We start from the raw sequence: 101955 nt of genomic DNA on the forward strand, positions 1-101955 counted from the left end.
CAACTAATAAAAAATGCATGCCGCTAAGACTAAACTAACTGTTTTGACATACAATTAGGAAGGAATAAGTCGGAGGTTGTTTGAAAAAATCAATTATACATAGTAGGTAAACTATTTAATCATTTCAGTACCACTAAAAATTCATAAGAAAAGGTCCACAGTATTAATATTTATTGTTTGATACAAAAAAGTTTAGTATGTTTTAATGCGTTAACATGACATTGCTTTTACTCAAAAACTATCACTCTGTACTTTAAAACTCGAATTTCATTTAAGGAATGACTGTAATATTTGTTCTGTCTATGAAGAAATAACATAAAAAATGTGGTGCACACTGAATAACGCGCGTAGCGGGTTGTTTAACATGTGCACCACATTTTTTATGCTATTTCGAATAGACAGAAAAAATATATCAATCATTTCTTATAATTTAATTCTAAATTCCATCTTAAACCGAAGAAAAAACGTTGCTGACGTCATGGTCACATGACTAAATTAGGTATATGGGCTGATAAACAAAACAACGCCAGTCAATCAGAAGACGCGTTACATCCAAAATTAAATTATTTGGTAAAATAAAAAAATAGATAAGATGAATGCACTTGTTTCAATGTATAACAATGACTTTATAGAAGGCGCAACAGATAATCTACTAAATGTAGGCACTACAAAAAGTAGGAGGTATGAAAAACAACTGCTGGGCACAGTACATAGTAACTGAATGAACTTCAAATGCTAACTTAAACTCTTTATACTAGGAACAACAGATAAACCACTAGCATCTTCAGAATACTATAAACGATGAATAAAATACATCAACGGTAGCAAGGGTTTTAGGATGACCCCTCCACAAATAAAAATATCATTAAATATCAAAATAAGGAGATTTGGAAGGATTGCTGAAGTTGTATGCAAAATCTATGACTTGCAAGTAGCCAATTTTCTATAACTTATTTATATGTTGCACTTTGGTATTTCTGTTCCGTTGTTTCCCTCTTACAAGTGCTGTATTTCCCTCGGTTTTACTTTTTATCCCGAATTTGTTTTCTCTCAATCGATTTATGACTTCCGAACAGCGGTATACTACTGTTGCCTTTATTTAAGAATTGAATGCTTCTTTTTGTAAATTTATTGGGATGTAAAAGCGTCGACCGAAGTACATTTTGTATGAAGCGCGGATGCGCTTCATTCTAAAAATGTACGAACGGTCAACGCTTTTACAACCCTATAAAGTTACAAAAAGAAGCATTCAATACTTATAATTACATTTTTTAGCTAGGATTATAAAAACACGATTTTCATGAAGTTTAATTTTTAAATTCACCTGTGCACTTTATTGTGGGACCTCGTGTCATCATGAATGAAATGTTATTGTCTCATGCGATGGCTTACGGAATAACATGTGATGTGCAATTAGCCAATCAGAATAACGTATTATAATGGAACATACATCTAATGTAATTATTTAACCTTACAGAAATATGTAGCCTAACTTTAATGTCGTATATAACATCGTGGAATTATAATTTGATACATGTTATGTTAAAGAAATTATCATTATTTTCAGTTTAAACTATTTATATGTAGTTTACAAATAATGTCTATCTATCAATACTGTTTTATAATAGCAATCGATAATAACATATACGAGTTGGCACGTCTGCATATAAAATTATATCGAATGCTGAAAACTCGTTTATAATATCTGTACAGTTGGGTAGAAGGGAAGGGCTATTGTCTAATGATAATGGTAATACTTAAGACAATGACTGCAAATGTAAGTCTTTTCTTTCTTTTATATGTTGCCCTTTGACATTTGCATAGAAAAAAAAATCTTATTTATATTTGAAATTATTTTATTTGTGAGATGGAAGTTATAAACACGATTAGTTTCTCTAATTTGTTGAAGTTATATCGGTATTCGGGGGGGGGAGGGGAGGGGGAGTCACAATGAATTGATTTTGATTTTTACATTAGAACTATTTCCATAAATTTTAAGTGAGTGTATAGAAGAAAATTGTTTTTCGTATGTTTTTTTTTATATTTTTATTGCACAGAACTGGTTGATGGTTTTTCATTCATATTGTACGTTTACAACGATTCTAGGAATGGTGTTTATGACAGCTTTGTTTGAGATAACACATACAGCTTTATATTCACGTTTCTCTTCAACTCGTTTCAATGAAGCAAAGAGTTTTAGGTGGGTATGCACTGTGTGATGACAACTAGGTGTAAAATTACTCGAAGATAACTTTTTTGTTTAACCGAGGGACTAGTACACGCTGGGAAAAATACCTAAAAACAGGAACTCATTTATGAACATTTAACTGACAAAATATAGAAACCAAAGGACAATAAAAATCATTAGTCGGAGAAAAGTCAGATAAAAAGACAACACTTTGGCATAAAAAAAAAGGAACAGTGTAAACAACTTTAACAATAAAAACACACTTACCATCAAACTAAAGACCGATCAAAACAAACTCCAGGAGAGAACTCAAATTCTTTAGAAGAATCAGCAGTTACTGTTTCACTAAAGATAGTGGTAATTTTTGTTTAATAGATATAGGAAGATGTGATATGAGCGCAAATGAGACAACTGTCCACCCAAATGACAATATTTTATAGAGTAAACCATTATAGGTCAAGGTACGACCTTGGATCACACCGAACAACAAGCTATAAATGGCCCCAGAATTACTAGTGTAAAACCATTCAAACGGGAAAACTACCGATCTAATCTATATATATAAAAAAAAGTTTAATGAGTATTTTAGGGGAGACAGTTTATTTAATTTAATGCGGTCTTGAAGCGTTTTAGTTTCCAAACTTTTAATTACTATTGCGAAGACATTATCCACTCGCTAGTATATAATGTAATTGGACATAATACAAAAAAAAATGTTCTTAACACCGCTGGGTTTCAAATATATAGGACATGAATATATTACACTGAATTGACATTGTGTTTTGAAACTTACATGGAGGCTACACTCTACGAATATAGTTTCTAAAACATGGTCTTTCAAATAGCTATAGATAGTATATAAAAAAAAACCACCAGCACAGACCAATTCCTTTCAAGTTTTGTAGTTATGCATATCATAAACAAAATCATAGTATTACATTTGCATACTTCTTACTAGTGTCTATTGTTTGTTTAGCAGTGTCCAGTGGTCAAATGCAAAGAACAGTTCAAGACAGACCGAGAATCTTTGCCCTCAGGGACAAAGTAACTCGACTGAAGATTTACTTTGTATGGTATATATTTTGATATTAGGAAATACATTTGAAAGGAGGCAATTATCGCATTTTCTTATTACGCATTTATTTTCAAGGACAAAATCAGTGAAATATGTTTTATATCGATGGTCGCAAAATAACATTAAAACAACTTCCAATAAAGACATATTAAAGACCAATCATAATCGTATATAAAAAAAGTACATGACCTGACTTTATACTGAAGAATGTACATGATTTTTGGTTATCTGTGTATTATCCCTTATTTCTATTAACTTCGTATTTACATTGCATCATAGATCAAACTTATTCGTTCAATGTATGTTCATTGGTGTTATTAGGTCTTTTGATTGAGTTAAGCCATTCCAGTTGATAGAGAAACATAGTGCAGTGATGTTACAATAATATGTCAGATAGTGGTGAAGGTTTTGTACCATTAAAACGTTTAAACACGCTGTAATTGTTTGCATTTGTCCTTAGTCAGGAATCAGAATTTCAGTAGTTGTCGTTTGTTGATGTGGTTCTCGTTTCATGTGTTTTTTATGGATTAGACCGTTGTTTTTTTTCCGTTGGAATGTTTTTACACTGGTATGGGGATGGAGCTTTATAGCTTGCTGTTCGGTGTGAGACCAGGCTCCGTGTTATAAACCTATAATGGTTTACTTTATAAATTGTGACTTGGACGGAGCGTTGTCTCATTGACACTCATATAATTATATTCCTATACATGTATCTATATTCTAATCGAAATATAACCAACACTCGATTAATATTTATAAGACAACAGATATGGAACATTTCAGATTTTACCTCAATTTGAGAAACAGTATAAGAACCCTTGCTGGCATTCATCTACTGGGACACTGATGTGTCTTCCGTATTTTATTCAAATAGGTGTTACGAAATGTGGAACCAGTGACTTGTTTCATTCATTAAAGAGACATCCGGATGTAGCACACCTTCCAGCTGTCAAGGAGATAAACTTTTTCAACATTAGGCACTATTATAGTATGTATAAATGATATGGAGAATGATTTTATTGTAAGCTCTCCTATTTACTTTTATTCCTATATTAGCTTTGAACGCGTGTTTAAAAGTGTTATCATTCGTTTTGCAGATCTGATAAATACCATTGCTGGTAGACCCTCAGTCATCAATGGTATCATCAGCCCAGTAGTCTGTAGTCAGTACTTTGTTACTTACATAATTTGTTACAAACCTTTTTAAGATTGTCCGTTTAAAATTTATTTAGAAACTAATTAGGTTTCAACTCGCGCCGGCAGATATGACTTTATATGGATTCGGATATTAGTTTAACGTCCCTTTCTGGACACATAGCTCTTTAACTGTTCCGGTTCTAATACATCACTGAGCTTCAAATATTCGCTCTTTAGACTTCCTAAAAAAAAGTAAGAAAAAAAGCGTTCCGGTGCATCAAATTATGAAGTGTTGTTTTTACTTCTACTTAATTTTGTCAATGCAGAAACTTCGTGTTATTAAGGAAACAGAATGTGCAAAATTCTGTGTATTTCGATTTTGATGAGATTTGTTTATAAAATTATGATACATGCATTTATCGCTATTTTGTGCATTTTTCCTTTGATCTTTTTTTGTGATAATTTTCATATCATGCTTCTCGCTTGAGATCGAAAAAATATCGCTTGAAACTAAGGAGGCAACGTGGCGTTGCTAACGAAATTGACATTGAAATTGACAACGTCGTCATAGGTAAAATAGCGATAAACAGATTATCATTGTTCATCTCAACTCGATTGCTTTTCTCGCTTTCGCTGTACCAGCTCAAGCGAGAAAATCAATCTCGTTGAGATAATCAACGATAATCTATAAATTCAGGTCGAGAACATGATAAATATAGATTCTAACATTGATACCAGTGGATTATCGGATTTATCCAATCGAGATAGTTAAATTATCAATTTTAAAGTCTGAGCCGCTTCGGCGAGGAATTTTTAAATTTATATTTAAACTATCGAGATTGGATAAATCCGATAACAACGAGTAACTATGTAAGAATCTGTTTCTCTAATGATTAAAAAGACATTTTCTTTTTTTGTTAACCGAAAATCCCCTTCGAGTGCCTTTCACATTGCACGAAGTTGTCTATTTCATTAACACCTGTTATCATATTTTGATTCATCCAGTTAGCTAAAAAGGTCATGACCCTTAAAATCATCCAATGATCTTTTGAGATCACCAGCAACCACACGTTGATTAAATTTTTTATACATGGGGTTCGGAAAGGGATAAATTTCCATAGAATTAGAGAAAGTGATTTATACTGCACTCATTCTATTTGAGCAGTCAAAATGCGTTGACCGTATATTTCTATGTCATATACAGTCACTGACCTGATATCACTTTTCCTCATGAATATTTAAATAGAAATTGTCGAAATTATATTTAATTATTCACATGACCTCTTCAACCTGTGTTTGTTTCCAATGCAAACAATGATGCGTTTAACGACTCAAACTTGTTTTCTTTACAATTTTTGGGAACACTTATATCACTTATTTAAAATATTTTTTGTTTGCAACTTATAAATCCTTATGTTTTATGTTTATTGTTGATATTTTAGTCTGTAAACAAACGAATCCGTTCACCATTGATTGCGGTTTTCAACAGGTAATGATGTACATTTCATCGTGGTGTATATTTCTCCGCCTGTGTGATATGAGGCCTTTTTAAAGAGGGAATTTTCCCAATTTTTAAATCGAATAAATAACATTAACACACTAAACAACAATTGAAAATGTTGTTTCTTAGATTGCAGTATAAAGACAATAATAGTGCATTGACTTGACATATCAACGATATAAGGATTCGGCCCGAAACAGCCTCGCATTTCCCCGTTCCTAAGCCTCATCCTTATATCGTTGATATGTCAAGTAAATGCACTATTATTGTCTATATGCATATCATTATTGCTTTTTATGCCGGATTTTTTTATGTGCTAGTACACAGTCCACAGGAATACAACGCACCTTACCCAGACTCATAGATTTATTCTGATCCCAAGCCAACCAGTTTTTGCCTTTACTACTGTATGTCGTTTGCTTAGTTGAGAAGCCGCAAATACCATATGTATGTTTGAAGTCTTTGGTTTGACCCTCCCGTGTTCCAACCAACGACATCCCGCACTCGCGGCCGACACGTTGCAACGAGATCAGTGAGTGGGCAGTTATAAAATGAATGATATACAGACAATACTATGATAAAAAGAAAGAAGACAAACAAACAACTCACCACAAAAGTAAAGCAAGTATTATGCTTCAGAAAACGAGTCTTATAACAAAATCGCACATAGGCGTCCAAATATTAATCATTTTATCCCGGCTCCCATTTGTATTTCTTAAAATGTTTTAATAGGTTTAAATTTCGTCACTACTTAATTTGAAAATAAATTGTAATTGTATTGTTTAGGTTCGTCTTTTATTTTCCAGAAAATAGTGAAGATGGCCCATACCAAACATTCAACAGTATGTAAATAAATTTAGAAGGGCAGCAAAATCTATTCAAGAACAAAGGGATTTAATAACGGGTAGGTGTATTATTGGATAAGGGGTTTCTGAACGCCACATTAGCACGTGATAATTATATCGTTGCGATGGTATTAGCCTATTTAAAAGCATGCATACATCATCTATCAATACGCATTAATTTTTAGTTTGGAAAAAAGTCTCCAACACATATACATAGAGGAAACATAAAAGCTACATGACACTTTTATTTTTTAATTCTATTTTTTTGAGATAATGAGGTCATGAAATTATGCAGGACATTAGAAATCCTCAACTAAATTATTATTATCTCATTTATATTGTTTTATCAGTGTGTCATATTTGTACGAGTTCAGTGCATGCTCACTGTTTTTTGTTAATATGTCTTTCGATTGAGTTAAGCCATTTCAATTGCTATTCTATAATGTGTATTTCTATATTGTGATGTTACATTAATGTTAGGGTGAAGGTTGGTGTCTGTTTAAAGGTTAAAAGCGGCTGCATTTGTTTGGACATGTCCTATGTGATTCTTGTTTCTCGTGTTGTATATAGATTAGACTGTTGATTTCCCGTTTGAATGATTTTCCAGTCATTTGTGACCTCTTTATAGCTTGTAGTTCGGTTCGAGACAAGCCTCGTGATGAAGACCGTACTGTTACTTATAATGGTTTACATTTTACAAACTATGACTTGGATGGAGAGTTGTCTCATTGTCATTTATGATAGTAATTGAAACTACATGTTGTTTTGCTATATTTTCTAAATGTGCTTTACATTTTACAACATGCTACTATTTATTTGTTTCTATTTTGTATAGGCGAGTTTTCTGTGAGATATATAGAAATGAACTGGTGGAAACTATTGCCTCAAAATAGAGGTAGTCCAACGCCTATTGCCATAATTGCAGATACTATTCAACGTATCTTACCTAATGTCAAACTGCTTATAAGTCTTCGAGACCCGGTTGAAAGGTAAAATTTGCAATGTGCCATTTCTTGAATTTGTGAACTAATTCAGACCGTTAGTTTTTCTCTTTTGAACTGTTTTACATTTGCCTTCTCGGGGCTTTACATAGCTGACAATGCGGTATGGGTTTTACTTATTGTTGAATGGTGACTTGTAGTTGTTATGTTTTTTCTTTGTATAATGTCGATCTTTTGTCAACTCAATATGAGGGTGTATTTTTCTTTTTTGATATGCTAAAATAAATTAAGTGACTGGATTTTGTGAAGTTTTTTTTCTAATAGTCAAGAAACGAAATGCTTTATTAACTTCATTTTCAACACAATATATCAGACTGTGTTCAAATTTAGCAAATGATTATAATTGAGTTAAGTCTGCCAATTGATATTCGTGTGTTTTTCTATGTTGTGATGTTATGCTATTGTTTCAGAAAAAGGGAGAAGGTTTGGATCCATTAAAACGTTTAATCCCGCTGCAAATGTTTGCACCTATCATAAGTCAGGAATCTGATGTACAGTAGTTGTCATTTGTTTATGTAATATATGTGTGTCTCTCGTTTTTCTTTTTTTTTATATGGATTAGACCGTTACTTTTTCCGTTTGAATGGTTTTACACTAGTAATGTTGGGGCCCTTTATAGCTTGTTGTTTGGTGTGAGCCAAGGCTCCGTGTTGAAGGCCGTATATTAACCTATAATGGTTTACTTTTTTTTAAATTGTTATCTGGATGGAGAGTTGTCTCATTGGCACTCACACCACATCTTCCTATATAAATTGCAAATAAGAGTGCTTTTCTTTTAGATCAGTGGTTTATTCATATTTGACTCTACACAAATTGTATTATTGACACCAAATATACACAAATATTTTTTCATAGAAAGAACAATTGTTCAGAAGTATTTTGTGAAATATTGCGTTACACGAATTTAAAGTTCTTATGTCGCTATAACTTCGACGTACATTTTAGATATAAAAAAAAATCATGCATTTCTTAGCAAAAGAAAATAGACAAAAAAATATGTGAAATATTGTTTTTAAAGGTCGAATCTTACATCGTTTCGTTAATAACAATACACTGAAAAAAATCAATAGATTATAGCTGGCATTTGTCATGAAAACTCAGGCCGCCCCTATTATCATGATGCGTTCACACGTAATCCAAATTCGATTTGCAAAAACTAATCCGAATTTGTTTAAATCGAATTTGAAACATTTTACATCCGAAAGTAAATTTTAATAAAAATTACAATGCACGTCAAATTCGTTAACTTTTAATATGCATTATCAGTTAATTAATAATTATTCAATTCGAATTATAATGGAAAAAAAATTTCAACACCACAAGTACATTCAAATGCAAGCAAATTAACTAATTCGTATTAGCGAAAATGCATTTCTAATGCAAATTGAAAATGCCGCAAACTTAGCAAATTCGAATTCGGCTCGAATTTAGATAGAAGAGTGTGTGCACGTGATTAAAGAATCGATTCGCATTCGATTCTGGTTTAATTCAAAATAAATGTACGTGATATGTAGAAACCAATAACAAATCAATTGCATATACATACTTTTATATCTTTATATGTTAGAAATAAAGAAAGAAAGAAAGAGAGAAAAATAAATACTATTATAATAATGAAATTCGTTCTGTTCTAGTAAAGCCTATGCTTCCAAACATTTGTTGTTGTTTTTTTCGCGTTCCCAATGACGGTAAATCTGAAAAAGCGATTCGGACGCCATTTAATTCATATCTCGTGTTGATTTCTTCTTTTATAATAATAATGATGATACAAACAATTATAATAAAAAAAAAGTAATAAAAATCTGATTTTGTGAAGTTCCGACGAGTAATAATATTCTGACACGTTCCTTTTGAAGTCTATAGCTAAATCTAAAATATTAGGCTACGAGTTACGTTTTATGTATACAAAAACCTACACATAATTATAAATAAAACAAAGAAAACATTACAAAGAATGAACACTGACAAAAAATAATTTTTCATCATGTTACCCTGCTGTCTAATAGTATTTGTTTCATACATCATTAGTTTTATAGCCATCGGCTATATTATTATCTTTCAAGATCGCAGTCTTTCTACTATTTCACGAAAAGAAAATGGAAGAAAGAGAATGTGAAGCCTTTCGAAACTTTTCTTTATCCAGCAATCAGCAAGATAAGAGAATGTATAAAGGAAAAGTCGGAATTTGGATGCATAATGGAAAACGAACTTAAGGTAAATCTTTATGTGATTACAGCTGATTGCATTGAGTGTGTAGCTAAAGGTACCTTGCTTGCTAGCTGAACCGTGAAGTCATTATTTATGTTAGGTAAACGACCCATCTGTCAGAGTTAGTAGACTAGTCCGACAGATAACCAATCTATCTGTCTGAAGGACTAGGCGTTTTCGAAAAGATGGTGGAATACCTTACCTAATAATGAATTAACGGTTCAAGACAAAACAGACAAACAACAGTACACAATTTACAAAGAAAGAAAACCAAAGATTAAGCAACACAAATTCCCTCAAAACCTTGGGTGATCTAAGATGCTCTAGAAGGGAAAGCAGATACTGTTCAACGTGTGACTTCCGTCGTGTTTTTCAGTATGTACAAATTAACTCGGTTGTTAGTTTGATTCGGTAGGTCACTTTCGGGAAAAAGGACGTAATTGAAGTTACGACATATCTAAAAGGAACATATCCGCTATCATTTGTGAAACGGATATTCCGTAACGGTCATTGCAACCAACTCGTGATGTCTTACCCACTTGAAACTTTTCGTTTAATAACTTCCTTGTAAGCAAATATCACGATATCACATACAAGCCCTGCAGTACCTATCAATTATGTAAAATATACTCCGTATACAGGTACTCCGTATTTAGCACTGCTGAAATGTTGCTACATAAAATCGGACCCTGCACAATTGGGAAGCTGAAATCATCACTTTTGTGATAAATATAAAAAAGAAGATGTGGTATGTTTGCCAATGAGTCAACAGTCCACAAGAGTCAAAATGACAGACATTAAAGATTTGTTTTCAAACGATCCTCATTGTCAATTTCTAGATGTAAGTCAACAAATGTTACAGACCGAACTGTAGCTGTTGTATCTTTTATCTCAAGTTCGATGGAATAGATGTATTCAACCTAATCAAAAAAAAATTGAATTATCTATTGAGAGAATAACATTTATGAAGCGGAAAGTAATGTTTTAAGGATCCTGCAAACTTCTTTTCTTTCCTCCTAAGAAATTCATGTATGCAGTCAGCCTCATATGAATAAAGTAATAAGTCGGCAATAAGAAAGACACAGTATTTTCCAATTGAAATGACGAATATTTGTGTTGAAAAAAGTACTCTAATGGTACCAACTATGTAGTGAATGAAGAAATCAAGCTTCTTGATGATAACAGCTGACGTAAAATTTATAAATATCGCAACTAAGATAATATTTACCTCCACTAAGAGATATAAATAATAATTTGACAGCCACAACTGACGTATAATATTATGAATATATGGAGGAACATCATATTCTAGACTATAATGTGTAGGTAAAAGTTGATATATTCATCCACGTTTTGAAATTCATTAAATCACAAATTAATTTTCATGTCTTGACGTTAAGGAAGGTTTCAGTTGGAGAGTTTCTGTCACTTTCCTACTGGAAGCTTTATATGTCTACTACATACAACGATGGATATCTGTTTTCCCTATGGATCAGTTTCTGGTTATACCATTTGAAGAATACAGAGACAACAAATTTGAGACAATGAATAGAATATTTTCATTTTTGGAAATAAGTAAGTATAATTTGTTAATCTTTGTAATATTGATTTAGTGAAAATGAAAGTTACTTCGGACACACTGAATTTGTAAAAGAGAATCTATAATACTATAAGTAGAGAAAACCAAATCATCAGAGAACTTAATTCTTGAGATCAATTGTAGAAACACGTTTCATCTACATATAACCAGTTGAGACTCTCGAATCGAAAAAAAACTACTAAAAAACACAAGCCTCAACGACAGTTTTAATCTGATTATTTAATAAAAAAAAATCTTCTAAAAATGTCCTTAACCAATTCATGAAAATGACCATTGTTTATATAGTTGGTTTCTGTGTTTGTTATATTTTAATTTTGTGTTTCTGTTGTGTCGTAGTTCTCTTATATTTGATGGGTCTCCCTCAGTTTTATTTTGTAACCCGGATTTGTTTTTTTCTTAATCGATTATACTACTGTTGCCTTTATTTATGCATATTAAGAACGGTAACAGAATCCACAAATATGCTCTAACTATAGAAGGAATGGTTGCTTTGATCGGTATATATCGTGGTTTCTTTTTGTTTTTAGAGAGATATCATCTAAACATAAACTTAAGTACATTCCATCAAATTTTTATATTCTTGATATTTGGTAATTGATCGGACTGAGAGGCGAAACATACCAAATAGAAAGTCAAGAGCATAAGTCGAGAACGAACCGATCATACCACTGGAATTAAAACAACAACAAAAACAACAAAGAGACAAACAACAGTATACAAAACACAAAATAAAAAAAATAGGGACTGCGAAACACGAACCAATCAAAAACCAGGATAGATCTCAAATGAACTGGAAAGGTAATCAGATCCTGTTCAACAAAAACGTAATCAAGGTTGAATGGTATTAATAATGTTTGTTTTCAATTTGTTTTACTTAATTTTAGGACAACTGAATAGAACGGAAATGGTTCAAAGAAATGTACTGAAAAAGAGAATCGATAATAAAGGACCTAGCTCAATTTACACTCCTTTAACAGAAAAAGCAAGGAATATGTTGTACGATTTTTATGAACCGTATAATAAAATGTTGTACGATTATTTAAATGATTCTTTCACTTATCGGTGGCAAAAAGAGCCGTATGAAAGTTACAAATTAAAGTATACATGACAGTGTTCTGTATTTTTGTAATCTTTTTATTACTACTATCATATATTTTCATGTGCCTTTTGTGCGCTGATAAAGTAAACTAAGGAAAACATTTTTTTTTTAAATGCACAAAAAATATCAGGATACTTTAAATATCGGAAAGACTACATAGTCGGAAAATAAGTCCGGTTGCTAGAAAAATTAAAAAATACTTACATCAGTAGAGATTTTTTATTAGTTGTTTTATCTAGTTTACTCCCAAGTTAATGAACATACTCATGCAATTTATGAAATTATTTTTTTTTATAACTTTCATATTGAAAAAAACACTTGGAAAATATCATGCGTTCGAAGCAAATACCGGTGTCTACTTTCAAATTTAACATTAAAACTTTAAAACCTCGAAGCAAAAGATGAATGTATAGAAGAATACGTGTGGTCTGATTTTACCAAAGAAAAGATAACAAGCATAACAAAATTCATCTACGATTAACGATTAACATTTTATAATAGATTCTTTGTGCATCTGGAATTTGATACGACTGTCATACTTGTAAGACATTTAGCTATCTTAAAGACCAGGCTCAATCCAATTCGAGATAAGAAAATACATGTATCAAGTCAGGAATAGGATAGTTGTTATCCATTCTTTTGATGTGTTTTATCTTTTGATTTTGCCATTTGGTTGGGTCTTTCTGTTTTGAATTTTCCGCTGTATTTCTTGGATTTTACTTTTTTCAATTATTCATTTGTTAGATGTAATGCAGAACATACATTATTTATCAATAAATCATTCGGTTTTTTTTTTACATCCTTCATTTTTTTTTATCTCTTTTGCTGAAAAGGAATAAGCGGATATCAAAATAGATTCCATGCAAATCTGTTATCAAAGATCATGCCATATAGATACAACAGACATGTAGGCTTTGATTCCCATCTCTTTTCGTGAAATATCTGTATGAGATTATTGTGTACGAAGAGTTGCATATCTAAGCAGGAGACATTTAAGCACTCTGATTCGTTCCGTTTAGACTTCATATAATTTCTTCCAGTTTTTCCGTGTCATTAATTTATTCCAAACGGGTTTAAAAATTAAGGGCACATAAACTCTGGCCTCTAATATTTTTCATTTTTTTATTTATAGAAAGTTACCCAAACTAGTGCTATATGCTAATCTTTTTACATGTAGACGATAGTTTTTGGACCTAACTGAACATGGTTTGCATAAATATGCACGCTCATAACATGATTGTCTTGACCAGGGTTTATTGGTGCTGATTCTCTTGGAGTATTGTCACGGTTTATGAATTAAGGGCATATAAACTCTAGCCCTTAATATTCTTCATTTCTCATTTATAGAAAATTACCCCAAATAATGCTATATGCTAATCTCTTTGCATGTAGACGATTGTTTTTGGACCTAACTGAACATTGTTTGCATAAATATGCACGCTCATAGAATGATTGTCTTGACCAGAGTTTGTTGGTGCTGATTCTCTTGGATTATTGTCAGAACGAACAGATATATCTGTAGATCTGCTATTGTTACTATCATTACTTTCCTCGCTCTCGTCACTTTTTCTGCTCTCATTGCTTAGATCACTTCCCTGACTCTCTCTTGTACTGTACGAATCCATATTTTCAAACCTTTCATCATGTACGTTGTCCTTGTTTTCCATATTACTGCTTTGTAATGGTAAATCGACATTGGTTTGTTCACTTCCATTTTCACTGTCTGTGTTCAACTTTATGTGGCTCATCTTATCACTAATACCTCTTTCTGGTGTTGACATACAGTCATCGTTATTAGCTTCAATATCGATATCGACAGCAGTCATCTAGAGTAAAATCATATATCACAAACACTTGAAACACCAAAAGAAGACGACAGTATAGGTATTGCTCATTTGTTTGCTCACATACCGTGGCCTATAGTTTCTAACTTGATAATGAATTGAGAATGGAATTTCTATGGTAGAGAGTTGTCTCGTTGGCAGTCATACCATATCTTATGTTTTATAAATTGGGGGAAAATAGAATCGTTTTATCTTTATTAAAAGAACCCAAGAAACTTGGATGTAGCTAATATATTTGTAAAGCAAATGCCAACACTGTCAATATCAACAGAGTCTGCCAAATCAACAGGTTTTCTTGTAGACTTTAGGATCCATCTCCCTTATAGACACTTATGATTCCTTCTCCGATTTTGGCTTTGATTTAAGTCATTTTTCAGTTGTTCCGCTATTCAATTAATAGGCATTCCTTTCAGATTGTGGACATTCAAATATTTTGGGCTCGGGCATTGCTGAAGATTCATTAATTTGTCTAGATGTGCATCTAATGCATTAAACTTAGTACGTTCTTAATTTTACGAACGTTATTAACCACTACTGGGTTGACAGCAGCCCATGAACCAGTACTTTGGTTATGATATAGTCTACGGATATTGTTTGATAAAATTTTGCCGCTGTAAAATTGATAAAAATATTATATATCAAGGGGGAAATTTTCCTAATGCTTTGTCCAGATTTAACTATATGTTATGTCATTTTTGGTTTGATCCGCATAGTTTAAGAATAGGATATTAAAACATTTTGTCCTCGACCATTACTAAAGAGACATTTATTGATGAAATGCACATATGATGCAATAAAATTAAAAACTTGTACTTACCATTTTATATGGCATATCATGCATACTTTCATACAAGTTACTCTCATTTCCATGACGCTTAAACGTGAAAAGCATGAAATGTTGAGAGTGAATGTTTATTCATTGATCCCCCCAAAAACGATATTTGCAATACCATATGCAACGTGTATTCAACAGCTATTCAAATTTGAAGTTGAAATGTGAATAACGTACTAAAAACGGTACTAATATCCAATCTTCTAAGTTATGGAGAAAATTAAATGCAAAGATGGAATTCAGTGTCTTTTTCTTGTAATTTCAAATGGCGTGTAATCATTTTTTAAATTTGACAAAAACATAATTATCCTTGCAGTTTTGCCAATTTGTACTAAATTTAATAAGCTAATCACGCAAAGGGATCCCTACACAGTTGAATTCGATACCACTTGACAATTACCCTTGGAGAATAACGGTCTTATAGGTCAAATAGTTCGCATAGATTGAAATGCTTACACGCATTATTCAGAATTATGTTTACATAATTGAAAACTCACATAGTGTACAAAGCGAGCAAATTCAATAGATACTTACTAATAGTTATATACATAAACTAGTATATCTAATTCAGAAATAGTCAATATTTTTTTCATGTTGATGTGAGTGCCCTTTATATAATATTTGTTAACGCTTGACATATTTTTTATTTGTTAAGCCTGTGAATAATCAAAGAGTCTTCCAAAATGTACTGTAATGCTATTGACAACCCAGCAAAGATTCCATAATTTACACCAAACACATAATCATTGGTGAAACAGAAGTGCAATATCGTTTTTTTTTTTTTTTATCAAAATGTCACGATAGGAAAATTACCTTATTTGAAGAAGTGTTAGCGCGTTCATTTGCGAACTGGCCAGATGCACTACCAGTATCTGTGTTTCTCATTCGAACATAAGATTTGTCGCTAACACTTTCATTTTCAATGTCATCGTTTGCCTAAATGAATTAAAACAAATTCTATAAAATTCAAATAAGCATATTAAAGCAATATTATGTGCCGCAGCATCAATTTTGTAAGTATTTAAAGTTCATAATCGAAGCATATTTTGTTTAAACCCCTTTCCTTTTTTTCGAAAAAATTACTTGGAACTTAAATGGAGTAACTAGTTGCATAAAAATAAAGGCACAGTAGTATACCGCTGTTCCAAATTATATAAATCAAATCTGGGTTACAAACTAAAACTGAGGGAAACATGTCAAATATAAGAGGAGAATAAGGACGTAACAGAAACACTAAAATGAAACGCACACAGAAACAAACTATAATATAACAATGGTCATGTTCCTGACTTGGAACATGACATTTTAAGAAAAAAATGGTGGTTTCAACCTGGATTTATGGCAGTGTTAAATATCACCTTAAAACATTACATGACAGGACTAAGAAACACACAAATAATAGTTATCAAAAGGTACCAGGCTTATAACTTAGAAGGCAAAACGCGCGTTTCGTCTACATACGACTCATCAAAGACGTTAAGATCAAAATAGATTGAAACCAAAACAAGAACAAAGAAGAAAAGCATTTAGGACCAAAAATTCCGAAAAGTCGTGCCAAATACGGCAAAGATTATCTGCCTGGGATAAGAACATACTTAGTATTTAGAATAATTCATACTTTTGCAAACACTAAATTTATAAAAGACTATATAACAGGTAAACATGTCAACAACGATGTGGTGACTACAGAATAAAACCGAATACGTATAACAACCTAAATCATAACATCAAAAATATGACAGATTTCAAGATTAGGTTTATGATACTGATACTGCATGTATCAATAACAATTAAAAAAATACTAGACTGATAAATATAAAATTGTGGTAGTAATAAGATAATTCATTGTACTATATAGCTATTTCTTCTAAATCATACTGTAAACCAAATACATCATGTAGATTTAGTTGACCATGAATAGAACAGAAAAAAACAAAAAGAAACTACAAACGTTAAGACATTTGACAATATCCGATGAGAATAACAAATATTATATCGAAACCTAATACCTGATTTGAATAGAAAAATACCGTAACACGTCTTAAAGCAATGCGAATTAAAAAAAAATAAGACATCTTAAAAGTATAAAAGGAAATACTGATGTGTTATCTAAATGAAGCGCATGTTTTGCATACCAAAATATTACTTCATTCCTTTGATGTGCGTTTTTTGTTCTACCTCTAAAAATAATTAAGATGATAATTATAAAAATACTATGACGATTATGAAGTGTTTTCAGAAACAATCGTGAACATTTAAAGAGCAAATGTTATTTCCTTATTTTGAACTATATTCCGTTATTTAAGTTGAGTGGAACATGTCTAGTGTTCTGTATACCTTTTTTTTCTTTTTAGACATTTGAATATTGATATCATTACCTTGTTATCAGATGTATTCACAGCTTCGTTTTCATAATGTACAATACCACTTTTCAAACATGTTCGTTTGTCTGGCCTATTTGAATTCGCCTTTTCTTCCTTAAATAAAAAATGTTTTAAATGTCTTAAATGTAACGACATTTTAAGTACAATCAATTAACATAGATTCAGTTTTAAAAAAAAATGAAAAATATAAGTATGCTGATGACCATGTTCTAGGTTACTTAGAAAAAAAAATTACAGAGAAAACATTTAAAGTGAGTTTTAATAGCATTTCTAACAAAAGAATATCCCGTCGTCTCCGAAAAATCTTTGTCAAAACTTAAACGATTTAGGAAATAACTGTATTGTATTTTAAGTGCTTTAAGCATGCTAAGTGATTTGATGGTCGCAAATTAAGATTATTGGTGATGCTTTAGCGGGCAATTTAACGTATATTTCTGACTATCAAATCACCGAACGTTGCTGTCGTAGCTTATAAGACGATATTGTTATCTCCATTCTAATGAAACTGACAGAAAACCACATCAAATCATGCATTTAAGAAGTCACAAAGTTCTTTGGACACAAGACACACATTCGATTAAAGAAGGAACAATTCATAATTTGGTAGAAAATAATGTATTTCTCTGTGCATCTACTATGCAGAAACTTGATATAATGGGGAAAGTCACAGGATAATTATTTAAAAATTCATGATTATTTGTGTGATATGTATAAGAAATGTCATTCGAATATTGTATACGAATTTTTCATCATCCTTTATCGAAATTTTTAAATATTGCATATGTGTTTTCCCTTAACGAACGAACCCTGACAGTTTCTTTTAAAAAGTCTATAATTTCTAAACTTGTTTCGTTCATTTCATGTATTATTGTTTCTGTCCTATACATCATTAAGACAATGATTATAGAGATATTATGTTCATTAGGTAATCCTATATTACTTATTTTGAAAAAAATCCAGAAAGGTTATAACATATTACTTACTATTTCTTAATTAGACATGTGAATATTACTATCATTACCTTCTTCATAGAGGTATTCACTGTTTCGTTTTCATAATGCACAGTACCACTTTTCAGACGTGCTCGTTTGGTTGGTCTCTTAACTTTCGCTTTTTCTTTCTTAAAGAGAACAAAGTGTACTGGTCTTTCTTAAGTAAAATGAAGTAACACCATTTCAAATATATAAATTCAGTCGACAAAAGAAATGACAAATTTCAGTTTTCATTCACCATGTGCTGTGAAAATTAAAAAAAATTAAAACAAAACACAAATTATAGAAAAAAAAGTGATTCTAACATACAAAAAGGTATAATCGAATTAAAATGTCTGCTATTTACACCTAAACTCAAACGATGTAGGTACATGTATATGGTATGGATACCGGGGCAACTTAGATTTTGATTGATGGTATTGAAATAACATTGAAACTGTGGTGGTTATTAAAGTCGGTGTATGGTATTGGTACTATGACAATTTAAAGTTATATACATATACATGTACTATTCTACAGTTAAGGCTTATATACGTGCTACTGAGTCTGGTCTTTCTCTGTAGAGTAATGTGTTTGTCTTTTCATTTGCCATAGTGTTGTTTAACTATTTGCTTTTTATCTTCTATTCGACATTTTTTTAACTATTTTTTGGTCGAAAGTTCCTATATATTTATGTGTGTGTGATAGTGTTTCGTTTAATTCAAACAGACATTTCCTATTGTTTACTTGTAATTCGTTTCGACTGGATAGCTTCCTTGTTTTATTATTGACACCCTGTAATGAACAAATTTATTAGTTTTTTTTTTTACAATTTTGAATATTGAGATGATTTGATTTATTTTAGAAATGAGTATTGTAGAGTGTGTTCAAAGAGGGAGAAACAGAACAGGAGAATCAAAATAAATGCTATATCGTTATTGTGAATGTCAGATTCCGAAACTATCTATACCTTTTTTACTTTAGTATCTTCAATAACAGCAGATTCATCAGCATTCTTGGTGGTCTCCGTTCTGTTTTTACTCGTATTTTCTTTTTTGTGGCTTGATGACTTATGAACATTAAAAAACATTATGTATATTGATATCAAGCTAGCTTAAATAGTTCCAAAATGTGCTATCAACACATATTTGTACTTAACAAGTAATTGATATTATACACACACAAACACCTGCAGTTAACATTGTAATACTTATTTTTAGGAAACCTCGTTGCAGAGAGGGAAAATTGGAGGCATCAAAGATTAATCATGACTAAAAAAAAATAGGATGTGAATTTTGATCAAAAACACGTTGTTGCTAGCTACATAGTCAGCGTTTATTTTTATGCAATTATTAAAAAAAAAGGGCCGCGGGACATAAACTCCGACTGCAACTGGAGTTAATATAAACAACTTCAGCGACTAAACATTATTACACAAGGCTTCAGACAATTAACGTCCGACATAGTACTTTTAGTTTTGACATCACAATATGGAACACATGTTCACTACATGACAAAATAAAAATTGCATTTGATTTTGTTTTTTGGAAACATATTGAGTTGTAGAAGATGTAACCATTATTACAATTAATTTACCTCTTCTTTTCTTTCCTGTGATTTATTACATGTGCATATAGATATTTCCCCTGTGACTGCATAATCATACTTCGGCTCCTACAAAAAAAAAGATTTAGAGATTTTGATCGTACCTTGATATATTCCTTCTTATTTCCGATATTCCTACTCAATATGATAATATATTTCAAATCAAAATGATCGTCAGTTTATCACATAGGAATCGTTTTAAGATCCACAGTGTATCTCCTTCTAAGTCCAAAATATTTTGTTCGCAATAATTACGTTTTATCAATAACTATTTTGTTTAAAAAACACATACTTAACATATTACTACTTCAAGTTTATATTGTAAGTTTCAGCCACAAAGGCTTTTCATTTTTAGCCATGGCGTTGTCAGTTCATTTTCGATTGATGAGTTTGACACTCCCTCTTGTATCTTTCGTCCCTCTTTGAAGGCTCTGTTTAACTTTGATTTTAACGTATTTTTTACTCTTATTATGTAGCTCACAGAAACGTTAGAGTTCTAAATAGGGGATATGTATTCCGTTTTTAATTTTTATTTCGGTTTACATTTCAAAAAATGATAAGGGATCCTTTGTTTTTGTTTTATCATTTCGGACAAAAGTACATGATTAATCGAATAGCATTTGAATTATTCACTCGCGTATTGATTTTCCAATTATTAGCTTGTTCTTTAACATTAACCTTCGTTTAGTGTTACCCCTCTGGATTTTTCCTTACCTATGTAGTATAAAATTCTGAGATTTTTTTTCTCTTTAACATTCGATGACAACGTAAATACAAATGTTGTTTATATGTTAACTTAATCAAGGAAATCGACATTTAAGTTTACTTTGACTTCATTTGAAATGGGGTTTCTACGACAATGTGAATACGCGATGAAACAAAAAATAATAACTGATATATCCATTTTACTTATTGAAAAATAAAATGCGACAAGAAGGACGGAAGTAATATTTGTACTACCAAAAGAAAATGGGTGGAGGAGGTCGCTATAGTAAATTTCATATACTGAAATCAATCACAGAATTAAAAACTGTTTTTGATGTAAACGAAATGAAAGCAAACGACTTTCACATTTGGAATGAATCGCGGAGGCGTTTCTAGCTATAAATTAGATGGTGAGTAGCTTTCGTTTTCCTTCCATAAATGACGGATTCAAATGATTCGTCTTACAGAAAATAAAAGATGACCATTGGTATGAACTGAACACCTACTGCAAATATTATTAAATATAGTGATAGTATACCCCTTGTTCATCTGATTCTTGAGATCTCAATTTGGTATCAGCTTTGGGAATTTTAACATAGCGCTGCAGTGCTGGGTCCTGATCTCCACAAACAATTGATTCTCTGTTTCCCTTCTCTCTTTCCATCTTAAACTATTTAAATGAAGTAAATTATGTGATGTGTTGTGGTTTTTTTTGTTGTCAATGTTCATTAGTTTACACTATTAGTCTAAGTTTCAATCTTTTTATATTCCGGCGCCACCGATGAATATGCATCTGGCGTACACATTTACCCACCTTGTATCTTTATTCAGTTTCAACATTTTGTGAATAAGCTAGGGTATAACTTTTTTAAAAACATTAAAAACATAACAAATTAAGTTTGTAAATAGTATTAATTCACCACATCCATCAAAAAGACAAATAACCTGAATATGAAGAGTATTTCTAAATAGATAGATAGATAGTTTAATCTCATAAAACAATGCAAGTTCAAAGGTTACAGATTTAAAAAAAAAAAAAACGTAATAAACATAATAACAAAAATAAAAATGCATCATTAATGCATAAAATAACATAATACATTACCTTCTTTATTAACAAATTTAAGAAATCGGGTAAATAATTACCTCGGCCCTTGTTTCCTGATGTGGTTGATGGCAGCATGTAATATTTCTGATTTTACAATAGATGAATCCCACTACTGTAATGACGAAATATACGATTCCGACAATTGCGGTGACCATCCAAATTGTCTCCGTTTTTAATAACATGTTGTCAGACCTCTAACTATTCATATATACATACATGTTTCCCTTCAACCAGAGAACATCATTGCCGTTGATATATCTTAAAAAGCATTTAGGGTACTGCCGTGAACATTCTCTGTATAAAATTGTAATTTGAGATAAAAACAAAATAGTCAGATACAGTCCGAGAAGTACTTATTGAATACGTTTACTTTTAACTTTTATTTTATTAATCTATATATTTCCCTCTTAAACCTCTTTCTTTTAATAAATATCTGAAGACAATCTGTCTAAATTTTGTCGTTCATTTTTTTAACCGTTGATTCTAAGTCTTACTTAGTATATTTTTGATATAAGAAGTTAGGAGTCCTTTTGACAAAATATAAGACATGACCGTGCGTCATATGGAGGAACATTTTTCATTGTTGTAATGATTGTTTATGAGGTGTATGTTTCATTTCCTACTTCTGTATTGAATCATTAGTTGTATGCACTCAATTGATTCCTCATTCATATTAAATTCCATATTTTTTTTTAAAAGTTACACGGAAGCTTACATGTTAACTAATATATACGTATTTATGACTCATAATAAAAACAATTCAACAAATCTTAACGTCGTTCTCAAAAATAATGGTTTGGTATTGTCTTGTCTAAAATGTTGATAATTTTGTATAAATTCATCAAAGATACCACCAGGCTTATTTGTTGGCGTGTTTCCTCTACATAGTCATTATGACGGTTTGTATATCATAATGTTAAGACCTTCGATCTATTGCGAAGCCGTATGAAACATTTTAACCAATTTATATAACAAATCAGTATTTTTTTAATAGCATGTTAAAAGAAAAGTTCATACATTGATTAAAAAAACAAAAGAAAAAATGGAAGTGTTATTGCTTAAACACTTATTGTACTGTTTTTCTCTTTATTTGATATAACATTTTTGTACTTTAATACTACCTTAAAACAATCAAATGATTCATGCATTTGAAAAATTATCATCAACTATAATATTCATTAAATAAACCTAATTTACAGCAAAAAAAAGCTTGCAATAATTTACTAACTTACTAGTTCTCAAAAATAATGTTTTGGTATTGTCTTGTCTAAAATGTTGATAGTTTTGTATAAATTCATCAAAGATAACACCAGGCTTATTTGTTGGCGTGTTTCGTCTACATAGTCATTACGACGGTTTGTATATCATAATGTTAAGACCTTCGATCTATTGCGAAGCCGTTATATTAAGGAAACCGTTATATGAATGAAAAAGGGTTCTCCTGGAATAACTTTCTCTATATCTTATTTTTAATCTAAATCATACTTATTAAATGCTTGCTTTGTAGGGTTTTCTTTACAAGTAGAGAAATTACACGGACAAGGCTGTACTGGTTCAATGCAAACTCACATATTGACATGTATTCTTAAATATTTTGAAACATTTTAACCAATTTATATAACAAATCAGTATTTTTTTATTAGCATGTTAAAAGAAAAGTTCATACATTGATTTAAAAACAAAAGAAAAAATGGAAGTGTTATTGCTTAAACACTTATTGTACAGTTTTTCTCTTTATTTTGTACTTTGATACTTCCTTAAAACAATAAAATGATTCATGCATTTGAAAAATTATCATCAACTATAATATTCATTAAATAAACCTAATTTACAGCAAAAAAACACTTACAATAATTTATTAACTTACTAGGGAAGTTTATCCAACAAGCATTTTCCTTTCTAATAAAATACCAGTATTTCTTTCGCTCGTTTTATGAAAAGTGTAAAGTAAGGAAGCACATAGAAGTCCCACAAATATTCACTTTTTTTATTTATAGATTAAAAATTTTGCATCTATATATAAACATTTTGATATATACCAGGACATATTGAGTTTAAGACTTCATGTTTTAGCTTAGTTTGGGCGTGTGAACAACATTAGTAATGATCAATTGCAAATACTATAGAATATAGTATTAAATTTATGTATGGATATTAATAAAATTGAGAAAAGAAATGGGGAATGTGTCAAAGAGACAACAACCCGACCAAATAAAAAAACAACAGCAGAAGGTCACCAACAGGTCTTCAATGTAGCGAGGAATTCCCGCACCCGGAGGCGTCCTTCAGCTGACCCCTAAACAAATATATACTAGTTCAGTGATAATGAACGCCATACTAATTTCCAAATTGTACACAAGAAACTAAAATTTAAAAAATACAAGACTAACAAAGGCCAGAGGCTCCTGACTTGGGACAGGCGCAAAAAATGCGGCGGGGTTAAACATGTTTGTGAGATCTCAACCCTCCCCCTATACCTCTCACCAATGTAGAAAAGTAAACGCATAACAATACGCACATTAAAATTCAATCCAAGAGAAGTCCGAGTCTGATGTCAGAAGATGTAACCAAAAAAAAATTAAAAAAATGACAATAATACATAAATAACAACAGACTACTAGCAGTTAACTGACATGCCAACTCCAGACTTCAATTAAACTGACTGAAAGATCATGATTTCATCATATGAACATCAGGCACAATCCTTCCCGTTAGGGGTTAAGTATCATACCATCATAACATATATGAGAAGAACATAACCCGTGTCATGCCAACAACTGTTTTTAGAATAAATGTGTTTAGTTCCGACGCAAGGCCTTATCAGTGACTCAATATTAACGCCAAAATATGCAATCTTTAATGACTTGACAACAGTATCGTAATTATATCCCTTCTTAATAAGTCTATTCAAAGGCTTTGTAAGTTCCTGAGGTGAATACTGACACCTTTGTGCTTTATAAAGAATATTTCCATAAAAAATTGGATATGAAATACCTGAACGTGTAAGAAGTCTGCATGTTGAGCTATATTTACGAATGATGTCTTTATACCAATTATAAAATTTAGTAAATGTTTTGACTAGTTTGTGATATCGAAAACCCTGGTGTAATAATTTTTCAGTAATACATAAATTTCTCTCGTTAAAATCTTAAACATTGTTACATACACGAGCGAATCGTACAAGTTGAGATATATAAACACCGTAAGATGGTGACAAGGGAAGACATAAGAATGTATATGTTGATTAAGTAACAAATATTCCCTTAATATCATAATCAAGTTCCCAGTGTGTTCGCGTTTTAATTTCATAGCAGTCACAAATTTAAGATAAAATGAAGACGAAAAATTACCACAGGGTAACGGCTATGCTCTCAAAGTAACAAAGATGTGGTCTGATCACCTTTCAAACAACTATCCAACAGAGTTATTATTCATTTGGATTTAAAAATATAAGGTCACCGTTTGGCCTACAATAATGACCGAAACAACTAATATTGTAAAGACAAATATAAAAGGTCCCGACATGTAAATAGGAAATATTTCATACATTAAAACTAACGTTCTCATATAAGACATATCAATAAACGTAAAACAGTAATAAGTGACACCAAGCACGACAACAACAGAATAACAGGATCATTACTTTGGACAGTCCCATACATATTCTGGCGAGTTTCAGCGTATTCAACGGTAACCCAAGTGTAAAAACTAACTGCACAGATCAGAAGTTGAAATGACTGAACTCGTCAGATCGACACGTAACTAAAAAAAACAAGCATAAAGATAGCAAACACACATATAAGCTCCATTTTGAATAGCAAAAGAGAAGGTTCACAAAAGGTTGCAATTGGCCCTAAATTTTCAATGGTTATTGTTTCAAAATCGGGCAAAACAATTACACATGTCAATAAGACTTGTGATAATACTGTTAAGACTTAAATATTCTTTTTTGGCACCTTCCTTTAGACATTTTGAAGCATTGACCCCTTTAAAATACATTATTTGTATTTTAGGTTAATTTTTGTCAATTTAATCCAAAATTTGCATTGCTTTTGGTATAATTTACCGTTATCCACGATCAAAAAAGTTTTTATATTGATGAATTCTATATCACATTTAGAATCTTTTGGTAACAACACATTTTGGTTACGGCCGAATTTTTTTCTAAGGTCTAGAAATTGCCCAAAATCATCATAATTTGACAAAATGTCCAAAATGGGCCTAGTTCGGGGAGTATTATGTACTTTTATGAAAAGAACGGATTTATTGAGCTTTTAAGACTTTTGAAAAAGACCCATTTACGAACAAATTTGTGAACTTTTTTATGTTTTATGATAAAGTTGATATTTAAGGCCATTTTGCCAATTCAAATTTTCCTGTACAAGTAATCTTGAAAACAAGGCTGTTTTAAATGTTACTTAGAAAAGTATTTTTTCTGAATATTATTTTCATCGGGGTCAAATAATACAGATTTAACTAGCTTTAACAAATTTTAACATTATCTAGTTATGTTTCCAATGAAATTATAAAATCAGATACTTCTGTATTATAAATTAACTTTCTGAAGCTCTTATCTTTCATACTGATGCTTCTCTTGGGACTATAAAATTATCATTTTCTTTAAAAAAAATTGATGGTAGACTGATATATATTTATTCTTGGATAATAAATATGAAAAATCGCATTTCAAGACTTATATTTCATTTTATTAATCTAAATCCTATTGATATTAAAAATGTATTTAAAACCCATTCAAGAAAGAATCAATGATATAGCCTTCCAGAAGCAAGAAACTGACATCAATCAAAATAAAAAAATTGAACCTTTTTAATATACTGTATGAACAAAATAAAAGACCCTCGTATGTTGATCAATGCATATCCAAATGTGATAGATCAACATTATGTAGATTGAGGTTAAGTGCTTATAGTTAATCTATTGAAAGAGGGATATCTAAAAATACCAAAGCAGAGAAGGGTATGTCTTTGTTGCAACAATGGAGACATTGAAGATGAACTACACTTTCTATTAAAATAATCCTCCTATTAATATGTGAGAGATAACCTCATTAAAAAATTAAATAATGTTCAATCGAACAACAAATTACCTTCTTTATCATATAACTTGCTTATATCAATTCTAAATAGTAATACCCAAACAATATTAAAAATTGTTTGAATGAATGCTTGAATGCAACCTATGTATTACTGGTAAATTATTAAACCAGGGATATCGTTAACATAAATTACTTAAAACCTTTACTTAATTTTTCCATAGATATAGATTTGGTTTTGATGTTTGGTTGTACCTGTAGAAAACTTATTTCAAACGGGATAGCACATCCTCATTTTTACGGAAATGTTGTTAACCGTGCCCGGAAATTTAGAAATGATCCATGTAAGCATGTTGCTCCTTAAAATAAACTTATTCTAAAAGGTTACCTATTCACGCTGTAATAATATCTTTGAATATTGATTTTATTGGTATAAATATTGATTTTATTATCAATATATTAAAAGCTAACTAAATATGACTAGTATGTTATATACATATACATCACCATGGATCTACAAACAATCTGTCGATACCTGTAACTTGGCATTGCACAAGGTTATGTTTTTCTCTGGCTGTTTATGACGTCTTTACAATAAATTCATTGTATGTTGGATGTTTACGGATTAATTGTTTAGTCTTAGAGGCATGATTTTTTATTAGTTGTTAGTGGCTATGAACTAGCTGTCAGATAACTACGAGAACTCTCAGATATGTTCGTTGTGTCCTTTTGTGTCGGGATGTATAAGTACCCGGCCACGTCTACTTGTATGTTTTGTCTATCTGATGAGTTAAGCCGTTTTCAACTGATTTTTATAGTTCGTTCTTATGCTGTACTGTTATACCACTGTCCCAGGTTAGAGGGAGGGTTGGGATCCCGCTAACATGTTTAACCCTGCCACATTATGTATGTATGTGCCTGTCCTAAGTCAGGGGCCTGTAATGCAGTGGTAGTCGTTTGTTTATGTGTTACATATTTGTTTTTCGTTATTTTTTTTACATAAATAAGGCCGTTATTTTTCTCGTTTGAATTGTTTTTCATTGTCTTATCGGGGCCTTTCATAGCTGACTATGCGGTATGGGCTTTGTTCATTGTTGAAGGCCGTACGGTGACCTATAGTTGTTAATGTTTGTGTCATTTTGGTCTTTTGTGGATAGTTGTCTCATTGGCAATCATACCACATCTTCTTTTTTATATTGTTGATGAAAAACTCATTATTAAAAGGTACTTGATTTATGTAATAATGTATATGCTTCTCATTTATTTTTTTATATATTTCTCTCATAATTATTGTTCAATACTGTCACTCCTTCATATTGTATATATGTTATTGTAGTTAGTCTTTAATTTGCTGCAATAACAATTTATTGTCAATGTGTTAGTGCTAATAAAGTTATCTTATCTGATAAATAGATAGATTTTTGTGAACTAATTAAGACGAAGTTATTTATAAGTCAATTACATCAATTGCTTAGATTATTATTTCAATTGTATATATAGTTTTTACCGTTCAAATTAAGTTACACATAAATACACCCTTTGAGTTTGGCCCTGAATTTTATAGGAGTGTTCTGTTGGCTAATTGTCAGTCGTTTTCGTTTTATCTTATTGTCTTTGAATTATACACATATTAACAATATTAAGATATTGAATATTTTACGTTGCTTTTTGTTGTACTTCAGCATAACGTACAATATCATATAGTAATACATTCTGGAAATATAATATTATATTACGGATTTCAAATGTATCGAGGTTTGTGATTGGATAACAACGCAGAGATGTCAGTATATATTCAGGAAACTGACGGGGTAATACGACGTTTTTATCCCCAATTGGAACCTCAAAAACGTCATCATAACACCGGTTACGATGTGACGTAATCAAAAGCTATCAGACTGTCAGAGGCTGACAGAGGGAAAATAATGAGGTGCTTCAGTCAATAATACATGTTTGATACAAAATCACGTAATTTACACTTTTAATACTCAAATTTAATGTTAAAAGTGTTATTATAGATTATTACATTCACGATAAAGTTATGTTCACAGCAAATTAGAAAATCCTACACGTATGCTGAACATATCAGGTTGAGTTTTTCAACTTATATATGTGTTGTCAACAAATACCTGCACTGGAATATAACATTAAAAGAGGGACGAAAGACACCAAAGGGACAGTCAAACTCGTAAATCTAAAACAAACTGACAACGCCATTAAGTCAGGGGTAATCCGTAATATATGTGTAATTTAGGTCTCAGAAAGGGTATATACTATGACATTCCCGGCTTAGGGCTTATATCCCCGACGCCTTCGGGTCAGGGGATAAAAACTCTAAACCGGGAATGTCACAGTATATACCATATATGAGACCTGCATAACATATAATAATTAATGAATATAAACTAATTAATTTTCATTCATATCAACAAAAAAATTCTTATACTTTTGACCGCTTATTTATGATTCGTCGTAAACTGTTGAATATTTTAAACAATTTCATACAGCACATATATCTCTTATTACTTTAAAAATGAAATATACAATGACCTTTATGGTTTATTTTTATTTAAACATTGGCATATCTTTTTTAATCCAGTATATTTAATCTTGAATTGCGGAAGACAAATAATTCTCATTTCATTTCTTCCGGCTTATTGTGTATACTGAATCTGTATTTTAAATAAATATTAAATAACTTGTTTGACAAAATTATCCTTTCCGCCATTAAACAAGAGGTAGTGGCTGTTATTTAATATGTGAGAAACGATGATTACTTAGCGTGTTGATTCAGACAGCAGCTCTGTGGTAATACACATGTATATAAAAATGGGTTTAAATATTTCTGAAACAAAAGGGAAATAAAGGTGCAATATATATAATGGTTAAATATACTTTTACCATATTTGATTAGAACGTATTATTTTCTAAATGTTGCACATACGATTTTTAACCTTATGAAGTCCCTTAAAACAATAACAATTAAAACCGAGGATACAAAGACTCACAAAACCAAAGGACATTTACATCAACAGTTATAAATAATAAATAAGAAACAACACGAACTCCACTAAAATATGTGAGTGAAATCAGGTGCTCCGGAAGGGTAAGTATCTCTGCACCGTATACGGCACCCGTCGTGTTATTTCTTTGTTCATATATTCTTAAAATACCACAAGCTTTTGCGAATTAAAAAAACTCCTCCACTAAGTTTTTCACTAGAATATCACTTTTGTGAATTAATTGCTTATTGTATGCTAAATTTCATCATTTCTATGTGCTACTTTTTATTCTACAGATAGATATTAAAAAGGAAGGATTGAATGCTAAACCAGAGTTGAAAAGGTTATATATAAATAACTAGTTTGCTGCAAAATGAGAGAAAAAAACTCTTCATATTTAAAAACGTTCGAAGTGGTTCGTTTTCATCAGGAACGCCCAAACTAAGAAATTTCAAGCCAAACTTAAGTAAGTTCTTCAATACATTATGTGATCAAACGGGACCTAAAAGGAATAACCATGTCCATTTTAGCTCATCTTTGCTTGCAGAGTCGAGACCTTGCGTTCCGTTCTAATTTCATAGATTATCAATGTAGAATGTAGGAATGATTTGTTATATATTATTGAATACGGAGTGGAGGATACCATAAAGTAAAATTGAGAATGGAAATGGGGAATGTGTCAAAGAGACAACAACCCGACCAAAATAAAAAAAAACAACAGCAACTAGCAGCGAAATCGACCCAATGCTAACTGTTGAAAAGAACACTTCATAAATTCTGAAAAGAGCCGACTCAATACTAAGACTTTACAAAATTGAAATTAAATGTTAAACTCTCAAACTGAAATCAATTTACTGGTCAAATAAATCTGTAATGTGAACATGCTCTTTCGGTGTGATCCAAGGCTCCGTGTTGCAGACCGTACTTTGACCTATAATGGTTTATTTTTGTAAATTGTTACTTGGGTGGAGAGTTGTCTCATTTTTACTCATACCCTATCTTTTTATATCTATATCATGTATATGTAATCAATTTAGATGCGAAATAGTTCATCATCAAGCCAATGTAAAATAAACAAACATACTGCAAAACGCTCAGTAAAAATATTTTAAGAATGTTTTTAAGATTTTTTTTACCACAGGTAATCTTGTCTTGTGACCAATGAACGAAAATATTATGAATGTTACTTTATATATTCTTTAAGAAAATGACAAAGATAAGTATGAATCAGTAATTAAAAATAGAAAGAATTTCCATTAAGGTTGGTTTTCATCTTAATACTTTCCTGCTTTCTTAGTGTTTAATCGTGTTCCATAATCTATGCCTGTCTATAATTTCTTTTCATTCAGTTTCACATCATCGTTAACAGGAAATAAATGTTCAATAATATATTTACTTTTATTTTAAAATACATTCTTCTGTTGTTTGTTTACTTGCATAACGCATCGATGAGTTCATGTCTCGAATATCCATATCGAGTTAGTTACCCCAATTTTTGTATTGGAATAGATTAATAAAACAAGCAAGCCTATATCTAGCATTCGTTTACACTCGTTTTACACTTTTAACTATGGTTTCAGGCAATCGTGAAAAGCTAAGCAGATGAATCTGTAGTTGCTAATCTCTTCTGGTTTAGAATAAAAAATTATTAGAAACATTCTTCAAACAGACTTATTAAGAAGGGATATAGTTACGATACTGTTGTCAGGCCATCAAAGATGGCATAATTTGGCTTTAATATTGATTCACTTATAGGGTCTTTGCATCGGAAATAAACACATTTATCATAAAAGCCAGTTGTTGGCATCCTATATATGCCTCTTATATGTTTTACGATGGTATGATACTTAACATATAACGAGAGGGATTGCGCTTGATATTCATATGATGAAGACAAAATCTATCAGTTAAACTGAGGTCTGGAGCTTTCATGTCAGTAGTCGCTAGTAGTTTTTTTGTTATTCATGTATTATTGTCATTTTGTTTATATTTAGCTCACCTGGCCCAAAGGGCTTATAACTCAATATCCAAAGCATTTAGAGCAAATCTGACAGTAGGAAAATTGTTTATCAGGTCAAGATCTATCTGCCCTGAAATTTTCAGATGAATCGTACAATCCGTTGTTGGGTTGCTGCGCTTGAATTGGTAATTTTAAGGACATTTTGCTGTTTTTTGTTATTATCTAGAATATTATTATAGATAGAGATTAATTGTAAACAGCAATAATGTTCAGCAAAGAAAGATTTACAAATAAGTCCATATTACCAAAATTGTCAGTTGACCCCTTTTAACCATTTTTCGTAAATCTTAGTTATCTTTTACAAAAATCTTCTCCTCTGAAACTACTGGGCCAAATTAATCCAAACTTGGCCACTATCATCTTTGAGGTATCTTGTTTAGAAAATGTGCCCGGTGACCTGGCCATCTAACCAAGATGGCCGCCATGGCTAAATATAGAACATAGGGGTGAAATGCAGTTTTTGGCTTATAACTCAAAAACCAAAGCATTTAGAGAAAATCAGGCATGAAGTAAAATTGTTCATCAGGTTAAGATCTATCTGTCCTGAAACTTTCAGATAAATCGGACAACCCAATGTTGGGTTGCTGCACTTGAATTGGTAATTTTAAGGAAATTTTGCTGTTTTTGGTTATTTCCTTGAATATTATTATAGATAGAGATAAACTGTAAATAGCAATAATGTTCAGCAAAGTAAAATTTACAAATAATTCAACATGACCGAAATGGTCAATTGACACCCCTAGAGAGTTATTGTCCTTTACAGTCCATTTTTGGACCAAGTTCATTATAGATAGAGATAATTGTAAGCAGCAAGAATGTTCAGTAAAGTAGGATGTACAAACACATCACCATCACCAAAACACAATTTTGTGATGAATCCATCTGTGTCCTTTGTTTAAAATTCACATAGACCAAGGTGAGCGACACAGGCTCTTTAAAGCCTCTAGTTTTGGTTAACTTTTCTGGCATCAGACTTGGAACTCTTTTGAACGGAGTTTAACTATGTGTGCAGCGTGTTTATTTTTCTACATTGGCTAGAGATATAGGGGGAGGGATGAGATCTCACTAAACATGTTTAACCCCGCTGCATATTTGCGCTTGTCCCAAGTCAGGAGCCTCTGGATATCTTTTTTTATTCTTGTATAATTTTTAATGTTAGTTCATTTATATATGTTGGAGTTTAGTATATCGTCCTTTATCACTGAACTGGCACATATTCTGTGAAGTTGCCAGCTGAAGCACGCCTCCGATGGTTGGATTTTATCTCTGTATTGAAGACCCATTGGTGGCCCTTCGTTGCATCTGCTCTTTGGTTGGGTTGTAGTCTCTTTGACACATTCCACATTTCCATATTCAATTATGTTTCATTTCACCTTCAGATATATCTATATACGTATATATTTAACCATGTTATTTCACGCCCTGTTTTTTTTTTATTTGTGAATGAATACATCTTAAAATGCATTCGGACCTGAATTTATCAGTGGATATTTTTTTCTGAGAATTGAAATAGAAGAAGACCTAGAATGAGTGATACTTGATAACTTCAGTTTTCCTTTTATAGAGTTTGTTATTAAAATGCGTAGTTACAAACCCTATGACTCAGTAAATGGATAACACATTGTCACTAAACTAGTACACACTTTCGTTAAGAAGCAAGCTGAAGCACGCCTCTGTGTGCTAGATTTTCTAGCTGTATTGAACCCCGTTGGTGGCTTTCGGTTGTTTTCCACTCCTTGGTCGGGTTGTTTTCTTTTTGACACATTTCCCCTTTTTCCTCAATTATATTTTATTTCACCTTCAGAAATATTATGTATATGTATACATATGTAAGTAATTTGTTCTGCTATTTCAAGCCTTTTTATTTGTGAATGAATACATTTTAAAATGCATTCAGACCTGAATTTATCACTGTAAAAAGTGGATAGATTTTATTATCAAAATTGTATTTGAAGGACAGCCACAATCAGTGAAACTTGATGGCTTCAGTTTTCTTATTATAAAGTTTATTTAGTACGTAGTTACAAACCATATGCCTTAGCGGTCACGTACACTTTATAAGTGGATAAAACATGTCTTGTTTAATAAAGTTGACGTTCTTAACAAAGGTAAACTGTTGACATCATTGTTAGATTTTTTTATATGTTTTAGTTCAGTTGTGTTTGTATTTCAGGTTTAGCTGCTGGATCCGAATTGTTGTCACATTATAACGATAGATTTTGGAAGTTTTGAATTTGATTGGAATTTATTAAATATATTTTTTTCTAAAAAGGACTTTAAGGACGGCTTTCTTAATGTTTAATTCGTTTCTTTTTTACAGTGACAGAAGTTACAAATCGGACAATAAAAATTTATCAGTTGAAGAGTCACCAACAAAACCGCGAAAACGGTTTCTTTCGAAAAATTGTTTGATAAATTGATTTCAAAAACGGGGTTTCACAATATAAATAAACAAAAGGACGAAAGATACCAGACAAACTCATAGATCGAAAATAAATTGACAACGCCATGGCTAAAAATAAAATGACAAACAGAAAAACAACACTACAGAAAACACAGCATAGAAGACTAAAGACTATGCAACATCTCAGCTGCTCAGAAAGGATAAGCAGATCCTACTCCACATGTGGCTATATAAGAATAACATAACGCACTCAATTTAAATGGACAGATGAATAAAAGATTTCAATGGATAGATGAAATAAAAAATTTAACTACAAAGTATACAAAACAATCTTTTATTTTCAATTAATCACCGGCATATAAGGGCTGATATTCTTATTTTATCAGCACAATTACCAATATAAAAAGTACATAAGACATACACAATGATTAAAAAGATCAACTACAAAAGGGAAGTATTAAAGACATAATTTCTATATATAATTCAAACTGTGTCAAAATTTAACTTGGTTATAAATTTTGAAAGAAAATATTTGTCAATTGAAGATAATGAATCCTTTGAACAGTACAAACTATCATTCTGCGTGTTTGAATTAACTTTTAAATACATTCCCGCATTTCAATCTGTCTTTCATTTATTTTGAAAAACTAAATGAGTCTAAAAATAGAAAAGTTTCTGTGTTGCGTATTTCTAAATATTGCATTAACAAAAATATTCAAAATATTTATGAGTTTTTCTTCCTGAGGAAAAAGTTTCTATAAAAAACATATGTTACAAAATTTGCAATAGCTCATAATATTTGTGGCAAAGAGTTTAAATATACAAGCTTGAGAATCTTTAATGTTTTTGGTACAGAGATACCAATGTTCAAGCTTGAGAAGTTTAGAACTATTAATATTTTGGTACAGTAAATTAAATATTAAAGCTTGAGAATCGGTTATTGTCTGGTACAATGATATTAATGTTCAAGCTTTAAAATTGATACTTTATTATATATGGTATAAATATTTAAGCTTGAGAATCGGTTATGTTCACTTCCATTTCCTCTGGTGTTGAAGGTATCTGCGTATTTGATTTAGTGCCAGGAGATTTTCCTCTAGATTTTCCCGGAGAGGTTTTACGTAAACTATATCCTTTTCTTATATCTGTCAGTAATCTGTCAATTATACAGCCGTCATCATCCTTTGGTAGAGGTTCATGCTTGGCTAAAAATAAAAATAACACTGACAATGTTTTCTCAATTATTATAATACTCTCTTTTCCCTAATAACGTATATTTTGCCCCCAAGAAATGTTTAATTTGTTCTGATATTGTTACAAATAATAACGTTTGATGTAAAGCTAAGATACTAGCTTAAATATATACAATCAGACTATGTGGGGTGATTTCTAATAATACAGCTCTCCACAATAGACCAAATTACTCAGACTTTGAGATATATAGTTTCTAACTATCAGTTAAAATCCATCACTCATAGTCGGTTATTAAAGGCCCCGAAATGACAAATTTAAAATCACTCATATTAGAAAATAACGGGCTGATTTATGATTAAAATACCGAACTATAATATAATATGATATACAGCAAAAAACTATATCCACTGATTTAAAGACTCCTGACTTTGGACAGGTACAAACGTAATGTGGCGTGGTTTAACTAGTTAGATTGTGCCAACCCCAACCCCCTATCATTGGACAATGATGCGACAGCACAACAAAAGAACACACTATACAAAATAATCAACAAAATCAATTTTATAAACAGAAACATACAACACCAACCACTTAATAACAGGCTCCTGAGTTGGGACAGGCAAATAGTATGTGACTGTCATACAGGTGAGAAGATAAGGTAGCTTTGAAACCAGGTCTTATCCACTATTTTCTACAGAAGGAAATATCGGTCCCAAGTCAATAATATGACATTTGTTTTCCGTTCAGTTGATGTGTTTGAGCTTTTTATATTGCCATTGCATTAAGGACTTTCCGATATAAAATGTATAATTGATGAGTCAAGAAGATGGATTGAACAAACTGATATTTACAATGTTTATGCTTTTCAATCATTTCAGCTTGTTGTCTTCTTCTTCGCTCTGCCTTTTCTTCCTGAATGCGTCGTTGCTCATTTTCCTATATATATGAAATACTTATTATTACAAAATTGTTAGACATCAAACAATTTTTTTTTTGTTAACAGAGGAAGTTTGATATTTTGGATGCAATAACATTGATAAGTATTCTGATTGTAAATATATCAATTTGATCGGAATTATTCGCTGAGTTTTCCAGAAATAAATCTACACATAGGGATTTCACACAAATTATGGCTATGATAACCCATCAATGCCGATATCATTCTAGCTATTAAACCAAGTTTAATCCACAATTTTCTAAATAAGAACATGCCTAAACCAAGTCAGGAATACGACAGTTGTTATCATTTTTTTGGAGCTTTTGATTTTACAATTTGAAAAAGGACTTTCCGTTTGAATTTTCCTAGTGGTTCATTATTATTTAGCGATTTTACTATAAACTGTCAATATAAATTTGAAGTATGACATACAGTTCATAACATTGCTATACTTTTTTTTAATATTTCATTGCGGAACTTTTACCAGGACATTTACGTTCTTTAAATTTTCGAACAAAGTTAGTGTTTAACAGATATTTCAATAGTGATATTCTGCAAACGCATCCAACGACCTTCATTGTATTGATGTTTTGACCCTCATATTAAATAGGATTCATTATATTCTACCGGAAAATCATTGCTTCGAGATTGGCAAAAACTAGACACATGGAGGTTTTGATGATTTGATAGGGTTCATACCCTCTCTCTGGTAAACTAACAACAATGTGACAAAATGTAGAGTATAGGTCAAAGTTAAATATAGGCTGTTGTCGATGCGCAATTCTGTTTATTTATCTTCACGGGATATACACAGAGTAAAAATATGATCATAAATATTGAGCAAAACCATCACGATTTTACACTTTTAACGAATTTCGGAAAAATACCAAATCATTTTGTTATAAATAAATACTTAATAAATAATGTCAAGTGTAGTACGTAAGAAGAAGTGAAAATTAGAAGATATTCCAAATAATCAAAGCTGGTATATAGACAAGATCCATATTAATATAGAATAACAAAAATGCATTATGAACAGTATCAACAGGTCGAAACAACAAGAAAATACGATTTGAGAGTACTCGCAGTTACTGACAGCTAGTTAAAAGCCAAAAACAATAAATAATAACAAATCATGCATCAGAGACTAAAATCAACTAAATCACATCCCAGGGATTTAGTATTTAACGTCATGAACAGTCGGAGAAGACATGACTTGTGCAATGACCAAAATAAATGTATCGACAGGTACATCTTTGGATTCAAATTTGTATCCAACTGTTCTTATTCGAGAGTGAAATGACGAGGCTTGAGTAAGTAGAAACAAAATGCGCCTCTGCCTTACAAAAATCAAGCATGGTATTTTTTATGATTATTTTTATTCAATTACAAAGCTCGATATGAATCCAATGATTGCTAGCGTTTAGTCTTTGATGGTATCGATAACACAGTTAAAAGTGCATCTGTGATTACAGGAACTATGAGCGTCACTTGTGAGTCTTATGTAGACGAAACGCGCGTCTGACATATAAAATTATAATCCTGGTACCCTTTATAACTACTACTACTGGTGAGGTCATTTATTGTTAATGTACTGCATGAAATGTTAAAATCATTCTAAACAGCAAGATTCAGTTTCATAACTATTTGGTCTCCAGACTATCTTGATTCGATCGCAACTTATTCGTGTAGACGCCATATGCGTGTGGCGTACAATATTCAGTGTTTCCTTTTTCTACGATTAAGGTTATAAAGTTTGCAAAATATGACATTTTACGGTTAAGTTCATGTTAATATTCCCCTTAAAATTTCTGTAATCACATGGAATCCGTTATATATATTGCATCTATCAGACAATTAACTGTTGACATTTTATCATTAGATTTTACAAGAAAATGTTGTATATAATATTGTTATATTTGATGGTTTTATTCGTCTTTAGAATATTAAAGATAATGATATATAAATTACCTTCTGACACTGTTGAACTTTAGCGCAGAACGTTTTTAATGTTTCTACCAATTCTTCCACCTTAAACGACTTTTCATTTTCACAATAATGACTAGCTAATTTTTTTGACAAATCTGAGATCTTTTTCATTCCCTTTTCCATTTGCTTTATTTCTTCTTCTGAATCCTAAAATTATTTATCAAATATAAGATATAAGGTAAGTCTTGAGGAATAAGTTTTCCAATCATCATATATTACTGAAAGTAAAATGATGCAGACATTTTGGGTACATTTGATATGTTTTAAACAAATATACTGAATGCAATTCAACGTTATTTGCAATTTCAAGATTCTCAGTCAATGTTTTAATTAATGTTTATATATTTTCAAATATATTGAGAGGGGAAAAAACTAGATAACAGAAGTTTGTTCTTAGACTATCTATAAAGCATCGTATACTTAAAAATAATATAAGGTATCCATAACATCAGTAAACCTTAAGCAAGCGAAAATAAAAAAAACAAAGAAATTGCGCTTTCATTGCTGTGCCTTATCTAAGTCACATTGAGGCCTTAAACACGAGTTGAAAAAAAATCTCACTTCAAATTTATAACCGTTTTTTTTTTAAACTTCATTTAGAATATTTTTCGTATACGAACATAAAAATAAACTGGAAATATATCTCCTTTTTATTCAACACCGAGCATTATCCCTGTAAATATTAACCAACTTAATAAGAGAAAAGTCAATGCAAAAGCAATCCTTAAAGACAAATAAATACATGTATTTTAATCTTCAACGCCTCATTTGAACTAGCCTGATAATAAACAATGCTATGTACCTGTACAAATGTTTTAAGTTGATTTTTAACGTCATCAGGAGCACCTTTCAGATTTTTGTGCAGTTTGTGTACACTGTCCTTTAACTGTTTAAGCTCTGTGGTTAGATTATCCTTCGAACATCTTAAAAAAATAATGAAAATGTAAAACTTTGAATTACTATTATTTCGAGCTTATTTGCTGTTTATTTCAGGTATAAGTGATGTGTTTATATTTGTTTTTATTTATTTCATTTAGGTAAATATGATTCATAATTATATGTTCATATAATATAACTGCAATTCTAATAAAATTCATACAGAATACAAATTTAAAAAAATATGAGTAACAGGATATTTTTGGTTTGCAGATACTTTTTCTCTTTAATTCACATTTTTATAGATTCCACCTTTCAATTTATACAACGTCATACGATTTATATTCTGGTTTTGGTTTGCAGTAACGTGTTGAATTGAAATAAGGGAAATAATTTTGTTCGTTGCTAAAACAAGAATTTGATAATTGAACTTAGATATCACTAACGTGTACTACAGTATTGGAAGATACTAAGTATTATGGAAGTATCTCATTTCAGTTTCTAAGTTACATTATAAATTGTTAACAAAGCAAGTAAACTTACAGCATTAACCCTTCTATCCTTGAAGTAGTAGTAACAGTCATGCCAAACGTTATGGTTGTAACATTAATGTGAAATCTTGGCATAATGATGTGTTTTGAAACATTAATTGGCTAATAAAAAGTTGCGCAAGTGAAATTATTGGCTACTCATGTTGTTTTTTTTTCTTTTGGATATATATGTATATTAGTTTTTAAATATGTTTTTAATATAAGAAGAGGCTTGTGAACTTACTAAAATAGTTTTATTCGAACACGTTTAGGGGCATGTCAAATGTTTGAAAATTGTGAGTGGTTGTCACTGTCCCTAGATGGATATGTTGTTTGTGCAGAACACAACTTTTACCAGATCTAGATCCGCTTAAGTGTTCTACATTTAATTCACTCACCGCTCACCTGCACTTAGAACTAGCCCAGCGGAATTGGTGTTATTCAACGAAACAAACGGTGGTGATTTCAAGTTATATGATTGATGAAGTTGAGTAGTCGTAATATTTACTACTATCTTATAATATTTTTTTTAATAAAAACTGTTATAATTGATTAAACTTAAAATAAAACAGAAATGAAAGTTTCGTCTCTCGGTGTTTATGAGTAATATAGTATGACCGTTGTAAAAATGTGAATTGAAAATCAAAAACCGAAAGTCTGACTGATTTTGTGATTGATCATATTCATGAAGGAAATTTTGTCCAGCTTTGTTGTGGTTCTTTAAAAAAATCTGTTGAGTTGTAAAGTTGCACGATTCTGAATTTGTTTATATAAATCTGTGTTCCTTTTGAACTTCTGCAAGTATTATATAGGCAATAAGATTTCTAAAGGTTTATTTATAACTATCAATTAAATGATGATCGTACATTGTGCAATGGATACACCTATAAAAAGGTCTAACTATGCTTACCTTGTTGCACAATAGAGATCTGGATACATCTCATCAGCAAAAACCAAAGCATCTTTATTTTCTTTTGTAGCCTCAGCCACCATGAAATGCAACAATGTCACCCTTGGTTTATTTGCACGTGTGTCCATCAGCTTATTTAGAGAATTAATTTTGAAACCAACTGCATTTCCAGCGTATCCGCCCTGTTTGCAATTACAAAAGCGTACATTTATCTTTGATGTATTTCAGTACCTTAATAAATGCTAGCTTATAATAATTTTAGGTTTCCTATACAAAATGAAAAATAACAATAGTGGATGGTTTATTTGTTTCATAAAGCGAAATAATAAATGCTTTCGAATTTCTTTCAATATTAATAATATAATCATCTAAAGATTCACATTCAGATCAAGAGTTTTCCACAAACTATACGCTTAGTGTTGGAATTTTTAGTCCTCAATGCTCTTCAACTTTGTACTTGTTTAGCTTCATAACTGTGTTTATCTGAGCAACACTAATGAGTCTTATGTAGAAGAAACACGCGTCTGGTGTACTAAATTATAATCCTGGTACCTTTGATACTAACACACTAATATACATTACTTGCATAAACGAAATCAAAACGTTATCCGAAACTGGGGTTCTTGATATTTTAAAGAAAATTCCGCATTGTTAAGACATGAAAGTTATCTTCAAAACCAGGTTTAATCCACCATTTTTAAAAAAAGAATATGCCTGTACCAAGTCAGGAATATGACAGTTGTTATCCCTTTGTTTGATGTGCATGATGTGTATGAGCGTTTGATTTTGCCATTTGATTAGGGACTTTACTTTTTTTGAATTTTCTACGGAGTTCAGTATTTGTTATGATTTTACTTTTTTATATCAAATTTCTCAACATAATTGTTTGAATGCCTTGAAGGCTATTTTTTATACTAGATACGATTATTATCATGCTTCAGTGTGTCACTCCTGCAAATTGTTTAAATGCAGAAAGACGTGTTAATTGTGGTTGTATTTAAAAAGCTAAAACAAGGAAATAACACCTTAGGAAGCTCACTTACAGCGTTCAGGAAATTCCCCGTGTGTAATACAAAGCGTAAAAACACTTTAAAGGATTCGTTATCTAATGGATGTTCACAGGCTCTTATATATGTCTCTATATTAGGTCGTAGTGAATCACACGACAGTTTGAAGTCATCTTTGAGTACTAAACCATCGATTCTCAACTTGAAAGCTGCCAAACCAGACAATGTTAAAAAAAACTTTTCTGCATTTCCGAGTTTTGATTTATCACCGTCATAGTCTTTGACAGTTGCAATCTGAAACAAATATATAAATTGTTAAAGGATATAACTATTTCATAGGAAAATTTAACAAAGTTCTATTTATGTCAATTAATCCCTTCGAGAAATTCTCCATGTCGAAATTTCTTGTAAAAGAATAAAATAAAATGGGTAGGCTGTCATTATATTTGCATTCTGTTTGCGAAACTCTCACGCAAAGCTGAACTCAATATGCTTATAAATATGTTATGTATATTACTTCCCGGTTTATTAACCGCGAGCATATGAATGGTTCACAAACTTGTTTTTAACATGGGTTAATTTACTTTAATTATAAAATTCCTTCCTTTTATGTCTAAGCTTACACATGATAAAATAGGAAAATCTCAAGTTCTATGTTTCTCTTCTAAAATCCATGATAAAAAGATGTCTGCAGTTTCTGTTTAAATGTTCCAGAAAAAAATTCAAGTATAAAAACTGCTTTTCAGAAATATGTTATAAACATGCACTTACATCGTCAGACTCCGGCAAGATTTTTTGTAGACCTCTTAAACGTTCTTGTCCAATCTTATTAATATCTGCCTCTACTATCATGTCTACAATCTCAGAATGACTGCATTTAAATTGTTTCAAAAAGATGTTTACATTCATACTTTTCTTCATATCCAGTAGTAAAACCTAGTTGAATAACAGTAATACATAGTACAAAATATTTAATATAAGTGAATAATAATTACTTGCATGATTTGAGATGAATTTGGTTACTCTTTTATTTCTATTGTGGTCAACTAACTCTTTTCCTTTTCATGTGTTATACATTCCCTTGCTTTAAAACATTATGAGATTGGAGAATTCCTAATGCAGCTAAATCTAGAAACACGATTCGGACACACAAAACTATAGAAAGTGTTATTACCGTATGTTTTCCGTAAATTAAAAAATTGTCTACATCTTCAGTACCAAAAATGCTATCGTTTATATATATAAAGTTATATATGGTTAATTTGTATTTCAATTTCTTTTCTTAGGTCACGAGAAAAACCTACTGAACGAATCGCACTGGAACCCGAAAACAAACACACAAAAACAACATTCTAAAATCTATCTAAGAGGTTTTTCAAATATTTAACTATTTCATTAGACAGTTGGTAACATTAAATCAGTTTCACAATTAGCTAGATAACTCATCATAAACCCATCATGTCCAATTTCTGCCACTTCACATTACAGGTGTAGATATTCGATATTAAGCTGGAGACGAAGAATACGTTTATTCTTTTCTAATATTTCGACTTATTGTTGCGTAAGTGTATATCAAACAGTACTCAAAGGTTACATGTTTTCTGTTTTCTAATTGAAAAAAAAAGAGAAAATATATTTTGACGACAAACCTCTGTTTTCTGCTTTGATTTCTTTTGTTCGGCAGGCTTCACGGTCACTGGTTGTTGTTTGCTAAACAATTGTTCGATAGTTTCATACTCTATGTGAATAGCATCTTCCATATCGAGCACTTCTTTCCAAATATTCTTATGAGCTGAAGTTATATAGATGCATTAAGTCCTTTGTGTATTGTTTTTGACGGGTTGTTAACCTTACATCTCATTTATTCATATAAAGTAGAAGGAGCAGTTCGTTTATTTTGTAAAAAAAAATACTTCTAAACAAATACAACTGTAAACAAGTCTTAATATTTCGTCGAGAATTGCAAATATGTCTGTAAAAACAATTTGATAGTTAAAAGGCTATAATAAAAAATAAATCCTAGTAACAGAGATTGATTGATTTTAAAGTTGTAATTAATATCATCTCATCATTATTCATGATGATTAGTTTTTATTGGTTGAGGAAACCTGAGTAATTGGAGAGAACCGCCAACCAAGTCCAGCGCATTTACCACGTGCGTGTTTCGAACTGAAAACCATAGTGTTGACAAGCTAGTGATAAATGAACTATTAAGACTACTCGGCCACAGAGCCCCCTCCTTCTTACATGGAAATAAATTCAAAATCGTGAGATCACAAGCAATTCAAGATTATGATATATACTGAGAAATCGAAGAAAATGGAGTTCATGTCTGTTGATTCATGACTTTTTTTTTATGATATCAAGGCAGAACACGCATCTCTTGAAGCTTGAAATGTGTATGTGTTGCATTGAAACCATCCTAATGCTAATGTTAAATCTCGCTAATGATTTATCATTAAGGATTACCTTATTTATTTTTTTTATTTTTTTAGGAGGATATTTTCCTTTCTTTAAATAATCAGTTTTCATGTAATATTTAAATCATATCATATATCTTTTTTTTTTAATAACTTCTTTTGCTGTCATTGTTAATTTTAATACTTCTACTTACAAGCAATTGTATGAGCAGGAACTTTTGTCCAGTTGAATGTTTTCATCTTGTGTTTCGGTGTTGGTGTCCATATACTTCTTGGTTGAGGCATTGTATTTGCAAATGAGAGCGGTGCTGGTACTGCTCTTATCTTTCCATCTACTCCGGGTGGAGGAGGAGGAGGCGGTGGTGGTGGAGGCATTCCAGGCATTCCAGGAGGGGGTGGTGGTGGCGGAGCCACTCCAGGCATTCCAGGAAGAGGTGGAGGAGGTGGCGGTGGCGGAATTCCTGGCATTCCAGGAAGTGGTGGTGGTGGTGGCGGTGGCGGAATTCCTGGCATTCCAGGTGGCGGAGGTGGCGGTGGAGGTATTGGAATTCCTTGCACTCCAGGCATTGGTGGGGTAGGAGGGGCAGCTGGAATTCCTCCCATCATACCAGGCGGCAGAGGAGGTGGCGGTGGTGGTGGAGGCACTGTAGCGTTAGAATGTGATGTAGAAGATGGAGATTGGTTGCTGCCAGATGAAAGGATAGTTGCATGAGTTTTCATTTCTTCGTTGATATGTCCATTTTGATTTAAATTCGTTGCAGATTTGTTTGACTTGTTCATTTTTTTATTTTCGTCTTCATCTTCTGAATTTGATGAAGATGATGAGGAATGTCTTTCACTATTGCTAAGACTACTACATTCATTAGTCTCTACACTATCTGTTCGATGATTCGGAGTCACATGACCATTTACTTGTTTTTGACTGTTTGCAGTACTTGAAGATTTTAATGAACCATTCATTAGTCCATTCGACTTTTGATTAATTTTAATAGGTTCATTTTCTCCTGTAGATGGTGAAATTATAACATCACTTTGTTTTACTGAAGGCAATTCAATGATTTCAGTTTGTACACATTTTGAGCACGTGACTACATTTGATTGCTGTCTTTCAAATGGATTCACCACAACCAGCGATTTAATGTCACAACCAATATGAGTTTTCTCAACCAAAATAGCTTTCCTCACTGAAGTCAGTATCAAATTCCACTGTACATCACTGAAAAACATGAAATATTTATAGATTATCGTTGATCATCTCAAACAGATTGATTTTCTCGAATGAGCCGGTAGTGTAATTTTGATATACAGTGTGATTCCTGATAGATATGACGATGTTGTCAATTTCATGTCAATTTCATTAGCAACGTCACCTGCCTCCTTAGTTTCTAGCGATAACTTTCCATCTCAAGCGAGTAGCATGATATGAAAAATTATCACAAATTAAGATCAATGGAAAAATGCACAAAATAGTTATAAAATTACTTGACAATGAATAAGTAATTAGATATACAACATTCATAAGAAGACACTAAACAAAATATCGATGTTAATTTCAAAATGCGTGTTTTTTTTAAAGAAAGTCTATTTACAACTAGGATATTTTTCATTAAGGCATTAATGTAGCAATTTTAGGAACTATGTCAACGAAAGCCTTATGATTAAATGAAGATAAACAAGCCACCCAAAAGTCTTGAAGGAAATATTTATGTAAGATACTGAATTTACTGAACGATTATGTTTTAAAGTAGTTCTGTTCTCTTATTCTCGAGTTTGACCTACCGAAAAATACTTAATACCGGGTTTTCACAAACATAAAAAAACCACGACGGGTACCACATGTAAATCAGAATATGCATAGCCGCCCGAACACCAGCGTTCACCTTCGATTTTAGTTAGACTGTGTTTTGAGCACTAATGTAAGGTGTTGTTTTTTTTTTTTATCGTTTTTCGGTTTTTTTATTTGGCAATGTCAGTAAGTGATCTTCACATAGTTTTTCTTGAGACTATTGAACACCGTACGGATGCCCATAATAGCTTACATCTACTTCATTTTAACCTTGATTGATAGTTGTCTCATTAACAATTATATCTCATCTCTTTATTTTTTATCACCAAAACATTTAAAGTAAAACGTAGAGAATATTTTAACAAAGGTTTTCTCTATAATTTAAAAACAGGTTTCTTTCTATCCTAACATTAACTGTAAAAGATATTGTTATAACACACGATAACATCAAAATGAATGTGATTACCTGATGGAAACCTTAATATCATTTTAATAATAAAATCAACGGTACCAATTTTCTTGCACCAGATGCACATTTCGACAATACATGTCTCTTCAGTGATGCTCGTGGCCAAAATATTTGAAATCCAAAGCTTATATAAAAGATGAAGAGCTATAATCCAAAAGGTCCAAAAAGTATAGCCAAATCCTTAATAAAAGTAGAATAATTGTATGAATTATTTAAAACCTTTGCTTCACTCCGATACAAAAGCGGTTATTATTGTTATACGTGATTGGAAGAAGAAGGTTATACAAATGAATCAAATTATGCCTACTCACAAATTTTACAGGGATAAATCGCAATATTATTAAATTAAATACTTATTATTAATATCCTACAGTCCGTTAATTACCTGGAACATTATTGAATAAACGTTAAATATCATCGGCATACGTACCTTACTGGATTTTCTGGATCAATTTGAATAAGGGACTGGAGAACACTTAAAAATGAATCTGCTTGAGGTGTGTTATAAACCTGTAACATAACAAATATTTACTGAATATATAATATACTTTAAGTGTAAATCATATGCTGTAGTTACAAAGGGTAATTACGAGATAGTGCAGCATGAGCACGAACAAATAAAATATTGGCACTTGAGTTGTATCTCTTATAAAACTCGCAAATTCGATAAGTTCCCTCTTGATTAATTTGGATGCTACGTACCTCTTTTCACGAATTATATGTCAACTTATACCATGTTATACTGTGCAGAACTTATTTCAAACACATCTCCTAATAATTGCTTGTTGGTATTCTTTTTTTGTCGTTTTGTTAATATTGTTGTGACAAATGCGTTCCTTTCCCTTTATGATCATCATAAAGAGTATCTACTTAATATTTTTATCAACCATATCAGCTGGTAATGACACTTTGCTTATAGTCATGTGAATTGTATTTATTCTTGGCATACGGCAATATAGTCTCCAGAGATTTAAAAATCAAATACAAAGCAAAGTTGGCTTAATGTACATGTTCTTCATATTTTTATAAACGTTTTTATAAATACTCGAATGGAACAACCACATACGGATAACTTATTGACGTTTGGTAGATTTATTTGTCTGTTTGTTTGTATCCTTTCTTAAGGATGTACTTAGGTGAGGTTTTGGAATTCGTGTCAAATTTTCGGACTCCTTGGTGTTTTACAAAATTTTATAAAATATTTCGCCCCATAACACTCGATCATTTATTTTTTCAGAAAAGACTAAATAGCTCATGAAAGGTCATTTACCAAAATTTTAGAAAATTCTTAATTTTCTTTCTTTTGTTTTGGAACACAAATAATACCAATGCAAACATAATGTAAAAGTCCGAGTAAGCTTTTTCCAGCCATAGTTTGAATCTCAAATATATCGAAAAGGAGGTCCATGACCTATCAAAATGTTTAGCCTATTTCATCCTTAAATAATGCTCTACCAGCTTATAGTATCAATTATAAATTCTTGATTTATTAATTTTCAGCTTACCTCACCTTATTACATCCTTAAGACAATTGTGACAGTATTGCTGTCACAATAACTTATTGTGTCTCACCGAATAGTCTTAAGTAGACAAAACGCGCGTCAGGTGTATTAAATTAGATGCCTGACACCCTATTTGGGTTACTCGCACAATTTTTACAATATCACGGAACAACAAATAATTGTCATACAAGTGAGAGGTTTTACCAGATAAGAAATCAGATTAAACCCACCTTGTTCTAGAAAATGCATGTACCAAGTGAGGAATACAGTTGTCTTCCTCTCGTAACATTAATTGCAAATATATGATTTTGTCAGTTTGTATATGCATTGTACCTTGTCTTTGTATTCTTATTGTTTCGTTTTGTTATACTTTTTTGCAAAACGCAAGTTTTTATTAAACTCGTCTTCAAATCAAATCATCACATTAAATGACTGAGCTGCCAATAATTTCTCCATTTTCATTTATTACAATTTAAATGAATGGATGTTACTTCCGTCGGATTTTGTAGGCTTTTTCTCAACTGATTAATGTCGTGTCAATGAATGTTTCCCGAGGACGGAAAATATAAACATTTTCCAATAACTCAAATAGATTAAACAAACATTGTCGACAATTATGGTAAAAGATAAAACATTGAACTGAAGAAAATTAATTTGGAGTACTTAGAAAGATAAAGTCTCTCTTCATTCTTCATTTATATTGACATCTGTTATCTCTGTACGATTAACACAGACCGAACACCTTTCATCGTTGTTATTGTATTGCACTATTCGAAAGACAATGAATAAACATGAATTCGGAAAATTAAAGGCGTATTTTCTGCAGTTAAGCAAGTTTAAGTGTAATGTTTTGATCACTAAATGCATGCTTTGTGGTTTAGTTTAATCTATTTCGAAACAAAAGTGTACCGGTTTGTAAAACTCTTTAAACCAAACCGTCTCGGTTGATAAGTTAAGGAATCTTATTCTAGTTTCATTCAAGAGTTAAATATATAAACAGTTCAGGTTCCAAACTAGTTCAGAACCAAAAGGATAAAAACGAGTAAAGTTTACCAAACCTACCAAACACTAAAACCAAATTATGTATGTTCGTGTTGTTCACACATTATTGTCAATATAATGAAACTTTAACCTGTCATACAACTGAGATATTTAGATAGCTATACAACCTGGTTGAATTCACCATTTTCTACATATGAAAAAGGCCTGTACCATGTCAGGAATATAATTGTTGTTATTCATTCGTTTGCTGTGTTTGAGATTTTTGTATTGCCAATTTGGCTATGGACTTTCCGTTTTTAATCATCGACGGAGTTCGGAACTTTTGTTATTTCATTTTTTGAGAGGTAACGAATACACACTAGACTACATACTTTGTTCGGTGTGAATATTTTCCTTTTACTTATAATGAACTAACCTTTTGGAAAATTGCTGTAAAGATTTTATGATGATCAGTAATATCCAATCCTTCCGGGGTGCTTTCTGATAATTCCTCGTCATCTTCGTGTTTTTCGTCCTCGAAAACATCACACTGAATCTGAAGATCTTCGTCATCTTCGTCCCTGAGTTTGTGTATGAGGTCAAGAAGGTTCAAACCTGAAGTGTTGGTGTTAATGTAATTTTACATATTTTTTGAAAATTACATACCACTGTGGATTCATTTATATTCGTGGGTACCAATTTTCGTGGATTGAGGGAAACTTACATGTTCGTCGATATTTGAGTTCGTGGTTTTGCCGAAGTCTGCATACAAGCAATAAGAAAATGTGTCATTCGTTGAACATTTAATTTCATGTTTCAACTGGTCCCACGAAATACACGAAAATTGGTATCCAACGAATAATAACGAATCCACAGTATTCATTATCATCATCTTAACTTAACATTTGACGGTTGACTCCTAAATTTATTTTCTGTTTTGTAGACTTGCTGCAAACTGGTAACACATTACTGTAAGTCTCCGTTTTTCTATTACCTACTATTTCAGATATATATTTTTAACATGTACTTTTAGCATCTAATATTATTACTGATTGCGTCGTATAACTGGCTACTTGATGAGAAATTTTGAAATGTCTGAACCTTGTTGTATGAAAAGCAACAGATTTTCATTCACTGTGTAGCATGATCTTGTCTTCATAACATTATGCTTGTTTATTCTTTTGTGTACTTTAATTGTGTGTCAATTATGTTTCAACTGACGTTGTAATGTTACCTTCCTTTTTGTAATGATGTGTATTGTGAGTTAAATGTTTTGAGTTCAATAACGCGTAACAGCAATTTATAAGAAGCTTGATTTCATAAAAGAACAGTGTCATTTTGGGGACATGATGTTTCAAATATTCATACGGGAGTTTGGTGTGTCGACCCTCAACACAAGATGCAAAGAAAATATAACTTCCTTGCTATAAATACTAATTTTTTTTACTTATAATACATTGTATTTGCTAATTTTAAAAAGATGACGTTTTGATGACGTCACATGGTGACGTTTTCGTACATTTTGCTTTTTCAGTAAACAGTCCATCAGTTGATAAATACTGTGAACGTTTTGTGTATATCTAAATATGTTTACCTATGTTGAAAGACGTGCATAGTATCAAATCATAAAAATACAAATTGTTTAGTCTCTAAGGAATCTTGTAAGATTTCCGTAGCTATTTTTTCTGAATAGGTGCAATTTGGGTACTAGGTGCAATTTGGGTACCCTTACGTTATATCTACCAACTTGAAAACAAGAGCAACAGACATACCAATAAATTCATTCCTGAGTCGTATTCTGTCCTCTAGTTCTTCAGTGGCTACCAAAATGCAGTTCACAAATGCAACAAGCGTTGTTTTATATGGTATTAATTCAGCTGTTTTCAACTCGTTTACTATCAAGCTAAATCTGTACCGCTGTCTCTTTAGTGTCTAGACAAAAACAAATTTGGAAATAATAAGTTTTATCTTTTTTAATTTATAATTATTTATATGATGTTATTTTGTATTTATTTAATCTTAGAAACAAGTAAAATTATTCCAAAAATATGTTATGGGCTAGCTATTCATACTTAAACAAAAATGAGATATTTACATGACTCCCTACTATTTTCGAACTTGCCATAAAATTGATGTTGTCAGCATACAACGTATGCATCAATTAGTTTACGTTTCTTAGCCATATGCTAATGTCGTAGTATAATATGATGTTTTAAATTCAAAACACATTTAATATTTCAATAATCGATTAAAACAGGTAACTGTCAACCGATATTTATGCACAATCCGACCTATTTGGTTTCTGTTTTCACATTATCTTGATGCATTTATTGAATACCATAGTCAATAGCCTTCCAAATCATTGTCCAATATCATTAAAATATATCATCCTGGTCTAACCCTGATAACATCGTTTGAAAGTTGGCCGCCAAATGACAATATTCAGTTAAAAATGGTTAAAATGAAGACAACTATTTTATGAGGTTTTATTTGATTATCATGCACAAATATTATTTACAAAATGTTGCAAGATATCGATTTGGTCAATCACAAACGATACGTTGCAGATAAGAAAAAAACACCAACAATGATTAAAACAATATACAAGAAAACAAAGATAGTGCATCATAAATCTACCAAAATATGTCCCGGAAATTGTCTGCTCACTAATGACTAGACTCGTTCACTGTGAGACAAAATGATTTATACATATCAAAATATGAAGATGAAGAATGAGACAAATTTCTACCAGAGAACAAATAATGTTGAAGTAAACACCTACAGTTCACCATATGGCCTTCAACAATGATCATAACATATATCGCATAAACAGCCATGAATTACAAATTAGAACAGTATTAACCTTTAATAATTACATTAGATGTTAGTTTCATTATAATACTTTATTCTGATTGGCTAACATGTTATTCCGTAAACAATTGCATCAGACAATAACATTTATCATGCATGATGACACGAGGTCCCACAAAAAAGTGCACAGGTGAATTAAATAAAACTGGATAAAAATCGTGTTTTCATGATTTTAGCTAAAAAAATGTAATTATAAGTATTGAATACTTCTTTTTGAAACTTTATAGGGTTGTAAAAGCGTTGACCGTGCGTACATTTTTAGAATGAAGCGCTTCCGCGCTTCATACAAAATGTACTTCGGTCAACGCTTTTACCACCCAATAAATTTACAAAAAGAAGCATTCAATTCTTAATTAAATGTTAAAACAAATCGTTATTCTATCCATCTTTTAAGGATATTTTATTTTATTGGCTGAGCCTTTATCCAATCATTTTGTTTTGATATAACTGATTTGAACAATAAAATCTCTGAATTAAAACTGATGATACCTGTCTTCTTGGCGACAGAAAATATCATTCCTTAAACATGTCGGTTAACTCTGTAGCGACAATAAGCTTAGCATTCGACAGCCCGTAGTATCTATGCCTTGTGATTAACAATTAGAAAAACAGAAACAATAATGAAATTCTGACAAAATGTAGTGATGGTTTGTTTTTATTCTTAACATGAATATTTTGAAACATAAAAAAAATCATCCGCTAGCAACAAATCATGGGCATCAACCTAACAATTCAAATACATAATGAGCTCTTGTTTATATTGAAGACAAACTCTATGATCTTGTTAAATATAAGTGGTGGTGTTAAAATATGTCGTTGATTAAAGATATAATACTACTCACTCTGAAACTATCTAGTGCCTCTATCGTCAAATCATATCCTTCTTTGGAATAAACACACAGAGCGGACAACAGTTCGAAAACTTGTTTCTTTACCATAACATTGTTGGTGTCTAAGGCTAAAAGATTAAAAAATAGAAAAGTTACTTAATAAACTCATCATTGATACCAGGACTGAACTTTGATGGTTGCACTGGACGCGCGTATCGTCCACACAATACTCATCACAGACGCCCATAAATGTTTCAGATTAGAAAAATTAAATGATATACAAATATGTATCAAAGACATGTTTATCGTAAAAAAAACAGTTTTTGTATAAATACTTATCAGTAATAGAATGAATTCTCCAGACCTGCTTACGAGATGAAAGCAATGTTGATCTAGTAAATATACCAAAAGCTATGATAGAAACATCTAAGAGGTCAAAGTATATATCTTCTTTCATTATAATTATATATTACTACTTTTTGATTTCTTGATATTATCATATCATTCTAAATGATGGATGTTAACTCTAAAATAAAGTTTTCTCACATTTTTGTTTAATTTTTTCTTTGCGGTATATGCTCCCTTCCGGAGCACCTGAGATCACCCCTAATTTTTGGTGGGGTTCGTGTTGTTTATTCTTTAGTTTTTCTATGTTGTGTCATGTGTACTTTTGTTTTCCTGTTTGTCTTTTTTTCATTTTTAGCCATGGCGTTGTCAGTTTGTTTTAGATTTATGAGTTTGACTGTCCCTTTGGTATCTTTCGTCCCTCTTTTATGGTAGTAGGGTAGATAAAATTTAGTTCAAGCATTTGACCAACCCGAAGTTTGAATCAATTTCAAAACCGGAAGAAGCAGGGTTAAAGGTAGAATAAGCGTTCAGTGTATCCTATCCAAACCCCATTCAGACATTTTTCATCAACACAATCAATGAAATAGCGCTATAGACACATCCTAATAGAAATGACAATGTCAAATAAAATGATAAACTCTCGCTGTTTAAGATAATTGAAATTAAATATTTACCATTATGCAAAACAAAGTAGATTTCCTTCGTATCATATTTAAGTTCTATCAGGAGAATATATCACAAGGTTGCAAATTAATCAAATACAGCAATTTGCGTTTCCGAAAACATATTATATTTTGTTTTACTATCTTTATTATTAGCTTCATAGTCTAGCTTAGAGGTTTATTACACTCTGCCTATTTTTATCTTAAAACATTACAATGTCATTGTTTAAGGTCCCTTGTACTCAAAACTAATTCACTTAAATTATTAAAAATGTGTGTTGACGTCATTAAGCGGGAATTGGATATAAAGAAGGAAATGAAACAGAAATTGTTCTCAATTTACAAAATGAAACAAAGAATATTTGATCGCAAATTTTTTTTCTCGTAACTTTTTAATGTTATTTTCCAATAATCGTCTTAAATGGCAGACTTTCATATTAAAAACAGCAGGAAGCCTTAGATATTAAAAAATGATTTGTTATGGCCTCTAATGCAGAAAAAAAAACCACCATGATGAGTGCATATTGAGAATTTCCTGTCATAAGCATCTGTCTCAACTAATATTCTACGATTGCTTTCCGGTAAAGAGGTATTGAGCATTTTTTCTAAGAATGTCGAAACTCGGAATTCATGAGTATTGCCATCTCCTTTTTATGAAGATAGAATGAATATAACCATCTTAAACAGCCTAGTTGTGAATATATATTATGTATGAACAGTCCCCTATTTCTCAGGTGGATTCGGGTAAACCTTACGTACAGTAAAATTGACAAAATTTGTTTCATTTGAGCTATATCGGTTTAGCTACCTTAGCTGCCTGTTAAATTCAAATTAAACTGACGATTCGCAATCAATTTGTAACCAACTTTCATATTTTTTTAGTAAAATTGACCGAAACAATTGAAGATCACCTCTAGATTTTGATGGGTTTCGTGTTGTTTATTCTTTAGTTTTCTATGGTGTGTCTTGGTACTATTGTTTGTCTGTTTGTCTTTTTTCATTTTTAGCCATGGCGTTGTCAGTTTGTTTTAGATTAATGAGTTTGACTGTCCCTTTGTATCTTTCGTCCCTCTTTTTTGAACATAGCTGAATGTTACTGATAATGGTAGATACATATTGACATAATGTGTACATGTATCACAATGGCGGCATATAACATCGCTGGATAAAATTATTTACATTAAATAAAGGCAACAGTAGTATACCTCTGATTATATAAAATCAAGTGTTGATTTGTTAAGATAAACTAACCAATCAGTACAATGTTGATAATTATTTAACAATGATTGAGTTTTTGTTTCGTTTAAAACATCGTTAACATTACTGAAAGACTATATCTTAGTATCTGTAAACTGTAACAGTCCACATTCACCTTTAAAACCAGGCAATGAACGAATCCCACTGGAACAGTTCTTGGTTTATAACCGGGACGTTCATGGCGATATGCAATCAATAAAGGGATTTATAATTGATACAGAGTCTAATACACGATTTAATTCACTGTCAGGGAGTAGAGCTCATCTTATATTTTAATCTTCAATCACTGTTTTCTATCATTAAAAGGAGAGTAGAATGTTTAAGAAAAAAATACTTTGTATTTTTTCTATTGACTTATGCCGTTACTGTAACTGGTATATTCCTCCAATCTTAGAATCACTCCCTAAGGAAAGATGTAACACACAAGATAAGAACTTAACATAGATATTTCCTTTGTAAAGTGTTCAAAGAGTAGTCCTTTGGTATTTTTTTTTTCATTTATTAACCTTAACTGTAGAGTTTTCACACTAATGATCTGAATAGTCTTAGGAATGCTTTTATAAGATTGAATTACTTTATATCACGATTTTAATAACACCACATTAATGTGACAGTATTTTTAGCTGTCTTTTCATATCTTGGAAACGATAAAATATTTGCTTATAAAATTCGCGAATCGAGATCAAACAAAGTATTTTAAAAATAATAAAACGGATCAAAAAATATTCATTGATTCTTTGATTGACTCTTTGCAGAGTCTTGGAGAATAATTCAAGACTAGAAGAACGATTTATTAGAAATTCTTGGAAAAAGTTTAAAACCTATTTCGTCTGAATTCTAGCTATCTTTTGTTGAAATTGTATCCTTTAATTCCAAATTGACTATAAACGTGGTCGTCAGTGTTAGAAAATAGGGAATGATGTGCAATTAGTGTCTTCATAACAGAACTTTTAGTTATTGTTATTAACAATATTGTTTTTTAACAGCATAGAATACTAATTAAATATTGGAGTTCCAGGTATTCAATGATATAGGTTATCACAAGGAATAAGGTCAAAGATTAGACATAAGATTTGGGGGCTGTTATTGCATAAAATCTCTAGAGGTGTATTTTCAATACCAACTGTGTATGCTCAGAACCCTTGTTAGTGTAACGTCTTTTGAAACAAAAGGCTACGTTCTGAACAAACATCGCAAAACGTGTGTCATAAAATAATGATATATTTTTACAAACAATATTGAAATAATAATACTCGAGTTTAATTTGAATTATTTCGCTTTCTGAATAAACCCATGCTCTAAATCCAATAAAATGTGTTTGCACATGCGTATACTGCAGTGTAATGAATTTTATCCAAATTAACCTGCAATTAATATATTTCATTTACTTAAAACACTTCCAAACTCTTAAATGATGCACAAGTTGTTATTCATTCATTTATAATCATGACTGTAATGTGTTGCAATTCGAAATTGACATATTCGACTTAGATACGACAATCGTTCATGCTGGGTGTTCAAAACTCCTTCCTCTGAAAAATCACATTACCAGTAGCTTGCTTGTTTGCAAACAAAAAGGAAGGTTCATGGAATAAACTATATAAACCCTCTACACTTATACACATCGGACATAGAAATAAGAATTGAAATAATTGATGCAAGCTCTATTTTATTGCAGTTTTAACATGGGTAGACATTTTATTCGTCTTATTTTAACACTCACTATCGCTCGGACAAAATTGATCAGGAATATAATGCCTACCCAAGTTTAAACAAAATAAAGGTATAGCTTGCATCAATTATTTCTTAAATACTTTCCATACGCCAAGACTTATAATAAGTATTATCGTTCGCGCAACGGAGTAAACATACTGACTTAAAAAAGCAAGAAATGATAAGAACAACAGTTGTCCAAGTGATTGTTTCTTGTAGTCAATTGAAAAAAGTATGAACTTTTCGAGATCATGAATCCGCCACATATTAGACTTTTTAAACCACCTTCATGTATAGGTCAATGCTTTTTTCCCGTCAATCGATGTTAGTTTAAAACAACTCCGTTTTATTACGCTTAACTCGTTTACAAATGTTGTTTTCGAAAACCTTGGCTCCATCACAGTTAGAATACAAATTATAACTTGATATAATATCTCAATAATATTTCGCTTTTGTTTTAATGAAATCTGTCTGTTTTGTCACAGGAAAAAATATAATGAACAAATAAAGTACAAAATGTATCATTGGTCTTAATTAGTTGTCTCATCAAAGGAAAAACGTCAAAATGAACAAATAAGTACGAAGTACATGTCATAAATGATGATTACTTCTTTTCGATCTAGTCATAAAAACATGTAATGAAATGTATTAATTATATTTCATTACATTTTATGGAAGTTGTTACATTAATGGAAGATGAAAATGTACTTTTTCTTAATTATTTAGTCTTTTATTATCTTATAAACTAATTTCAGATTCCTTAAAGGGGAATTCATAAAATACTTTTTATACATCTGTACTCTTAAACGTAGCTCGTAGACAATTAACCATTTTTATGTTATGATATTGTCTGACAAAATGAACGCACTATATATCAATAAAACGGATATGAATCGTAGGATTCTGGAAACGCCAGAAAATATAATCCACGTAATTATTAATGAATAATATAAGGATTGGTTAGCATTATTTCAAGTACGGCGATGATCAAGCCTGCTTCCTTACTTTTATTTTGTAAAGTCTGTTGGACTCCATTGTACTAATTGAAACATATTATTGTCCATTCGTTTTATGTGATTTCATCATTTGATTTTGCCATTTGATTAGGGACTTTCAGTTCTGAATTTTCCTCGGAGGTCAAAATATTTGTGATTTTAATTTTATTTTTTTTATTTTTGGCCTCTACATTTCTTGTCAGAAAAAAAAACCGATTGTAAATCTAAACATTGGTCTTGTGAATTTATATCTTGCATTGTTCCTGTTACAATTACCTGTTGCCCATCCCCTTTAAGTTTAATTTGTACAATGGTCTTGGTGAGAAAAAAAACCACACAATATAAGAATACAATTTGTGAGTATTGCATGCCTTGAATTGTAGACATAGTTGCTTAAAACTCGATTCTTCTCGTCCTAGGTTTTATCCGCAAACATGATTTATATTTTTTTTTTCAAAAATGACAAGTTTTATACTAGGAACTTAAAACTTCATATAATACAATTGATCGATTAGATTGTGCTTTTCAAAAAAATCAATAGTCATTCTACCGATCTGCTAAAATGTTAACATAAAACAAAAAAGTTGTCGTATATATAGTACCTTAAGCCTTGCACTGTTTCATTTTCACGGCATTATTAATGGCAAGGGACTTCATTCAGTATAATGGAGGTTTTATTGTAAGTTCATTCAGACATATTGCATTGTCCTATAACGATTTCCTATCACGATCAATTGGGTTTAGAGGAATTAAGTTATATAAGCATCTTTACTTCTGGAAATATTCCTAAAGGATTGAACTATAACAAATTGCAACTTTTCTACACCGAATGGTCTAAAAAGTTATGTCATCATACGTGATTAATCTACTTTCCTCAGACCGCGTAAAGAGCTCAACACGTTCAATAACATAAAGTTAATATAATTTAGACATTTACTAAAGAACGGTTGTTGATGTATCACTTCACAGTGAAAAAGATAACGTACGTGTGGCGTGAAGTGCACGTGAGAATCTTATTAAAACAAAAACGCGCGACATCTCGCGCAGAAGTAAATTGGTAACAAATTGTCATTTACCCATACTGACCAAAGCTTGCTTCATTGTACATTTCTTTCAGATTGTTATTTCGGTTTAAATATTTCAATACGGTATGGGTTTTGTTCATGTTGAAAGTGATGGACAATGTCATATTCGTTTTATAACCATGTCTTTTGGTTTCTTGGTCAACACAAACACGTACTGCTGTGATTTAAAACTTAAATAGATAGGTTTTGTATAGAAAGAAAACAACTAAATTATTCTCAGTGTAAATATAAAGCTAAATGATAAAATTTGGACAAAAAGTTTGATGTTTTAAATTAATTTGGACAATTTCTAACCATGACACATTGTCGGGGAGTAACTGTTAACAAATGAAACAAATGCAAGACGCATTTATTTTTTTATATATCTAAAAGTATGTAGACTACCATTCTTAATTGATAAATCAACAAAATACAATGCATGCTCATATTTAACAAGACAACATGCGGACATGGAATGAATGACAAAATAACATCAAGTAGCTTGATTGATAGAGATGTACTTCAAGATTGCAGCCTATTTCACATTTAATTTCATCTTTCTTTCCATTTTACTGAGAAAATTTTCATGTTTTCTCATCCGTTCAACTTTCAAACTGATTTAACAATCATCGCATAGGATTCGATCCAAATAGCAACCACGTGGTAAAACACAAACATTAGGACGAGAAAATTGTATATATGATAAGACTTCTTGTAAACTACAGCGTCGACATAATTGTGTCAAGACAGAAAATCAGATTGACATCCAAGTTGACAAAACTACAAGTGCCACAACATAACTCAATATCCTATCTATTTAGTAGCCAGAGATTAGGTCTAATCTCATTTTCAATATATATACAATGCTACACAATGTTGTTACATCTCACCAATACTGTATTTTCATCAAATAAATCAGCGAGAAAATAAAGTAGCAAACTATTTGTCTTCTATTGGCATTCATTGTCTATAGCTGCTATCAAATTAACCAATCTGTCAAATACATTCTTGGGTCTGTTTTATAAGATTTTGAATCCTCATTAAAGAATACAAGAAAATAAAACCCTTAATCAAGTAATGTTATGGCGTACTAATGAATTAGGTCTAATTTACAAATGCAATATACTACAAGAAAAGAACAAGTTAAATGGTTGTTCGTATCTTAATTACACTTGTCAAATTAGCATAATGAAAGTTTTGACTACTTTTTTTAAGAATTGTTATAATTTTTTTTTATTGGTATTAACTTTCAATGACGTTGTATCGTGGCTGTATGAAATCTACTGGAAAGTAGACCGCTGGTACGCATGATTTCTACATAGGCAGTTAAAGAAAAAAATGATAATCTTCAGTAACAGCGCTTATTGTTAGATTGGTACTAAATGAGCCTTGTTTTGTGTGTAAATGTATTCTTGTTGTACATAAGACGGGTATTACAGAGGTCAGAGTTTCATTGTACGTTCTTCAATGCTGCTTTATTTTCTTCTAACAATCGAAATTATATGAAATGGATAAACCTAATTTGAACCAACCCATTTAGTTCATACAATAGTAAATGTATATGGTTCAAGTGCATTTGTAATGAAGAACAGAACAGATATGAGACATACACAAGACAGGTTGTAGGGCAAATTATAAATGCGTTAAATATTTAAAAAAAAAATATCGCAGTTTTGATTTTTAAAAGTGAATTTTCTTTAAATTCTGATGTATGGCACCTTATCATTAGTTATTCGCCAGCCTTATTTTTATTTCTACTGAAATTATAATTTCGGACTGAGGTAAGTTGTCTCTTTTACTACCCTTTAATACAGCGCAAGACCAAATTGCACTTTGTAACAGGAAAATGAAAATGTACTAATTAGCTCTAAATGACAAATTAAGATATTCATCGCCGGTGTAAGTTCATTACTATTCTTATGAATTCCACAGTGTATTAACTAACAGGAATACTGGTATAAAAGTTTAGTCTGTGACATTTGTGAAATAGCTAGAAATGATTTTGTATCTTCCTTATTACGTAATTGTAGCGTGGTCTTCCAAATGCCTGAAGCTTTATTGCAATAAAAGAGATATGTGAAGTTATATAAACAAGAAGGGTTCAAAACGTACAAAGGATTAGCTGATATGTTTAAAATAATTATCAGACATGAATAAAAAAAAATATAAAATATATGTAAAAAATCCACTTTTTCATAATTTTATTCAGTTGATTCGTATCTAGATTCGAACCCGGTTCAATTTTTTTTTTTTGTTCTATTTTAAGGATGATTGAATACTTTTGAATTGATTGCATTTCAACTTCCCCCTCAAATGGACAAAGTTGTTATCCATTTGACTCACAATATGTGTCGAGGTTAAGAACATGTTCAAGATGATAATATAATAGTATTTAAAATTACTGTAGAGGCAAGAACATAAACATATTGTGCAAAAAAGAATCATTTTACAGGTATTATGAAGGTTATTTTATATAATATTTTACGTCGATGGTTAATATGACCAAAGAGATAATTTGAAAAGAAAGAAACAATTTAGGGCTACAGATGGATGTTGTGGTTAATTAAACAAGACAATACTAAACAAGACTAAACAAGAAAACGATTGCTGATAATATGTTTAATTGAAACCTTTCTTGGAAGTGGTTAACCCTAATTCCGATCTAAAGTCGGGTCTCCAGAATTAAAGGTCAGCCACATATAATAACATTTTAAGTTGTTACGTCTATCGATTAAACTAACTATGGTAGCACAAATGGAAAATACATGTATTTCAAAACATTATAATAGGGACATCGGGGGCAAATAGTTCAACTTCAGTGACCACCAACAGGATAACACTGAGAGTGCGAGTTCGAATGACGCTCATGGTAGATGCATTCGACTCCTATCTTAAATGACTAGTATTGATAATTTCTGCAAAAGGTTGTCTGTTCTATCAGCGTACCACGGCTTCCTTCACCAATAAAAACTGTTCGACACTGTTAAAGTGGCGTAAAACACGAGCAATCAATAAAAAATAGAAATAATAAAACACATTATTTCCAGGTAGTACATGTATGTAAATATGCAAACTATGGTCTGTCATGCGATTTCGTTTATGGTCGGACTTATTGAACATAAAGTAGATAAAAATTTGTCAAGGTGTTGTGATACATTGGTTCTGTAAACACATGTTATTATTTAAGCTGAATTGAATTGAACTGGGAAAAAAAGATTTTTTTTAATTTATTTCTGGATACTATCTTAGGATCACAAAAAAGCTTCTGTCCAAGTTTGATACAAATCCAGGATAGTTGGCTTTGGATTTCAAATATTTTGGCCACGAGCATCACTGAAGAGACATGTATTGTCGAAATGCGCATCTGGTGCAAGAAAATTGGTACCGTTAATTTTATTAAAGAAAGCTATTAAAATTTCAAAACTTTTAACCGCAGATTGAATGTATTGTTCCTAGCAGAAAAACTAAGTCCATTTATAAGTAAAATATGAAAAAAACGGAATTTTATTATTACAATATTTACTTCTGGATACTACCTTATAAACATAAACAAGCTTCTCTCCGAGTGTGGTACAAATCCAGGATAGTGCAAGAGAGTTATTAAAATTTTAAAAACTTTAACCACTGAGCGCCGACAACGACGCCGACGGAATGTAGGATCGCTTTTGCGACGAAAGTCGAAGGCTCCCCAAAATCCTTCCTATGATACTTTGACCCCATCAAAGATCTAGAAGACCGTTTTTTCTATTACGGACTTATTGACCATTGAGTAGTTATATTCTCCCTAGGTGCTTTGATACACGTAAACACATGTTCATGTTTAAAGCTAAATTGCATTATAATTGTCGATTTTTGAAACTGAAATCTTTAGCCAAATAAAATATACTAGTATATATATTTATATGTAGCGTATAAAGATCCACTTTCTTCGTTTTTATTCACCGACAACTTTCGCTCGCACATGTTGCTCCATTTTATTTTATTTTTAAATAAACAAAAACATTAAAATGAAAAACAAATCATTCACTCGTGTTTTTTTGGATTTCTAAGGAATGTTGATCAAAAACTTTCCTACGCTTCTTCGACCCAATTAGATATCTAGAAGTCTTTTTTCTCGCGAAACAATTTAATTCCAATGATTACCTTCCAGTTCTGTGACTGTTACGATAGAAAAAACCTGACAGTCATTTGTAAAAGAAATTGAAACACCATTAATCCAATTTAATTACACACGAGAGCTTCGAGAATATGAACTGATTTAGGGTCATTTACCGAAACAGTACGGCAAATAATGAAACCTTGAACATAGTAAAATAATTGCTATAAGAAATCAGTGTTTTAATAAAACTACAGACAGGCGCTCAAAAGTACAATTTAAAGAACTGGTGGCTAAGGACTTCGACAAAGTTGACAATGAAAAATGGCTCATATTGGATCAGTCGTGAACATTCACCAGGATAAACTTCAGGCACGAATTTGATACATAATTGAATGTCGTCAGAAACCTAAGATAGTGATGTAAAAATACAACGTAAGAGTAATATTACTTATCAGTACATGACTACATATACAATGTTGAGCTGTCATCAACCTTGCGCCTTTTTAAAACCAAATGAATACTTTTATAATTACATTAGATGTATGTTTCATTATGATACTTTATTCTGAATGGTTTACTGCACATCACGTGTTATTCCTTAAGCAATTGCATTACTCAATAAAACTTTTCGCTCATGATAACACATGATCCCACAATAAAGTGTACAGGTGAATTAAATAAAAAAATTATAAAATTCGTGTTTTTATAATCATAGCTAAAACATGTAATTATTAGTATTGAATGCTTCTTTTAGTAACTTCATAGGGTTGTAAAAGAGTTGACCGTGCGCACATTTTTAGAATGAAGCGCTTCCGTCAACGGTTTTACATCGCTATGAAGTTACAAAAAGAAGCATTCAATTCTTAAATATATTTTTAATCAAGATGGAATAAAACAAATGTTTTAGCGAAGCCATTGTGATTATTTTTTTAATAGGAAAGGAGCGGCAGTATTTCAAATATAGACAAACTCTAAAGGCATGAAATATAACACCGATTGTTTTTTTTTATAAAAGAAGCAAAATAATACTTGAATTAGAAATCTGTATTACCGATTCCGAGGAATATACCAGTATTACACACTAAATGAGAAACCATTATTGCCGATTCCTTGTTTTATATGAGAATTACATACAGATATCATGGATTGGGATAAGAATAGAAAATTGATGAATTAATTTCTTTGTCGGAAATATCTTGATAATCCGTTTTCCTAAAATAGCTTTTATAAACAGCTAGCAGTCTTTCGTTTAGATCAGATAATAAGCTAAATTTTCTCTTAAATTCAAAATTGTTAGTTTTATGTCGTAATAAAATATTTGTTATTACAAGATACTAGAGATTAAATTGATGCTTGGTTATTTTCAACAAAGAATTATTAGATATAAATCCTGCAACATGCAAACGAACGTTTTCTTTCGATAACAAGAATGCGTTTAAGTTCAAAGAGTAATTCATAAGGACAACAGTAGTAAACATCTGTTCAAAAACAGATTGAGAGAAAACAAATCCGGGTTACAAACTAAACCGAGGGAAACGTATCAACTTTCAGAGGACGCTAACGAAACAATAGAAGTGCAACAAACAAAAACGACAATGCAACATACATAGCAACTAACTATTAGAAAAGCAACTACCATATTTCTGAATTGGTACAGGTTATTTTAAGAAAAAAAACTGTTTGGTTGAACCTGGTGTTGTAGCTATCCAACCCTCGCGCTCTATGGCAATGATCGATATACCGCTAAAATTGTCATTTTCTAAATTAGAACTATAGCAGTGAATCTCACCTTCAATGTTTGGAAGGAAAAGAACAGTGTAAGGGCAATTAACATGAAATGTGTGTATATTAAAGCAATACTGACTTGACCAAAACAAATTTTATAACAAGTCTGTAGTGTCATAAAGGTGAAAAAGTTAAATTTTAGGGATGTCATCTAGTTTCTTCAGCCTATTCTCTTACAATTAAAATCAGTTTAGGTAAAAAAAAAAAAAATGGGCAGATGTGGTAAAATAAAAATTATACAGTTTTATCTACACTATGTGATTGACGATTTGCGTATGCAAAGCTTTAATAGAACAGAAATAAAAAGGGGAACCGATATCCATCTATGACATAAAATCAGTACAATAGTTCACCTGCATATGAACGTAGATCTCAGATACTTGCTATAGCTGTAACTGTATACGATAAACAGGGAATTATTTGATTCTGAAATAATTTTGAATTCTGGAAAATTTAGTAGAAATGTATGATGAAAAATAACCCAACTAAATATGGTAAACAATAATTCCTTGTTTATATTATCAACAAAAAGAGAATTATAATGGATTACGCTACTAATACCCATATGTATCGATTATTCTGAAGACTAATATGTCTGGTTAATAGACTAGACTTATATAAAAACCGAGAAGTAACGAACAAAATATACTGACCATCATTTAATACATTAATGAAAATTATTTTGTATCAATAATGAAACTGGAGATCTTAGCAAGTTTTAAATAAATCAAATTCTATGAAATAAAGAGAAATCAAGATACCAGTAAAATTTATTTTTTACCGAATTAAGAAAAAGTACAAATTAAATTGCTTCTTGTCTTGTTATCGATATCAATATCAAAGTACCTTGGCATTGTCAATTAAATTTTTGGTAAGTGAAAGTGTTAAACAATCCTTTTATTACAATGAGATGAAATGATGACAAAGGGGACAACAAAAACTATGTTAACATTAGAGACCGTCATATTCATCAAGTATGCTAAAACCAAAACACAATCAACGATCGTAAGTATAAGGTAGAAAACATTATGGTTCCAAGAAAAAAAGACGGGTTAAAAGAAAAACAGACGAAAAGACAATAACTGCACAAGAAACACTTAAAAAAACCTAAAGTCTACTCAACAGACCTCACTGACAACAGGTGAACCATACTGGTGCATCAGAATAGTTTGAGATGCCTGTTTCATAAGTAACACTCGTATTGTTTCTCATGACATATGAAATTCCGGAAATAAGTCGTATTAGGAGATATAACTTAAACGATGAAAAGAGGACCGGAATAGGTTATAAAATGATTGAATTGAACAAATTCGTGTAATCTATATCTTCTAAAGTTCCAAATATCCTTGATAAAAGACTTCAATCATCTGCTTCTTTGTGTATACTTTATGCAATAGCAAATATGACTGGTTCATGTGCATTTATGGTGAATAAAGTCCATGAGAGGAACACAAGACAGGTTGCAATGCAGAACTTATTATCCGTCCAAAAACTGTTTAAAACACGTTTGCACAATGTTTGATTTAGTGGTATTCTTTTTTTTACGTGATACTTTTAACTATTATAAATGGTATCTTGTCATTAGCTTTACACCAGCATTTCGTGTTTATCTACCCAAATTATACGTCCGAAAATGAGAGAGTTGACCCCCTCTTTTTCTACAATCCGGTTTGCCCTCTATGATTCAGGACAATATCAAATTGCATTTTGTAATAAGAAAAAGAAATGTACTTATTGGCTCTGGATTCAGCGACAGTGTAAGTTCATTACTATTCTTATGCAATTCCATTGTGTATTATATGAAGTATTGCTCGAATAAAATTTAAGAGACGGTAACATTTATTTTTTATCTTCCTTATTTCAACATTGAACCGTGGCCTTCACAATGTCTGAAGCTTTAAAGCAATAAAATATATGAAATTATATAAATAAGAAGGGTTCTCATAAGTTGATATTACAAAAAAAAGTAAAATCACAAAAATACTGATCTCAGAGGAAAATCAATTCGGAAAGTCCATAATCACATGGCAAAATCAAATAGCAAAACACATCAAAAACGAGTGGACAAGAACTGTCATATTCCTGACCTGGTACAGGCATTTTCAAATGTAGAAAATGGTGGATTAGCTGATATTCGTACAATTATTATCAGACGTAAATGCAATATTAAAAGAATCTGTTAAACAATCATTTAATTTTTTGTATCTAGATTCGAACCAAGTTGAGCTTTATTTTACAGCTGTTTTGAGGATGATTGAATACTAAAGATTTGATTGCATCTCTCAAGTTACCCCTCACTTAGACAAAGTTGTTATCAATTTGACACACAATCTGTGTTAAGATTTAGAATGCTTTAAATAGGCAGTTAGACTAGATTTCAAAATTACGGCTAAAGAGACACGAACATAAACGCATTGCGCAAAAAACAAGAATCATTTGAAAGCTTTTAAGAGGGTACTTTTATATAGCTTTGATACGGCGATGATAAACATTGCCGATGAGATAATTTGCCACTACGCATAATAACTAAACAATTGAGGGATAGATATGGGTGTTATGTGCCATTTAACAAGAAAATACACTAAGCAGGTAAACGAGTGTTGATAAGATATTTAATTGAAACGCCGATAATCGCAGATGTCACTTTGCGATATTTTATTTTTGAATTTTTCATAAAAATGAAATTGAAAAAAGAAATATGCCCGCCACTCATTTACTTAGGCATGTTAGGGTTGTATAAGGAATGTCGATAAAAAAAAACGTCCTACGCTACTACTTGACACAATTAGAGATCTAGAAGTCTTGCGAACAATTTAATACCAATGATTACCTTCCAGTTCTGTGACTGTTACGAAAGACAAAAAACCTGACAGTCATTTGTAAAAGAAATTGAAACACCATTAATCCAATTTAATTACACACGAGAGCTTTGAGAATATGAACTGATTTAGAGTCACTAACCGAAACAGTACGACAAACAAGGAAACCTTGAATAAAGTAGTGAAATTAATTATTATATTGAAGAAGTGTTTTAATCAGAAAAATACAATCTACAGTTTAATTGGTTTGTTGTTAAGTCAAAACGATTTCGAATTGAACACAATTTGAAAGCAATCAAGGCAGTTTGTTTTGTGCATGAATTTTAGTTGTGTTTCAGCTTTGGCTTGTGTAGATATGTACTTAGGTAGTGCTTTGCATGTATATCAATACGCCTGTGCTGTTATATATCTTGCCTGCATGCTGTGTGTTTTAATGTTCTGTTCATGTTATTTTATATTCGGTAAAAAGCGTCTAAGAGCTTTATATGCTTGAATGTTATATGTTGACCGAATCAAAATAAAACTTTCGTATTCGTATATTCGTTTTTATGTTCTAAAACATTTTGATCACAATAACATAGCTTCGCCTTGTAGATACATGTACAGTTAGGCTTTTAACTGGAAAATTTAAAGAACTGGTTGCGAAGGACTAAGATGAAATTAAACAAGAACTATCTTTAAAACAGATATCCGACGTATTTAAATTGAGTTTATTCACCAAAAACCCGCGGAAATCTCACATGCGTAGGTGCTTTCTTAAAGTCATGTACGTTCGTACAACAAAGTTTACATTAAAAATTGTATAATTGTCCCGAATAAACAGCTGTCGGGTATGCAAAGATCTATTTGAGAAACAACTATTTTAATAAAAATATAAATCTTTGTAAGATCTTGTTCAAATGTTAACAGTTTTTCACTTGCTTTCCATCACGATATAATAAACGAGACGTTTTTTTCAAACACAACCAAATCATCCACCATGACAGCATTTTGTCCAATCACAGAAAGGATTTTCGAGCATGCGTATTCTGTTGCCATAGTTAAGCGTCCTTAAGTTCAAAGGGCACAAACCGCAACTATACCTACTACGTCGGAAAAATGACTCGTATTGGATCAGTCGTAAACAACAATCAGAACAAACTCAATGCAAGAATTTGTAACATGAATGTCGTCATTAACTTTAATCAGACACTGAAATCCAAAGTATTGATCTATCTACCCTTCCATCTAGAAAAAAACCTAGTCTTCAAGGCATTACAGTAAATGAAGAAATAAGGAGATGGTGTTTAAACAAAACCCACCCGTGGAGAAAACTTTAAAAGACCGTGAAGTTACAAAATGCGAAACGACTCAAAGACGATAAAACTAAGAACCATAAACCAAAACGTAAACATGATACAGAAACTTACCACCACTATAAAAGAGGCTCCTGATTTGTGACAGACACACATTGCGGGCTGAAACATGTTTTGAGTGTTGCCCTAGCCTAAAATATATTTGTAAGTGCTCCCCTTCTCTGTAATGGTCATCAACCCTGGTGCCTTATTAAAACCAAATTAATACTTTTACATTTTTCAAACAAGATTGTATTACATTTTTTATCAAAACTGTATTGTAGGGAGGCCATTGTTATTAGTGTTCTAAATGTGAAAGGAGCGGCAGTAATTCATATATAGACTTTTAAAGGCATGACATATAACACTGAGAAGCAAATTGATACTTAAAATGAGAAATCATTATTACCGATCCGAGGAATATACGATTATTACACACTAAATGAAAAATCATTTTTGCCTATTCCTTATATTATACGAGAATTACACACCGATAGCATGGTATGAGACGATGAGAGAAATTGATGAATTAATTTCTCTTTTGGTAATAACTTGATAATCCATTTCCTTAAAATAGCTATTCTAAATAGCAGTCTTTCATTTTAGATCAGATAATAAGCATAAGTTCTCTTAAACTCAAAATTGTAAGTTTTATGTCGTAGTAAATATTTCTTGTTTTATGATAATGGAGATTAGATTTATTCTTGGTAATTTTCAACATAGAAAGACCTGCAACATCCCAAAAACGTATTATGTCGATAATAAGAATTGAAAAGTTCAAAAAGTACAAAAGTAAAATTCAAGAAGAGTTTTAAATACTGTGAACCATCTGTATGAGTAATTTTAATTGTACAACAGTGTCGACTATGTTTTTGTGGAATGTTGGTTCTTTTAATTTAATCAATTATTGTATTTTTCTAAAACATTTGCATTAACTTCAATAACTTATATTCTGTCGGTGTTTTGTTCTTTTAGCTGTTGATTCTTCACGGATCCTTTTTTTTTATTCTTATGAAAAAAATTCCAACAATTATTTTTTTTAATTTTGAAGGGGTCATAAATGGGAATAAGTTTACTTTATGGTTAATATATAGTGTCTTCAGCCTATTCTCGCAGCAATTAAACTAGTGCAGCTAAAAATGATGTCCTAAAATAAAAATTGAAAAATGAAAAACTTTTATCCAGACTTATGTGATAGGCAAATTGCATATGCCCAGCTTTAATAGAAAAACAAAGGATAAAGTGTATTATTAATCCATGCCACAAAATAAATACAGCTGTTTACATACATATAAATGCAGCTCTCAGATATTTCCTATAGCTGTATATACTACATTATAAACAAATAGAGAGTTGTGAAGGATAACGCCACTAATGTTAACATGTATCGATCATTCTGCAGACTGATATGTCTGGTTACAAGACTAGACTGATATATGAACCGAGAAGCAGAAAGCAAAATACACTGACCAACATATAATACTGAATTATTGTATGCATTTTGAATCTGGATATCTTTATAAGTTTCGAATAGATAAAATTCTTTCTTTCAAATGAAGATAATCAAATACTAGTGAATCTTTACTTCCATCTAATCAATATAAGTTATAAAAAAAATGTGTGTCGTGTTTTTTGGTAAGTGTTAGTATTAAACAATCCTTTACAAACAATGAGATTAATATCAGAGATCGGCATGTTCAAAGAGTATGAAGATACGAAGACACAATCAAATAGCGTAAGTCAATATACGGTGGAAACATCATGATTCATAGAAAAAAGAACTAAACACTAAGAAATATATCATTCGGGCAACAGATGAAGTACACAGGTGCATCGAAATAGTTTCCTGTTTGATTAGTTACACTCGCCTTGTTTCTCGTGACATATGACAATCCGATAAAAATTCGCATTTGGTGGTATTACTGAGACGATGCAAAGAGGACAGGAACTGGTTATAAAAAGCTTGATTGGAACAAATTTTTGTTGATCTGCAACATATATTTCATTATAAAAGCCAATAAAGTAAATAAAATCACGTAAACACTCAAATTACTCAGTAGCATCCATTTAATCCGCAATCGCGTATTAATCTTTTTTTTTATATGAAACAAGAGCTCTCACCCTGGATTATCATACACACGAATATGTGTACTCCATTTTTACAATTAAGTTCCCTGCATGCAATTGTTGTAGAATAGTTTGTTTCATAAAAAAAATCACAATCTGAAATTTAAGTGATGTGCTTATCGTAAGCCTAGTTCTGAAATGATATTTTTTGTCGTTTTATTGAGGAAAAGTTAGACAAGTGAAGACGTAGATTTTATGACCCACATTTTGAAATCATTATGAAACTGTATTCAGTGCATAACAATGGAGACTTTATTGTTAGATGAAAAACAAACGATATTCTACCTATTCACCTGATGTCACGACCTAACTTGGTTTTAAAGAATAAGGTAAAATACTTCTACACACAGGTGGTACCTTTGTTTTGTATTTATTAATGTGAAGCATTTCAAAACATTTTACAATGAACGACAAATAGCTGTATTTTATTTTGTTACTTTTACAAAATACAGGGTGCCATGACAACATGGCAATAATGTATTCATTCTTTATAGCATTGGAAATATAAAAAAAAATCTATTTATATGATTGCTCTATTCTATAATTCAAATATTGATCTTAAACTTAAAAAATCATTTTCAGAAAATCTCGTAAAATCCTTGATTTTAAATTTAAATCGTTTCGACAAGTATCTTATGTTGTGTGGATTTTAATGATAAAAGTCAATTCTAGGCATTTCTAATGGATATTCTTTGTTTGAAGTATTGGAGTTGCAATGACTGTTTACAAATGATATCAAATACATTCAGTATTTGATGTAATTTAGAAATAAGTTTTATCTGTAGAAAAAGTGAAACAGTAAAGAGTTAGTCTATGTCGGTTCAAAAGCTCGCTAAGTTCTCATGCTGTATTGTTATTTAAATTAAAATTATTTGATTTGATTTAAGCTGCCTAAAGTACAAATCACAGCTTGAAACGAGTTTGATAAAAGACCCAGCCCAAATGAACCTTTTTTTCTGCGTTTATAATACATCGGGAAGAGTTTCTGCTCGATGATAATACATTAATTGCAAGGAGCGGAATTAAAATTGAAAGTAATACAGGTAATTCGGTTGTCTTCATTACGAATTTCTGGACTGAACTTCATTTGGAATACTCAATAGCAAACGGTCGAATGTATGTGAAAATCAATATAATCAATGAAACGAAAAAGGAATATAAAGAAAAAACTCTTTATGTTTTACAATTACTAAATGCATTCCTTAATTAACTAATAGAGCATTCGACGAAAGTCACTATAGCGATATTAAGACGTAGTTTGTAGATTCGACCTCGGCGGTTTTAATTATGACGTTCTTGATGAGACCATACAGGCAAAATGTATCTATTTGTCAACTGATTGTCCCATTAATTTTATAAAACCCACACCAATGGCATAAATAAAGATATCGACATATGTTTGTCTTCTTTAAACCCTTTACCGTGTAGAATGTTTTATCGCTATTTTTTGCATTTTTCCTTTGATTTATTTTTTTTGTGATAATTATTAACATCGTGATACTCGCTAGAGATGGAAAGATATCGCTAGAAACTAAAGAGGCACGTGGCGTTGCCAATGAAATCGACATGAAATTGACAACGACGTCATAGGTAAAAAAGCGTTAGGCACATTATCATTGGTCATCTCAACTCGAATCCTTTTCTCGCTTTCGCCGTACCGGCTCAAGTGAGAAAATCTATCTCGTTCAGGTAATCAACGATAATCTATAAATATCGAAACTTCTCAATTGGAGAGCCTTATTGAAATACTGATATATGCATGATTTTAAATAGTCTCCAGGGTTTTGCGCATAAAAAGCAATAGAACGAAATAAATAAGATGGCACATTGATACTCTTGGATTTCTTGCAATTATGAAATTGTTTTTTCAAATTTAATAATTTGTTTAAAGGAACTTGCAACAACAGCAAAGAAAGAAAAACGTAATGTCGAATATTGCTAATACAAAATATCGTATCTCAGAAACAAATTATCACAAGTCTTTTAAAATAGAAATTATAAAATGAAATTCTACAAACATCGAGCCTTGGAAAGACAAACATTACTGTTACAAAAAAGAAAGTAAACTACAAATAAAATAACTGCGGGAGTTATAAGCGTGTCAAAGTATTAACTTTTCTTGATTTGAAACAGACGTTGCAAACATAAACACTTGATTATATAGCAGCATTTACCTTCTATTTTAAAAATAGATAACGAGTAAGTGAAAGAAAGAGATTATAGTGATAAAATGAAAAAGACAGCTTAAAAACTCTGTTTCAAAACAACAACAAAATTACAACAATGCTTTAAATGAAAAACAAAGATATGTTGTTACCTGAACCGAATTTTGGAGCGTAGACCGATCTACTAAGACACTGTAAACCAATGGCGGAGTTCATCACTGTCTTGATACACATAACACATTCCAAACGTAACACCAGTGTTGAAAATTGTCCGGAATATTTTCCTAAATTGTCTAAACATTCAAACAGTAATTCAAGTCCATTTCGTTTTAGAAAATCTCCCATCCATCTCTTGTCGTTACTTTTCAGTTTCTTTCTAAGTCTATAGAAATTGATAACAGAAGGATGTCGTAAAAGAAAGACACATGATTGTGCCAAGAACAGGTCCGTGGCAATATCTGCCAAGTTAGTGTCCGAGTTGGACCTTTGTAACTTATGTCTTTGTTCATGATCTTCGTCAATGTCAGACTCCACATCAGAAAGAGACGTCTGATTTTGTACTCCAGTGTTTTCTTGATAGAAACATGACCTTTGTTTTGAAAGGCGTTTCATTGTGTTTTGATCGTTAAGCAGAAGATATTTCTAATGTCAATATCCCAGTCGTCTTGTTACGTTAGACTGTAATAGCAGCAAATAGATTTAAAGCACTGTTGAAATTGATAATTTGAAATCCTGTCATTGAGGAAAATTGATTATGTGGTTGGCATATTCAACCTATTATCCAACAGTCACTGCAACTAGAATGTTTACATAACACATAGCAGATGAAATCTTGCCAAGTTCGTGTCTTACGCAATTTAATAAATTTCTCAAATAATCTCGGGAATTGATTTAAAGTTAAATTTGATAATCTAATGATGTATTTCCAGTTCTTTTTGGTTCGCATTGCATGTTGGAAGCTGGAAAAATTAACATTCAAATACGAATTATCGCAAGAACAATCCGGTGGTATCAACAATATAACTCTTCTGAGTCTGTCATGGAACAAGCATACTATTTATTGATTTTTAATGCTCCCTCGTATTAATTCTAGTATGACCAAACTTGGAAAAATTATAGTCAGTAATGATATAGAAAAACATTAACAAATCGGTGTAGGTGTTATGAGATTTTTCACCCCAGAGGATAATTAAAATTAATCAATGTTCATAACTAGAAAATAAAAATATATTTTTGTTTATACCAATGTACTTTTGTAACAAGGGAATACATATCTTAGATACTGCATTTATATACATACTTTAAAAATCTATAAATGCAATGAATTAATGTGATATCTGATATTATGAAATTTCAATTTTAAAAAAGATAGTTAGATTAAAATAGCGTCTCGTCTTTATAAAGGTTTTCCGCAACCAGATCATGTACAAATGATAGAGGCTTATCTAAGTTGATATCAGTGTAGTTTGACCAGGAGTCCCCAAGACCTACATTATTACAGTAGTATGATTTTTTTTTAAATGTACGAACCCATCTTGTGTATTGTTTTTATGCTTTTACGCCTATCCATTGTTTAGTGTTACTCATTTGCAATATAAACCCATGACTTATATGAAAGAACACTGTTTCTATGAAATACAAAATCCAGTAGGAATTAGAAGATTTACTGAATGAAACCGAATGTTTACCACTAAGAAGGTAATCTCAGTTAGAAGTGTGTCTTTACGCCAACAGATCGATGATCTCTCTAGAACAGCCAAGTCTTTGACAACAATCTTGTTACAATCAATTTTTAAACCTTCCCTTAGGACTTCAGTTAATGGTCTGAGCTCTAAGGAAATAAACGTAATTAGACTTCGTTATGCTGGAAGGACAAAATGGTTAACCTTATCATCAGCTGTTTCAGAAGGGAAGCCTATTTGTAAAGAGTTTTTAAGAAGTTATAATGTAATTGAGACTATATATAACAAGATTTGGAGACAGAAAGATTTATCGAAATGGAAATGAGAAAGTTTAGAATTAAAGAAACAGCTCAAGCACACCTTCGGGTGCGGGATTTTCTCGCTTTGTGAAAGACCCATTGGTGGACTTTGGCTGGTTTTTGTTCTTTAGTCGGTTTGTTGTCTCTTTGACAAATTCATTTCTATTCTCAATTTTATCAAAAGCAAAATTAGACGAACTTATGATTTAAAACGGATTTAACCGAACTATTGTTGGAATAGTTTAGCGTAAAAATTGCCCCTATCCATGAAATAGAGAATTTTGCTGACTAGTAATACTCAAAACAAAAAACACTACTCGGAAAAGAACCACCGAACATCTAACACAAAGGTTCCTTGTTCGATCCTTGTTTCCTGGAGAAAAATGTAAGGGACTGAAGGCTCTCCCTTGACACCATTTTTAATATGTCCTGGAGAAACGACAGTAGTCCGTCAGAAGGGGACATTAAATGGCTGATCCGTGTTTAGATTGAGCAATATCTCTTGTACGTAAAAGACACCCTGGTAGATTTCATGTTTATTTATAGTTGAATTGTGTATGTGACAGAGGTAGCACGTCCAATTATCCCTGAATTTATTTCACAACAGGAACATTTTCTTTCCTCTTCTATCGGTAATTTGTGTCTATTGACATGTTGAAATATTCATATCCTTGTCAATTGGTTTTCGATGGATAGTTTCCTCATTGGCAATTTTTTCACATCTCCTCTGTTTAATATGTTTTTTGACATCCTCGATTTGAAACAAGTAATATTTGTTTTATGAATAAAATGATCTTTTCCTTAGAATTAACTATGTCAAACGTGTTTATAATTGTCTATAATTATATTCGGTCCTATAAAGATCCTTTGTAGAGAAAACAATCAATGAACATTACAATATTGAAAACGGATACACGCCTTATCTTCAATGTACTATAAATTTCTTTGAATGAACCACCATCGAAGATAAACTGGAAAACACTTATCTTCCATAATCGATTGTAAGACGTGCATTTAGTTAGTTATGAATGAACCCATTCCTGCCATTTCAAATCAATTCATTCACCGACTGAAAGCTTATCCAATTTGTTTTAACATCCCAATTCGAAGTTCGTAAATATTCCGATACTATGTTTATACAACAATTTATGTTAATCATTGCATCGAAGCAGACTAAAATGTTCAAGAAAATGAACTGTAAAGTAATATTATGCCCGAAGTTTCATTGTATAACAAAACTATATACAGATGAATGGTTTGTCTGAGGAGGTAAACATGTGCGTAATGTGCGTATTGTTATGCGTTTACTTATTTACCTTGGTTAGAGGTATAGGGGGAGGGTTGAGATCTCACAAACATGTTTAACCCCGCCGCATTTTTTGCGCCTGTCCCAAGTCAGGAGCCTCTGGCCTTTGTTAGTGTTGTATAATTTTAATTTTAGTTTCTTGTGTACAATTTGGAAATTAGTATGGTGTTCATTATCACTGAACTAGTATATATTTGTTTAGGGGCCAGCTGAAGGACGCCTCCGGGTGCGGGAATTTCTCGCTACATTGAAGACCTGTTGGTGACCTTCTGCTGTTGTTGTTTTTTTTTTTTATTTGGTCGGGTTGTTGTCTCTTTGACACATTCCCCATTTCCATTCTCAATTTTATGATACAATTACGATACCATTTGAACAACCTATGACGGATAGACTTAAATATCGCAACACTTTCTATCTTTTTTTTTCTTACTTCGAAGCAGACTAAAAGGTTCAAGAAAATTAACTGTAAAATTATATTATTCACGAACTTTCATTGTATAACAAAACTAAATACAGACGAATGGTTTGTCTAATTAAGTAAACGTGATACAATTACGATACCATTTGAACAACCTATGACGGATAGACTTAACTATCGCAACACTTTCTATCTTGTTTTTTCTTACTTCAAAGCAGACAAAAAGGTTCAAGAAAATTAAATGTAAAATTATATTATTCACGAAATTTCATTGTATAACAAAACTAAATACAGACGAATGGTTTGTCTAATTAAACATGATACAATTACGATACCATTTGAACAACCTATGACGGATAGACTTAACTATCGCAACACTTTCTATCTTTTTTTCTTACTTCAACGGACACGCATTTATACCATTTATATGCAGTGATGTTCGAAGCCAATCTATTTAAAAATACAAGAGCGTAAACATACGAGGAAAAAATGACTTTTAATCGAAATAAAGAAAAAAAACCAAACAAAAATAAGGAATAGATGGAGACACATTACTTAATTTCAAATGAATCAGATGTAAAAAAAAAATATCGAGCAAAATTATTTCCTTTGTTTTAGTTTGTACCCCATATTTGTTTTCTCTCAAAAGATTATGACTTATGATTATGATCATTGAACAGCGGTATACTACTAACGCTTCATTTCAACTTTCTTTATAGTAAAATGTATTAAATAAACTCATCAGATCCTAGGCTTTGAAATTTTAAGACTCATCGGTGAGGTTAAAATCGAAAATGTTAACAGGCAAAATAAAGAAAGACGTTTAAGACCCAAATTTCTTAAAGATACATACAGATACTTCTAGTCTGTTTCTGGGGTAGAAACATATCATGATTTGAGAATTTTTTACACTCGTTTAAGTCCCAATAATAATCGCTCGAGATAATTAGTTGGTAAAAAAAATAAAATGAATGTTAAGCATACACTAGTGAAATAATAGCTTAAAGCATCCAGGAACGTATTTATAGTCCAGTCGATTTGTGAAACAATTGCTCAGATTGTGGTAGAAGCATCAAATTTTGAAGTGTGTTAGTTAAGGTCATAACTAACATTTATAGCTATGGACCCGATTCAGAAAATCAAAATGGCGGCTCTGGGCGGCCATTTTGAAATCATGTCCAAAAAATTAAAAGCAATTGAAAGACGAGACAACACTCCTTCTGAAAGTCACACAAGTTTAACGCGTTCTATTCCAAATTGTTGGAAATCCGCTTACTTGATTATCACGATTAAACGTGTTTCAATATATAATGTCGAGAATAAAATTTGTTGGTCTTCTGTTTTTAATTTGTGCTTACTTAATATGGAAACATCATCAGATATTTATAGTACACAAAGAAAAGAAATCCTAATAATCTATCAAAAAAAGATTAACAAAAGTTTTATTTAGCCATTCTGTCGCAATATAATGTATTATTGAAGATTCTATGATTTCATGGGAATTATTTAATCATATTTCAAGACTACTCCCACAAACCAAAAATTAAGATTAAATGCTAGTTCTAAATATGGTAAATATAGAAAATCAATGATGATATATATGTTGGATTTAAATTAATATTTATTGTTATATTGAAATATGGCGCTATAATAATATTGTGATACTTATTATTAAGGATATAAAACATTAAGGGGGTAATCAAAAGAAATAGCAATGAAGATCTAAGTAAAAAAAGGAATGCATAGAAAAAAAGAAAAACACATTCTGGGTATTCCTGAACCACACTTTTTGACATTTTTACCTATTGTGCACGTTTGTTTTGTTCACACATCGTTGTCAATATAATGGAATTGCATACGACTGTCAAACAAGTCAGAGGTTAAGCTAGCTATAAAACAACGTTTAATTCACCATTTCCGATAAATGAAACTACCCGTACAAAGGCAAAAATACGACAGTTGTTATCCATACGTTTGGTGTGTTTGAGCGTTTGGTTTTGCCATTTGATTGGGGACTTTCCGTTTTGAATTTTCCTTAGAGTATTTTTGTTATTTTACTTTACATATACCCAAAGTTTACTTTAATAGGAAAAACGTAATTTTATTCCAGATAATTGATTAGGTTACAACAATTATAGTTCTCAATTTTACAGAAAAGAAAATCAATGTTTATTACCATATACAAGCAAAACCATCTTATCTAAATTGTAAATTGTAATTTCTCATTAACCAGCTCAGAGAGAAAAACATCTTATCCTGTGCGATCGGTAATAAAACGGATTATGCTCCGGGTTAATTATAGTTCCAATACGATAATTATAAATCTTAAATCTAAATTGTCTCCAAGATAGAAAAATAACCAATAGAATATTGAATCTATAATTCCATGTTGATAAAATGTGTTACACAGTGTGTTTGTGACCTAAAACTATATATTGGGTCAGTAAACTACTTTTGGGGTGAGAGCGACCAAATACGATATATACTGAATAAGTATTTAACCTTATTTATATACATATATGTAGATCTCTTAACAGTTATTGGTGCTAATACTTAATATAAAATCGTCTTATAAATATATAGCATGTCCAACAAGAGAGACATACAGATAAACTTATCATAGATACCAAGATTGAAGTTTGGTATTTGTGCCAGACGCGCGTTTCGTCTACAAAAGATTCATTAGTGACGCTCAAATTAAAAAAAAGTTAAAAAGGCTAAATAAAGAACGAAGTTGGAGAGCATTGAGGACAAAATATTCCTAAAAGTTTTGCCAACGTTTTGTAAACAGTAAATGTATAAATATGAAAATGAACTCATCATAGATACCAGGACTAAATTTAGTATATACGCCAGACGCGCGTTTCGTCTACAAAAGACTCATCAGTGACGCTCGAATCCAAAAAAGTATAAAAGGCCTAATAGGGTACGAAGTTGAAGAGCATTTAGAACCAAAATTCCTAAAAGTTTTGCCAAATACAGCTAAGGTAATATATGCCTGAGATAGAAAAGCCTTAGTATTTCAAAATATTCAAAACTTTGTTAACAGTAAATTTATAAAAATAACCATATCAATGACAATTCATTTCAGCACAAAAAGTAAAAAAGAGTAGGAACGGTAAATGGTAAGGGTGGTCAAACTCAGACTAAATGAACTGAGTTTGCTATATTACTCACCATATGAAAGTATTATAGAACTGATAAGCTTGCTATACATTATTTTACGTGTATTTATTTTACTTTACAAATTTCTAGCTTTGAACTGAGACAAAAATTCTTAGTCCCGTTTTTAATCACAAAATGGTTTTTTTTAAATTCACTCAACAAGTATTTTTGTTTTAAAAACGTCGTGAAAATTGTAATTAAAAAGTATTAATATCTCATTACCACAAACCTTATTTACAATGTACTAAATCGTTGAGATTTGTTATAGAGAGAAAATCAACACTGGTGATAATCAACGTTGAGAAGATAGGATTTCTTTCCTTACTGAAGGTGGTTTTTATAGGATTGTTAGCTCAGTTTCTTTCCTACTGAATGTTATTTATGATTGTCAGCTTATTTTTCATTCAACTGGCAGTCCTCTTAGGACATTCATATCATGTTAATCCTCAGATCTAATTCTGATTCAAAAGTACATCCAGTTCATCGACCACATATGTTAATAGTTAAAATAGTGAACTATTATAATGGATGTTTACGTTACGCAGCCAATTCATAAACAGTTATTTTCATTTTTCCGAAGGATATGTATCAACGTATTTTTTCGTAGACGCGCGACTACCGTACAAAATTTCAATCCTGGTATCAATGGTGAGGTTTTTTTATCCGTTGTCAGTTTGTTTTAGACTAATGAGTGTGAGTATTCTTTTAGTTTCATTCGTATATCTTGTGCTACCAAAGAACTCTCGATTTGGATTATCACATTATATAGAGCATAAAAACGTTTTTAAAAAACACATCACACTATGACGTTTTTTCTTTTAAAATTTTAATCATCCTTTTGTTTGAAATCTTTTAAAATCTGTGTTTAGCAAAATAATGAGAATCGCATCCCCTAACTTCAAATCACTTATTGAAATGCCCTATTGTATGACAACTTTTTGAACGTATTCCTAAAGCTGTGTTTGGAAGGGAAATTAATATCTACAAATACAAACTTGCTTTAAAAAAAAACAAAATATAGTGACATCAAGATGGAACCATACATGAGTAACGTGACAGGTGACATATTTGGAGCAGAACCCCAGACCATTCCCAGTGTTTGGTGGGGAAGGTCTTGCTCAGTCTTAAGTTTAGTATGTTGTCTTTTGTAAACTGTAGAATGTCTTTTTATTGTTTTTCGTTTTTTCCACGGTCTAATCTATACAAAAACAAGAACCGAGTCACATTAACAATCTATAACCACTGAAAAGATTCATTGCGAATGATTATAATGATTACATTGTTTTAAATGATAGTGCGTGGTATGCATATTTAGGAAGTTTTCAGTACCAATTTCAAAGTAATATTCTAAGCTTCTGATTATAGTCTTACACCCTATATATAGATATATTTAACCAAGTGTTTACATTTAGAAGCTGACTTACAGAAACTAATAACTGAATTACAAAAATATATAGCTGAATAACAGAAATAGATCCAAAATTGAAGTACAGAAATAGTTGTTTTGTCTGCGATCGTTGACACGAGAGGGCCCTCATGGGGTTTTTGATTATGTGATTACTTGGCCGTTTTTTTTAATGATTATTTGATTATTAAGCCAAATATTTCATGATTATTTGATTACCTAGGACTGTATTTTTAGTTTATGATTATTTGATTACTAAAGATAAGCAAATATTTAATGATTATGTGATTATATTGGCAAAAAAATGGTGATTATGTGATTGCTAGGACCCCCCCCCCCCCCCCCCCCCCCCATGAGGGTCCTCACACGATGGGCGTTGACACGGAAGTTGTTACGAATATCGTTACGAACATAGCTCCATGCTGTAATTGTATGATGCATGTTAGTTTTATCCATTTATCTGAAATTATATTCACATTCAAATTCACAATCCCTTTCAAGTACGATTATAGATTATTTCACAAGACTGATACTATAACTCACCAAAGATAACAAGCTCATGACTCGCGTTTCGGATACAAAAAATTAGAAGGTCAAACTTGATTTTATTTGTTTGTTTTTTGTTTTTTTTTAGTTTTCAATCATTTTTCATTTAGATCAATTTAACTTTACAAACGAAAGACGTGCAAGATCAGAAGGAAAACATGGACAAGTAATAGAGGAAACATAAAAAAAAAAAGGTCAGAGACCAAGACGTGGTGAAAGTGAAAGTAGAAATGACCAGCAGATAAGGCCATTTGCTTACTTTAGGGGAAATATGAGCAAGAGAAGATGTGATTTTATTCATTTCCGCGCCACTTGATCTAGAAAACACGTACATATAAAACTAATTTATGTCTTTATGTTTCAAATTTGCATTTTATTGTGCATCATTTATGAAGAAGATTGATCGACAACATATTTTATGTAAATAAAGAAATCAAATTACATACTGAAAATGACTATTGACCTTTATGTGTCATAATTATACACCTTGTTTAATAAAACAAAATATAACGATTAAAATTGTTCATTAGTCATGAATATCTCATCTAAAATGCTTTTCATTCTCTGTTGTGGTAGTAAGGGTAGGTAAAATTTGCTGACTGTCGCTACCCGAGGGATTTTTTTTAAATACGGTTAGTCAGTGTCCTATTTCGTTTTCATTTTATATTTGAACATATGTTTCTGAGCAGATGCACCCATTATCCCTCCACAAGTTTATCAACATTTAGAATAATATTTCGTTAGAGCATAATTCTCCGTCAATTATTGTCTTTTTTCGGGAAACTGTTAAGGTGTTCGGGTATACATGTCTTTATATAATATATATATATATTGTGTTTAGTCAAATGAATTTTGCAAATATCTAAATAGCAATATATTGCATACCATGAAAAAATGTCTTTTATATACAAAAAAAATGCTTAAAAGAGGGATGAAAGATACCAAAGGGACATTCAAACATAACTTTAATTGCATGTAACAACTTGTAATGTGTTTATGGTATTGCATTCCATTTCCCCATATCTTATTGTAAACTTCAAATTAGTCATGTACTTTGAATATATAGACGTACTATATATATATATAAGGTGTGTTGTTAGAATTTTCCCAACAAAATTCAGGTAAGTTAAGGTAAAATTCTTTCTCGTCGTTTATGGCATGATTTATTTTGTAGGAAATATCTCGACATACAAGTAACAACTTACATAACAATAAAATATAATGTCAGAAATCTTGGGTCAGAAACGTAATGTTTCATTCAGTAAATACTGTTTTTGTTTTGACTTGTGTTATAATGTCTTGTTAGTGTCATTTTGCATTAGTTTAAACATGTTAAACGTTTAGAACTGGTTAACTTTTTTTTTCAGAAAGTTTTTTTTATGTTCATTTTGTTAGTAGCAATTGTGATGAAAAGAAACTATACATATACAAGGGTCAGGATTAGGTTTACAGATTAGAAAAAATGGGCTACTACATGTAAAACGGACCCTAAATAAAAGAATAGCGAACATAGGCCTATAAAATAATGGAAAGCGAAAAACGGGAGGCTAAAATATAAAGAATGGGAAAAAATAGAGAATAGGGGGGGGGGGGGGGAGGGGGGATTAAATTAAAGAATACAGAATTGAATGTCCCCCATCAAGAGCCTCATATATTACGAAAGTACGGGTTTAGAAAAATAAAATCTTACTATTTATGAGCTTCTTAGTGAATTCTATATTCTGAACCAGATAATCCAGTCCAACTTTACAGTTAACCACAGCTTTCACGCATTGAACCGCTTCTAGTAACACCAAGGCATCAGATAACTGACTTACTCTACTAGCACTCAGTGAATCAATAAATTCCAGTAACACTAATAATCCTCCAGCATCTAAGAAATTTGATATCCATTCGGAATTACTATTTTGAAGTTGTTTCTTCAGCGCAATGAAAGTTCTCATATTAGGGTGCTTCATCATTTCAATACATAGCTCTGGTTCACAGTGATCAAAAGCAGGGTTAACAAATGCTCCGGTGACCAGTTTTTTAAATGTTCCTTTCTCTCTTGCCACAACCTGTTTTGTATAATTATCCTTTTTGATTTCGATTAAAATATCTTCCTCAGAAGCAGCACCTTTCACTTGCTCTTCGTCTTTGGATATTACAGATTGCGAAACGTCTGATAACTTATCAACTTGTTCAAAAATTGTGTCCCCAATTTCAACATCATTACTTATCTGTATTGTAGGTGTCGAATACAAGTCGAAATCACTGTTTGCGACTCTTGTGTCCATGGAAACTGTCGAGTGGAGTTTATCGATCTCCTTTTCGCGCCGCAGACATTGAAATTTACCACAACAGCGTCGAAAACAATTCATTTTTTTATTTTTTTAAATTAAATTAAGTTTACATTTGCATTAGGTAATATTCTCATGTTACTTTCCGACAGTTGACATTTCATATGTTGTCCTAATCAATCTCTAGACTAATGTGTCACATAATTCATAAATAACACCTTTTAGCAGTTTATATGAACAAATATAACACGGTGACTTGTATATAAGAACGTGTAGTTATGATGCAAGTCTTCTTCATTCTTTTTCAGCAGTTGGTATATTTTAACAGAATACGAAATTGTTATTCAAAAGAGAACCAAACCGATGCTAAAGAAATAAAACAACTACCTTTGTACACACTGATATATCCGTCGAAGAAAACATTTTAAACTTTCTTAAACACGCAATTGTCTGGCATACTGTGTCTAATACGATTATGTGTTAAAATACATAGTAAACTTTCGCCTCATTTCTTCATTTTCCTTTTATGCATCACTCTGATTTAAATCATTATCTTTAAATTGTCATAAATGCTACAAATAAGTATAGCCATTCAAATCTGACAACAAAAGGGTCCTTGCTACTTAGTCCAAATACTTTTCCGGATCACAGATTTAATGCGTTGGTAACGCCTTTAGCATTTTTGAAATAAAGATGTAAATCATAAATGTCAAAATAGAGTGTAATGTTGTCACTTTTGTGTCCAATAGCATCTTCTAAATAACGGAAAGGACGGGGACATATTTGTATATTCAAACTGGACAACCTAATGGACATGTAGTTACCTGGTAACGTATTCTGAATGACTTTATTCTCTTGCAATTAAAATTACGGAACATGGATCAGAAAAGATATATGGTAAGGATATTTTTCATCTGAATTTTTAGATACATGTACATTAATATTTAGAGTAAACGTTCAAAGAAATTGTATTTCACATCCAGCTATTTCATAAATTCATCAGTTATAAATATGTAGCCGTGCAATTGATAATATTGTAGTCATTAGATCCTTCCATACTGTTTATTTCATACATGATATCTGATACTATTCTTGTTGTGCGAATTCGTACAATTTATACTTGCTATGGTGCAGTAAAGAAGAAGATTAAGAAGTAAAAAGAAGTGGTATGAGAGCCAATGTGACATCTCTCCATCAAAATAACAATGTTTTAAAAGTAAATCATTATAGGTCAAAGTACGGTCTTCAACATATATGTGATTTTTTTTAAATTTGTATATTTTGGTGGCATAATCCACAAATGAAAATATATTATCTAAAACGATACCCCAATATCCCATTCTGTTGTTTTGTATATCAAGTGCAAATCCATATTATTGTTACCACTTTATAGCTCATTAGAAATGTATATTTTCATAGTTCATCATTTAAACGACTCTCTCAAAAAGACAGGGCAATGAATGTATCAAAAAACACCAGGGATTCGCATGAATTCTATAAAACAAAAGAGCGCGATTATGTGATTGGACTGTGTACACGTCTCCGGTCCATGATATTTCAGACGTATAATTATTAAATGTATACACATAGTGATACAACAAAAACAAAGTGGGTTATTTCCCTTTTACCATATGAACAAAATATATGATTAATCCGATATTTTAGTATTCTTTAACTTGTTTCGCTTTTCTAAGACGTATATATTAAGTGCAAAACGCTAAATATTATAATTTACAACATATACTACCATAGAGGAATCGTAAAATCCTTCAAAGATGGTACTTTTCTAAATTTCTGGACAAGCTAAAAAATATTAGTCTTATAAGAAAATATCACCACACATCAGTTATCATCTCAATAGGTTGATTATTTGTTGTCTTTCTGTTTTAATACAGATATGCAATCATTTTGATTTTATACATCCGATATGCTACTTTTATCCCATGTGTTAAATCATTTATAAAAATTCAATTTTTGAAAACTTAACCATATCAGTATGATATTTCATTATGAGATTGGCTATGCATGTGTTATGTGAGAAATTACAAGTTGCATGGTCAAGGATGAATAACAAACACACATCGTTTTAAGATTTGAACGAAAACATGTAAAATTGATTCAGCAATGTGGACTGGTGTACTGTAGATCTTAATTTAACTAGGTTGTCATATGGCGGTCAACGAATTCGGTTATAAAAGTGGTGGTAAAGTGACTTTGTAAACACAGCAGATAAGAAACACTTATTGCCTTGCCGTCTTATGTACTGATTCAACCGATCTTATATACATAAGTGTGTCAGAAACTACATCGAGTTGTCATTGTTTTATCAAAATTAAATGCTTACCTTTGATAAGTTTTTTTGTATCATTTTCAGCTTTCACCAGATAGTCCAATCCAAGCTTAGAACTGACCACTGCCTTAATACTGTCAACAACTTCTAGAAGTAACAAAGCATCAGCCAACTGCGTCACACGACCACTACTTAACGTGTCAACACAATCTAATAAGACGGATAGACCCTCAGCTTCTAGAAATCCACGGGTCCATATTTTATCATTTTGTTTAATTTTCTTTTTCAATAATGTAACAGTTTTGATTGTTGGAACATGCATCATTTTCACACAAATTTCAGGCTCACAATGTTCAAAGTCAGGATTTGACAAAGCATCACTTATTCTGTCTTTCAGTTTGAATTTCTTTTTTGATTTTGCATTTTGGTCGTCTGACTTAATGTCATTTTCGTCAATTTTCTTTTGATCCATTTCGTCAGAGTTGTGCAGTTCCACTGTAATTTGTGTATCTTTCGTTTCGTCAATTAATTCGCGCGCTTCGATTCTCGGACCATCAATATCATCAACATCATTTTTGGCACCTTTTTTCTTGTTGCTTTTTTTCTTCCGTCTATGGGATAACCTATACACAGTATTTCTCAGTGTCCTGAACAGGGTAGCCATGTCTGTTTGTTGTCGTCTAAAATTATCCAACCGTACAGTAAATTAATAACATCAAATATAACTTAAATGTGTTTACTTTCAAATCAGATAATAATATTGAAATCACATACACCCAGGAAATTTAGAACTTGCATGACAGCATGCTAATGTTTCACTCTCGTATAGTTAGATGCATAACTTAAATAACTTTAAGTTACCTGTTTAAAACTAGAAACTAAACAAGTCCTATCATTTCCGGAGTTAAAGGGTCAAATATTTTAAACAATATTGAATGGCGAAATACTGTTTTGTTTATTAGATGCTAGAGGCATATCCTATTTACATGTAGGAATTTCATTACATAAAAATAAATCATACTAGTAATTAGTATGTACTATATTATATGTCGAGAGAAAAAAAAAGTAAATTGAACATTTTTGCATTTTCAATTTGTAAGGATATCTTTCTTTTCTTTAAATAATGTTAAATGGATTTACCTAGGCATATATATTGCCGACGCTAGTCAAATATTTATTTAAAAAAAAAATACTAACAATATACACAATTATTTTAAATGTATGTACATTTTTCAAATTTCGTTTTCCACCCTGAGGTACGTGCGTATACGAGTTATGTAAGATGCATAACCGTGGGTGTCTATTTATTCAAGTGAAATATTGGGGATGGTAAGCATTTCTATTGATTTAACAACTATGTCGGCATATATAAGTGTTATTATATTATAAAACCGGTTTACACTGTTTACAATATATGATAAAGGAACACCAAGTTAAAAAAATTAAAATCAAGTTAGAATTGTAACTTTGTCTTATATGGGGGTGTAGACAATATTATACTATATAGGTGTGATACTGTACTGATTCACAGCAATGTAAACAGTGTTTTGGCAAAAGAAGTTCGAGATATTCGTTTGAAATTTCTGCAGTTTTTCCTTGGTTGATTAAGTTTTGGAGCCAAAAACTATTAGAGTCTGTAGAACCTTCTGGGGTCTGCGACCCGTAAGTTACTTCTATCGAACGAATAAATGGATGCATTGATGGTTAACAGCTTTCTTTAAGAAAGACTGCTTAATTGTTGGTCGTTTTCCGTCCAGTGGCAAATATGTCACTTATACATATGAGGTCAATTGAACAATAATTCTATTATGCGTGTCCTGCATAACTAAGGACAGGAAATTTGGACTGCCATTCGGTAGTTAAGTGTCTATGTCTAGAAAACGTAGAAACAGGAACACCATCAGTTCATATAGAAAGTTTTATCAACGTCAACTCTCCTTTGAGGACTTGTAGGTGGCCTGTTGCAAAGCAAAATTTCTGTCCCTATCCAATAGAACCTTAATTTCCAGTGGCAGTCTAAATTTTCCCGACCATCATCCCAAATGGCCTCTATTATGACAAGACCTTCCTATTGTATTTATTGTGAACTTGTTTTCGTCCTGAATATGTATGAAATATTTGCCACTGGACGTTAAGCAACCAACAATCAATCAATCAATCAACTCTCCTTACACGAGACACACCCTAGACCAATAGACTGTATCAACTCTTGATCAAGTTCAATGTCAGCGGTTGTGGCTATAGTAAAGTTGATATAGTAAATGTAAGCAATTAGGAGGACTATTAACTAATGTTTCAATAAATAAACATAATTTGTGTTTAAAGTACATTGTGTGTATTTGTGACATCATTTACCTTGAACTGAATTATATACATGTAGTTCCTTTCCAACTACGAATATCTTTATTACGCGTGTAGTGATCACGGGTAAATAACAGGATACATGTATCTATATTTTAAAATATTAAATAAAATTAAAAGCAAAGATCCTTGTTAGAATCAACATTTTATCATACTTAATATCAAACTTCACCGACCTGTTAAGATTTGTCCGTATAACTCCTCTAAATAAAGAAACTAATACAAGTACCTTTGTGTGACTACATGTCATTGACTAACTGGCTGCAATGTGAAAATCGAAATAATGATTTCTCGTGGTTATAATAAATATATACTTGTCTAAAGATTTGTATTTATTCTTTTTTATCAATATTTGTTTTATCTTGTCTCGACTGGTACTGTGCTGGACTGTGAAATGAAGTGTAACATCAAAATAAATATGCCAATCTATTTATTAATATGCGAGAAATGATAGAAGATATGAAGCATCTAACAAAGACAGAAAGACAACACCAGGGCCAATAGAAAGAGACGAAATATGCAAACAAGTGTTCAACAAACATGACAAGGGATATTGGTGAAAACGAAACCCACAAAAGAGAATTAACATAAATATTACAATAGCCAGAACTGACCATGTTTTACAAAGCGCACCCTGTTAATAGCAATAAGTACCAATCGAACATAATCATTGTAAAGACTCACTAGTACATGATAATCAAAACTGCAGTGGTTTCATATCAAAATAGTCATTATTTGAATATTTGAACTAATGCTTAAACATAAACCCACTTATTAACAAAGACATTAAATTCTTATTTCATAAAACAATCTACGTATAGTCCATTTGAATTAGAGAATAAATTCTGATTTATTTTACAAATGAATTATCACTACAGCTACTAAGAAACCTTTGAAACCCTTATTTCCAATTTTAAGTATTGACGCTTTGCATACTACTACAGTGACGAATTGTGAAGTAGATTGCATACACTCGATCAATGGGATGACGACAAATAATGTGCTAATTATACCCTCTTGTAACAACGATAATATGGTACTTAGACTGAGTGACAGCCAAATTACATAATGATGGAAAATGTCCAAAAATATATTTCATTTCCGTAGTTAATTTTCATCAAGATTATATTTTTAGCTGTAATTAATAAGAATAAGGGATGTCTGGTTGATTTTAGTGAAACTGCAAGATTTCTTGTTCATTAAAACAGACATTTAGAATACGTGTTTCTCGTTTCTCGTTTTGTTTATATAGATTAGACCGTTGGTTTTCCCGTTTGAATGGTTTTACACTAGTAATTTTGGGGCCCTTTATAGCTTGTTGTTCGGTGTGAGCCAAGGCTCCCTGTTGAAGGCCTTACTTTAACCTATAATGGTTTACTTTTTTTTTTAAATTGTTATTTGGATGGAGAGTTGTCTCATTGGCACTCACACCACATCTTCCTTTATCTATTTAGAAGTCTTCAATTTTGGACAACTGACTACACTTTCTACAGACAAAAAAAGTGAATGAATTTAAAATAGGTGAGCTGCAGTATGTTGGTATCAACACCAAGTTATTGGTGAGACAAAATGCACATAAGGACAACAGCAACCATTGACGAGCTAGGTTGAACATGGGTGAGGGAATAAGAGAATTAGGTACGGGAACTTGGGAAGATGGTGAGGGAAAATGTGGATATTTGAGGAAAAAGTTTTTGGGTCGATTTTCGTCTGGGAGTAAGGAGAGGAAAATGATATTTGGCCGAGATAGGTGGGAACCAGGGACTCTCTGTTTAACCCTGAACGGGAACGGTTACAAAAATATAACACTGGGTTAAACTTATTTCTATTTCGATTCAAGGGAAACAAATCAATTAGTCAAATATGCAATGCGGAAATCAAATCATAGAAAGTATAAATTGCTCAACTGTGTCGGTATATATAATGTACTGCCATATCAAAGAAAGATCAAAGTTACTAAAAAATGAGGCTGAAATTACCTTATCTGACTTAAAGTGACGTCTTGCTTCTTTAAAAACTCTGTACATTGTATTTCAAATAAATTATATTTAGTAACCTAAGACTAAAATTACTTCGAAATCCTCATGTAATTGAGGAAAAGATTAATGATTTGTAAATTTAAAATTTAAGAGAAGGACATAATTTCAAGTTTTTTTACAAACATTTAGAAGCATATAAAATGGATACTGAAATAGCATGTTTTATAAGTAGAATGGTTAAAATCTGTGTCAAACATATCTATCAACTTGTATGCATGAATATTAAAAAAAAAGATGTGGTATGATTAACAATGAGACAACTCTCCACAAGAGACCAAATGAAACAGACATTAACAACTATAGGTCACTGTAAGGCCTTCGACAATTGGTTAAAACCTATACTGCATAGTCAGCTATTAAAGACCCTGAATTGGCAAATGTAAAGCAAGAAAACTAACGACCTGATTTTTGTGTAATTACAGAACAAAAAACAAATATGATGTACAGCAACAAACGACAACCATAGAATTAAAGGTTCCAGACTTTGGAAAGGCAAACACAGAATGTTGCGGGACGAAGCTATAGTTTGAAGGCGATCCAACACTCCCCCTAACCTGGGACAGTGGCGTAACAGTACAACGGAAAAACAAACTAAAAAAATCAGAATTACAGCTAGCAAAAACACAGAGCTGAGAGGACGTGACAGGGTACTTATACATCCCAACAACAAAACGACAGACATAAGAGTACTCGCAGTAACTGACAGCTAGTTCAAAGCCAAAACCAACTTATAACAAAACATGCTTCTAAGACTGAGATATCAATCAGTATATATATCAATTTCTATATTTTTCTTTCTGGTCCATATGTTCGTATTTTGATTACTTTTGCATTGTTGCGGATACTTTTTAATTCCATTAAAAAAATACGAATTGAAAGACATGCTTATATTACAAAAACCTTCCAAATTTGTCTAAAAAATGAAAAATTACGTAAATTTGTAATGTATCATTTCATTATAAATTCCTTTCAAAGCTTTAAGAGTTCATGTTTTGTAAATTAGAAATAGATTTGAAAATGTTTTTAAAAACATGGTCAGTGTTCAATAACTATGACTTAACTTCCCTATGATTATTGTGATGATAATTTAAAATAAGCAGGGGCGGATCCAGCAATTTTAAAAAGGGGGTTCCCAACCCAGGACAAAGGGAGGTTCCAACTATATGTCCAAAATTCAAATGCATTGATCGGCCAAAAAAAAGGGGGGGGGGGGTTCCAACCCCCGGAACCCCCCTCTGGATCCGCGCCTGATAAGTAAAATATAAGTAAACCTACCATTTTGATGCCTTTTTAAATTCTAAATCTGTGACCCGGATGCAAACTTCCCACACTGGCTACAATAACTAAACTGGAACGAAAATCATCCTATCAGTTTTTACTATCATTTAAATGTATCATAACAAAATCTTATACGGCTACCTCCAACCATGGCATGCGGATAAACAATTAATTGTTGGTTTTAAGTTTTAAATTTGAAAGGGCGTCTAGGTAAAAATGCAAATGAAAAGTTTAAAAGTGATTTAACTGATAACATTCAGAGAGATATGTGTATTAATGTTACTGAATGTAACCACATGCAATTATAAAGGTGCACATGGTGCAATAAGTGAATCACTGCACATAATTTACACTTTTATTTTAACTTTGCATTGTTTTAACCTTTTGTAAACATGGTAAAGTTTTGAGATAAACTGTTTTCTTTTACCATGTTTACTTCTGTTTCCTTTCGGAGCAACTGAGATAACCTCAATTGTTGGTTAGGTAGTGTTGCTCAGTCTTCAGTTTCTGTGTACTTTTTTGTCTGTTTGTATTTTTTCTTTTTTAGCCATGGTACTGTCAGTCTATTTTCGACTTATGCGTGTTAATGTCCCTCTCGTATCTTTCGCCTCTCTTTTGGAACATTAAATTTACATTTTCATTTCCGTATGCAAGATGCTTATTTGGCCATTTGCGTCCGAACCCATGCAAGCTTGTGGCTATTTTTCAAACATAAACATAGTGTAATGAAGTACAAATAATACTCACGTAAATTTCAAATTGTATTTCTTTTTCCTTTAAATTTATTTGAATATCTGAAAAAATAATATCATTCAAATAGTAGCTATAAAATATTTCGTTCTAATCCATAAAAAAAAATCTGGTGGTCTGTGCTTTTAACAAATTTATAAATCTGTAATTTATTCATTTACTTTGTTATCCCCAAAATGTGACACGAAAATATGTTATATTGGTCAAATTTAACACTAGTCCCTTGTATAAAATGGGTATAATAGTCAAAATAATACGTAAATATTGGTAAAAATAACTGTAAGTATATGTAAACTTACCACTGCGGAAACTAATTTATTCAAAACCACTTGACCAAGACTTTTGTCGGTGTAATAAAATACGAATATATCTCACTTATAACCATATATGCCAAACAAAATGTATACCATTCTATAAATATGGATGAGTGATATATCGCTTCATTTACTCTAACAACCGTATCTGATTCTGTAACTATTTGTTAGACGTGACATTGCATATAAAATATTGTAATTACATATTATCATTATTTAATTATCACTATAATGTTGAAATTATAAGAAAAGGTTATTTAGTATTTATATATGTACAGACGATTGATTCAGATATGTTTTATGTCTGCCCTATGCTTTTCCAGATAACCTAAAAGTCATTAGATACTTACAATTTTAAAAAGTTTAATATGTTTTCTATACTTCGATGATTAAGTTTTACTATAAAAAAAAAACGTGTACACTTGAACTTTGTCTGCTCTATGGTCGGGTTGTTGTCGCTTTGACACATTCCCCATTTCATTTCTCAATTTTATTTCATGTAAAAGAAAAATCTGTTATCATATGAAATTGCTATTTGATTATTGTCTTCTTGTACTTAATTTGCAGATAGCTTTTCCTAAAGCAGTGACCTTAATCGCGAGACCTCGCATTAGAAATTTGGCAAACGCACAGCGCGAGTTCAAGGGAACAACTATGATAAGTCTATCAGAGGTGTATTGGAAAGTCTTATTTATTCAGAAAGAAAAAAACAATATACCAAATCATTAACTGTTAAGACAAGGGTTAATTACCAAATGGAAACGCTTGGAAAATATACAAAAAGCTAACGTGGCTTTAACATTAAAATAATTTGACTTTCTTTGTTTCACGTGCTTCCTATTTCTTTGTTGATAGTTTATTAAAAGGTGTCAGACCACCAATTCACCCCCTCCAATTGGGGACATATATTCCGGTAGCCCTACTCTGACAAATAGTGTTTAGTATCATTATTTACTTTAACTAACCATCACATTTACAGAAATTAAATTTTTAATGAAAGAAAAATATGTTATATATCATTTTGAGCCACTTGTCTATGAGTTTTTATTAAAAAATGAGGATTAATGTGCTCCATAGTATACTTACTTACGAATTTCAGAAAACCAAGGGTTATTTTTAGAAGTACTTGTGTTCCGAAGGCAAGTTTTTTTCTTATTGGACTTTAAAGAAAGGTTGAAAATCGACATTTAGAAGGTGATACATTTACAATTCGGAATATTCCAATCATTTCTATAAATTTAAACTTAAATAAAATGTTAAGAAAGCTGTGAAAACTGCAACGTGTGGTTCAATATATAGAGATTTTGAATTGGTGGTCTAACACATCAAGGACACGATGGTACACTTCGGCAACAATACTCGAAAATGAATTAAGAGTCAATGTTTTGAATCAGGTTTGGTACTTTATTGGGTCGTGATAAAAGAAAAAATAATCTGTGGTAAAGCACTCCTTCTAGTATATATGCATGCATTGTTTCAAGTATTCGCTTAATACTGAAAATTACAGGTAATTCGTTTCAAATGACTAAATTATGCAAACAAATGTATTGCCTATCCCAACATTTTGACAACTGTTTTACAGTGACAATGTTATGATCTTTATTTTTTATTTAAAATGTTCAAACAACATCGTTCGTTTGATGATTTTAGTTTCCTTCAAATTAACGTTTTGAAACGGGCATTGTGCTGACTCGTCATTGGTGTAAGACAAAAACAAACACTGTCTCTGAGTCTCCGCCCTTGATATAATTTTTATTTGTGTATATCTCTGGTGAACAGTATATAAGAAGAGAATTATCGAGATGCATCAAATTTTAAAGTATCATGAAAGTCAAGGAACAGTATACAATTCATTTTAATATATACTTCAAGGCCGAAGAATTTTTTTAGCTAAATAACATATGTTGTTTATGTGTGTAATTAGTTGTTATTATGAATTACCTCCCCCCCCCTTTTTTTTTATAATAGTGTGACGTGATTTAGCACTTATATTCATGTATAATGTAACTCTTATGGAAAAACTGGGTTGTTATATTTGTGACTGTTTTGAATTAAGGAGATCAGGCATGAACACTGACATTTAGTCAAGTAAATAATTTGAAAATAAAAACATATGCATGTATAATGTAATTTTATTATTCTTTTATTCACAATATATATATGTGGGTTTTAGCTTGATTCTGACCAATGCTTATATTCCAATTATATATGTATATGCCTCTATTATTGCTGTTGTTACTAATTATGTAAATCAATTGTATCTGATTTTATGCCCTTTATGGGCCCTGTAATTTGGGAAATAAAAATATTCTAAAATTTATTCTATAATCACGATTATAATTCATATTGAAAATAATTTATACATCAACTAACAAAAAATATTACGACCTTAAAGGATAGAAATGCTGTTAAACATTCTGAAGCATAAAAAAATATTTACCTCACAGTACTGAACATATGTCCCAATCAGTTCCGCTGGTATAAAATAATTAAAATATACTATGATAATGGAATATTATTAAATACACATCATACTGACAACCACAAGACAGCTTTAGGCTAGACAATTAAATGTTTTATATTTATGTTTTATATGTATATATTGCCTTGTCAATCAAATACCATATCAGTTTGTACTTCCGCAGCAAACATTTCTTGGGAAAATTTAAGATTCTATATTTCATTCCGTGTCAGGGCGAAGTCATGTAAGTCTAAATATTTGAGAAATGGTATCGATAAAAGATATATACGAAACTATTACTATATAAGTTCATCTTGTTTGTCGTATCTGGTACATGTATCGTTTACAGTGTTATGTTATGTCATACTTTAAACAGTGATGAATTAAAGTCAAATTTAAAAGTCATGAAAAAGTCCATCCTAAAATTATACCATGTGATCATTATTATCTTAACCTGATATTACAAAATCAAAAACAAGAGCTGTTTTTGAATACAAACTCTTAAATTAATACATGAAATCTGAAATAGCAAAAAATTGAAAAAAGGGGAAAACGTTTGTAAACTTTAACAAAAGGACGACACACTCAAGTAAAAACGAGGAATCTCACATAATATTTTAAGAGAACCGAAGACTGAACTCAACAACCTTAGCCAAAAAACTCAGGTGCTCCTAAAAGGTCAATTAATCTTGCCCCCCCCCCCCCCCCCCCATGTAACTGATGTTTCTCATATTTCAGTTTGTCGAACGGAATTGCACCAAGAAAGGTGGATCATTTGTTATTCTTATCTAGCCTTTATATGATACCTATAAATCAGCGGTAGATCTACATCAATATCATCAAACCTGAATACATGACCTTATTGTGTTTATATAAAAAAAAAAAAAGAAGATGTGGTATGATTGCCAATGAGACAACTATCCACAAAAGACCAAAATGACACATACGTTAACAACTATAGGTCACCGTACGGCCTTCAACAATGAGCAACGCACATACCGCATAGTTTATGACTGGTGGAACATATCCGTATTCATGCATTTTCTATTTATAGCAAACCAAATTAAATCATTCATGGTGATCACAAAATGTAAAGAAGTTAATCCTTAAAGTTGTTTTTATTAGCAAATTTTAAAGCTTCAACCCTCCATCAAGGAAATCATGATATAGATGAGAAGCATGCTGTTCTTTTTCGCATGAGCATGGTGTTTATACTCATACTACAAGTCTGGGAACACCGGTATCTAGTCAATATAGTATGTTCCTGTACAGGTCAAAGAACTTTAAAAATGTTCTCTTATATCGTCCTTCAAAGACTAAAAGACTAAAAATCCTTTTTTTTTAATAGCAACCCTCCACCAAGGAAATCATGACATATACGAGAAGCATGATGTTCTTTTTCGAAAGAGCATGGTGTTTATTTACTCATCCTACAAGTTTGGGAACATCTAGTCAATATAATATGTTCCTGTACAGGTCAAAGAACTTTTAAAATGTTCTCTTATATCGTCCTTCAAGAATTTCAGTTGTGACTAACATGCAAACTAGTACACAATACCTAAAACTGCATTAAATAAAATTTGTAGTATCATTTGTCACATCTAACTCTTATGCAACTGGCATGCTCACACGGTATTTATTGTTATGTTACGTCTGAAGGAGATCTCGGTAAACACGTGAATAATTTGAAATGTTTAAACTGCTTACGGCTTTGTGATCAGAATATTTATATGCAATTTACTGTAAAATGCACTCTAGATACGCATTGTTATTTGTTTATGATATGAATACATTGATATATATATAATAGAAAATGAAAAACATAAAAAAGTATCTTTGAAACATTCCCCGTTTCCATTCTCAGTGGTGGTTCCGGGGGTCGTAGAGGGCGTTACCCCCCCCCCCTTGATCGTAAATTTTTTATTTTTTTTAACTTGACAAGTTTAACTTGACATGTTGTTTTTTTTATGACAGATGTACTGTTTTAGTATAAATATATTTGTCGGCACTATACATCTTCAATAATCTGGAATTTCGCCCCCTGTCAAAAAACCAGGATCCGACCCCGACTACAAGGCAGATATGTCTTTATCCTAGGTTCCATTGATTGTCTTATACTTTTTGTTATCGTCAGATATCCAGAATAAATCAGTACTTTAAGATGCAGAAAAATGAGAAAGTTATGTTTTTGGAAATCACTCAGGTTTCATATCACAAATAAAAAACTACTCACTTTATAAAGAGCACTATTCTATTACAAGCAGCCAGCGTATTGTATATTTAATATACTTTAAGTGCTTAATATATTATATAATATGTACTTCATATCATAACTTATTCGTTAGGAGTGTTCATTTTACATTACATGTGATTTAACGATCATAAGTATTATTTTCAAAAATTGACAAGCCATTTTTTCATGAAATCAAACACAATTTCCTGCATTTATGAATATATATCATGCTGCCATAACCTATAAGTGTTAGATTTTAATTCCAAACTAGGCAAAACCCAACTGAAAAGTTTCAATGAAGTCAACTTTTCCTAAATAACAAACCGTAATCAACCACTTTTTTGTATTTATACTTAATTATCAACATACGTTCTTCAACTGCTTTAACTTTGAGTGTTTGAAGTATTTTATATCGATAATGCACTTCAAATACTTTAAAAGTTACTTATAGTAAGAGTGTTCATATTAGCATCACATGTCATTGAACAATATAAAGTATTATTTTCCTGTCATATTTGACATTTCTGTATTTTGGTGATTGTATGTAGTGTTTGAAAATCATTTAAACGAATAAAAATAAAACAAAACAATCATTACATAAAATGATGCATTTCAGAATTTATAATAATCGTCAGGATTAAGATTTAGAAAATCCGGTTTCACTGGTTGAATCTTATTTATTTTAGATTTGCAGAGTTTCTTTTTTTCTAATTTACATCTATATATCATTTTATGTATTAAATTAATGAGGAGATTTTAGTATTGTTTTTTTTAAATAGATATAACATCAATCTCATTTTTTTGCCTGTGATAGTTCGAACGTTAGCTTTAAGCCTTATCGCATATTTTTAATTTGATGTACTAATAAACAGACAATTTTGTTTCTTATGAATCACATCAATTCCGAAGTACTACATTGGCAGTGTTCTCTCGGGGACAAATTGTCAATAATCAAAAACTTAAAAGGCATTTTTTTTACTTCCTTCTTTACTTTTTACAAATACTCTAAAAAAGGATAACTTGAAAAAGAATTTCTAGAGAACATAAGTTGACAAACACACATTACAAAAATAAAATGTTATTCTATTCTGCTCTTAATAGTTCGAGCTATAGTGTACAAAACAATTTATCATAGATGTATTTACCAGGCTGGTAGTTTCGTATGCCAGACGCGGGTTTCAACTACAAAAAGACCAAACAGTGACGCTTAAATAAAAAACAATAAAAGGCCAAATAGAATGCGAGGTTAAAGAGCATTGATAACCTAAAATGACCCTAAATAGATTTCAAGTACAGCTAACTGTATACGGTAATACAACTTACCTCAAAGGCACAGCTAGGTTTGTCCGTTTATGTAAGTGGACCCAATACCGCATCATTTATATGCAATTGTAGAAAAACTTTGACCATCACATGTTTTACGATAATTTTTGTAATCTGTTTCCCTTGAAACCATTAAAGGCATAAATATCGAATTATTTTTAATAACTCGTCTATCACATAAATGAACTTATATTTACCTGGAAGTGTGTAGGGTTAGAATTTTGTTTTTCGTTTTTATCATAAACATCAGATATTATATATGGTGTTATCAAATAAAGTAAATTGTGACAAAAGACGTAATAACATTATACCTGTCACCCAGTCTGTCCAGCTTTATGGGTAAAATAAAATTATCAATATGAATTTATGATAGAGAGTACTTAAACTTAATCCTGATCAAACAAAAAAGGTCTGCAATGTTAATAAAGGTGAACTATTTCACTTGAAAGTTCATGTTTGATTCTATGTGATACGACGAGACACGGCCCTTTGCTGACTGACGCCCACGTTTGTTCGCTTATTAGACATTCAAAATATGTTTAAGACTGTCATCTGTTTTAACCATTAATAATTACACACCTTTCATAAATGTAGAAAAAAAAAGTTTTTGACCAAATTAGCCGGTTGATGGAAGGTTAACTCCTATTTGTCTTTAAACTAGACCATCTTCCTGTGAATGACATTAAAAGTGTTTGTTTTATTGACTTTACTGTTTGACAACACATCTTCCATGCTACAACAAGACAATTCAATCCAATATGGAATTAGCTGCGGAACTGTTGCTCTTATGTCCTGGCGATATATCTTTTTAATTTGCGGACTGGTTGTAGTTCACAAATTGTCAAATGATACCACAAGAACGTAAGAGCGACTTTTCTGCAATTGATCAAATATATAAACGATGTTATACTATTTTTTCAATAATGTGAAGAAAACAGTGTATTGTTGAAGACCTAAGTTGATGTCTAAGTCGACTTAGTTTAGTTTCTTTGCTGTATACTCCATACCCTGTTTTGTTCGAAAACAATGAGATAACAGAAACAAAAAGCAGCGACATAACGGGACCAAAGACTTTTTGTTACATTTCCGAGTTTACCTATTGCTAAATACGACTGTAAAATTTGTAAGTAGTGATTATCGAGCAGTAGGTCCTCTAAACCTCGGACGCAGACACTGACGCCATTAGTTGATGCGAACATGGGGTTGGACTTATTTTGTGTACTGGAAACCTCGAAAAAAACACAGACAAAACAACAGCATACAAAACACAACATAGAAAACAAATTGAAGATTGAGCAACACGAGGCCAACAAATATCGGGCGCTCTAAACGTGTAACCAGAGACTGCTCCATATTTGAAGGCACTCGCTATGTTGTTCATGTAAGACAAGTACAAACCGTGTGATAAGTCTAATTCGGTAGGTCTCATTCGAGTAAAAGAGTAGTAACGTTAATTGGAATATAGCCGTCGTCATCTGGCAAACTAATATTCCATAATGGTCAACTAACTCGTGAGTTTTGAAGGGACGATTTCAACTTCACTACTTGATGGGGATCGTGTTGCTTAGCTTTTGGTTTTCTATATTATGTTTTTTTTGTGCTGTTGTTTGCATTTTCTTTTTCTTTTTTTGCCATGTCACTGTGAGTTCATTTTCGACATACGAGTTTGAATATCCTTTGGTGTCTTTCGCCTTACTTTTTGGAACTCTTGGTTCCAAAGTTTGGTTTTAAGGAGCACTCCTCTATTAGATAATATGAAATATATCGCATCAACCGGCCGAACCGGGAGGTATACAATCCATACACTGCTGGGGTGTCGCTAGAAAGACATGGATAGTTCACAAGTTAGTGGGAGGACATAATCTATATACTAGCAGCAGAACGTGAGAGTTTAGAGATAATGTTAACTTCTTCTTGTTAGTCACAAAACGCTCCTGTATGAAGTCACCCTCAATAAAATACATCAACAAAACGACAAGTAGTGTACCATCATTTGTTCCTATTGGAATTTCTATAGGTTTTTTTTTTAATTCTTCCATCCTAACGTAAAAAACATGTTTCCGATCAAGAAATTAAGCATGTGTTAATATCAGTTTCAGAGAATTTTTGTTTGAATCAGTAGTTTTTATCATTTAACCCTCACTAAGACAAGCTATCTTTTAATACTATAGCAATAGGAAAATGAAGTAGGTTGTATGTATTTTACTGATCTCCTTACCTAGAAAGGTTTCGTGGAGCACTGGGATGACTCATCCATATAAACGTCAAGTTCTTCATCTTTGGTTAAAATTCCAAAGGAACATGGCACATACCTATAATTATTCAAGATTTTTTCCTTGGTTACTCTTGTTTTTGGGGGGGGGGGGGGGGTATGTGTTTAGGTTCAATGTGAGTTGTCAATACGCAAGTCCTTTGTCAGGCGGTACAACCTTCATCAATGAACAAAACCCTTACAGTATACCCCCAGTAGTTCTGGATATGTCACTGTACAGCATCATGCAGTAAACAGAAGGCATCTGCAGTCAGTGAACTATGAAAATAAGGAAAAGGACAA

General features: G+C 31.5%; 2 protein-coding genes across 9 annotated transcripts; both read right to left on the reverse strand.

The window, feature by feature from the left end:
• Positions 1-13777: 13777 nt before the first annotated feature.
• LOC134697825 (probable cyclin-dependent serine/threonine-protein kinase DDB_G0292550) lies at positions 13778-21659 on the reverse strand. Its single transcript, XM_063560111.1, has 8 exons — positions 21534-21659; positions 20282-20359; positions 19656-19754; positions 18736-18834; positions 17709-17807; positions 16144-16266; positions 15316-15372; positions 13778-14480 (listed from the first exon to the last, which is right to left on the reverse strand). The coding sequence occupies exons 1-8, from the start codon at positions 21657-21659 to the stop codon at positions 14028-14030; spliced, it is 1134 nt and encodes a 377-aa protein (XP_063416181.1). The 3' UTR covers positions 13778-14027.
• Positions 21660-34900: 13241 nt separating this feature from the next.
• LOC134697064 (inverted formin-2-like) lies at positions 34901-93112 on the reverse strand. Of its 8 annotated transcripts, XM_063559085.1 has the most exons (16): positions 93068-93112; positions 92318-92390; positions 86697-87322; positions 52897-53012; positions 50956-51115; positions 49620-49798; positions 47131-47210; positions 44640-45661; positions 43675-43817; positions 42797-42961; positions 42062-42319; positions 41019-41200; positions 39505-39625; positions 38685-38849; positions 36628-36712; positions 34901-35787 (listed from the first exon to the last, which is right to left on the reverse strand). In XM_063559085.1, exons 3-16 carry the CDS (start codon positions 87304-87306, stop codon positions 35591-35593), a joined length of 3483 nt encoding a protein of 1160 aa, XP_063415155.1. In that variant the 5' UTR covers positions 87307-87322; positions 92318-92390; positions 93068-93112; the 3' UTR covers positions 34901-35590. The 8 variants fall into 8 exon arrangements, with proteins under 8 accessions (XP_063415155.1, XP_063415156.1, XP_063415159.1 ...); XM_063559086.1 differs by lacking the exon at positions 93068-93112 and having other exon boundaries at positions 92318-92416; XM_063559089.1 differs by lacking the exons at positions 92318-92390; positions 93068-93112 and adding an exon at positions 89233-89256.
• Positions 93113-101955: the final 8843 nt, after the last annotated feature.

The sequence above is a fragment of the Mytilus trossulus genome, chromosome 14 (genome assembly GCF_036588685.1).
Source record: "Mytilus trossulus isolate FHL-02 chromosome 14, PNRI_Mtr1.1.1.hap1, whole genome shotgun sequence".
NCBI lineage: Eukaryota > Metazoa > Mollusca > Bivalvia > Mytilida > Mytilidae > Mytilus > Mytilus trossulus.

What these genes read in the sequence shown, in the direction of transcription:
- LOC134697825 (XM_063560111.1), bottom strand. Translation starts at nt 21,659, where the DNA reads ATGGAAAGAGAGAAGGGAAACAGAGAATCAATTGTTTGTGGAGATCAG. An exon ending in AAGAATCAGATGAACAAGGG is followed by an intron (nt 20,360 to 21,533) that starts GTATACTATCAC and finishes TTTTTTTTGTAG; the next exon opens with GAGCCGAAGTATGATTATGC. An exon ending in CTAACACTTCTTCAAATAAG is followed by an intron (nt 15,373 to 16,143) that starts GTAATTTTCCTA and finishes TTCACGTTTAAG; the next exon opens with CGTCATGGAAATGAGAGTAA.
- LOC134697064 (XM_063559082.1), bottom strand. Translation starts at nt 84,433, where the DNA reads ATGAATTGTTTTCGACGCTGTTGTGGTAAATTTCAATGTCTGCGGCGC. An exon ending in TCCTGCTCATACAATTGCTT is followed by an intron (nt 43,818 to 44,639) that starts GTAAGTAGAAGT and finishes ATATAACTTCAG; the next exon opens with CTCATAAGAATATTTGGAAA. An exon ending in AAGTTCAACAGTGTCAGAAG is followed by an intron (nt 36,713 to 38,684) that starts GTAATTTATATA and finishes TCATATATATAG; the next exon opens with GAAAATGAGCAACGACGCAT.